Source organism: Tachypleus tridentatus, chromosome 6, assembly GCF_004210375.1.
Source record: "Tachypleus tridentatus isolate NWPU-2018 chromosome 6, ASM421037v1, whole genome shotgun sequence".
NCBI lineage: Eukaryota > Metazoa > Arthropoda > Merostomata > Xiphosura > Limulidae > Tachypleus > Tachypleus tridentatus.
Genome location: NC_134830.1, coordinates 36,157,930 through 36,302,108, shown reverse-complemented (window position 1 = coordinate 36,302,108; position 144,179 = coordinate 36,157,930). Strand labels below are relative to the sequence as shown.

Genomic DNA, 144,179 nt, shown 5'->3' with positions numbered 1-144,179 from the left:
TAAAAGCATTGATTAATAATAAACACAGGAAAACACTCTGTACAAGAAACGCAACACACGTATTACAGAGCAGATCAAGGTAAAAAGTCTGAGATTTCGAAACGAACTCCGAGACTTTCGGTTTCAAAATAAAAATAGAGGTTTATTGTGTAAGAATGGTTTTATGTTACGAGTATGCGCAAAAACACTTTATCGTCGTCTCGTCTTGCTATTTCTTTTCTTAGTCATCATGACAACGTAAAGGAGTACATTTGCTTTTCAAGAACTGACTTCTTCAAATTTTACCAAACATTCAAAACAGTATTTACAACCCGAAGATGTCCATCATATCGTTTTTCCTGAGTTATAATGGCCTCCATGAAAACTTGATCTCGCACAGAAAGCAAAAGAACTTTGTAATGGATGTATATGCTAAATTACTGTTTCAACCACAATAAAGCCACTTATATAACTCCACGTATGTACTAGCTCAGAATATTGTGTCTCTTCTAAAGATCTTTCCTTCTGTTTTTCCTATTTCATATAACATGGAGCGAAATATTAATCAACATGCGCATTTTATATTTTTCCTTTAAAGTAACAAATTCGATGGTGAATTTAGTTTACAACTATATAATCTAAACATAACTTATACCAAATGACACCATTTGATAGAATAACCTAGATTAAATTCTTCGGAATATAATATTTTCAGGTAGCATTTCTCCGCCTTACTACGAGTAAACTAAACAGTTTCAGAACTGTTTGAACCTCGCAACTAGATTCAAGCAATTTTCTACTTTTTCATTTCTTTCGTACAAAATCATCATAATCCACATTTATTTTTTCTAGCATAACATATGAAACCCTTCGTCTATCGTACGCAACGAAAAAGCTTCGTGGCTATACTAAATAAATTCTTAGAATAGCAATACCACCACATTATTCATCCAGGGTACTACAATCTATAATACAGTTTTTGGCAGCATTTAAAAATATTCCCTTTCGTCATATCAACACAGAGTTTTAACAATAAATGTTTTGAAGCATAACATTTGATGTTAATCGTATACACGTTTATTATTTTAAACAGATGCTTTAACAGAAATGGCATGCTATAACTATGAAGATGTTACGAGAAAGAAAAGAAAAACAAGGAAATCCTCAATAGTCGCGGTACTTGAAATAATTTTAGGAAGAATTAAAGAAACTTAGTCTATTATATATTTGATTCCCCTTTGATTAGTTATATTTTAACGAGCTAGCAATATCGTGTGTATACCCGATTCAATATTATTCATCAGGATCTCTACGTAACTACTTTCACATTGAAATATTTTTAGGCAGGATTAGCGCAAATTAATCTATGGAACCTTGAGCGTTCTCAAATATTTCAATCGAAATGATTTGATCTACTGAGTTGAAAGCTGTATTTAGATCTCAAATCGGTCAAGATATGATAGAGTTATGAGCTAAATATTTGAACTTGAATCAAACCCAACAAACTCAAAGCCGTTCTATAAGCCACTTATCCTCGGAGAAAAAACACACGCCAGCAGAGCACAACGTAGAATTCGGGATCGAACAGAAATTGTTTAGTTTGTTTCGAATATTAATTGAAAATTCCAGAAGGACTGTCTGTCCCTGAGAGGAGAGGTAGCTAAGGAACAGCATTCACAAACAACTCTTGAGGTACTCTAATTACATTGTGAGTTTCGACAGTCACTTTTATAACACGCTCAGAACCCCAAAGAGCAGAGAGAGATGTTGTTGTTTTTTACAACAGAACATGAACCGTGGACCATCGAATCCATTGTCCTACACGCTAATCACGCTCGTCCTGTACTAAACGTGGCTCAGGTAAACGAGGGAAATTATTTAAGTTAACTGTAGCTAATGGGAGCACTGAAGAGAACCAAAATATCTGACCACGTTCAATGATGGGCGGATGTCTACGATACATAGGGGATTCCCTACGTTTGTATCATATTAAGGAAAGGTAGCATTTCAACCTTGGTAGACACGTTTTGCAATTTTTGGAATATTTGGACTGTTTAGTTTGTTTTTGAATTTCGCGCAAAGCTACACGAGGGCTATCTGCGCTAGTCGTCCCTAATTTAACAGTGTAAGACTAGAGGGAAGGCAGCTACTCATCACTACCCACCTCCAATTCTTGGGCTACTCTTTTACCAACGAATAGTGGGAGTGACCGTCATTTTAACGCCCCCACGGCTCAAAGAGCAAGCATATTTGGTGCGACAGGGATTCAAACAAGTGACCCTTGGATTAAGTCGAGCTTCTTAACAACCTGATCATGTCGGGCCTTGGAATATTTACTGACACTTATGTGTCGAAAAGAATTCTGTCAATAACAACCCAGATTAGACGGGGGAAAAAAAAGAAAACTTCTCTATGTTGTGCCATGTAAAACAATAATGGTTAAAGATATTGGTGCAACTTCTGTAATAGTAATTTACAAAATGAGTATATAAAAGAGTTTGAAAAGTTTTCCTGGTGTGGAGATCACAAAGCGTAAAATACCGATAATGACTAACACTTTATGAGTGTGACGCTTCAGTTCTCGAACTTTCATCAAAACTGCGTATTTTTCATTCATCATCGATCGTGCTTATTTCGTCGGCAGTGGTCACGCACCATTGCTTAACACCACAGTTTCCAGTGTAACAGCCTTATGAGAATTAAGGGTGGCGATATTAGTGTAATACCTCACAATCTTTCCAAAGATTCTCAATATTACGCGAATGTCCGCTTATAAGGCAATGTTTAAACGAGCCAACAGGAACAAATACTCATTGGAACTACTTACGGAGATTTAAGAGATATGTAGATAAACGAAAATGCTGTAATTCTAGTTTATTTTCGGTAATATTTCATGCGAAAGCAGTCGGTGATTTCAAGATGGGGCTGTAAATAGTTTTTGATTCGTAAATCTTCGTCAACTTCATATTCTTCTGTAAACTTTTGATAACACTACCAGGAGATATGCCTAGCTTCTCCACAACTGACTTTATCTGTCGGATTGAGAGATTGGGTTTGGTGAAAATTATGCGAACGAGGGTTTATAACGTGGTTTTATACCTAAATGTGCATGCGAGTGGTTCTGCTTGTATGGGAAACATTCAAGGCTTCATTCTACGAAATGTTGCGTACTTTGGCTTTAATAATATCGTTTTGTGAATGTCGTTTCCTGGAATACACATCTAACTCCAGTTCTAATTTGGTGACGTTCATCTGTCAAATGGTTGAAAATTTGTCGTAAACCAAAATTATATAAGTGCTGAAAATATCGCCTGCGGCACCACAATCTCACTAGTAGTAACGTGGCACTGCAATAACACATTCAAATCGCTTTATAAAACTAATCAGGTGTTAAAAACTAGAAAATACATAAGGAAATGGAAACTTCGATATGTTATGAGAAATAGCCTATATTATGTATGATTAAAATATTCAGGATGTATAACACACTTTCAGTAATATTAGAACAAAGTTAAATACCTAGTAAAATACTTTTACGCTAGTACTAAAACATGTAAAAAACAGTTTTTGCAGTAATAAAAAACAACCCTACGTTTGTATAGGAATTAACCCCTCACTATGATGTTCGATAGAAAGTCTAAAATACATGTAGATATTTGAATTTTTGTACAATGTTTGAGCTAGATTCATATAAATACTTAAAATAAGCCTTATAGGATGAAAATCACGCTAAGTTACAGAAACATTGAAGAATTGTTCTAATTATCTATAGAGTTTAGAAATCAGAGGGCACGACCAATCAAATAACGCATCAGACCTCTACGTCACAGACTATCTTTTTAATTCCACTTCCGTAAATGTACTAAAAGTGTAGAATTCAGGACGACTAGACAACGGCTATTTAGATACCGTACAACTTGACACCTACAAAACTGACGAAGTAGGACAACTAGACAATACTTGTTTATTATAAAATTAAACAATAATTACAATATGTTTTGCACCATTTTATACGGCCTATTATATATATCTAGGCCTACTACATTACCAGTTTAACTTTATCCACTGTATGAACTGTGTAGATCTAGGCCTATTTTATTTAAATTGTAAATCTTCTCCATTACTGACCTACGTTTATTATATTACCAGTTTAATTTACTCCATTATATGACCTGTATTGTAACTGGTATTAGGTGTCTAAATGTCCTACTTCATTTTTTTATGTGTCTAATTATCGGTTATCTAGATGTCCGGTGACTATTAGTGTACTTATATATATATATATATATATATAGTGAATTTAAGTACCTCGTTTATCAGCCACTAAGTATATAAAAATTAGGAATGATCAGTAACTTTGTGTCAAACAAACATTCAAAGCAGCTTAAAACCTAACTTCACCCATGGTTCATATTTGTCAGAGAGATTCAGTACGACTGTAGCTATACACATGTTAAGACTAAACCAAATGGTGATGTTTCTCGCTCGAAATTTTTCCCCTCGTACATAATTTTGTTAAAAAGGGAGGGAAAATGAAATTAATTTTATCAACCAGGGAACAGCCCATCGAAAATGACGGGGCAAGTAATATCAACCCCAAACCACAGTATACCCTAACCTCACATTTCACAACTAACTGAAATAAATACATTTTACGAAATCAAAGTTGACCAGCAACTAGGCAGTAAAGTACAGCTGAGGCAATCAAAATATTGGTAAATTCTTACGTAAGCCAATCAAAATTTAGTTCATTCATGAGATAAATTCGTGGCGTATTCATGGAATAATATATAGAAAAACCAGTGGGAATAAGCCGTTTCAATAACGGCTTTTATTTTATGAGTTTTAGCAACAAAAGTATAACTTAATACTGTTGTTGTCTATTTACTGATAGTATAACATGAAATTGAAAAATATTGTGGATTTCTTCCGTTAATTAAAGACGTTTGTTTTTATTTAAAACGTTTGTAATACAATAGAAAATAGCTCAATACAGAAACGGAATGGACAGACATTAATCGAACTATTTTATCTGGATAAATGCATTTTGACTCCTATGACTCCTCCTATTTCGAGAAATCAAGTATGATACACGCACACTGGTTTTTATATAGGTTAAATGAGAACGATTTCCTCTTTAATTCAAATATGAATGGAAAATAGGCCTAATGTTTGTGATGAAAATCATGACGGATGTATGAGCCGTTGAATAAAATTTGAACTATATTAAAATGCATCAGTGAACTCGGTCTATGTATTGAGATAAAAATCCCGCTAGCCTACGTGTCATTCTTGTTTCATATTTACCCTCGTTATTTTATTACAAATTAGATAGGAGTATATCTATATTTCACTGTATCTTTTATCTCCCAAAAGACTTTTCGTTTAATACTAGAACTCATCAGTTTCAAAAGACTCAATAAAATGTGAGTTTATATGCATTATGAAATCTTTAGCTCTCAATAATTTTGAAAGGTTATAACGCTAAAATTCATGTTTTAATACTCATGTTTGGCAGAGCACAGATAGTTTATTGTGTAACTTTATGCTTTGCAGCAAAACAAACAAATTGTTTACGCCCTGCCCTATATAAATAGTTAAGTAACTTCATAGTAAAGATAGTAGGCGATGGATATTAAAACTATACTATCAAATAAAATGTTGGTTTCAACGCTCCAAGTTTATCGTGCATTTCAATAACACTTCATATACAATTAAACAGCTTTTGAACTTAAAATGATTTTACAATAATAATAAATTATACGTGCGAGAATAAAATTGCCATGTTAAAATATTAAAACCAGTGGACAAATAGTCAAATACGTATATATACACTTATCTGTCGTTTCATAAGACATCATCGCGTAAAAAACCACAAAAAACGTTTTAAGAATTGTTTACAAAGTAAATTGATACCAAAAGTTAAAAAGATATGAATTTTTATGTTGTTGTTTGAAAAAGTCCTAAGAAATATTAAATTATTTCTATGATGATAAGTTTGAACCAAATTTAAAAACAAAGTTGTTTTAAACAATTTCTGTAAAAATAATATGCGAACCTTGCATCAAAATTTGCACACTTCTTGTTGCTATAACTAGATTAAAATGCATGCAATTTTTAACGTAAAATTGTTAAAAACTAACTCTAGTAATAAGTATGGGGATTTCTAACGCTAAAATCAGGTACTCAATTTCCCTTGGTGGAAACAGCAGATAGCCCGATGTGGCTTTGTTATAAGAAAACATACATACATACATTTCGATACCCCTGGTTGGTAAAGCCCAAAAACCTCTTTGCGGATCTTTGTGCATAATAACAAAACATAGAAAGGAACTTAACTTTTAATTTAATTATTTGATTAGAAACAAGTATAATATTTTGATTGATATAAAAGTTAAATAACTTATTATGGTTTAAATACTTCTTATATCTTAGTAAGAAAAGAGTTTAACAACTCCAAAATATATAATGTGGATATGGCTGAAAAGTGTAGATTTTTCTCCCTGTACGTTACGTAAATCAATTATCTTTCTTCATCTATCTATGTCCAAACCTGACATTGAGGCACTATCGTGAAGCCTCGTGAGATGACAGCTTTTCGTGGTTATTAAGCTTTATTTCGGTAATTTGATAATCGAATGTTTATTATTATTATTTTACAGAAAAGACTCTGGAGGAATGCTCTAATAATCTTTACTGCAAATATATGAATGTTTATTAGGATAGCTTTTCTTCAGATAAATTAGCTTCATATTTTTCCCCCATCAACTAGTTTATGCTATATATGTACAAACCCAAGAGTTTTACAACTCTTACTGTACGCGGTCAAATGAACACTATTTAGATATGGCGATTTATGTGTATATATATATGTGCATTGTGCACTCAGGTTCGGATTAAGGCTTTGGGGGTCCAGGTCATATTTTATACAAGGGAGGACCTCTTAGAACTCAATCTCATAAATAAGTCAGATACAGCTTACTACCATTTTTGTTTACTACAGTTAGAAATTCTACTGAACATCACAAAAGCACATACACACACAAAGCCAGAAAAAAATAAACAAAGGTTTGACCAAAACTGTAAAGACACGGGTGAAAATGTAAAGTAAAATTTTTCATGGAAAAATATTTTTAATTTTCATGTTTCACTTGTCCAGGTTTAATATTACTTTGAGTGATAATACAAATATCTTCATAGTTATTTATCTGACATAAAATAAGAAAGCACTAGTCCTTACCGAATATAAGAAAAACAAAAGGAACACAATTTCGCTTAAGGACTGAAAACCATAAAAAAGTAATTAATTTTTACGTTAAGAAGTTAGAATGTCTCACACATTTATGTACTGTACTTATACACGTTAATCCATTTTAATATGTCTACATTAATTACCATTAAACAGTGAAGTCAAGCCGTTAAGTTATAATCATGTGATTTTGTTAGAGATATTTTAGACGGCCTGGCATGGCCTAGCGCGTAAGGCGTGCGACTCGTAATCCGAGGGTCGCGGGTTCGCGCCCGCGTCGCGCCAAACATGCTCGCCCTCCCAGCCGTGGGGGCGTTATAATGTGACGGTCAATCCCACTTTTCGTTGGTAAAAGAGTAGCCCAAGAGTTGGCGGTGGGTGGTGATGACTAGCTGCCTTCCCTCTAGTCTTACACTGCTAAATTAGGGACGGCTAGCACAGATAGCCCTCGAGTAGCTTTGTGCGAAATTCCAAAACAAACAAACAAGATATTTTAGAAAGTTTTAATCGCTTCATATATCCATATGTATTGATATAATTACGTGTACATTAACCGGTTGGCTCTTGCCTTACAGTTTTGTAACAATGGGCTTAACTTTAACAGTGGTGTTATGTTATTATATTTGATACTGATTTATAATTGCACTCCAGGATCGTGGTAACTTTTTAATTTCGTGCAAAGCTATACGAGGGTTATTTCCGCTAGCTTTTCCTAATTTAGCAGTATTAGACTAGAGAGAAGCTAGCCAGTCATCGCCACTTACCCACAACTCTTCTGCTACTTTTTTTACCAACGAATAGAGGGATTGATCGACTCTTTATAACGCCCCAACGGCTGAAAGGGTGAGCATATTTGGTGTGACGAAGATTTGAACCCACGACCAACAGATTAAGAGTCAAGCACTTTAACCATTTTATAGTTACACAAAACAAACAGGCAGATAGAAAGATAAATAAACTGTGTTACATAAACTATCAAGACGCATCTGTCCACCGCAGGGAATCTAACCATAAAATTTGGCATTATGAATCCTTAAACTTGCCGTTTACCTGTCTGAGGGTGGCATAAATGTTATTGTTTTTTTAGTGCCAAGCTATGCAATGGTCTCTCTGCATTATATCTACCATGGAGAATCGAACTCCAGATGTTTTTGCGCTGTAAGAGAATACTGATGTTGTTGTTTTTTTGCAATGTATAGGTACCTTTCACCCCTATATATTAGGTTCATGTTCGATACTGTAATGCATGTTAGCTAAAGGTCTCCCATTTTGGAAATGGTATAAAATATTTTTTCATAGGGAATGGTGTTAAAAACATATCACCGTAAATATACGCACAAAATCACTTATTTACTTTCGTATTCTCAAAGGCTTTTTCACACCAACATCCTTTCATTATATGTTCAAAGCTTTAGAGGTAAAATAATTTTTAATTAACTTTAAAATATAGTACTATAAATAATAACATTGTATAATGTTTCGTAATTAGTTTTTTTCCTAATAGCTATTCCAATGAAAAGAAGAAAAATACCGCTCGAAGAGAAAGTCCGATGAAATATTATTCACGTGTAAGCATGTTTCGCCAATGCTGAAAATGTTTATTTTTGTAGTTAAGCACAAAGCTACTTAAAGGTCTGTGTTGTGCCAATTACAGGTATCTAAATCCGATTTCTAGCTTTATACGTCTTCAGACTTATTGCTGTGCCAATAAGGGGCTTTTGAAAGGAGAGAAAATCGTTTGCTCACAAATTATTGTATTTTCTTATGAATTTTGTTTGATTTGAAGAGCTATATTAATAGTGATATGATCCTGCTAGCCCTAACCAACCTATATAAAATGCAATAGATGTTTTTAGGGAAAAGGTAGCAATTATATATTTACTTCAAGGAGGAAAATCATTCGTATGTTGACTTCATGTAAGTTATACTTTGTTATACTTCGAGGAAGAAAATGTGTATATTAATTGATCTCATGTAGGTTATACTTCAAGAAAGAAAATTTGTATATTAGCCTCATGTGTGTTATATACTTCAACAATGAAAATTTGTATATTAGCCTCATGTGTGTTATATACATCAACAATGAAAATTTGTATATTAGCCTCATGTGTGTTTTATACTTCAACAATGAAAATTTGTATATTAGCCTCATGTGTGTTATATACTTCAACAATGAAAATTTGTATATTAGCCTCATGTGTGTTATATACTTGAATAAAGAAAATTTGTATATTAGCCTCATGTGTGTTATATACTTGAATAAAGAAAATTTGTATATTAGCCTCATGTGTGTTATATACTTGAATAAAGAAAATTTGTATATTAGCCTTATGTGTGTTATATACTTCAACAATGAAAATTTGTATATTAGCCTCATGTGTGTTATATACTTGAATAAAGAAAATTTGTATATTAGCCTCATGTGTGTTATATACATCAATAAAAAATTATATATTAGTCTCATATGTGTTATATACTTCAATAATGGTGTGTATACTGGCCTCCTTCAGGTTATATCTCGAGAAGACCTCCTGTACGTTATGTACTGAAAGAAAAAATGTGTACAATGACTTCCTTCAGATTGTATATTTATAGCAAGAAAGAAAATTAGAATATTGACTTCCAGTGGGCTATATACTTCAAAAATTAAAATGTGTATATTGGCCTCCTGTAAGTTATACCACAGGAATTAAAATGTGTATATTGGCCTCCTTTAGTTTAAACTCTGAGAAAGAAAATTAGAAAGACACGCCATCTCAAGAGCTCTACTGGAATTTGATAATTACGAGAGCACTGAATGATGACGTACATTCACAAGGGAAGTATGATCAATAAACTCCACAGACGTCGTAAGTGGGTGGACGAGCACCTGAATACGTAGTTTTATGCAAAGTATTCGTGTCAGTATATATTACTTACGGGAGAGAAATGGAAGAGAAAAATAGTTTTTAAACGAACTTTGCGTTAAAAGGTCATTACATCATTAGATTCATTGAACAGGTTAGAATCAAGTATCAATTATTTGAGTATTCTGGGCTTTTAATTGATGAATTAAAATTGAGTGATGAATTATTTTGTAGCAGTTTCATTAACTTCATTTGATTTAAATACGATTGGCATCTCCTATTGTTTTGTAAATCCAGTGATTTCTTAGAACTGATAAAACTTTATGTTTATCAATCACGTATCTGCAATACTTTGAGATATCTAACGTAAATTTAATATCAGTCGGTGCACGTTTTGATAATTATCTGGAAATTTGAGGTAATGCTGTGGAGAGAAATTTGTCGAAATGTTAACCACCTGCGATGGATTTATTGTTTTGATAATTCTACGCGTTCTTTAGTGATTTCTGTACTCTGAATCCAAAAATACTGTCAATGTTTTTCCATCACGTATAAAGTTTTCACAAAATGTCATGTGTATTTTTATATAAATGAATTATTTTCATTGAAGCCGTGTAACATTTTGTTATGTTTAAAATGTTGACAACCACTGACTATAGATGTCTCCAAACCAATTAGGACCTGAGAGTCTTATCGATCGGTTTTGAATCCAAACATAATAATAAAAATTTTCATTGTGGTAAACGAAATAATGATTTGATCAAAATAAAGTTTTTTGTTTGTTTGCTTTTTGAATTTCGCGCAAAGCTCTCGAGAGCTATCTTCCTCAGCCGTCCCCAATTTAGCAGTGTAAGACTAGAGGAAAGCAGCTAGTCATCACCCACCGCCAACTCTTGGGCTACTCTTTTACCAACGAATAGTGGAATTGACCGTCACATTATAACGCCCCCACAGCTGAAAGGGCGAGCATGTTTGGCGCGACGGGGATGCAAAACCGCGACCCTCAGATTACGAGTCGCACGCCTTAACACGCTTGGCCATGCCGATCCACATAAACTTTTTTTATTCCGATTTGTAAAAATCCTAACGTAATAGAAATTAAAATATTATTTTAGAAATCTCCCTAGCTGAATTATGAAACATCCGTTATTAAAATAAAAAGAACTAATTTGAAGTTTAAATTTGCAGGCTTTGTAATAGCTGAAATTACTCGTTATGTCTTATATTTTTATCTTAATATCGGGCATGCCCAGGTGGTTAAGGAACTCAACTCGTAATCTGAAAGTTGCAGGTTCGGCGTTATAATGTGACAATCAATCCCACTATTCATTGGTAAAAGAGTAGCCCCGAAGTTGCCGGTGGGTGATGATGACTAGCTGCCTTCTTTCTAGTCTTACACTGCTAAATTATAGACGGCTAGCGCAGATAGACCTCGTGTAGCTTTGCGCGAAATTCAAACCAATCTTACTTTAAATAGCTTAATGTTTAGTTTTTGTTCAAAATATAGTCGTAGGTTCTCCTGCTCAAGCAAAGAAAAATTAAACGTTTTAAATAAGAAAAACAATGAAAAATCAACCATGTCGTTTGATTCACACACAAACAAAAAACACCAAAATAGTTGTGCATCATTAAATTAAAATGTATATACATTTTTGATAAATTTTACATATTTAGAAAAGATGGATTTTAAAAATAAATTATCCCACATTTCTACTTAAGTTCAACCTATAGGTACGTGAGAAAAGTGATCTTGTCACGTAACTGAAATTAGAAATAATTTTATTTCAGATCCGTTGGCATAACGTGGAAGTTTCACCCTACTGGTAAAATCTGCAAATTGTTGGGTGTTCAAAAGTGTGTTGTTGGATTATAATGTTTCTCTTTTATTTCTATTATTACAAAAAGTGTCATTTTATTTGTTATTAACTATGATATTCTCTCTGTTTATATTCTATTTGATATAATATGTAGGAATTGAATGTTTTATGACAGGATTCACCAAGAATCTCATTAGTTACTGTGACAGTTGTAATATCCTATCTTTACCTTTATGGGCTCGGCATGGCTAGGTGGGTTAAGGCGTTCGAGTCGTAATCTGAGGGTCGCGGATTCGAACCTCCGTCGCACCAAACGTGCTCGCCCTTTCAACCGTCGGGACGTTATAACGTGACGGTCAATCCCACTATTCGTTGGTAAATGAGTATCCCAAGAGTTGGCGGTTGGTGGTGGTTACTAGCTGCCTTCCCTCTAGTCTTACACTGCTAAATTAGGGACGGCTAGCTCAGTTAGCCCTCGTGTAGCTTTGCGCGAAATTAAAAACCAAACAAGCTTTTTCTTTATTGAAAACTAAACGTAAAAAAGAATATGAAGAGTTCACCCTCTTTTGTCAAATATTTGATTTTTTCATTTTAAATAAAGATACTTCCTGTAAAACTTTTTCGTGTTTACGTAATTCACGTTTTTATCATTTGTGTTATTGAATTAAAATAATAAATTTGAATAATTTAAAAATTAACAAAGCAGCTTTCTGATTGGTTTGGTTTGTTTTGAATTTCGCGCAAAGCTACACGAGGGCTATCTATTTTAGCCGTTCATAATTCAGCAGTGTAAGACTAGAGAGAAGGCAGCTAGTCATCACCACCCACTGCCAACTCTTGGGCGATTTTTTCACCAACGAATAGTTGGATTGACAATCACATTATAATGATCCTACTCTCTACTCAACATTTTCTATCGTTTGTAAAGTTTTAGGTGTAATTGTTTTAAAAACAAGCATTAGTTATTCTTATAGTATTGCTGCATTCCCCTAAAGTCATGTTTTGGTTTTTCTTTTATTCTGTTCTGTGTGTGTGTTTTCTTATAACAAAGCCACATTAGGCTATCTGCTGAGTCCATCGAGGGAATCAAACCCCTGATTTTAGCGTTGTAAATGCTTAGACTTACCGCTGTACCAGCGGGAGACTATTCTGTTCTGTACAAGCTCGTTCGAACCCCCAAGAATTGTTATATATTTTTCAGAAACTTTACATTTTTTCTTGTTTCAACTCGTGTAATGATACTTTCAGTGTCGTGTAATAATCTTTATATATATACACGCACATAGAAAAGATAGATTAATAATTTAATGCAATTGAAGTTTTATTTTACGCAGTCATCATTTTATGCACAGGATAAGAGAATATTTTTATTATTCCAAATGCAAGGGATGGACAATATATGCACCTCCTTGAAAATAGTGTTAATTTGTTATATATTCTTAATAAGTAACAGAAAAATATCTAAAGATATATGTTTTTATAACGCACTCGACGAGATCTGTTTAAATGTGATTTCAAATACTAAATCTAATACTGGTTTTTGTAAATACCTAAACGTTTCATTGTTTTAGTTACCTTTATTATCATAATAATTTTTGTGTCCCTGCTGTAGTTTCTTAGATGTTCGTGTTCTAATTAGCCTACAAAATGATCAAACAAGTTTTTCTCCGATGGTGGAGTCGTTACAAGATATTTTATGAATAAGAGAATCGATGTTGTAAAATGGCTAGGTCAATAACCTGATATCAATCGGATTGAAAGTTTATGAGCTGAGGTATATCCGTTAACGAAAGATCAGAAGCTAAAGACGGAAGATGAATTTTTTTAGAACTACTCAAAAATGGATGGCAGTCAACCACTCAGGAATATCTGCACAAACGTACTGAAAGCATGTCACGTCACGTCGATGTCAAACAGTGCTGAAATCCAAGGTAATGCCAACAAAATATTAGTTTGTGAAATTGGTTTCATTTTTATGTTCAATTATTGCAGAAAAACTTGTTTAATTATTTCGTAGGCTAATGGGAGTAAAAATATATAAGAAAGTATAGCAGGTGCACAACACTTTTTATAAGAATATAAAACTAAAATCATGAATAGTTCAGGTATTTATGAAAGTCAATGTTAAAGTTAGGGGTTGTGATCATATTTGAAGAGATCTCGTTGAGTGCGTTCTAAAAAATGTAGTTTTATACATTTTTCTGTTACTTAATAAACGAAATAAATTAACATTTTCAAGGGGGCACTTTTTTGTTCACCTCCTGTATATAAAGAAAAAATATAAGATTAATAATTTTTCTGTTTTTATTACGAAAAATTACCACTCTAACTTTGCATTGGTGAGATGTCCTGGTGTGTAATTCACACCTAATCTCTCCGACGTTTCCACACTTAATACAAGACTTTGTAAACTAGGCTTCAAACGTTCCAAAAGCTTGAAGTGTCTTGTTTACCAGAAAAAACTACTTTTCTTCGACAGATAGTATTAGCAGCGAAAACAAACGATGTTAGGTGATATTCTAGTCTTACGTGAGTAAAGCAGAATCTTTACTGACAAACCTGGTCTTTAAATAACTTTGCTTTTCCGACTTAATTGGCGATACGACAACATTCAGTTCGAAACATTCGACATGTTTATCAGGAATAACATTTTTGATTAGTTGTGTCTCTTAATTTGTTATTAGCATTGTATTGAAAGGGTGCAACATTAAGTAGTTAAATATTATTGTATTAGAAGATTGATAAATAACGGTGTCAAGTCTGCTATTGGTATTGAATGGTACTTTTGACCTCTTGGTATACAAAAAATCGATACAGCAAATTCACAATTGGCATTCGTTGATATGATGTTATTTTTAAAATAATAGTTCGATTCTCAGTAATCTTATATTTCATTTAGCTAGTTTTTCTTCCAGAAAATATCTTATATCTCTTTTAACATCCGGATAAGGTTTTGTTTTTTTTTCGTTCAAAATCCCAGTAGCAATTGTATAGAAGATTTGGTATCCTTTATCATAAACATTTCCTTATTATCAGTGCTTGAAACTGATATGTTGAAAGACTGGGCTTTTACTGAAGCTTTTTGTAGCTACTTGAAACGCAGTTAATTCTTATTTTAAAGTCTTTTCTGTTTCAATCGAGATTTGTAGAGTTTTTTCTCACTGTTTTTGTTGCTTTGAACTAAACACAAAGCTACACAATGGGCTATATGTGCTTTGCCCACCACGGGTATTGAAACCCGGTTTTCAGCGTAGTAAGTCCGCAGACATACCGCTGAATCACTGGGGACTCGTGTCGGGCTGTCTGCTGAGCCCATCGAGGAGAATCGAACCCCTGACTTTAGCGTTGTAAATCCGAAGACATACCGCTGTACTAACGGGGGGCTTTTTGTTTTCAACTGAATATTGTTAAAATACTTTACTTGCTGAACGCTAGTCAAAACTTATTAGATTTGTTCCACATTTTCTTTACATATTTTATGTCTGTTTTTAGAATAACGAAACTGGAACAGTAAAATGTTTTGCTTGGTGGAAAATCAAGATTAACTTCATCAGTTTTGTGAAAGTAATAAACCAGGATATTTGTATTCAAAACGTCTTCATTTTAAAAGTTTCGCTTACGTACTTGTGTTTTAAGTTTGGATAACATTTCAGGATAATTATTGCTTCTGATAGAAGAAATGGTGTGGCAAACAGTACGTTTTATGTAAGCGTTGATAGAGTCAGATGTTTTGTTTTCTCGGGGTGTTATTCAAATTTTGGGTCTTTTACTTGATTTTGACCCAGCATGGCCAAGTGGTTAGGGCGTTCGTCTCGCAATCTGTGGGTTGTATTTCATGTCACAACGTTAAACTAATTAAGAAAACATTCACATGTACCTTGTTCTATCGTGTCCTTCAATTATGTCTGCTTATAAATGGCGAACCGCGGGATCGATTGTTGCCTAACTTGTTGTGTATCCTCAGGACCCAACTGAAATGACATAGGGGTCATCGTTGGGATCTGACCACACCATGCCACTCCAGAAAACTCCTATGTCTTCTCTCTGCGGTTAACGGGTATATCAGCTAGCAGATTAGACAAAAAGGTTTGCAATAAACTTTGTGGACTTTGTAACTTCTAATGGAATGAAACAGTCGCTGCCAGATCCCCAAAAGGAACAAGTTTTTCTTCTCTGATTCTTGATAGTTTCTGAGAATGTTAAAACAAGAGATAACATTCGTGAAAGAAATGTTACTTTTAACTCATTTAAATGGAATACGAGGGCTGTTCAAAAAATACGCGGACTAACGTCATAAAACAAAATGTACTTTATTTAGAAGTTACAGGTCTGGGACCCCTTCAAAGTACTCTCCTCCCCAACGCACACACTTATTCCAACGGTGTTTCCACTTGTTGAAACAGTCCTGGTACGCTTCTTTTGTAATGTCCTCCAGCTCCTTCGTCGCATTTGCCTTAATCTCGGGAATCGTCTCAAATCTTCTTCCTTTCAAGGGTCTTTTGAGTTTGAGGAACAAGAAAAAATCGCAAGGAGCAAGGTCAGGTGAGTAGGGGGATGAAAAGAACAGTGATCGAGTGTTTGGCCAAAAACTTACGAGTTCTGAGGCACAAATTTCGCAGCAACGCGGTGCATCTTCAATTTTTCTGTCAAAATCTCGTAACAAGATCCAACTGATATCCCACACTCTTCAGCAAGCTCCCTGACAGTCAGACGTCAATTTGCCCGCACCAGGGTGTTGATTTTGTCGACGTGTGGGTCGTCAGTTGACGTGGAAGGACGTCCAGGACGCTCATCATCTTCAATGGACTGTCGACCATCCTTAAAACGTTCATGCCACTTGAAACATGCCGTACGCTTCATAGCAACATCACCGTAAGCCGTGTTAAGCATAGCAAAAGTTTCAGTCACAGATTTTCCAAGTTTAACACAAAATTTCACAGCAAGTCGTTGCTCCTTCAGGTCATTCATTCTGAAATCCGCCAAACGAAAAAATCGCACTTCACTTAAAACCGCGTAGCTAATACACAAATGAAGATATCTGCAATCAGGAAATGGCGTCGTAATCAGCTGATCTGTGCGAACCTAGCGACACCAAGCGGATTCCCCTGGAACCAACTGGAGCCGCGCAATTTAAACAGTCCGCGTATTTTTTGAACAGACCTCGTATTTTGGATATTATTTCTATCCACACGTAAAGGGCGTATATTGGTCATAAGTAGAGCTCTGTATTGTAAAACATTTAGATCAAAACTGTCTTTTACATGCTTTTCGAAATCCGTCAACCGTACACAAACGATGAGCTTCGAGGGTCTACTTGGATCTTGCAGAGGAACTTACACTTGGTTATAGCCAGGAATGGCTTGGTGGTTAAGGCACTCGACACCAACCTGTATAGCACGGACGCAAATCTTACCACCAAACATCCTCACCCTTTTAAACTTGAGAGCTTTATAATGTGACGGAAAATCTCACTTTTGGTTGGTAAAGAGTAGCCCAAGAGTTGGTGGATGGTATTTACTAGTCCTCTTCCCTCAAGTCTGTCACTTTAAAATTAGAGACTAATTACTCTGATAACCTTTCGGTAACCATGCGCAAAATTCAATAAACAAACACACGGCTGTTGAAATACTTGGTCTTGATGGAGAAATACACAATGGACATACAATCTGTAGTTTCTGCACGATAGCTTAATAGTATTCAAAGTTACCTTTTGACTTTTCGGATGTTTAATATACCACCTTAGCTTTATCCTGAACGCCTTCCTGAGCCCATAGGAAAACTTTATCATACATTCAGTGTGATTGTTGGAATGTTTTAATGCTGGCAGAACGACAATACACTGGTTGGTCTTTTGCAACCCTTAAGAAGAAGTATGTTTCATCCAATGTGGTGGTTAATGTCCCTTTATCACAAAACAGCTATTGTTTGTACAGCTTTTAATAAATTATCTTGTAGTGAGCTATATGTTCTGGAAGATCTTGCGAACTACATCCTTTCTGTTGTTTTTATATATCTAAATCCGAGTTTACAGCTCCAAGGTGTTTTTTTTTTACTTCATCTGCAATTTGCTGTTTTTTCCTTGAGCTATTTTCGGTGACAAAATATTTAACTTTTTACATACCACTGATGTTGAAGCGGTAGTCGGTCGTGGAATAACCTGTTTTATTTTGTTTCGTTTTTATAGTGGAATCACGTTTTCCCCTTCTTTTATTGGCAAAGTTTAACACTGCAGATATGTATTTTTAACGCTAACATTGCATGCTTTGTATGCTTTTATATACGTTGCACAAGAGAACTTCGTGTCGTCAAATGATGTAATATAACTCTCAAAAAGAAAGGGCCGCATTTATATACCATCCAGTCACAAATCACTATACTTTAAACTGAAATTCAGCAATATCGTAAGAGCTTTGAACATGTTTAATTTAATAAAAGATAAGGGGGGCAGTTAGGGATAAAATAATTGTATATACATATTGTTGTCATAGTTGGTGAACATTTTTCTATATTAAGCTAACTATAATTATGGAAAAGTTGCAAAACCAATGAATAGATATAAGTTAACACATAATCCCTTTCATCGATCAGGCCCTGAAAGGCCCAGTGGATTAAGGCTTTCGACTCGTAATCTGAGAGTCCCAGGTTTGAATTCCCGTCGCACCAAACATGCTTGCCATTTCAGCCGTAGGAATATTATAATGTGACGGTCAATCCCATTATCCGTTATTAAAAGAGTAGCCCAAGAGTTTGGCAGTGGGTGGTGATGACTAGCTTCCTTCCCTCTAGTCTTACACTGCTAAATTAGGGACGGATAGCGGGCATAGCCCTTGAGTAGCTTTGCGCGAAATTAAAAAAAAAAGGAATTCTTCATCAATGATGGATTTTTTGTATAGATGGATAACGATTACAACTGATAGCTTTGTTTGTTTTTCTTACAGTTTCAAGCTTAATAATCACTTCAACATATATCCACCTCATTCTTCAATGAATCAAAAGTATGTTTATGGATTTACATTGCTATAATTCTAATCTTGGCAGTATATACAAAACAACACTCTCCTCTCCGTTAAGAAGGATCTAAGTCAAATATTCCACAACTGTATTAGTTCTTATTTCCATACTTGGCTTCAGCCCTTTAATTCGCTGTGAAATATTTATAGCTTTTTGTAATTGAAGTTTTCTTGAAGATCTATTTTGACCATATGGTTTCACAAGTTGATATTCCATGTTTAAGGCAGTTTCGTGTTTGGATAACTCAATACGCTGAGTTTTATTTTACTAGTCACGTATTCCAGCGCATAATTCAAGGCCAGCCTCTTCATTACAAAAACTGACATATTTGATACAGGTAGCTATTGAAACCAGGTTTCTAACGATACAGAGGTTTAAAATACCTTGCTTGAAGTAAAATAATCTTATTTATAACGTAGTACTGGCAGTACTAGAGGAGAAAAAAGATGATATTAGACAGTTTTTAACATTTTACCTAAGCGTTAGCCCCTCAGTGGTTCAGCGGTACGTCTGCGGACCTACAACGCTAAAAACCAGGTTTCGATACCCGAAGTGGGCAGAGCACAGATAGCCCATTGTGCTTAATACAAAACAACAACCTAAGCGTTATACATTCTTTATTGGTGGACATGATCTTTCAAAATATTTGCCGTTAGACGACCGATGGCACTATGGTTATCGAATATTCCACTGGCGTCCACATTTTTATTGCTTTTCACACTCCCGTCACACCAAAAATGCTCGCCCTTTCAGACGTGAGGGCGTTATAAAGTGATGATCAATCCCACTATTCGTTGGTAAAAGAGTAGCCTAAGAGTTGGCGGTGGGTTGTGTTGACTAACTGCCTTCCCTTTATTTCTACACTGCTAAATTAGGGACGACTAGCGCAAATAGCCCTCGTGTAGCTTTGCGCAAAACTTCAAATCAAACAAACACTTTTCACATTCACACAAATCTACTCAAGAACTATCTGTTCTAAGCAATCCCGGTCGCACCAAACATGCTCGCCCTCCCAGCCATGGGGGCGTATAAAGTGACGGTCAATCCCACTATTCGTTAGTAAAAGGGTAACTCAAGAGTTGGTGGTAGGTGGTGATGATTAACTGCCTTCATTCTAGTCTTACACTACTAAATTAGGGACGGCTAGCGCAGATAGCCCTAGAATAGCTTGGCGAAAATTCAAAAACAAACAAACAAACTGTTCTAAACTCTAATTTTAGTTATAATCTAAAGTGAAGTTACCTAATCATTAAAACATCGACCACAGACTGCGAATAATGTATCTTTGGATTCAGATTTTAGGCACATTAACAGTAGGCCACCCTCGGGCAGCTAAATATTCTAAAACTACTTTAATGGTGCGTAACATGTTAAAAATATAGATATGTATACATTGTTGACAGAAAACCTGGGAACATTTGTATTACATCAAACAAGTTTCTATTGATCAAACGACGAGAACGTTCAGCTGATGACTTGGACTTTAAAAATACACCGATCTATGTTCTGAAGAGAGAAAGAAGTTGATTTATAAACTTAGATCAATAGAGCTTGATGAAAAGCATAAACAAATTTCTTCTTAACTCATTTTGTTATTTTTTTAGAGTAACCGGTGTCGAACAGCAAGTAGAATAATTCAAATACCGCCATTATGAAAGCTGAAGATATAACCATACAAACGAGGTACGAATATTCACCGCTAGATGCGTAATATAATATTCAGTAAACGTGAATGTTGAAAATGGATGTAAATGTCTAAAATGTGGTTTGAGATTAAAGAAAAGTGAGAATGAGATGGTTAATGTCATAAAAAGTAGGACCATCCGAAAATACTCTAACATCAACTGGAACAGAGGTGTATTTCTTTGTTTGTGTCAGAATTTCGCCTAAAGATAAACAAAGGTTATCCGAATATAACCGTTTCTAAGTTTGAACTGATAGTCTAAAGAGAAGGATTAGGTTACTTTAATTTGATCGATTATTTGTTTGTTTGGTTTTCTTATAGTAAAGCCACATCGAGCTATCTGCTGTGCTTACCGAGGGGAATCGAACCCCTGATTTTAGCGTTGTAAGTCGTAGATTTACCGCTGTCCCAGTGTGGGACTAATTTGATCGAAAAGTAAAGTTTGGTTGGGATATAAAACGCCTACTGCTTCAAAGTGTGAAATTACGAGCCACAAACATTCTCGTACTCATTGTCCAACCATACTAAATTTTAGGCCTCGTCCAGTACAAAAGAAATACAACGAACCAGTAATCAAGACTTCAATTTTTAAAGCAAAAATTAACTATTTTTATCTATGTAATGCTCAAATTTATGTAGATTTCAACACGAAGTAACATAAACAATAGCAAAGAAAGTTTGAGGGAATGGTCTTCCTTGTTCGAGCTTCAGTATAGTATTTTGTTTTCAAAGTTTGGCTAAACAGATGTGCATTCGTATAAGTTTGTGAGAAAATTTGTAACGTAAATTTCAAAAATTACAAAGGTATAGAAAGTCCCGAAAGATCCAAAGTTTATAAACACAAAATAAATTCCGAAAACGTTTATTACACCCAAAAGATACTTTCATAAAAAAGTCAACATTTAGAATTTATAGTGCAAGGTCCAATATCCATCAAACAAACCCTTGTCATATCGATAATCGAAGATATCCGCAACAAAGTGTAACTGAACAATGATAGCTGCATAAGATACGACGATAATACAACTGTTTTTCTTGAACGATGACTTATATTCTTCTCTTTTGTTTTAAGAAAACGTATCTTTCATGATATATATCTTTTTCTCTTTATAACTTTGAAGTTTCTAATGTCACAAACCATCTTTATCTTACAGATGTAAACTGAAGTTTGCACAAATCGTAATTGCTGAAGGCTTCGCTAATAGCAGTAACAATAGATATGGGTCAATCAAATATAATTTTGTTTTTGGAATACCAAATCAACAGATACATAAAAAAAGTACGACATAGCTTCGCAAGTACATAATGTGATAATTTTAAAACTGAAAGTGTGTTTAATTACATCTCTATTACGAAATCGTTTCATATTAAATGACAATGTGACGATTGGTAAAAATTAATAACTTTTTTACATCAAACACTAATACTTTATAAAAAATATCAAATTACATAAAACAGACATAAGAGCATATTCTTTCTCTGTGACTTACATATACTTGAACAGTCTTAGGCCTAAGTTCTCTAAATTTGACCATTAAAATATGTTTAATCTGGAAAAAAAGTTTTATAAAGTCAATAGTTAAATGTACTTATAAACAAAGTCATAGGGAAATGCAGGTAGTCGATATGTAAAAAAAAAATGTGTTATTTCATTTGTATAAATCACTCACAAGTCTTTTCATAACTCCATTTTTGTACTTCATTTTGTGACCTCAGTTTTTATATTTTTACAAATGTTCATAAAACCACAATATTTATTTTATATATTTTGAGCTCTTGTCTGCATATTCGAACTAAATATAGGTATTAGTAACAATACATTATAAGACGTGTTTTAATCCATATGAAGAGTATAATTCTGCCGCTACTCACCAGATGGCATTGCTATTTCTTTTTTTAATTTCAGATGGATCACCTTTTTTGTTCCTCAGTCTAGTATCGAGTTTCGTTAAGTTTTTGTATTTAGTAGAACTTTAACTTTGGATAGTGCTAACGTATATAAAACTTAACATCCCGTATATTGTGAAGCCATGTCCCGACAAAAGTGCATTCTTATAATCCTTTGAGAGAAATTTCACCATATTCCATTCGTACTCTTCACTTAAGGTAACATAATTTAGTCTTATCTTTTAAATATCGTCATTGTGATAATTGTTTTGTATATGTTAATGAACGATCGAATGATTAAAGATTAAACTTGATTATTTAATGGCGAGTGTTGTTTCATTTATTAATAACTCTATTTATTGGTATAGGTTCACTATTCACACATACATACACAATCAGAAATCTGATTTACTGTTTGTGAAGAAAAGAATTAGAAACCATGCTATCTTTAACTTCTCCCTAAAGCCACTGTTGACAACGGTAAGTCTGCGGACTTACAACACTAGAAACAGGATTTCGATACCCATGATGTGCAGAGCACAGAGAGCCCATTGTGCAGCTCTGTGCTTAATTCCGAATAAACAAACAAATACACAGATATAAATAAAATATTACTAAGAATTTTTGAAGATTATACCTTCAACCTTTAATTCCTTACGCATAATGTTAAAAGCAAGAAGTAAATATGACATAATAATGTGATATAGATTTTGTTTTGAAACACACGTCTTGAAAACAGTATTGTACTTTAATTTAACTTTTCCACATATATGAATTATAACTTACTTTCATTCCATAAAATAAGGTCTAACATTTAGAAAATTAAATGGATCACACTTTTCTTTTCTATAAGTTTGGAAAAAAGAAACAAATACTCATCAGAATACCTAATTCCACTTCTTCGTGTAGCAATACTGAATAAATAAAACTTGTTCACTAAAATTTAAAGGGTATGTGCGTGTGTTTTCAAACTGGATTATTGCTATGAATATAAAGTTTCTCTTGTGTGGACATCAACGAATGTTGAGTTCATATTTCAAGTGTTTTCATGATAATAAATCATTATTGTGACACAGTCTTATGGTATCAGCATATCTGTTGGTGTTTCCTGTAACCACAGTCTCTATCTAATCGATAAGCTTCTCCTTACAACATCTAAACGTCAAGAAAAGAAAAAAACATATTCCACAGTACTTTCAGTAATATCTTATATCTGTCGTTTTGAAAAATAAAAGTAAACACGTCCAGTTTCCTGTTTAACTTATACACACAAAACACACATATATACATACCAAGATGTCGGAAATTCAGAGAAAATAGAACTCTTGAAACGATAGTCATGTCTCTACTTCTTTCCTTATTCTAGTTTTACGTATTTATTTCGAATAACCTTCCAAGAGAGAAACAGATTTAATAAATTATTAAATCCTTCATTTGTGGATCTTATAAGTTCCAGGGGCGTAGATCCTGGGGAGGATGGGGGACACATGCCCCCTTTATTTTAGGTGAGGGGTATGGTGCATACAATCATCCCCCCTACAGTTTGGTCTGTTGAATTGTTTTATTGCATCACAGGCCTACAAATTGTATGTTTGTTCTTGTGATTCTCGTGTTCTTACCAATCGAATTACATAGGCCTCGATGTAGGCCTTTTCAGTAGCCGAAATGTACATCTTTAATATAGGCGTGCTTTCAAGTTTTTCGATCTAAGCGATAGTTCGTAAGTATCAGTCAGTAGGCCTAAGTATACATGCAAGTATCGTGGCAACAAGATTACTCTGTGACTGCATGTTTACAGCTTTCAGGTTCATGTAGTCAGAGGTTACTAATTTGCAAATCGAACAGTCCACATAAATGGTTGCAAAAATCATCCCCCCAATCGGGTGTAAAAAATCTACGCTCCTGTTTATAACCTTTTCTGGGTGTTGTACTTGATTACTAAAGCAATAAACGTAACTCAGAGTTATTTTTATTCTTTACCTCTTAAGGTTGTTTATCCATCTTTTAATCGACTTGTAAGTAAAATATTCATAATTCCACAAGGTTTTTTTTTCTGCATATTTTTTCAAAATATTCAATCATTTCGTAGAATATTCAAGATGCTTTATATGATGTCTTAGAAAGCTTTGAGATTTAGATCATTATTTCTGTTTTATTAGACATTTAATACATACACTCACACATATTTGTATAAACTGGGATGATTTCTTTATTAAAAATAGTTTATCATTCATAAGTATGAACTGGTTTGTTTAATTTCCGTAGAGGACAAAATAATATTTCCCTCTCTCCTTTAATCACAGGAAATTAGTTTATTCGCGCCATTTGTCTTCTTTAGGTTCTGTTCCTATGTCCCATATAGGTAATGGCTCTTTTCTGCGTACATGTTTTGTGTATACCTTCTCATTCTATTGGTGACTTAATCAAGAGAAATGACGAAAGAAAAGCTCAGTTAATGATAACTTCATAACTTGTCTTTAGTTTAACTATTATGGCGATAATTGTGTATAGAAAGTTAAATTTGAAGAGAGACACTCAATACCACATTTTGAAATGAGCATTTTCGCAATATAAGAGAAGTAAAATAAAAAGTTAGTATCTGTCTATGTAATTTGTTATGTTATTTTGCATGTAATACTTTTGATAAAAGAAATGAAGACAACATGTATTAATTAATACTCATTATTGAATCATTAATTTTTAGCAAAAATACTTTATTAGAAATTCTGATTTTTTTGTAAAAAACACTTATAATGTTTACTGAAAGTTTGCTAAATTTCGTGAAGATACATAAATCGTATCGTATTGGACAATGTGTCAATACAATTCCATTACGGCTTTACGATACGATATTCGTATCATATCGCTGTATTACCACATCATTAGTGGAAACCAAGAAACAACATTAACAAAATCTCTCAGATTTCCACTAATATCAGCATCGTAACAGTAGCTATTTACTGAGCTGGTTAAAGTACAATACCAATTCACAATTGACGGTTCGAAAAAAAATCACAGATTTTTACACTAGAGATCACGTTCTTTTACATTCGTCATTGTCATGACGTATTAGTTTTCAAAAGTATATTTTAGGTTATCAACGAAATAACAATAATATACAAGCTGAGACAGGAATAGGAAAGACCATTTTGAAAAGAAACGACATGGTGAATTCAAACATCTTGAAAAAAAAAGGTAAGTCTTTGGCGCCATCTATACTCTTTTCCATCTTAGTTAACTCAGTAAAACTCACTGGTTTATTTTTACTTTGTTTGTTTGTTTTTTTCATTTTGCGATAGCCCTTCATAATTTACCAGTGATAGACTAGAGAGAAAACACATAATCAACGCCATCCATCTTCAACTTTTCGACTACTTTTTTTCTACCAACAAATACTGGAATCAGCCATCACTTTATAACACAGTAGAAAAAAGCAACAATATTCGAGAATAAGGATTTAAACATACTACCCTCGGTTTTCAAATTGAGCACCTTCACCAATTGTCCCCGTTAATTTAACTCATTAAATATACATATATAATTACACAACCCTTTTTTCCTACGAACCGTTTTGTTAAATAAATCAATATTTATACCTAAAGAGAAATATATTTATCTACAGTTTTGAGCAATTTATCAAAATAAATTGTAATCTGCTAAGTTTAAAATCATTGAAACAAATTAATATACATACAATTTTACTTTATTATCACGTTTTGTCTCTTTCAAAAAAATTGCCTCCAGTGGCTCAGCGGTATGCCTGCAGACTTACAATGCTAAAATCCAGGTTTCGATCCCCGTGGTGGGCAGAGCACAGATAGTCCATTGTGTAGCTTTGTGCTTAATTCAAAACAACCACAACATCAAAATATTTTTTTTAAAACAAGTGGATTGACATATATGTTGATTCATAACATATACGTCACACACACACAGAAACAACTGAAAAACGTATTAACAATATTTCCAACAATCCTATTGGTCACGTAATGCATTACGTGATATTGTTTTCACGGCTAAAAGGGCAAGAAAGTTCGGTGATAGATTTCGAACCTTCGACTCACATATTGCGAATTGAGCGCCTAATTACTAGGCCTTGTTAGGTCCCGTCTTTATCAAACAGTATGAAAACAAGTAGCTAATTTGAGGAATATATGTGAAATCCCCATGGTACGCGTTAGAAACTAAGTAGGCTTTTGTTTCAAACACGTTAGTTTAAAAATAATTAATTTTTCAGTTTGTCAACCCTTTTTATTTCATTCACGAACTCCGAACTTTCATCCTTTATTAAAAACTGGAATGCAATGATTTACCCAATCTTCCTACTTCTTAGAAATACTTAAAGATACTGAAAATATTTTACAACATTTAGATGTTAAAATCTTTATTCTGTTTATTTACCTCGAATATTTACCAAAAGCTCCAAAAGAGCTATGGTCACACGGTGTAGCGGGACAAGCGTGCATTTTGTGATAAGACCATACTACTTTGCTCGTTACTACTATTTGCCGTTTTGAATATTTCCTGATAGAGGGACTAGCTCATAGATCTCCTTTTGACAGATAGCCCACCTTTTTGTTCTGTTTAGTAGTATATGAACCCTCACTAAAGTGTATATTGCTTGCAAAATTGTTCTTCATTCTGCTTTCACAGTAAATTTAAGAAAAATACTACTTTTTCTGTTTAGTTATTTGTTTATCTTTTACATATTTCATGTCTAGATTAAATGGTGGTCACACACATGCATTTACGCCATTTATACTCTCAGTAAATGGTCTTTTTTTTTTAGTTTGACATAATTACTGAATGAAAATGATAATAATAATTTAAGTATTATTAACAATTATTAACACATATAAAATTATATCATGCACGTTTTATGCAGTTTCTTACACAGCAGACTACCAACCAAGAAGCGCTTAGAGCTTCGCCTCCTATCACAAAAGGTTCAGCATACTTATCAGCATATCCATGCATAGTGAGATATTCTTATCATAAAATGTATTATCCATTTGAAATTTGGAATTAAACTACTGAGATAGAACAGTTAGTTTTGAACTCCTAGACTAAAGGAAAGGCAACTAGTTCGTATCTCTCACTGCCACTTGTTGGGCTATTCCCATAAAATAATATAATTTAATCTTCAGTTTTATAACATATTTACGAGTCAAAGCACAGAACATGAATTTGCAGTAACTGAGCACGAGCACGAATCAATGGACGAAGTGGGCGCTGCTCCAGCGTAAATTTCTATTCTACAACCAAGTCAAAACAACACACAATGATTGGTTTGTTTTAAATATCACGCAAAACTACACGAGGTAACGCAGCTGGTCATTACCGTCTACCGCCATCTCTTGGGCTATTCTTTCACCAACGAATATAATAGGACTGACCTCGCTTAATAACATTTCACGGCAGAGGAACTATTTTGGGCCTGGCATGGCCAAGTGTGTTAAGGCGTTCGACTCGTAATCCAATGGTCGCGGGTTCGAATCTCCGTCGTATCAAACATGCCCGCCCTTTCAGCGGTGGGGGCGTTGTAATGTTACGGTCAATCCTACTATTCATTGGTAAAAGAGTAGCTCAAGAGTTGGCGGTGGTTTGTGATGACTAGCTGCCTTCCCTGTAGTCTTACACTGCTAAATTAGGGACGGCTAACGCAGATAGCTCTCGAGTAGCTTTGCGCGAAATTCAAAAACAAAACTTGATTGGATGTTTTTTTTTTTGCTTATTGAGCGATAACACCTCCACGGGTGAAAAAGCGAGCATTTTTTTTGCCCTGACCTCCTGGCCATGTTAGCCCAACACGATGGCCTGAGATTCTTTATAAATAATTGTTCATTTAAAATAAAATTAATTGCTGGTTTGAGATACAGAGAGTTAAAATGAAATTAGTGTGATATTTGGACTATGCTCAATACTACTTAGAAGGACAGTTTTGCTATATTTGAATATTTTATAATCAGAATAAATTAACATTGAAATCAAAGTTACACAGTTTCTAATTTTAAAACCTTCGAAACAAACTATATTAAAGAAAATGGTTGTATTTTTTATTTTTCCCAATGAACGAAAAGTATAATTACATTTTAATACACTAATTGTTAACAAGAGATAGAAAGATGAAGAGGTGTTGAAGCCCTTTGAGATATCAGTACAGGTATGTTTTTCTTAAATATATAAAACTTATATAGCTATATATAAATAACATAAATAACAAATTAACTTTGAACATGGCTCGGCATGGCCAGTTGGTTAAGGTACTCGTTTCGTAATCTGAGGGTCAGGGGATCGAGTTCCCGTCCCACCAAACATGCTGGCCCTTTGAGCCGCGTGGACGTTATAACGTGACGGTCAATCCCACTATTTGTTAATAAAAGAATAACCCAAGAATTGTCAGTGAGTGGTGATGACTAGATGCCTTCCCTTTAATATTACACTGCTAAATCAGGGACGGCTAGCGCAGATAGCCCTCTTATAACTTTGTGCGAAATTAAAAAAACAAAACAAACTTTGAACATTCTGAATAAAAAAATGTAGTTCCAACAAATACTTAAAATATTTGTACTTTTTACTGTGATTTGGTTCAAATTATAATATTTGGTGTACACAGTAAAACCTGAGAGGTCATTTGTACATACTGTTCACGAATTTAGGTTCACACGCAGAATGCTTGAAAGATGGTGGTCCTAATTTGTCAGATCAAAAGCCAACATATGTTGTGCGAAGCCACAATCAGCATACATGGCATGCTAATGGTGGGGTATGGGGCATTCGATTATTTCAACCTAAAAATGCTAATATTTGATCAAACGAGTACTATATGCAGCTTCGCTATAACTACATTATATACGTTTAATGTGCACATGCATGAAACATTTTTGATCATTGAGGGTGTACATTCTTACAAACGGTAATCTGACCAAACAAACAACTTTCATGCATCGGGCGACAAAATAATATGCGTTTACAATAATTAACGTAAAATATATAATGAGCGAATAATAAGAAACAGTTTGATCCTTTAAACCGTCCTTTTAAACTCACTCTTGAGAAAAGTAAAAATTGAAATCTACCCTTTATTTTTCAGAGAAATACTGATTCTCTTTTCTTAAAATACTGCAAAATGCTGGCTTCCATTACTGCTTCGTGTCCCCCGCGAGTGCAGTAGTAAGTCTACGAATATACAACGCTGAAATCAGGGGGTTCGATTCCTGTCGGTGGACTTATCAGATATCTCGAGATGGCTTTGCTAAATGAAAACACACACACACTCCACTACCACTACTAATGGTAACTGATTCCATAAGCCAATTATCCTTGATATAGAAATAAAACTTTTTAACTGGAGCCCAGCATATATTTTCCAAATCTTAAAGTTGTGTTCTTTTGTCAGAATTTAGCAAAAAGATTGTTGTTGTTTGTGTTATGCTCTGCCCACTACGAATATAGAAATCCTATTTATTGTGTTACAAGCTTGCAGACATACTGCCGTGTCACTGTGGAAAGCATTAACGAAAAGAAATCAAATATCTTTATTCTATTAACTCTCACCCATTGTTTTTGAAGAGTTGTTGTTGTATCCCATTACACAATGGGATATCGGTGCTCTGCCCACCACAGGTATCGAAACTCGGTTTTTAGCGTTGTAAGTCCGCAGACATACCGCTGAGCCACTGGGGGGCTTTTTTTTTTAAGAGAGATAAGGTAATAGATGTTAACCTATCCATCTGAAATAATCCGTTCGACCCTGGACCCTAACTATTAACCCTCCTCTGAACTCTTTCTTAGTTAAAGATGCCAAAATGTATACCTTATTTTATATGAGAGTTTATCAATGATTGAATAGTGATCAAAAACATGTTTTGGTTTGTCATTGTCCCTAGTGACTCAGCATTAAGTCTGGAAACTCACACCACTAAAAACAACGTTTAGATTCTTGTTGTAAACCTAGCATATATAGTACATTGTGATGCATCGCGCTTTACAACAAATAAGCAAACAGTTTTAATCACTATTTAGTGTTCTCTGTGGCATTTTAACAAATTCCTGTTGAAAATCTTACTACCCAAACTCTATACCTTTTCCGTTTACCGTATAACAACTAACATCGTATTTCGAAAAGGAAAAAGATTAGTAAGACAAATGTCGTCGGCCTTCATAAACTAATGCTATTAATTAATTTAATGTTAGGTTTATTTCATGTTTGGCGCTGGATCCAGATCTGTTCTTATTGTGCAATTTTGAAAAAAAGTGACACCAACAACTCTCAAAACCTCAGGGAGGAATATATCAAACATACTTGATCCTCCGACGTTTATGCGTGTTTTTATAGTACAGCCACATCAGGCTATCTGTTAAGTACGTCGAGAGAAACCGAACCGTTGATTTTAGCGTTGTAAATACGAAGACTTACCGCTGTACCAGTGGGGAACTCCCAGGTTTATAAGACCTAAATACCGATAAAGATAAAAGCTACAAACCTCCAAATATCAGAATTTAATGTGCAAATTTGAAGATCGATTTTTAGTGGCTGAAAGAGAAGCGTTATCCTAAATTTGTCAGAACAATATAGTATATTATCTGGTTCATTTAAAGCTTACTTTACTTTTCTTATTTTAGAAATTAACTTATATTGATTTTTGACACCAAGGATAAAAATTGATATTCGTGTAATTTTCTTTTACGAGTTCAGGCTTAGTGACAATACAGCGTGTAATATCAATCATGCATTTGGTGATGGTACAGCTTATGAGCCTATGGCATAGTTTTGGTTCAGAAGATTTTGCTCTACCGACACAAGCCTTGAAAATGAGCCTCAGGGCCGCCTTCAGATAGCCATTAATGAGGAATAATTGAAGGCCTTACTGTCCAAAACCCAAACGAACTTCAGAATGAAAATTTACCTCATCCACCATATCATTTCCCTACAAGTTATCACTTTTCAAACATATGGTCATTTTTAATGGAAAAACGTTTGCAAAGCAAAAGGTAATTGAAAGTGCTTTCGAAGACTTCATCGCATCAAATGACATCCAATTCTTGTAGATGGCATATATAAACTTATAACTCGTTGGCAGAAGTGTACTGAATCTAAAGGAACTTATTTTAATAAAATAAATTAAATAACGAAAAGATGCACTTGTTTCGCATTTTCCATTTAAAAATTCTACATTTCATGTGCAACAGACTGGTAGGTTTCTGCTGTGATTGTTTAAAATTTCATGTGTTTACATAGCTCCAGCCATTTATTTTCTAAATAAAAGATTCTATTCAAAACATTTTAGTATATCTTTAGTTTCGTATTACTTTAAAGTTCTCATAATAATTCTATTAAATGTTTTGTTATTTCAGCACAAACAATTTCGTTAATGAACAATTTATTCACCATATTTTACACTGGTGATTAATCGCCTTTTAGTTGATTACAGTAACGAAAAGGTAGTGTGCGGTGTAGAATGAAGTGTGTTTTTTATAAAATAGTAATTTCAGTTTATTTTTTACAAATAAGTACAAACTTCTTTTATTTTATTAAGCTGAAGTTTTTTAGTTATTTTATGCATTACGTTAATTTATAAATTGTATTTTGTTTGTTTTTCAGGTCTGACCAGTCTGGCGGTTAGGCTTAACATCGTAGTAATACAACTATGTAAAGTATAATTATTTGGTACACGTACGAATAATATCGTCATTTATAACTGATCTCCTTTCGTCTTAGAAAAACTTAAAGAAAAACATAAGATGGGAGTTCCGGCTTTCTTTAGATGGTTGAGTAGAAAATATCCGTCAATAATCGTGCACTGTGTTGAAGAAAAGGTGTAGTTTTTAATGGGTATCATACTCATAACTAGTTTAGTATAGGCAGGAATTAACATATAGTATACTATAGCAACTATTCAATCATAGTTAAGTTATCCTGTTTTTGTCTTAACATTTTACTACACTGTATGCGTGTTATTACGTGGAAATGATACAAATGCCAACCCTACTATCTTGTTTGCATTGTTTTTGGAGGACTGATTGATGCCAGCTACCCCTAGATTTGCTACCTATTTTGAAAAAGTTTTTCTTTACGTGTACAATAGAGAACGTGCATTAAGGATATTACATATTATAATGCCTGCAGGGCTCTGCAGTGTTTGTTCCATATTATTACTGGTTATAATTAGTAATTTTATAAAGATATTTTGTGCACTGAGTTTTACATGTTTAAAACAAAGAAGTAACATTTAACAAAAACAATTTGCCATTCACTGTTATTACAGCTGTAACAAGTAGTGATGTGCTCTCAATTACATAAAGGTCTGTAATATTTAATTTCTAAATAAAACATGGAATAAAAAAACAAACATGGGACTTTTTATTTACAATTTTGTCAAACTGTTTGATTGTTTTTGAAATGCAGAAATGATGTTCCAGTGTTGATTTAATTAATTGATAATAAACAACATGGTGAATGCTGGTGTATAGTCCCAAGTCTATTAGTACCTTTAGGTAATTCTTTAATTATATTTTATTTATTAATGACTAAGCTAACAGCATATAATTTAGAGTTCAAAACCTTACCTTTATGTCACAGATTACTTAACATTTAGAGAGTAATATTTTATATAAATTTTATAATATTTATTAATCACTAAGTTCACAGCATATAGTTCAGAATTCAAAATCTTGCCTGTATTTCTCAGGTTATCTAACATTCAGGGTATAATATATCTTCATGTTCTTCAGAATCAAAATAGTTTTATTGAAGTGTAGATAGTATTCTTCTGCAACTTTACTAATTTGTGTGAGAAAGTATGACACTCATTCTTTTGATATAGCAATAATATTTGAATGTTATGTGAGTAAAGAATTGACAAAATATTGAAGAGACAACTTATAGAATTTTAAGCACCAGACTTAATGATCTGTTTATTGGTTGAGTGTATGAAATGCAGTTAAATTAATGTTTTCCTTAATTATCAAATCAATGTGGATTACGTAATTGCTTCCGTGAGATTTGGTGTGCCAATATGGCATTTAACAATAAACAAAATGGAAATGTGTAGGTACTTGAAGAAACAAATATAAAGTTTACATTAAAAAGAAATGTCTTATGTTTAACAAGTGTATATTTATCTATTTTACATAGATATAAAAAACATTTAGAATTAAAATGTATCTCTTTGCATCAGGATATCATTATAAGAAAGTCAACCACAGTTATAATCTAACCTAAAAATGATGATGTTATATGTAATATAATTTTTTTTCCATTAGCACATAATTACATAGAATTCATCTTTGAACATGTTTGTTGTTTCCAAGTGATGCATGTTGATTGTTCTAATCATATCATGACTTAACATTCCTATTTGTTTGCATATTTGTAGTTTTACAATAGTAAGTTTCCTCACTAAGTTTTGTAGTGTAACTGTTCAATATTAAGATGTCCATCCAGCGTATAATGCTACTGAATTAAACTTTTGTTTGAGAATTTTTATTTTATTTTATTAGATATATTTTTTACCACCCATTAATTTGTTTATTCTTGTATGATATCATAATCTACCATTATATACATGTTGATCTGTCTCTGAGTGCATTCCATTTGTTTATTTTTTTTAAGAATATCATATTCCCTACATTATTTATAGTATTTTTATCATCATTAACCACTAGAAGTGACAGGAAAGTAAACTTTTATTCATCAGATATTTTAGATCACAAAAAAGTAGAAAACCAGTTAGCAAGTGCTATGGTTTCAATTAATGTATACAAAATTGTATATATTATTATCTATATAAGCAGAATGAATTCTTCTTATTAATGGTAATTTATTATCAGTCAAAAATGTAAAAATTAAGAGTAAGGATTTATTTAAATACCTTAAGGGTAAACAAAATATTAGAATGGAGGTAGGATCTTTTAGGAATGATAAAGGCTGATATCTGATGATTATGAGATGGCTGGGCTATTAAATTTTGCTTTTTCTTCAGTTTATACTACCAAAGATTTAAGTATTCCATGTCTTGAACAGTTGATAAATGGAAGTGAGGTTAAACTACTGAGGTAGTTAAGAAAAAAATGTGAAATTTGAAAACAATAAGGCTCATTTGCCAGATAATATTTCCTCAAGGGTGGTTTTGAATGGAGTTAAAGGTTAGAATATGTGAACCACTTATTACTATTTTCTTATCAGTTTTTGAATAGTGGGCATGATTGTTTTATTTTGAATTTTGTGCAAAGCCACATGAGGGCTATCTGTGCTATATACAGTCATGTGAAAAAAGTTAGGACACCCTATGAATGCCTGTGTACTTTTGTAACATTTTTGGATATATAGATATTTAATATCAATATTTAAAATACTGAGAGATTATAGGAATATAACTAAACAATTACAACTGAAGAAAAGACTTTTCAAGATCTTCTGTAAATGTAATTCTACAAAAATGCATATTCTAACTGAGGAAAAAGTTAGGACACCCCCACATTTATTCCCACTTAAAATGGCTCAACTCACACACAGGTTTATCACACCAGGTGCACATGATTAGAAGATCGTTACTCAGCATTTTGAATGAGGCTTGCCCTATTTAAACCTCAGACATTCAGTTTGGTGTGGTTTGTGTAAGGTTGTAGGCGTTGGTCTGGCGAAGCTTCCGCGAGGAGGTGCTTACGGTCGGCGGATTAGCTAAACTCTTCGCCCAGTATTTCACAAACACCTTTGTCACCCCTAATATCGCATCCTTCGATCAACCTCATTATATTCGAACTACCCAAACCGTGAAATCAAACCCAACTTTGTTCTCCCCCCATTTTCCCATCACTCTCAAATCAGACCATCACCCCCACTCTTACTACACTCGACCCATAACATTAACGGAAATCAAACTTATTCTTAAGAAAATCAAAAACAAAGCTCCTGGACCCGACTGCATTAGTAACCAAGTTCTTAAAAAACCTTTCTGACACTAACCTTAAGCACCTTGTCTCAGTCTTCAATCTTTCTCTACTCTCAGGATACTACCCCAACATATGGAAATCCGCTTTAATTAGAGTTATACCGAAAAAAGACAAAGATCTTACTATTCCAAGTAATTACAGGCCGATCAGTCTCCTGAACACACTGGGGAAACTTATGGAAAAAACTATAACCAATAGGATTAATTGCTATCTCAAACCAACAACCTAATCAGCAAAAATCAAAATTCTGGTAGGAAAACAGACAAACCACTGATCACCTCGCACGCCTCACAGAATCAATATTTAAAGGATTCAATAGGAAACAAACAACTGTCGCTACTTTTCTTGATGTCCAAAAAGCATTTGACTCAGTCTGGCATGATGGCCTTCGCCATAAAACCTTAGCCATCGGCATCCCTCCTATCCTAGTTCGCTGGAAATCCAGCTTCCTCATTAATCGTAAAGCAAGTATCAAGATAAACAACTCCATCTCACACCCTTTCAGTTTTAATGCAGGCGTCCCCCAAGGTTCAGTACTCAGCCCACTATTATATAATATATACGTTAATGACATACCTTTTCCCTCACTTAACTCAACCCTCATTTCACAATATGCAGACGATATCGCCATTTGGAGCACCTCATGTAATCCCCATACTGCAGCCTCACGTGTTCAAGCATCCCTGAACGCAGTATCCAAATGGTGTAATAAATGGCGTGTCATTTTAAACCCCTCAAAATCTCAAGCTATAACCTTCCATAGAAAAGTCAACAAGTACAGGAAAAAGTTCCAAACTATTAAACTCAACCTGAATAACACTGACATTCTTTTCACAAAATCTGTAACCTTTCTAGGTCTTACTCTAACTAACAATCTTTCCTTGACCCCACACTTTCAGGAAATCGCCAAACGAGCAAGCAATAGAATCTTTTTCTTGAAACGCATCAGTGGACCCAACAAAGGATGTTCCCCCAAAACCATAATCACCATATATAAAGCATTCATAAGACCTCTTTTCGAATATGGTAACCCAACCACTTGTAACATGTCTGAAAAACAATATTCACTACTACAAAACTTGCAAAACCGGGTCATTAAAATTGCCTACCGTCTTCCCAACTACACTCCCCCAAGCTACCTCAACTCCCTAACCCAACTATCACCAATTAAGGACCGATTTATCAAACTCTCCAAAAACTATTATACCAAAGCTTATAACGGAAACCGCCAAACACAGCAATTATTTCAAATAGCAGATACCCCTCTTACCTGGACTAAGTATACTTCGCCCTTAAATTGGACCATTAACCATAGTGACCAATGCTAACTAACCAAGTGTATACATGCCATTAACATTTCTTTTATATTTCAGGTTGGGCACTGGGTGGGTAGATTTTTCAGCGCCCACCCAGTGAAAGTGGTTTTCTCCGGGTACTCCGGTTTCCCCCACACCAAAATGTTTTGCCATTGGATCTACAGATCCCAGGCAACTAGGCCCTGAAAGGTCCGTCTATCCCTACACTTCTCTATCCACCCCTCCTATTCCCTCACTCTCATGCACTGTTCTCCACCCTTCAATTTTTCTTACTCTCTATAGCTACCTTTCTACCACTTTCTCCCTTCACCACTACTCTTGCCTCTCTCTCACGCTACTGGTCCCAAGAAAAATGCAAGACCCGCTGCAGCCTCGATCTTCCTGCTCGTGATCCAGCTCTCCGACTAAAGCCTATCATCCTGGTTCTCCTGTTCCTCAACAAATATCATAGTCACATCCTGACACATAACAATAAAATTGATATTCTCCCCTACACGACACATCACACCTAACTCATGTGTGGGGCTGAAGAGAAACAAAAGTTTCTGAGTGCCCCTGGTTTGCCTTAGGGATATCCCTAAGGTTTTAAAACCAAAACTACTGTCAAGTCTAAAATAAAAAAATAAAAGTTGGTGTGTTCCTGACTGTTGAAGTGAGAGTGAGCATCATGGTGAGAGCAAAAGTACTGTCTGAGCAGCTTATGAGTCTGGTAACGGATTTAAAAGATCCCAAAATATTTTGAAATCAGCCACTCCACAGTCCGGAAAATAGTCAACAATTGGAGGGCTTTCAAAACAACTGTCAACATTTCCTGGTATGGTCGTCCAAGCAAGTTAACTGCTAGAGCAGACCGCAAGATGCTAAAAGAGGTCTCCAAACACCCTAACATGTCATCACGGGACCTACAGCAGGCTCTGGCTACTGTTAATGTGAAAGTGCATGCCTCTACAATCAGAAAGAGACTGCACTAGTTTAACTTGCATGGGAGGTGTGCAAGGAGGAAACCTTTGCTCTCTAAGAGATACATCAAGGTCAGACTGAAGTTTGCCAGAAAAGATGTACACAAAGACCAGGACTTCTGGAATGATGTTTTTTTTGGACAGATGAGTCCAAAATTGAATTATTTAGACACCAGAACAGAGAATATGTTTGGTGTAAACCAAATACAGCATTCCAGGAAAAGAACCTCATACCAACTGTGAAGCATGGAGGTGGAAGTGTCATGGGTTGGGGCTGCTTTGGTGCAGCAGGAGCTGGACAGCTCACAATCATAGAATCCACCATGAATTCTACTGTGTATCAGAGGGTGCTTGAGGATCATGTGAGACCATCTGTAAAGAAAGTAAAGCTGAAGCAGACCTGGACCCTGTAACATGACAATGACCCAAAACATACCAGTAAATCCACCAAGGACTGGCTAAGGACTAAGAAATGGAGAGTCCTGGAATGGTCAAGTCAAAGCTCAGATATGAATACCATTGAGATGCCTTGGGGTGACTTGAAACGGGCTGTACATGCAAGAAACCCCTCCAACATCTCACAGCTGAAAGAATTCTGCATTGAGGAGTGGGGCAAACTTTCTTCAGGCCGATGTCAAAGACTGGTAGATGGCTACAAGAAGTGTCTCACTGCAGTTATTTCAGACAAAGGGGGTAACACTAGCTACTAGGGGGTAGGGTGTCCTAACTTTTTCTTCAGTTAGAATATGTATTTTTGTAGAATTACTTGTACAGAAGATCTTGAAAAGCCTCTTCTTCAGTTGTAATTGTTTTGTTATATTCCTATTCAGTATTTTAAAAATTGAGATTAAATATCAATATATCCAAAAATGCTACAAAATACACAGGCTTTCATAGGGTGTCCTAACTTTTTCACATGACTGTAATACATAATATGGATGGGAATTCCTTAACATTTTTATGAAGGATAGGGATTTTAGTGTTAATAGTTGATCAGTCTCTTAAAGCTTGTCCATGCAGTGTCCTGTTGCTAGTGGTAAATCAAATAGGATTGTAGCTTGTATCTACAGAAATATTGAATACAAGTCCAGAGAGGTTATAATTTCATTGTATAGGTCACTGGTTAGGCCACATTTCAAACATTGTATTCAAAATTGGGTTTCTTACCTTAGGAAAGAGTTCAGAGGAGGATTACTAGAATAGTTCCTGGGATGGAAGGGTTGTCATATGAAAAGAGGCTGAAATCTCCCAAATAATTTTCTCCTGAAAGAAAGATGAGATAGGGAGATCTTATTAGGGTGTTTAAGATTGTAAAGGGAACTGATAGTGTTGATGCATCATCTTTTTTCATATTTAACAGTAAGAACAATAGGACTAGGGGACAACGCAAATAGAAAATTTGGCAGGGTAGAAGTCATCTTCAGCTAAGAAAGTTTCATTTATCTAACAGTGTGGTTTGCCTTTGGATGTTGTAAAGGCAGTAAATTTCTTAAGTGAGTTTAAGGAAAAGCTTTAAGTTTCTAAATGATGAGAGCTAGCTTTAATATATATTTTTTTCAATTATTTTAGTTTAGAAAATGGAACAGATGAGATGGAGCAGTAGGTTCCATTTTGTCCCAAAACATTAGATTCTCAGCACAAAAAAACAGTTAGGCCTCACTTGGAATATTTTGAGTAGTTTTGGTCTCTGTTGATTTTGCTAGAATGAATTCAAAGAAGCATTACATAGATGAATTTAGGGATGTAAGAGTTATAGGGATAGATTATTTTCTTTTGATAAAAGAAGTGTAAGAAGGGATATTATGATGATTTACAAGATTATCCATAAGATCAATTGGATAAAGGCTCCTCTTTTTTTATATATATATTCTAAAGATAGTAATTCAAGAAGACATAAGATTTGGAAAAGACAACTAGAGTTCCAGTTAATACAACTTTATTGTTTTAACAGATTGATTGACTTATGAAATGAGTTGCTGTTGGCAAAATTGAAGGCCAGCATTTGATAGGAGTTTAAGAGGGGAATTTGTGATTTCCTGAAGAGTAAAGGGTGGATTCAAAAGTTACTGTAACAAAGGGTGGATATGCAAGGACAACTTTGAAGGATTAGATTGTTCATTGCTGTGTGTTATGGTTCCTAAGAATATGGCTTTTAATGTTGTGAATTTAAGTTACAATTAATTTGACATGTAATTTAAATGTCTATTAGAGTTTCCAACTATTTAATATGGGATGCATTTTTTCATTTAATAACAAACTTAATGAATTACATGACATTGTATGTCTTGGTTTTGACAATGGGAAATTTTCAAGAGACAATGATCTCCACTTTAGATGAAAAGTAATGTGCAGAGATTGAAGGTAACAATAGAAAATATTAGATTTGCTTGTGGAAATTAGCATTTTGATGGCTTTCATTATTTTCAGTATGTACAAAAATTGACATAGTTTTTAATGGAGCACTGAATATAGGAATTTTAAATAAAATATTGATTATAATAAGTAGTTTCTTTGTATGATAAAACTTGCAATTTGTGGAAAACAATCATAAAAAGTTCTATTTTTATGAGCTTTTGCTAAATTAATAGGCTTTCATATTTTGTAGAATCTAATACAATGATAATGAGTGCTTAAATTAATTTTTAAAACTAGTGCTATATTAGAAAATATTTATTTTTATAGGCAAAATCTGTTAATGGAGATAACATTCCAGTTGATTCTTCTCAACCAAATCCAAATGATGTGGAATTTGATAATCTGTATTTAGATATGAATGGGATCATTCATCCATGTTGTCATCCAGAAGATAAGTATGTTTATTATTGTTATAAATCAATGTTATTTTAAGTCAAAATTTCTTATAAGTATGGGATGACTAAATTTTCATATAAAAATGGAAAACTCAGATCCTAAAATTGTGACCCTTCCATTTTTTTATGGAGAATTATTATAAATTATTCTAATAAGTATCCGATGAAAGGGATGTATTCACTTATGACCTTTTCTTCTACGGGTATTTGTGAAAAATAAAAATACATTTTCTCAATGTATTTTTTTTTTTTTCTTGGTCAGGAGTTTGCTGCAATATTCTGAGCAATTGTCATTCTTGTTACCCTTAGTTTACTTGAACTAAGTGTTGGCAAGAAACAGTGTCTGCCATTTGCATTGAACTGGCTTACTGTTTTGGTGGGTGTGAAATCATATGCTCGGTTATATATGCAATGTTGACATCTGTTAAAAGCCTGCCTTATATGCAACTTAAGAGACAACTGCAGAGGTTGAGATGTTGAGTTGTTCATGATGCTGAATAACAAGTATAAGTGTAGAAAAAAATTTAAAGTTCACTGAAGAAAATGAAAACAAGACAATTAGGCATTCCACAAGGAACAATATACCAAAAACCAGAACATCTGGTCACTCTATTTAAATTAAGAAAGAAGAAGAAGGACATGCTAGGTTTACTAAAGTGGGCAATGGAAGAAAGAGCTAGTTCTAAATTTGTCACAGATATTTACTTCAAATAAATTTGAACCTCTGACTGTTTAAGAAAGTGGGGAAGGAAAGATATTAAGATACATTTAGTAGAGACTTTTCTAATTTAAGTGACCTGTAAGGTTCTTTAGAATTCTTTTCCACAGTACTGCTTTGTTTAGACATGAATTTTTAAGAATACAAAAACATTTTATGAATATTATTTTAAACTTTTTCACCTTTTGTAGCATACTATTCTATTTATTTTCTTTACTATGAAAAAGAAAGTTACCAAACTTTAATATACCAGTTACAACTTTTCCTTTTAATTCTTGCACAAGGAAGCAAATTATGGTAATATAATAACAGCTAGGCAAACAAAGGGAAAAATTTACTGATGGTGGAACATAGTGCATGTTCTGACAGATCATTGGTCTGTCTTCTTGTATATCAATACTAAGGAATATATGGTTTATATGTTATTACAAAGACAAAATACACAGGAATTAAATGACACAGAAATGGTGTCAGCAGGTGACAGGATGTAGGTAGAGGCCAAGTCTTCTCAACTGTATGAATGATGAATAGATCCTGCCAAATATGGCAGATTTTGCTGGGGCCATTATCACAGTTTAGTGAGAGTTACTTTGTTTTGAGATTTCTATAGATTTTAAACAGACTCCTTTTCAGTTTTGTGTTGGTGTAGGAGAAAAATTTCATTTCAAAGTATTTTGTGACCTTTTTCATATTGATGATACGTTAAGGCAGATATCAGCTATATTTAGCAAGGTCTATTCACTGTTCGTACACTTGACCAGACCTATATCCTGTCATTTGCTGACATAATTACTGTAATGTTTAATCTCTGTATCTCTAATGATACATACCTTGTGTTGCTTAATACTAATTATATCTGAATGAGGTGGACCAGTGTTCTGTCAAAATGTGTAGTATGTTCTATAATAATTAAACTTTTCTTTATGCTTATAAATCGTTTTCTTATGTGATGATTTTTCTGTAGAAAGTAAGGTGAAGTCAAAATATCTGAAAGAATATTCATTTCACAGCAATCAATTAGGTATTTACTAATTCAAGTGAATAAATATATATGTTGCTAAAAATATAAACCTACATCTTAATATCTTCTAGACCAGCCCCCAGAAATGAAGATGAAATGATGGTTGCTATTTTTGAGTACATTGACCGTATATTCAGTATAGTAAGACCTAGAAGGCTTTTGTACATGGCTATTGATGGAGTGGTAAGTTTATTTTCACGTTATCAGATCATCATTTCAAAGGCACTTGACATATACTAATATTTTAAGTTCCTGTTTACTGTATTTTTGCATTTTCTGAAATTTTATTTCCTAGAAATTCATCAGACTGTTCTTATTTGTTGTAAATAAGTTTTGTTAGTTTACCTTTTTTTAATTGTTTTTTACTTCATATAGAAGCAAAGCTTTCTCATTAATGAAGAAATTTCAGTTGTCACTTCTCTAAAACTTGCACTGTAATTAGTTCATGTTGTTTCTGAAAGAAAAATTCAGTGTATTTGAAATCTCAAAGAAATGTCATTTTGTAGGAAAACGTGCTGAGAATAAGATGAAAATTTTATAAATATTGATTGAAAGTTATCCATCAGAATTTGGGAAATATGATAAGTGTTTAAAAAGAAAAACACTGTTCTCAACTAAAACATATTGCTGAATGGAAATCATTTGTAATTATGGTACTGATAGGAAGTAAATTACCATTCTTTGGAAATGTTTGTCAAACATTAAGAATTTATAAATGAATGGTATGTATGATCATGTAGGTACGCGTATCCATCGAGAGGAAATGGTACAGAACATGTTCACTTGTATGTGATCCCATTTGTAAGTCCCAGGAACAAAGAAATTGTATTTGACAATACGTTTGTGCTGATACATGTATTCTTGAAACTATTGAGCAAGATCTATTGTCTTTCTCCATTGGATTTTAATGTATGACAGTAAAGACTTATTTTGGAAAAGTTAAAAATTTATGCCTTTATATAATGGTGTTCTGTTTCTTAGATTAATGTGCACTGTCTAATTTGAATTTCTAATGCTACTGTTATGATTTGTGTAAAAGTAGTGTGAAAATTTTTCAGTTATTTGATGAAAGTGAATTGTAATATATTGTAGACATTTCTGAAAAGCTTTTTATTTTCAGATTATGATGATTAAATGTGATTTAATATATCATTTCAAAATTATTTAACAGCTTAAACACATTTTCAAGATTAGAAGTATAATTAGAACAAGGCTGTTTGATGAAAAGAGTTAGTGTAGTAGTATCCTAAGTTTGTGTGTATATTTTATGGTATATTGTTGCTTAGGGTTTAAAAGAGTTATGTACTTTTACAAGCAGCCATTTGGATTTGAGATACCACAGGCACTCAAAGATCTTCAAAAAGGAAATGTTATAGGATGGAGTGTTTGTGTTATGTTTGAGACAACTAACTGGATGTAAAAAGGTGGATTTACCTGAGAAGCTCAGAATTTATAATTATTTGCTTATTTAAGTTTTATAAAGTGTTCAAGAATCAAATAGTGCAATCAGTGGTTACTGCAACTTTTTTTAATAACAACTATTAATTCTTCAGAATTTATTCAGTGAATGAAAAAAAGGTTTGTGCAGTATCACATGGGTAAAATGTATATGTATATATGCTTGTATACATTACATTATTAGTGTAAATTTATGACAAGTATAAAGTGCAGGTATGGAATCTACCACAACTGGACCATATTAATTTTTGTCAGAATCTTGACCATTGTAATACTGAAAGTGCATTGTTATGGCATATATTTATTTTTAACAGTATTTCATTTTCATAAACAATCAACTTGGACTGTACTAGGCTTAGCCCAAACAATTGTTTTTTGAGTTAAGTGATACCTCAAAGAAGAGAGGAATTTTCTGAACTTTTGATTTCATAATAATCAGTGCACTGTGGCAGGTTAAGTGTATTTGTACTCACAGTCCAGGATCCATTGATTGGAATCCAGTTTTCTGATAACTTGCATTATATTCAATATTGTTTTATGAATCAGTTTCAAGTTTTTTTGAATCTGAAATGCAATAAAATCATATTCAAATAAATTTTGGCTGATGTATAACTTCCAAAGTTTTTATGAGCATGCTGTGTTTGAAATTAGGAATGAAAAGGCATTTAAATGCCTTATGATTGTAAGTTGATTGAACTCAAATATGTTCTTGCAGTTTTCAACTTATAGCAAATGTTTTATCTTTATCTTACGAGTCCAGTTTGGATTTACCTTCTAATCTTTTTCCTCAAAATCATTTGGATTTGTGGCTTTTCTTTGTCCCTTCTGATTCTACTCCTCCCTTGGTGGTGGTAGGGGGGGGGGGCTATTTAGTTTCTTCAACTTCCTGAATTTTTTGATTCAGGCTAGGAGATTTACTCTTATTATGTGACAAGATAACTAGATCTTGTACCTTCCTTTGTCTTTTTTGCTTGCCTTCATTTTGTGCCTCCTGGTGAAAGTATATTTCTTTGACTGCTGACATGTTGATATCATAATTTAAAGTGGTTGGCATGTTTGTAGGATTTTTCTCTTTCCCCTTAAGTCCTGCTATATCTGGATAGTTCCTTTTATCCTAAGCCTCTGGCAGCTAAGGTATGGGAGTATATCCATCTCTACAATTCTTTTGTCATCTGTTTCTCACTTAAGTCATTTGCAACCTGATAACTTGTTTCGGCTTGTCAGATCTGGAAGTGTTATCTAACCCATTTTACCTCCTTTTGTGGTGGCCATCTGCACTGTGTATTTATTGGGATCCTTCAACTTGTTTAGAGGTGGATTCACAAATATATATTTTGCATATTTTGGTCTTTACATGTGAGGTATCTTCTGAGTTACATCTCATCAGATTCAACACATTTGTCTTTTTCTGCCATTTCATTTATCCAGTGGGGGGACATTTTACAGTTTGGTATTCAGACTTTTCCCAGTGCATTTCTCTTACATTTTTTATATGTTTGGGCAACTTTCTTCTGGGAAAATTTCCCTACCTCATGGCAGTTATTAACATCTGCTTAATTATTAGGAGGAAGGGGTACTTTTGCCACAGTCTTGTTTCTTATTTTATATGGCCCTTTACATCTTGATTTCACTGGATCCCATATAGCAAATGTTTCTCAGACAGGTTTGCTTTTCCCAGTCTAATTCTACACGAGCATTTGATTTGATTAGTTTTATTTCTGAGGAGTGAGGACAAATACTTGTGATTCTGGACCTTATGAGTTCTATTCATTTGGTTGAGTGTGGCATACAGGATCCTGTCATTGAGTCTGGGGTGTTGCCTTTTGGACTTTTTCACTTTGTTTTTGCTTACTTTCTTATCATGATTCTGGTGATGTGAAGTGCATCACTTCATGGCTATAGGTTGTGATCCAATCAAAAGTATATATAGTTATCATACTGTGGTTTAATAGCTTTAGCCACCAATGAGAGATATAGGACCAAGACCCCCTAATTACAACCTTTAGTTGTGGAACCTTTGCTCTCTGGTTGGAGCTGGGTTATAATGATGATTACTCATGTACTATTCCACTCTTGATACAGGAACTAAGTTTCAGATGACAAGCATTTCTGTTCTGGATGTAGTGCAGTTCCCTCACTTGTGTACCAATTTTATCTTGGTACAATACTGTTCTATGCAGATGCTTTTTGTATGTGTTGTGTCTGTACCAGCTACTCTGCCTTCTCATTTTGAAATTCTGTTATACTGTTAGTGAATAGTAGGTATGTTTTGGAAGCTAAGATTTTCCTAAACTGAAAGCGCATTTTCAGTAATACTTCCCACCACTGAAACTCCCCAAGAGCTAGTGTTAGTGTAGGAAAGTGAGGTGCTTATATTCAGTACCAGAATAGAGTGTGCTTTGGTGAGGGTGAATAAATTTGTAAATTAGATATTGCCAAGGTCATTTAAGTAGGGTATAAAAGACTCGAGCATGCTAGACTGATGCTTAAATTGGTAAAGCCAACATCGAAGAATAGCTATATTGTTAACAGAGGTAAGTGTTATTGGAAATACATTTTCTCTTTAGGAAAATATTAACTTGTGTGGAATACATAAAAACTATTCCTTCCCTGCAATTCTGAAATTTAATTTTACTGTTTGTAAATGTAATTTTTATTATATTCAGGCTCCACGAGCAAAAATGAACCAACAGAGATCCCGACGGTTTAGAGCATCAAAGGAGTCTGTTGAAAAAGTTGCTGAAGTATCTCGAATTCGAGAAGAATTGGATAAAAGAGGAGCTCATCTACCTCCTGAAAAGCCAAAAGAAGAACACTTTGATAGTAACTGCATTACTCCTGTATGTTTAATATCAGTTTTGTTTAAAGACTAAAAAAAATCTTATTTTCTCAAAACTAATTGTAAAGTTTTGCAAGGCAAGTTTTGAAAAAGTTGTTTGAAAATTTCTAATAATGATCAAACTATTTAAAAAGTTTTCACACTACCACTTGTAGAAAACATAGTAACCTAATAACATTATTATGCAAAGTTATTAATGGAATGTTTAAATTTTAGTGACAAATTTTAGATGATGTTAAAATTGGATACATACAAAATGTGGTTCCAAGTAATTTTCCTTCATGTTAGTGATACTTAGTTTTTTGTTTGAGAATTCACTTTCTGTAATGGACTTCTGATTACTTTATATGGATTTCTTGTCTTGAACCTTTCAGTTGTAATTTGATGGGTCAATTGTGCATCAGTATTTTATTGAGTGCTATAAACACATTTTTAAATTTTAAACCTAATACCACTTTTGTTTTGAATATCTTTCTTTTTTAATGGAAGTTGAAATTTGTATAACATTATTTACTGTGTTGTCTTTGTTTATTTTTAGTTTAAAATTCCAAATGTACTGATGTTAAAGTTGCTGAATGATAGTTGTTTAGCTGATATCTTCCAATTCTGTTCTTGTGGTTTGTTTGTTTTTTTTGGTATGGTTTGATTTCGTCAGTTATTTCTTTGTTATCGCTCCATATTTAAGTCAATTTTAGTATTTTTCATCATTGAAATATTTAAAATTGATTGGCCATTAGTCAGATTTGTTCTTATGATATTTAAGTTTAATAAAAGGCAAAAATAAAAGACCCTATAATCTGAGCACTTTTGAAAGATAGGCCTTTCTCCATCATGGAAGAACTGGGATAGTTACCTCTGATGAAGAGATGTTTATCATTCAAATGCACTCAATTTGTAAGGCTTCTTACTTTTAGAAGTATAATTGTTTTAGTGTCAAGAATTGACTTATTTGTCAATTTAACTGTAGCAGTGACTCCATCTTTAAACCCATTTTTGTGCATGTTAGTGAGTTAAATCTATATTGTATATAAAACCAGAATTATTCATACAGTTTTTATTAATTTTTTTTTTTTTTATAATTTGTAAGCCTAATATGGTGTAGTGAGTAGAGTAGACAGCATGCAAGTTGTGGGTTGCAGGTTTGAATCTTATCATTGAGCATGTTTAATTTTTCAGCCATGGGTGCATTATAATGAGGTGGTCAATCCAGTTACTTGTTGATAAAGTGCTGTCCAAGAGTTTGCAGAAGGTAGTGTTAAATGGCTGCCTTGTGTTTTGTCTATCACTGTTGAATTATGAATGGCTAATGCAGATAGTCCTCAAATAGTTCTGTGTGAAATTTAACAAATAAATAAAACATGATGTGAAATGTTTAACTTATTTTATTTACATGGACTGTATATTTTGTTACTGTAAGATACCTGATTTGGTTGCAAAGAATAATATATTGACTAGCTTAAGATGTGTTCAGGAACCCTGTAATTTATTTTGCTTAATAATTAGCATACATGTAATTAATGCTTACCTTGTATTAAATGGATTACTCCCCTTAATGGGTGGAATTTCTTCTTATGTCCCTTTTCAACTGGCCTGGACATGTCCAGATGGTAAGAGTACTTGACTCGCAATATGAGGACTATGGATTTGAATCACTGTCACATCAAACATGATCACTCTTTCAGCCTTGGGGGCACTATAATGTAGTAGTCAATCCCTCTATTCATTGGTAAAAGAGTAGCCCAAGAGTTGGCAGTGGTTGGTGATGATTGCCTTCCCTCTTGTCTTGCACTGCTAAATTAGAGAAGACTAGTGCAGATAGCCCTCATGTAGCTTTGTGCAAAATTCGAAACAAATCAAATTGACTATTTTGAACCTCTGATACTTGTATATTTGTTTCAATTTGTATCCAAAGATTTTTACCTTTTCTTTCTTTATAGGGCACCCCTTTCATGGCTCGTTTAGCCAAATGCTTAGATTATTACATTCATAACCGACTTAATAATGATCCCGGCTGGAAGAACATTGAAGTCATTCTTTCAGATGCAAATGTTCCAGGTGAAGGCGAGCACAAAATCATGGACTACATTCGCAGACAAAGAGGTAATAATTTAGCTTCTGAAATAGAAGTCAGTCTTTTCATTGAAACGTATTAGTACTCTTTGCTAATGATTGAAAATTCCTTAACTTTGACATGTTTGAACAAATGATTTTTAAAGTATATAATGACAGCTTAGGACTCAGCTTTCAGTATTAACAAACAGAATTTTACCTGTCACTTGGAACTTCACTTAAAGTAGATATAATATTTTGTTTCATTGAGTTGTAATTTGATTAACACCACCATTCACAGAACAAATAAATAAAACCTCTATTTTTTTGTATACTGAATATCTTACAGACATGTATATAAAGGACAATGGTTTATTGTGAACTTGCCTTTCTTACAAAACAACCAATATTTAGTGTGTTAGCATGACATTCATCTTAAATTAACCAGTTCACATGTAATAATGACTACAATTTACCACCCCCAAGTTTTAACCTTATAGCAATGTTTTTGAAGCAAGTGTATTAAATTAGTAAAATTATACCTGTTCAAATTAATCACATAACACATTATTTCCTTTTTATCACCATTCAGATGAGTAAAGTTGACACAGGCATGCTATTGTGTCTTCTCTAACTCTGTTAGTCAAAAATCTATATTCATACATATTAATTGCCTTGTTGAGAGCATGATGTGGCAATATATTATAGCTTATTTATCATGTCAGAATACATGTTTATTTTTAAAATTAAACCCAACTTGAAGCCACTGAAGTAGTAATGTTATATTTTCATTATCTGAAAAAGAAACAGATTATTAATAGATTTTTGAGAACCCACAGTTGCTTAATTTAAGTTAATGAGAATTTTTGTAATTCAGTCAGCCTGTAGTGTTGTTGAAAGTAATGTGAAGAAATAAGATGTATATTACTTTTCTGATAGCAGAAAAATAAATAACATGTATATTTATATTTATGGACAAAAATTCTGCAAGGCCTTTTAAGTACATAGTATTGGAAATAAATTCTAGTACTTAAAATTCTATAAGGAGAATTTGAAAACTTGTGGGTCATTTCAATTTTGTATCTTGGTGTAGTATATTTTAAGAAAACATAAATTAGCTTTCAGTTTAACCCTTCTCTGACTGGTAGGTGTTCAGGTCACTTTGAGTGAACTTCTAAAGTCCACTGTCAAAATTTAATTAAAATATAAATTCTAATTCTATTTCAATGACTGCTTTACTCAAACATATGCAGAATTAATATTTTAGCATTATATAATGTTCAAATTTTTATTTGCAGTTTTGTGTGTGTTTACTAGCCCCAAAAGTGCAGATGTTTATCAAAAGTTCACTTTTTTCCAGTGAGATTCCAACATTGTCACTTTGATTGACAATGATTTCATATTTCTACACTTTTTTGTCTGACTCTGAATTATTGATTGAACCTGCCTTTATAGCATTGGTCATGAAGGTCTAGAGAACTTTATTCTCTGCTTTAGTTCCCTTGTCAGTCAGTGGTACGTTTATGGATGTAAAATGCTAAATTTGGAGTTTGATTCCCATTGGTGAACATGGCATAAATAGCTAATTGTGTAGGCTTGCACTAAAGAAAATGAAGTCAATTTCTCAGCATTGAAAAGGGAAACAGATTTAAACCACTAATCATCAAAACAAGGGAAGATTTAATCTTTAATGTTATCTAGATCCCAGTAGTTCTGTATGCAACTTTTATATACTTTTGAAAATGTTGAGGTTTTGAGCAACCAAAAGTGATGAAGCAGCAAGATAAAGTTTTGAAGTAATTCACAATTATTTAAAAGCTTGGAATATCTTTATTATTATTGTTTCTGGTTATTTTGCATTTCTGATAATATTTTTATGCTATATTATGCCCATTTGAAGGCTACAGGAATATTCATCTATGTCAAGACATCAGGTAAGGATATTGAGATTTAGTGAGTATGGTTATTTAAGACTCATGACAGCACACTGCTAAGATAACAAGAATGTTTTTATTTAATATATTGTTAAGTGTATTTGTTGAAAATGAAATATAATTTTCTATATAGAACTTTGCCGAAAGGTTATTTGCAAAATAACAAAAATAACAGTACCATAAATATTTTTTAATTTTCATGCCATGTTTGTCTGATTTACAGTGAAAAGTTAACTGTTTCAGTTGCCAAAATAAAGTATCAAAAGAAATAATATTTATTAATATAAAAAACTTAAGGTACTGGTTATATAAAATGGAACTTTCTTATCGATATTAAAAAAGGATTAGAAACTCTTGAGACCAAACAGTGCTCTACAACAAAATGTTAGATTTCTCACAACCTAAAAATGATTCAAATACTGAATAAACTTTTTAACTTCTTTTCAGGCAGAAAAAATAGGCATTTCGAATGTTTTTACCAAGTTTCATACAATTTTGTTAACTATTTTCAGCAAGAACAGAAAAGGATCAAGGATATCCTGATACCCTTCTAGTCTGGAAAGGGTTAACTTAATATTTTTTTAATGGTTAATGTACTTATGTTAACATTATTAAAAGAAATGTAAATGATTACTCAAATAAATATTATTTTTATAATTCCTTAAAAGCTAGAAGTGTGTTAAAATATATTTTAGAAACTACATGTAGGTTTATTTTGCAATTATAAAGGATACAAAATGGCCTTGCAAAGTTTCCCTGGGTATAAAGTTTTGTTTTTATATATCATTAAATGTGTGTATGTATGATAATTATTAGTTGGTGAAATATAATTTTTTATAAGTTTTATTTAAACAAGTAAACATCAAAATTAGGGTTAACTTCTTTTTCAAGCTATTGTATTGACTTAGTGGTTTAACTTAGTTATCACATCCCTGACATTGATTACATATTAATCGTATAAATTGTTTGAAGGTACGATATGTGTATCCAGGTTCTGTACTTTTGGCATTTAAGTAGAAAGCTTTCAAGAGCTAGAGCAGTCATAATAAGATTAAGCTGTGTGATATAAATGTTTTGATTATTTTGTTCAAAAACCGTTAAAAATCAGCCCAAAATATCTTAAATTGGAAAATTTTATTACAGAGTAATTCTGAGAATAAATATTTACATAATACAATAATTCAACTCTTTAAGAAGTTTTATTTTGTAAAGTACATAAAAACACAATATCAAAACTAAAACTTTGAAACTATTTGTCCATATTACAAAAAAACTTAGAAAGCATTCTTGGAGTGGTAACAGATTAAATAATCTTATTAAACTGTTTTGCTTTTGTGTGTCTTGTAGATATGTTTCAAATTCAAATGTTTTACTAGTTTTCTGTCATTTTGTGTGATGGATGAATGTCGTGTTTCTTTTTTGGTTTCTACAGCTAATCCAGACCATGATCCAAACACACATCATTGTTTATGTGGGGCTGATGGTATGTAATGTTAAATTTAATGTTTTAACTTAACTATGTGCAGTTGTATTCAAATACTAAATATTACATTTACAATAAACTTTAAATTTTTTTCAGGTTCTTGTAGAAATAGACACTGATACAAATCTCTTATTGTGATTTTTTTTTTTAAGTTAACTTTTATGGAAAATGGCAAACTTAATGAACAGTTAACTTGTATAGTGCCTTAGTCATTATGAGTATAATGCCACCTGGAAATAATTTATGAAAATTCACAACTTGGCTATAATTTGACAACTTTCATTGTGATTGCTAAAAAAACTTTGGAGGCATTATTAAGCATTTTCTATATATGCACGTATAGATGAACTGTTGAATAAACTATTATGAAATCTTGACTACAAAAACCCAAGAATATAAATTTACATTGGCTAGTATGTGTTATTTCAAGGTTTACGAACTTCCACATTTTTAATGTAACGCAATGAATTTTTCAATAACGTGGAATTAGAATATGTTTATCAGAGATGTAAAAATATGTATGTAAAAACTATAAAACACCATGGCTGTAGTATATAAATATTTATTTTACAAAAATAATACATTTATAACACAAGATGAAGAAATATATTAGTTGTAATAAAACAACAAAAGATTTAAAATATAGATATTTCTAATAACATGTCTATTAATAACAAACTTCCAATGTGTGAATTATGAGATAATCAATTGACCAATTGGAGGAAAACAATTTCATGCAGTAGCATACGTGAGCCATTAATTACAGCATCATGATCTTTGCTTTTGGGACCCTGGTCTGGCATGACCTAGTGGTGGTGTACTGGTCTGTGAAACATAGGTTCTGTGGTTTGTTTCCTATTGCCACAAAAACAAGCTCTGTACTTCTGGTCCATCAATGCATTATAAGAGTGATGATTGTCAAATCCTACTATTTGATTCCAATAGCTCATATGTTGGCAGAGGGTGCATTAACTAATTGCCTGACTTCTGGACAACCAGTTCAAAATTAGAGAATAGTTAGTGCAAATAGTTCTTGTGTAATGTTGCACAAGTATCTGTAATAAATATTCATAGAAGCTAACAAGTGCAGACATCCTTACTGACTAACTGTTAGTGGATTATGAATGCCAGTGACAGAAAAATTTGAAACCTGTTATTGGTGGTTAACTTACTTGCAAACAGTGCAAAGTAGCCTTTGTTCATGTTCATAACCCAGATTGTTATGCAAGTCTTACATACAAATGAGAAGTTATTTTCAAGTGGTACTTTATTTACAGTAAGTAAATGTAAAACGAATGGTAATTAGTTGCATTGTGATGCACATGATTACCTATGTGTTTATCTCTGAACCATTACCAAAGAAAGGTTTCTATTGGACTTTTAAAGATGAAACACTTGTGTTACCTTCTTAGTAATCACAGGTATTTACAAAAAATGGGTTAAACTATCAAATGGTCATAAAAGTTTTCATGAAGATTTTTTTGTTGAACAAGGGTGCTTGTAGCCAAAATGTATACCATATGTCTTACATTTTTTTATTTATGACATTAATACAGAAGGATGTGTGAAATACACATGAATTTGATTTTACACCTTCAAAGAACTTTCTAAAGTTTTTGTGTGAGATATACAGATGTGTTCACACTCTTTGGTATTGATGTAAGAAGACATCCTAGGATTTGCTTTCCATTTTATTACCATCAGTGGTGTCCTTTGTGATGGTCATCATAATGGACAATGGCTTTAAATTGCAGTTTCCACTGCAGGAGGCTTTGCAATTCACTGAAGTATATTATTGTCTCTCCTCATGTTTATGTTTTTCAAAATGTATGAGCTCTGTATGGACAATAACTTCTAAGGTAATATTTGAGCAACCCAAAGGTACCAAAGTGCATTTCTGATGTCCTGTTTATTCTTCTAGAGGCACTGGCATGTTGTTGTGAATATATGGAAGAATATTTTGTCTCGATAAAGCCGTACATCATTGGTTTCTAGTCTATACAAAGATGGCGATTTTTTACGGTGTAATGGTATAGTGATATAATCTTGTTAGCTTGATTGTGTGAAGAATTTGCCTAGTCATTTTTATCCACTCTTCAGGTGTTTGACTTGTATTTGCTGTAACCTTCAACAATAAAAAAATCTCTTGGTAAAGTTTTTGTGATATGCTATGTACCATTTTAAAATTATATCACTGGCAGGATATTAATCATTTACCTGAATTTTTGCAGAAGTTTAAGCATGCAGAAGCTTCATTGAATGTGACAACATACTTTTGTTTGTCATGTGCCATCTACATTTCTGCATTTTTATGTAACTGGTCTTTTTTTTGACTTTGTGCTCTGAGAAAAACTTTAAACACATGGGTTTTGTGTAACTTTTGTGGGCTTAAATCTTTGTCAGTTGTTTTATTTACAGTTCTAAGTTTTGGGTGTGGGGGGGGTTCTGTTAGTATAATGGACTGATGTGTTCTTGGATTACTTATAGTGACCATCTATACAAATTTTTTTTTTTCCCCTACCTATCATGCATAATGTTAGCCAGTCTTAGGATAATATTTGTTTTTTGTTTTAATCTTTCCAGAATTGTTCGTTTTTTTGCTTAACTGATGCAGTTTAAGACCAGTGATGTCTTTTTTTCTTTGAAACATTAAAAGTTCATACTTTGCATGCTTTTGTAGTCTCAGAGTAAGGGAAAAAACTTCACATTGGAAAGAATGGGTCAGTTTTAGATGTACTCTATGCACTTGTATGTAACAACATTTCAATTGAATTGAATAAGTGTGTCATGGTCTTTTATCCTGTGTAGATGCACAACTGGGGATAGCTCAGAACAAAATGATCAAATGTCTGTATTATCACCATAGATTGGTAATGTGTAAAGCTATATTTGTTGAACACAATTCATATATTTGTAAAGATGTATATGGTGTAAGGTTTGTACAACAGATGTGTTATCAACTAGCAGTAAATTAATGCATTGTGTCAAGGTGTAAAATGATCATTTTTTAAATCAGATATTTAAAATATGAAGTAAAGTATTATTGTAATGAGAGATAGTTTATATAAGTATAAAAATGTTGCCATTATAAGTTCTGTATTTAATTTACTATTTTGGTTTATTTCTTATATTTAGCTGATCTCATCATGCTGGGTAGGTACTTTTCTAAAATATGTATGTATGTTGTGTATTTTGAATGTTTAAATGCTGTTAAGAATGTTTTGAAAGTTAATAACTAGGTCAGTTTGCTTAATTTATAGAACTTTTACTTTACAAGTCAGAGATCTAATTTTGTTTCAAATAATAACAAAATAAAGACTTAAAATAATCTCAGAATCTTCTTTAGAAACAGGTATAAAAATTCTAATGTTAATTTTAAATTTTACAAATACCAAAAATCTAAATATAAATCTTTTTTTTTTTTTTTGTAGCATCTCAAAGGTGATTATATCTTATTTACTCCATATAATGTTACAAGAATATGTATTATATATGAGTTAACAGTATTACTAATATCATTTAAATAAATTTCATTGTTATAAAACAAGAAAAATAAGTCATGCTAGTCTGATGCTTTTGCTGTAATACTGGTTATATTTTTATTGTAATTGTTCTTGTATGATGCTGTAATACTGGTTATATTTTTATTGTAATTGTTCTTGTATGATGCTGTAATACTGGTTATATGGTTTATTTTTATTGTAATTGTTCTTGTATGATGCTGTAATACTGGTTATATTTTTATTGTAATTGTTCTTGTATGATGCTGTAATACTGGTTATATTTTTATTGTAATTGTTCTTGTATGATGCTGTAATACTGGTTATATTTTTATTGTAATTGTTCTTGTATGATGTTGTTGCTGTAATACTGATTATATTTTTATGGTAACTGCTCTTGTATGATGCTGTAATACTGATTATATTTTTATGGTAGCTGCTCTTGTATGATGCTGTAATACTGATTATATTTTTATGGTAGCTGCTCTTGTATGATGCTGTAATACTGATTATATTTTTATGGTAGCTGCTCTTGTATGATGCTGTAATACTGATTATATTTTTATGGTAATTGCTCTTGTATGATGTTGCTGTAATACTGATTATATTTTTATGGTAGCTGCTCTTGTGTGATGCTGTAATACTGATTATATTTTTATGGTAATTGCTCTTGTATGATGTTGTTGCTGTAATACTGATTATATTTTTATGGTAACTGCTCTTGTATGATGTTGTTGTAATCTGATTATATTTTTATGGTAATTGCTCTTGTATAATGATGATAGTGTAATACTGATTTTATTGTACGTGCTTTTGGATAATGCTTTTGCTATAATACAGATTGTTTTGTCATCTTTGTTCTTGGATGATGTTTGAATTTGAAATTAGGTGGAAATCCAAAAGAGTATGAACCAGACTTTCACTAAAGTCTTCCAATATTTGAAGATATACAGATTTCTGTAACTTGCAGGGACATGTTGTGTGTCATTACATTTTTTCATGTGTACTTTTTTCTGAAATGCAGAAGTATATTTGATACATATGAAAGTACAGCCACTACTGGAATATCCTGTGATTATTCTTCCCATGTTTGTATCTGCAGCTTCCTTTAGGAAATAAGTTATGTCTGAATAATAATAAATATCGAAATATTTTACCACATGTCCTTTTTTGTCTGGTGTATGACACTGGTCTGTTAAAAGGTCCAACTTCATGTGCACTGTACTTTAATCTTAGTTCATGATACACATAGATGGAAAGAGTAAGGTTGTTTTGGTGCCAGTGTTTTAAAACAATGAGAATGTTCTTAGGTTTTATTAAAGTAGTGTTGTATTATATTGAAACTCAAAGCTATACTGAACTTTTGTTTTAGGACTAGCAACTCATGAGCCTAACTTTACAATTATTCGAGAGGAGTTCAAGCCAAATCAACCACGTCCTTGTGACATTTGTGGACAGATTGGTTAGTAGTTTTTTATGTATCAGCAGAGAAAACTCTTTCTTTAATAAATAATTTATTATTTTTCAAATATAAAAAAGAAGTGTTATAAATAATTTAACTAAGTTATTATTAACTTGAGTAACACAAAAATATGATTTCCCAAGTGCTTTCGAAAGATGGACCTTTCTTCTTCTGTGGCATACTGGTATTCCTTTAGGAAAGCACTTAGATTATAGGGTATCATATCTTTGTGTTAAATTTATTTCTTTAACCTACGTGTTTTGAACATTATTAATTAATTAGTGATATTTTAGTAATGATACTAGTTTTTATGTTCTCTTTAATTGGTAACCATGAATTTATTTTTTTATGTTCAAAATGCATGTCTTCCATGATATCTTAAACAGAAAGAGTATAATTTTGTGCTTATTGCATGTGATTCATATTCATTCAGGACATGAGATGAAGGATTGTGCTGGACTTCCAAAAGAAAAGCAAGGCAAAGTGAGTGTTTTGGACAAGATAAATTTCACTTTAAAATACTTAAATAATTTGTTTATGTTAAGGAGAAAAAAAATCTATTATGTTGTATAATTGTTTGTTAAGTGGTAATGTTCATCTTTCAGATTTCTTCTACACAATGAATGGTGAAAGTTGTATGTATAGATGTTTTAACTTGTCAGCATAGGAGTGGCCCGAAATTTAGAGGGAAAAATTGTCATCCATTTTAAAAATGTATTTCAGTAATTAAAAATAATCTGAATAGTTAATCATAATACGTCAAATTTATAAATATTATTTTCATGCTTTGCTTATTTTCATCAAAAATAAAGTTTGATGACTTAATGACTTCTAAGCATCGGATTGTGTTTCATCCATGTTAAAATTTATAATTTTATCTTGGAACAGTCTCAGATTTATTATGTTATGTGCATGTTGTTACTTCAAATAACTATAATTTTAATTTGAGCTTAGTAGTTAATATGTATTAAATTCATGTTATTTGCCAATGAGATTGATACAATTTCCTTTTTTTAACAGATATATTTTAATGTATAAACATTAAAAACAATACAATTTAAATAATGGTTATTATTAATTGTTTATTACAAATGATGGTTTATATACAACAAGTTTACAAATTTGCAGACAATGCAGAGTATTGCATCCTATCTACAACAAAATGTTTTATTGACGATCCAAGTCTATGACGAGCAAATTAAATCTGAGTTGATATTTTTGTACCTTACTTAAGCTACATAGATGCCAATTTTTGATTGGCCTCACATCACTTAGAAGTTCATTTTGTACCAAAGAATATATTTAATGTTCTTGTAGAAACAATAATATCCAAAGTAATTCACTGAAATGGAACAGTATGTGATGTTTAAAATTTGTAAACATTTCTGGTCAAATTCTGTTGTGTTCTGGTTAGTAGACATTAATCCCAGTTGTAGTTTCCTAGGTCTATAGTGTACTGACTGTAGCTGTCTAGTAATATTACTTCTTTGTGCATTACTTTTTATACAAATCATGAGTCTCTAGAACATTCACCAATATTCTTGTGCACACTTGTCAAACAAGTATTGTTGACTTTTACACTTTCAAGAATACCCTACAAGTTATGAGAACAGACTTGTGCAGTACGTAGACAGGAATATATGTCACAGGCAAGAAATAAAAATTATACAGAAACAAATGTAAGCACTAAAATAAATGTACAACAGTAACTTTTGCATCCAGTTTAAAAGTTAACTAAATTCTTGAGCCAGATGACATGAACTATTAAAGTGTGTTATTCATTTTGTAAATGTTATTTAACTTAAATAATTTCAGAGAATTAATTTCAAAATTGTGAATGTAGACCTGGTTTTAAGATAAATAAAATTTATAAACTGTCATATGTTCAATATTGCAGTATTTAAACTAATTGAAAATGTATTGGTACCAAAAATAAGATTTAAGTGCATTTCAAGAAGTCACAGTCTTCATCCTTTCATTTGTCAGATTTGACATAATCATGTCATTTTGGTCAGTATAAAGTTTTCTTCCCAAGACTTTTATAGTCATTGTATTCATTGTAGCTATAATTGTTTTAAATTTTTACTCTACAGAATCAGACCTTTTCAATGTTGTATTTCTTTAGTATATTCTTCTAAATGATTAAGTTGTTTGTTTGTAAAAAATAAGTTAGACTGGTTCACAATGAATTGTTCTTGTTAGTACATGAAGAGATTAATATTTAATCAAAACAAGTTGCCTGCATAGGCTGTAATGGAGCACTAGTCCAGAAATGAGTATTGATATTTTAATATGCTATTCATACTTAAGTGATTAGAATGCTTTTAGGGAAATTTTTTTGTACTATCCCAGTAATATCTCATGAGGTTTGACCAGCTTAGGAAACTAATGCAAGTCTTAAATCCACATGCTAAGCTAACAATAAGAATTAATCTTTGTAATAAATTGTTTTAAAAATGTTTCAATAATTTGGACCAATAGTGTAGCATTAAAGAAACAACAGAATATAAATTACATACAGAACATACAAGTGTTAAGTTTAGTAACTTTAAAATTCAAAGGGAGATAAGCATACATTTCCATTATACAGTTAGTGCTTAGTGTTCATTAATCTTTATGTAATAAAATATGATTACATTACTACTGATTCAAGTCTGTTAAAAAAATCATATACAAATTTTGAGGCTAGTTTCGTGTACTTCAGAGGCATCATAAGAATAATGGAAGGCTGAAAATCATAATGATGTTAAAAAAACTGGACTTATATTCTCAGTGCAAATAAAGTTAAAACATGTAAATATATAATACAAAGAGGCCATAAAATGCAGCAAAAGTGTTGGTAAAGATTTGCAAAATTTCCCAGAAGGCATGCTTTCAAATCTCCAGTGGGGAATTGTACCTTCTGTCAAAGCTTTGCCTCACATGGATAAGATAACCTGTTTACAATTAAATAACATGTTGAACAACCTGTTATTTAATTTTAATATCTTCATTGCCTGTGTGGTTTCAACTACATGCCTTTTAGGATAACCTGCCCACCTTAACAGTAACACCCACATATATTTTACAGTTAATAAAAGCAGTTTTTTAGGTTATTTAACTTTTTTTCTCTGAGTAAATTCCTTCAAGTATGCTGAAAAGCATTTAAAAACAAGTGATGGAACTGTTTTATATGCTTTCTCTATTTGGGTTGGTTTAACTATCACCTCTGTAGTTAAGTATGGGTAGTTGGTGTGAAGTCTAAGTTCTGACACACCAGAGCTGTTGTTTTCTGTGAATGAAAAGAAGAAAACTGTACTTGTGTGTGTCAAAAATATACAAACCATGAAAAGTTTTGTGTTTATTGTGTTTATTAATTAAGAGAAGAAAGTTGTGCATGTGTGCATCAGAAATATACAAACCATGAACAGGTTTGTGTTATTTTATTGTGTTTTGGTTTGTCATCAATTTATTATAGAATGCAAGTTTTTTGTGATGAATTATAAAATTAGTACAAAGTTTATACTTTAATACAAATTTCAAACCATTTTGTGTAATTCTTGGGTTCGAAGCTTATAATGAAGTAAGTGTTTTTATTAAGCGTTGCCAGTGTCACAGCTTACATGACAAGTGTAATATTACATCCATAATGAATGAGACTCTATTGATGAGAAGAATATAATCTTGTTTAGTTTAATTTGTGTCTCTCAGTTTGTGTGTGTAATGTGTGTATTATTTTATTTATAGCATGATGAACTAGAGAAACCTTTTGGTGCTGAAACCCAATTTATCTTTCTTCGATTGAATGTACTCCGGGAGTACTTAGAAAAAGAACTTACTATGACAAATCTTCCATTTACCTTTGATCTGGAGGTAAATTTTCAAAGCATTATTTGTACTAAATGACAATGAATTAGTATTTGTTAAAAGTGTGTGTTGATTTGAAGCATGGGTGATGAAATATTATCATTGTCTCATCTGATTTTGTTTGATAAGAATAAAAATCCTGCTGCTCATGCTTTCTTGGAACTCTTGGTTTGTTCAACAGTTAATTTATGTTTTGGTCCAAAGGTGTACACAAAGGGCTAAGAGCATTTTTCATTATTACCTTATTTTATAATTACATGAATTTTATATGTTGTAGATAATTGGAAGGTAAATGTGTGGGAGCAGTTATTACTGTAGTGAAAAATGTATCGTAATATGGTTTTATTATTTGTATGTTATTGTATACGTTTTTTATTTTGTTTGTTTAGAGAGCTATTGATGACTGGGTGTTCATGTGCTTCTTTGTTGGAAATGATTTTTTACCTCACCTTCCTTCTCTGGAGATCAGGTAATTTATGGATTTATAATACTTAGTTGTTTAGGTATATACGTATATGGATACAGTGTACAGAAAATTAAATGATATAGAAAAACAATAGAATTGGAAAAAAAAAGGCCAACAAAACTAAGTTGCTCAGTTTTGTAAGACTTGTCAAATGCAATTATTGTTTTGAGAATATGTTTTGGTATCTTTAATAGTTTGATTACCCTTTGTGAAAATGTCAGTTTGCAAAATGTATGGTATGTCAGGAGCTAGTATTTCATATATTTAACAATGAGTGATTAACACTTTTGTGTGAAATTATTTTACGAATAAAACAAACTTGGATACCTCAGCAGCTGTGAAACTCAAAAATTCACTGAATAGTATTTTGCCAATGCATTTTTTATGCCCTCAATCTAAATACAAAAACCATTTTTTCCCTCTATGTTCTTATGCAAGTAAATTGGTCGAAAAGCTGAGAACTTTTAGTAATGACATATAAAGAAAAATCCCTACCTTTTTAGCATTAAAGTTTCATCAAAACATTATAACAAAAGTAGTTTGATAAAGGATGTATTTGCACCTTCAGCTTTCACAACAAAACACCAGTTTTCACTGTCAGACTTTAATGGCTTACTTCCAAACCTCAAGCTGTTTAATCTTCTAAGACTACCAGTTTTGAATTTCATTTCCTAAACCCACGAGAGAAAAATTTTTCAGCCAAACAAAATGTTTCTTGAAGACTTCCCTATGAGACCCATCAGTGCTTTGGGTTAAAAAATGCTTTAAAAAAAACCCTATGTGAAAAAGAAAAGAATTGATTAACCTGCAAAAAAAACTAATATAATATTTAGAAAAGCTTATGAAGGAAACAGTCATTTTACTGAGTAAAATAGGATTTGTTTAACATACATCAATGAATAAAGGTTTAAATAATGAGGAAAAAAGAAAAATGATATTTGGAACTATTAGAAACATGCATTATTCAAGAAGTACAAATTTTGTTAGTGTTATAGAAAACAAAACCTTGCAACTTATATCTTGTCTCCACTACATAACACACACAAAATTTATTCATGAAGTCCACTTATTTAGCTTTCAAATACAACTTGTGTTGCCTCTTCATACAATAACTGAAAATACTGACTGTCATGAATGCTTATCTATTTCCTAAAAAAATGGCTGGTTTAATGCAAAAACTTTGTACTTAAATTGCTAAAGAAGAAGCAGACAAACTAATGACTAAAATTATTATCCAAGACACTAAATGAAAAATCAAGATATCTAAAGAAAATTTAATAACTGTTTGACTTTTACACCAAAATCTACTGGAAATTTAATTGCACGGTTAATGATCATTATATGGGTATAATGATACCAATTTTGTTATCCAGTGTGCTTCTGATTCAATTTTAGAAATAGCCTTTTCCACAACAATTTACAATTTCTTTGTACTAAATGAGGGTGCAGATGATTTTTTTTGTAGTTTTAACTCAAATAATGAAACAAAAATGTTTCTAAAACCTTATTAACAATCTCACATCCAACTTTTGTTTCACAAAAGAAAATTTAAAAACATTCTCCAATGACTCTTTAAATGTTTACATCATCAGGAATGAACATGTGCATCCACAGGAAAGAAATGTAATCACAGAATGTTTAAATCAGAAATGTTCATGCCCTGTACCACAAAATTAGGAAGTATAGATGATCATTCTAAAACAGCTCTTAACATTTGCTCACTCATCAACTGAAATTATGATTTGAAAGAAACAAAAAAACTGGCTCCTTTCCCAAGATTATTATCCAGAAAAACCCACTGAAAAAATAATTTATGAAACAAAAGAAGGTTGGTTATAACAAGGACATAACATTATTATAAGCACTGAACAAATTCAGTAATAATGTTATTAGTTCATGGAAATCACCATTAAACTATATAATAAATACTAACTTTTTAAATTATACAAAATGATTAAAAATAAAAAATGTTCAAGATAACATAGAAGTAATTAACAAAATGAAGTGAAATTTATATAACCATTGAAAGAGCCCCTGCTTATTTTTGAACATCTAAAGGAAGCTAGACTTGTCATTTATTAAAGCAGTCTTAAAAGTGTATGTACAGAAACTGATCTGAACAGAGACAAAATATGACAAGCTCTGCTACTCTCTCTATTAATTTAACTTTAAAAAGAAAGTAATCTTAATACTCATTATTGTCAGTTATAAGATTAACTAATTCTTCGAATCGTATAAGCATTGTTTGACATATATAATTTAATGAAGACATAATTTACTAAATAGTGAAACATATTTCTACATGTAAAGCTATTTATTATTCTTTGATTCTTTATTCAGTTTATTTGTATTGTTTTGTTTTTTAAGTTTTTGACTTCTGAGCTTAAAACTGAACTCTCAGTATATTGTCCCTTATTAAAAATTCATTATTTGTAGAAATGATTTCAATTATTCTTTGTATATGTTTTTACATTTTTTAGAGAAGGTGCTATTGACAGACTTGTCAATTTGTATAAGAAGACAGTTTATAAGACAGGAGTAAGTGTCTGGAAAATATTTTATACTTTTTAAAAACGTGTTAATTCATTTTTAGAGGACAATTTTTGTTAGTTAATTTTTAATTTGGCCAGAATGTAGTTTTGTTGATTTTGTAAAATAAGTCTTGTGGGTATTCCTCGTGGAACGTGTATGTTAACTTGGGAATAAGGACCATCACAAAGCTTTATTTGCAATGTAAGAACTAGGCTTACCAATAAAACTTGATATTTTATGTACTCTGTTGTAAGTAGTGATTGTAGAATGATTACTTACCTTGTTATTTACATTTAGTTTATGTTTGTAGTACTATAGATCAAAGTTTACAGTAAAGCCTGTGAAATAGATCAGGTCATAATTATTCGTACAATACTGTATAGGTTGAGGCAAAGAATATAGGGCCTAACATGACCTTATAGTTAGGGAGCTCAACTCGCTAACTGAAGGCTTCAAAATCAAAATTTGTCATTATAAATACTTGCTCTTCAGTCATGAGGGAGTTATAATCAACCCTACTATTCATTGTTAAAGAATATTCAGAAAGTGTTACTATAAAATTATGGATAATTAGTGTAGATGGCACTTGAATAGCTTTGTGTAAAATTATAAAAAAACAGAATATCAAACAAAAAACACTTGCAACTCCTCTCTAAAATTGAAGTTCTAATACTTGATTTCAAACTTGAGGAGCTAGAAGATATGTTCTTATGTAGAATCTTATCTTTAAAAAACTATTTTTGGAAAAAAATACAAAGCCTTAAAAAATACTTGACCACCATATATACGTCTTGAAATACTGCCTTCAACTTACGTGCTTGGCTTGGTAAAAAATATTGTCTTTTTCTTTTGTATTTTGGATTCAATGTCTTAATATTTAGTCCACCTCTTTGGCTTGCGAATATAGACTTCTTAATTCTCTATTGGCACATTTTCTCCCTACTAGTGAAATTCCCCTCAGTGTGGAGGAGACCTCCCAGGGAAGGTTCTGTTCTTTCTGGTTACCTCCTCTGAGATCTGAGCATCCACCCACATGTTTGCCGTGTGTGGCAACCCCTGAAGGGGAGGAGAAGATCCTGGTGGTTGAGGGGTCCAACCCTAACACACCACTTTGGCCTTGAATTCCTGTAGACAGGCGGCCTTTGGGTGGCTCCCTTGGGTTAATCGGCTGGTTCACTTGGGCTAGAGTCAACCAAGTACCAGTGTTGGAAGTTCTCAACGTGTGTTGTGGACATTGTGTCTGATGCTGGTGTTTGAGTAGAGTGCTTACGAAAAACCCTGGAGTTGCTGCAATGTCCTTGCATGACATTGTAGTGTGTCCCCTCGTAGGGCTCCATGGTGGGTGGGGTCAGTGGGTACTGAAGTTTTCCTTTGGATCCTCCTACAAAAAATATAAATAAAATAATAAAAAAACAGTTAATAGGTAAACGACCACGTCTTGAAGACTCTGAGCAGCAATCTTCAACATCTGTACCACACATACCTCATTTTCTTATATTACATTCTCTTTCAGAAAAACCTTTAGGGCAAATGTCCCCCCTTTTTTTATTCAGAAGGGACTAGAGGGACTTGCTGGCTCTCCAAAGTCAGTAAAGAAGCTTCGATCTGGAGACATATTGGTTGAAACATCCACATCCCAACACAGTGAACTCCTCTTGAATTCAAAGACAATTGGGGATGTACCTATTGAGGTTACCCCTCATGCTATTTTGAATTCATCATGAGGAGTTATTGTTGAGAGGGGTTTGAAGAACGTCCCCAAGTCAGAGATTCTCGCTGGTTTCTCCACTCAAGGAATTTCTGCAGTGAGGCGCATCTCCACTCGCAAAGATGGAGCTACAATGCTGACAGATATCCTCATTTTGACATTTACATCACCACGTGCACCTACCACCATCAAGGCAGGTTATCTAAATTGCAAGGTACAGCTGTACATTCCAAACCCTCTCTGATGTTTCCAGTGTCAGAGGTTCAGCCACTCAAAGACGTCATGTCATGGTTCCCTGACGTGCTCATTGTGGTGGCAAGGACCACGATGCCTATGAGTGTGGCATGGACCCACATTGTGTCAACTGCAATGGTCCTCACCCTTCCTACTTTCGTTCTTGCCCTAAATGGTTGGAGGAAAAAGAGGTGCAGCGTTTGAAAACGACTCATAATATTAGTTATCCTGAGGCTTGGAAATTGCTGTCCACCACTTCATCTTGGACATATGCTGCTGCACTGTAGTTGGAGGCACAGAGAGATCGTTTTCAAAACATATGAAAAGCCTTTTGCCCTCCATGGTTAAAAAGGTTGATGAATCAACTTTTACACCCATCTCTGTTCCTCCCATACATTCCAACAAACCCCAAGATCCACATCCTTTGGTTTCAGATACAGGCATTTCTTCAGATACATCTTTTTCTCATATCCCAAGATGCAAAGCAATCATTCGTTCGCATCCTCAGTCACTGGAATCCCCTTCCAACAACAAAGACCTGCCCAATCAACCCAGGGCAGGATCCATGGAAGTCGATAAACCTCCTCTGAATAAGGACAGTAAGGAAAAAAGACGTGGTCATAAACAGAAGGGTTCTCCAGCCACTTTGCCTACCCGTCATTGAAAATGGCCACCTTGATACAGTCGACCCAGGGCAGGATCGATGGAGGTCGATAAACCTCCTCCAAATAAGGACAGTAAGGAAAAATGACATAGTTGTGAACAGAAGGGTTCTCCAGCCACTTTGCCTACCCGTCATTATAAATGGCCAACTTGATACAATGGAACTGTCGAGGTTTATGTTCTAATCTGGATGACATCAAAACACTGATTGCTTCCTACTATCCCGTATGTCTTTCCTTATAAGAAACATTTCTGAAACCTGCCGATACAGTCACCTTTCGTCAGTTTTCTTTGTACAGAAATGACAGGCTGTGTGATGGACGAGTACCTGGAGGGGTGGCACTGTTGGTTGATCAGCATGTGCCCACCCTGTCTTTGTCACTCAACACACCCTTGGAGGCCATAGCCATCCATGTTTCCTTGGGTCACACCATCACTGTTTGTTCTCTCTACCTGTCCCCTGGAGAGACATATGATAAATCAGACCTTGATGCTCTCATTCAACAGTTGCCATCTCCCTTTCTAATCCTGGGGGACTTTAATGGATATCATACATTCTGGGAAAGTGCTGTTATTGTTAGGAGGGGTCGCTCTGTAGAGCGTATGGTCTCTGATCACAATCTTTCTCTTTTCAATACTGGTTCTTTCACTTATTTTCACGCACTTAGTCAGTCCTTTACTGCTACTGATCTTTCGATTTGCTCCCCTTCATTATTCTCCCATTTTTCATGGTGGGTTGACAATAATCCACTAGGCAGTGATCATTTTCCTATACTTTTGAGAGAGACTGGCCGTAGTCGATGCCACCCTACCCGCATGCTCCAGTGGAAGCTGTATCAGGCAGGCTGGTCCACTTTCACTGCTCTCACAGAACTTGATACCGCCATTGTGAGTCAGCCATCAATAGACGACTGTGTGGCAGCGGTAACTGACTGTATTATATAAGCAGCTGCTCAGTGTATTTCTAAACCTCAACACGTTTTCCACGATATCCTCGTCCGTGGTGGAATCCTGCCTGCCACATGGCAAGGAAGGCTCAAAAATGGGCCTGAGATACTTTCTGTAAATATCTCACACTTTCGAACCGCATCACTTTCCAACGGGCCCATGGACATGCTAGGTGGGTAAGATGTCAAAGCCAGAAGGAATATTGGATTAAGTTCACAACTGGCATGTCTTCTACCACCAGTTTCAAGGTCATATGGGACAGGATTTGAAAGGTCAGTGGGCACTACAATTCTGTCCCCCTCTCAATCTTACTCTCTGATGACTAAGAGGTAGCTGATGTCCGGAGCATCACCGATACTCTAGGTGAAAGATTTTGCTGGGTATCTAGCACTTCTGCTTGTTCCTCCACCTTCATGGCCATCAAGACTCAGGCAGAGCGTTCACCTCTTTCCTTTCGAACTGACTGTCTCTTTGACTATAATCGTCCCTTTACACTGGTGGAACTGAAAATGGCCCTTCATCAGCCTGGCAGTACATCTGTTGGACCTGATGATGTACACTGTGACATGCTGCTCTATCTCTCTCTTGCTTCTCTTGATATTCTTCCAATTATTTTTAATCGGATCTGGCAGGAGGATGTTTTTCCTAATGCCTGGCACCAGGCTATTATTGCACCTTTCTCTAAGCTTGGGAAAGATCCCAAAATTCCTTCAAACCACAGTCCAGTGTGGGCTCAGACGACAGCACTCCACCACGGACCACCTAATTTGATTTCAAACATCATTCAGAGAAGCCTTTCTCAAACGACAACATCTTGTATCAATATTCTTTGACATTGAGAAGGCTTATGACACAACATGGAAGTATGGCATTTTGTGAGACCTCCATATATATATGGGTTACGTGGCCATTTACCCATGTTTATTAAAAAATTTTTAATGGACAGAAGATTCCAAGTTCATGTGGGTTCGACACTTTCCCGTTCTTTTCTACAGGAACATGGGTCCCTCAGGGCTATGTTTTGAGTGTCACACTTTTCAGTATAAAGATAAATGCCATCACTGAACAACTCCCTCTCACTGTTGCAAATGGGCTTTATGTCAACGACTTTCACATCTCTTGTCAGTCGTCGAACATGAGATATATTGAGCGGCAACTACAAACTGCCCTCAATTGTGTACTGAAGTGGACCCTGGCGAACGGCTTTAATTTCTCTCCCTCTAAAACCGTTTGCATGCACTTTTGCCGCCAATGGGGTATTCACCCTGATCCTGAATTCCATATTGGTGAAATTTTGCTGCCAGTGGTTCCTGAGACCAAGTTCTTGGGGCTTATCTTTAACCGTAAGCTGACCTTTATACCACACTTAAAGCAGCTACAGGTCAAATGCACAAGAGCACTAAACATCCTCTGTGTCCTCTCTACCACCAGTTGGGGAGCAGTTTGATGTTCTCTGTTAAAGATATATTATGCTATTATTCGATGGAAACTCAACTGGATCAATGGTCTATGGCTCTGCCAGACCCTCGGCCTTAAAGATGCTGGACCCCATTCATCATCAAGGACTTCGACTCTGCACTGGGGCTTTCAGCACCTCCTTTGTTCAAAGATTATACGTAGAATCTCGTGAACCTTCTCTGCACCTTTGCTGTTTGCAACTGTCTTTACTACATTCTTTGAAACTTCATTTCTCACCAAAGCATCCAACCTGGGGATGTGTTTTCCTTCCTCAGTGGGCCATACTTTTTCAGAACAGACGATCTGTCATTGCTCCTTTTGGCCTTCGCATCCAGGTGCAATTAGATGATTTGGGTCTGTCCTTGGATAATATTGCAGAATCCACTGGTCAACCCATCCCACCATGGCTTATTACAGTCCCTAAATGGACCTTTCTTTAAGTCATCTGAGAAAGGCAGATACTCCCGATTGGAAGTACCATCTTTTATTTACTGAACATCTTTCAAACAATCTTTCCATTCTTATTTATACAGATGGTTCCAAATTAGGGTACTCAGTGGGCTCTGCCATGGTTTGTTGTGGTTCAGTGGATGCATGCAGAATCCCCTCTACAGCTTCTGTGTTCACTGCTGAACTGTATGCCATATCTCTTGCCCTGGATCATATTGAAGCTAAGCAGTACTCCAACTGCACTATTTATACTGACTCGCTTAGCTCTCTACTGGCCCTGGAATCACTTCACGTTGGCTCACACCCTGTTCTCGCTAATATTCAAAACCGACTGGCCCATTTCTCATTAACATCTACTTCTATCCAGTTTTTCTGGATACCAGGCGACGTTGGTATTCACGGGAACGAGCTTGCAGACACGGCAGCTAAATCTATCTACTCTGGCACTATCACCACTGTGCCTATTCCGTACATGGACTGTGGTCCTGTATTCGAGGCTCAGCTCTGTGCCAGCTTTTCCAACAAGCTTTTCCAAATAAAACCCTATATTGGACTTTGGCCATCTAGCTTCCGTAAGGTTCAGAAGGAGGAAGTTGTTCTAACTAGACTACGCATTGGTCACAGTTTTTTAACTTATCATTTTCTTTTGTCTGGAACTGTTGCACCAGTGTGTAGTTTGTACAACACTCAAATCATTGTAAGTCACATTTTACTTTCTTGCCATCGTTACGACTTTCAATGATGGCACTATTTTAAACATGTTCTATCCCAAGGTTTGTCCATAACATTGGACAGTGTTATTGGTGACGGTGACACTGTCCACCTTGATAAATTTTTAGTTTTTTAATGGCCATTAATCTTTTTAATCTCATTTAAGTGTTTGATATTTATTCATTACACCCTTTTAATTGTGGTTCCCTTTTAAGAGTCTCAATCTCTCTAGTTCAATTTGAAATTGGAAAATGGCCAGAACATTAAATAACTTGACACCAGGACTGGAAAGGCCAACTTCAGGTGACTAATGCTGCTGTTTGAACTGCCCGTTTGAACTACCCGTTAGTCGTCTTGGCAAGTTGTTATTACAATTTTGCTGCATGTTTTTTAACACTTTTATTACTTTACCTTTTGGTGCTGGCCATAATGACACATAACCCAGAACCAGGACTAGAAAGACCAACTTCAGGTGACTGGCAGTGGTTCTTGTACTTACCTGTTAGTCTTCCTGGTGGGTTATGATCATTACCATTGTGCTGCAGAAAGTCCTTTACAACTTTGTAGACTGGATGTCAAGATTGGTTTTATGCCATTTTATGTTTAAATTGCTGTTTTGTTTTTACCTTCATTTCCTTTTATGAATTTTACTACATTTACTTTACTTTTATCTTTTTACCAGACATTTGGCTGATTCTTATTATGATTTTGCTACATATGTTTTAAAACTTTTATTACTTTACCCTTTGATAATGGCTGTTATGACACATAACCCAGAACCAGGACTGGAAAGGCCAACTTCAGGTGACTGACGGTGGTTCTTGTAGTTACCTGTTAGTCTTCCTGGCGGGTTATGATCATTACCATTATGCTGGAGAAAGTCCTTTACAACTTCTCTTACTCTGCTTTCTCTCTTAACATTGTAGACTAGGTTTCAACATTGGTTTTATGCTTTTTCTGTTTTTCAATGTTATTTTGTTTTACCTTCATTTCCTTTTATGTATTTTACTACATATAATTAATTTTTACCTTTTTACCGGACGTTTGGCGCAGATAGCCTAGTTGCTTTGTGCCATAAAGCACTAAATCAACCAACCAACCAACTGGTCAAATTAAGGATTAAAACCATAACCAAGTACTATAACCTCAAGCCTTGTGAGTGGACTATGTTCACTCATAAAAATGCATGACACAAATCTGTGATTTTACATACAGAATATAAGAATTCCAGAAACTAGTTCATGTACAAACAAGTGAGTTTAAAAACCTTTTGTTTCTAAAACTAGATGAATTACTAACTCTAAAACTACTACATGACAATAATATCTACACATTAAAAAAAACAGAAACCTAAAATTATATTGGCTGTGATATTAATAGGTATTTTTTACAGTATATAGTAATAATATACATTAAAAACATACAGTTAACCATAATCCTATACTTAAACACCTTCAACATTAAGCTTGTGACTAGCATTCTTTAAATAATGTTACCAACTGAACTTTTGGAATGTCACCCTCAAAGTTTATAAATCAGTGCTTCAAGAGACAGTTTAATATTGTTGGTTTGCTACAGTTGATGTATACTTCGAAAGCTATAACTGTGATTAATGCTTATTAAAGAGAAAACAAATAACTTTTCCAGGAACGTTTATAGATTTTGAACATTGCAAATCATTTAACTTCAGTTTAGTAACTTTAAACTTTGTGGTATGTTACTGTAGGAAAAGTACTTTTGTTTTATTCCTCCTAAATTTTCAGTATGGGGATTTTTTACGGTTTCCAAATAACTACGGTTCAAAAATTCTAAATTTTTTGTTAGATGAATTCTATAGTGCAGTGAATGAGATCCTCTAAATGTTTTTCTGTATTAAAAATTTATTCATTATTTATTACTGTGGTAATATCTAGAATCTAGACTATTTTAAATTAGAATTGTACTACTACATTTTCCCTTATAAACTGCAAGAGTTATGTATGAAGAATGTAATATTTTAGTTGTCAGCTTACACAAAATACTTCAAGGTGGAAAATATTAAGTAGTAAAGTGAAGTAGTTTATTACATCATATGTTATTTCATTGCCTCATTATTGGCAAAAATAATTAGTGTTTAATAGATGTTCAATAGCACTTTTTCATGTACTTTTTTTAAAAAGATTTATTTAGCCAACTAACAAAAAATGGCACACTTGTACTAAGCTGTTATAATACTTGTTTTTCTTTTGCATGTGTATGTATATATATATACTCTGTACTCTCATTCTGTATAGAAGTAATATTGAGACTTTGTTTTTGATTTCTAGGGTTATTTAACCAAAGATGGCTTTGTAAACCTGAGCAGAGTACAGCTGATTATGACTGGTGAGTTTTTAAACGTTATTGAGACCTTGATATAGATGTTTATATTCTAGTGGCTGATGGATATGTTAATGAAACATTACCATGATTGACGCACGTTAACAGTTTTGATAATTAGGAATTTTAGTGATATTTAAGTCTGCATTATAGTGAAATTGATCATAGTGCTAACTTTGATTTGAAAAGATGCTGTGAAGAAGGAAAAAAAAAATCCCAAAATATGGAAAAGTCACCTTTCCTTCTAGGAATCAACAGGGAAGAAGAAGTCTTTGAAAACAGAGAGACTTTACATGTTTGTATTAGTTGGCTAGAAACACACTAAAATAGTGAAGCACATTATTTGCAGCAGTATATAAATTTTATTTGATTTCTGGCTTAAAATGCAATTGTATCTGTAAATTGTTCATTACAAGCAACTTAAAATGATACTGCTCTAGGGTGTAAACCTTGTGTAATTAGTGGTTTTCAATGAGCTTCACCAAGCAAAGATGAACTAAAAACATATAAAAAAAACTTAAAAAAAGGGAGTAGCGTGTGGCAACAAGAGTGTCACACATGTCAAGGTAAGTGGGTAAGAGTGTTGTCAGTAAAACAATATTTAAAAACCACTGGATTAATTATTACTTATTATTACAAACAATCCATTCAAAAATACAGCATTTCAGGTGCTGATAAAGAAACACATCAAACAAGTTTTACAGTTATCATTAATACCATTCTGTAATCCAGTGATAGAACTTAATCCAGTTATTTTTATCAATACTTTCAACATTTAACTTTTTTTGTTTTGAAAAAATTTAATTTAAAATGATTAATTAAATTACTACTGATTTATTCTTCTTGAAGGTACTGATTGTCTTAAAGTCATGCAAATGTGAATAAGTGTGTAGTATCTCAGTGACTTGCTTGGCTTATGTAAAACCAAGTGTTGTTTGTTGCACCTTGAGTATGAACTGATTTAATGCTAGTTTTGCCACATTGGGAAAATATCAAAATTGAAACTTTGAAGGTGAGTCTTAAAGCTGCTTTGCCTGGTCATGTAACCTTTGTTTGTTGAATATATTTTTCCCTACTGTAACTTTCATAATTACATTTTTTTTATCAATTAAACTCACTTTTTTAAGTTGTTAATATGGCTGAAAGTACACATGCAATTATTTTTAATTTATAGACACAATTCATTTCAATGTCTTTCAGATTTGGGAGAAGTTGAAGATGAAATTTTTAAATCAAGACAACAGAGAGAGGTGAGTAGTAGTGTAAACTTAGTTCATAACTGAATTGGTGGAATTGTTCTCTTAAGTAAACAATGTCTTAACCTAGAAATATTAAACAATACAAAGGATATGTAATTGTTTTAGATGTTAGCATTAAATGAACATTCAGTTTTATACATAAAAAATAGAGTTTTGAAATCATTGACTTTTCAAATGAGATGTTACTTTTCCTTTGAAAAGAAGTAGTACATGTATCTGTTTAAAGTTTGTGCATATTTTGAGCGACTGATAAGTTCTTAGTAGTAATGCACTTTCTTTGACTTTATTCATTAACTTTGCACTGAGGTAGTGAGTCTGTGGCTCAGATCACTCATAATCAAGAACATTATTTTTCATTTTTGTAGCATTTAATTATTATTGTTAGTTTATTATCAGAGAAAAAATTATATGTAGAGATTAACTTTATAAATATGGGTGGGGTCAAAGATTGCATGTCATAATCTTTTACATGGGTACTTTAAAACCTATTACCAAAGTATGTCTGTAAACTTTGCATAAGAACAAAGCTTATAATTAAAATTGAATATTATACAAGTTTTAGTTTCTTAATTTCAAAGAGAAATATTTAAATAAATTCCCAGTCTTCACTCTGTATCTTGTGATGCTTCTTTACTCCAAATATCCCATTTTAGTTATTAATTCCAACCCCTGTTTAGGCTTTGAGTTTTAATAGAAATTACACACTTATAATGCAGATATTTAAACCATAAAGTCAAACCAACATGCCATGAACTCATGCTATATCCTCATTTTTTTTTAATATATATCTGTAATTCTCTCTCTGATGTTTGCTGGATTATTTATAGCTAACCAAAGGAACTACAAAGTTCCTGAACACCCCAGTTGGAGAGAGAACTCTTCTGATTTCTCTCTCTCTAAACTGAACCCCTGCCACGTTAGTTTAGTTTAGTTTAGTCTCTCTGATGTTTGCTGGATTATTTATAGCTAACCAAAGGAAAGTGTTTTAATTTACTGATTTCCATGTAAGGCAAGCTCCTTGTGATAACAGGTATTGAATAATTTGGACTACAACTTCAATTCTTACTATAACAGAATCACCTTATCCAACCAAAGTTATGAACTTGGAGCACTACTTCCATAAAGAGTTGTGTTGAAAATGTATATATCATACTATAATGGAACTCTTGCTTGTATGATACTAGAAAAACTTTTTTTATTACATGATGTGCAACCCCAGCTTCACAAAATTTTTATCTTGTGTGCATGTAGATTTGCAAGAGGGATCATGATTTTCCCGTTTTTACCTCTGTATCCCATCATGGAGAACTTTATTTTTTTCTGTTCTCAGGGTGCAGATGTAACGTCATGAATGTGTCACGAGCAGATCTGATGCACTAGGCCATCTGTATAAATATAATAATACTGTCTGTTGTATGCCCATATAAATACCTGGCAGGGTGTGGATGGAGGTTCATTAGAACCATGGGAAAATACACAAAACAATTCAATTTTTTGCATGTTGCAGTTTTTATGAGTGTTTTAGTTGGATTTTTTTACCATGCCTTTGTTCCTGTTGATAGATCTTCACCAAATTTGGCGTGAGTGGATACATGCAAATTTACAGTTTTGCATTTTGTGTTTGCTGTTTTTAATGGGCATTTTGGTGCTTTTAAAGTTATATATAAAGGAAATAACTTTTCATGTGCTAAGATAGCCTTTCATTAATTATGAATTTACATAATCTTCATTCAGGATATACCCCAGTTAACACACACACACACACACACACACACACATATATATATATATAGAGAGAGAGAGAGAGAGAAAAAAAAGTACAGGCATTATGTACAACTTGGGTTGAAAAATACAATATGGGTATTACAATCCAATAAAGATACTATTTACCTAATACTCACTTGAAAAAAATACTCATCTAAATTTATACTATTACAACAAGACCTTAGAATTAACATGGAAAATGATCACTTTGAATCCAAATCCAATTTCAATGAGAATTTAGCCTTAACTGTTTTAGAATGGACATCATTTTGTGTACATAAGGAGGTTTTCAGTGAGTTACATTCAAAATTGTATTAAACATTTTTTTTATCTTGGTGTATAAATAAACTGGGTGTAAAAATGTAACTAATAATATAAATTTTTACATTATATGAACTTTACATTTTTTTTTAAAACTCCTCAGTTTCCCCTCTAATTTATTAACAATTACTCTAAGAAATATGAAATTTAATATAGGTTATTCATAATGTTATTGCTTGTGCAAAGCATAATTTGTATAATTTTCAACCTTATTTTGGTTAGAGTACTGTCATATAGAAAGTCAGAACTTACTTGTCATGCCCACCTGTCCCATCCTTTATTTTACTAATTGCCAGTAGTTCTCTTTGACATTTAATATTATTTATAACCAATAGAAAGTCAAGGTTTTATTCTGTCAAGAGATGTATTATATTACATTGTTTTCTTTAAAGAGAATTGTGTGATTTGCTTCCATTTCAAATTTTATTCTCATGTGAACCATTGTAGCAATGCATAAATAATATTTATTTGGTTAAATAATGAATCAAAGAACAGAGAATAATAACACATTTAAAAGCAATTTTCTACAATACAACAATTTTTCTGGCTTTCTAAGTATGTGAAAAGAGCTATTACAATGTCATCCAAGCTAGTCAGTATATTACTCACAGAATGAAGCTTATACTAAAAGAGAGATTGACAGTTCTCTGTTCAGAAAACATCATTTAAAGTTTCTTGTCTTTCTATTGGTTATAAATAATATATTATTAAACATAAGAGAGAACTATTATCAAATCTTAAAAGAGTGGATATGGTAGGTGGGTGTGACAAGAGCTGTCTAATATTCTATTTCATGACTGTAGTCAAGTAAGATTGAAGACTATAAACTTATGGTTTGTCTGAGTGATACTGGTTTTATCATGAGTAATTTACATTAAATTTTGTGGTTATTGAAGGGATGGTGAATAAATATCGAGAATGAGGGATGCCAAGGGAGAAATTTCACATTTCTGATATTAGGGAAAATTTGAGATTTTCAAAAATATTGCCTTATAAAATTAAGAACTTAAAACTTACTATCAAATTATGGATTATTAGCTATGATTTCATGCTATACTAATTGGTGTGATCTCTATTAAATGGTTTAATTAACTTTTGAATGTAAATTATTAAAAATCAGGATGTCTGTGCAGAGATGGTTAACTTAAAAAATTTGATTATCCCATTTAAATGATTGATATTACTGTTTTGTGCTGTGATGAATTTTAAATTGAACTTCTTAACCATTTGTGTGTTAGCATGAGGATCAGAAAGGCCTTAGCTGTGTAGCCAATTTGTTTTAATTTAAACATACTCAGTTACCCACAAAAGATAACATACATTTACTGGTTAAATGATAGCATCTGACTTGTTTACATTGTCATGATCAGAAATGTTGAAATGTTTGTAACATTTCTTCATTATTTGCTCTTCTGTATCATAATATTCTGAGCATCCTTGACACATGACTGGAACTTTGACAATAAGAAAGAAGCCAGTGGAGTTGGCAATGCCAAAAGACCATTCAATTCTGTTAACATTGTAAATAAAATGCTAGTCAAGACATGATGGTTATGACATTTAACACCCTGCAAAGGGGTTGTTTCCTGTGGTTCAAATGTAAACATTATTTATGCACAACCTACCTAGAATAGCAGATTCTAAAGATGCAGTTGGCAGTGGAGAAAGAAAACAAATGAATGGAAAATAAATTTAACAACATTTCATTGTAGTTTTATTGAGTATCGTCATTATAAATAGAAGGATCTTCTACTAGTCAATTTATGAAACAAATTACAGTTGCAAATGTGACCAGCATTTGACAGTAACACAGCTATTCATCATTAAAATAGATATACATAACAATTTACATTAAAGTAGTTCAGGCTGTGATGGGTAATATCTAAACAAAAAAGCTATTTATTTAAAACCATGTGAACAAATTTGTAATGTACCTTTCTCTTGACTTTCAACATATATTTCAGTAAATGGATTGTTTATTTAATGTTCTGTTATTAATGTTTCATAAATTTTTTTTCTATCAGCTGGCATTCAAACAGAGAAACAAAGAAAAGAAAAAGAGAATGAAGTTGGTAAGATTCTCGTTATCACCTGTTCATTTTAGTGAAGTTGTTAAATATTATAATACATTTTATTGGTTAAAAAGTAATAATTTAAATTTTTAATAGAATATGTTTCAAGCTTTTTTAAAACTTGCTTTACCAAATTCTTTTTCTTTTAAGAAAATTCAATACAATAAAATATATGCTTCTCTAAAAATACAGTTGTTATGTTTTCGAAGTTTTTTGGAAACTGGTTGAGGAATCCAGATCCAGTTCACATAAATATAGTTCTATGTCACTGAAATGTGCTTCTTTACGAAAAGGCATCTATAAAGATTTAAAATATAACAGTTTTAAAAATCCAGCAAGAATTCTCACTTGAGAAAAGAGGAGATTTTTACATATTTTAATTTTGAATTCGTATAATGGACTCACATTCTAAGAATACTATATGAGTTACCATGTAGTATAAATATTGCCAAACTTGTAACTTGGTGATATTTGATTTGCTTTTATCATTTGTTGTAGATCTGTGATAAAAATGGAAGGTAACTGAAATATAATAAGCCTAGTAAATTGAAATATTTGTTGTTGAATATAATTGTTTGTAGTAATATTTAATCTAACCTAAGTAATGGTAACATTAGCCTGTGTGTTTGAAAAATTAAACCTGTTAATAACAAAATTTTTGTTTGTAAACCAACTGTAATCAATTCAGAGCTAGTGAGGAACACAAAAACACCTTCATAGTATTATTTTTCAGTATCTATTGTTTATATAAGTAGTATCATTGTATAAAAAAATTAATATTGTTCCAGCATTGTATAGTAAGTAAAACACATTTATAAGATCTATCTTCATTGTTTTTGACATAATGTTTCATGATGATTGATACTTAAATTGGATGTTTAATTTTATTCATTGTTTAATGGTTCACATGTACACATAAAACAAATTTTCTAGGCTATTTCATGAATTAGTGATTACCAAAACTTGAAATAAGGTGAAAAGAAGTCTTGTACTTTTAAATTAACTGCTGAGTTTGAGAAGTCATTCACCCTCTGTTTACATTTATTTTAATATCAGTTTGTCTGTTCATGTGATTATTGTAATACTAAGACTATTTTAGAGATTATTTTGAGCACAATTATTTTGCAAGCAGTTTGAAAAGATGTATTCATAAAAATCAAAGATTTGGATTTTATATGAAAACAAATGGAAATTTAAGTGAAAAAAACTAAAGATGTTGTTAACATGTGGTGAAGTCAGTTACGTTTATTTATATTTGTTTTTTAAACTAGTTTTTTTCTGTGAATCCAAAACTCAATTTTCTAGATGAATGACAAACCTGCATGGATTCCTCAAGGACAGTTTGCTCCTGTTGTAAGTTTCCTTTTTTTAAATTATTACTACTCTATTTCAATAACTAACACTAGTGTTGCCTGTATTTAAAGTGTTTTGAAGTGTGGAGAAAATTGGATGAGAGTATTACATATGGATCTGAAAATCTTTGGGTGGTGCTGAAATCTAAGTAATTGTTTCTAATACATGTCATCGTATACAAATGGCCGACTTAAAGATGACTTTAAACCTCTATTGTTACAATTATTTTAATGTATGTACACCTCTAAGTAGTTAATTAGTCTTGCATACAACTTGTTTCTTAGCCTCTAATTCCTTCTCAAATTTTCTCTTTCTGTTACTAAATATTGTAATAGTCTCATAATTTTTGTATTATTTTTAAAGAGGATTTTTTTCTTGTTATTAAGATGTGGAATTGTTTTCATATATTATGAAATATCCTTGGACTTAAACTTGATTATTTTTTTGTTTCTCAATTTTATATTTGAGTATAGTAGGTCATTATTACTTTTTTCTTTTTCTCAAATTGTATGTAGTAATCCAGTCTCTGTAAAATTAGATCTGAGAAATTTAAAGATAAATCTAAACTGTTATCAAAGTAGTAATGTAAAAACAAAACCAGAATGTCTCTGCCCACGAGAGAGTAATGTTTAGATTAAAATCTCAGAGTGCTTCATTTTCTTCTTGTTTTATCAATCTCAAAGTGTTTTACATCAGTATTGGTATAGATCTAATTTACACTGTTATTCAGGATATTTTTGTTACAGTGTTTACATAATTTTTTTGACAGTAATTCCTTTTTTACTGGTCAGTGACGAATGACTTGTCAAGGAAAAGCTAAACAGTTTATTATAAATATTCTGGACTTTTTTATTATGTTGGTTGTTTAATACTGAACTGATGGTATCTGAAACCAGAGTGATTAATCATCTATCATTATTATATAATGACTGTCAAGTATGAATATTTAAGATGGCTACCTTTGGGTTTCAGTTTTTTGTAAAAAGTTTCTTAATTTTGTTTTAGAGCTTGTATTCACATTCACTTTTTATTGCTTTTCATATTAAAAGTAGGATTAAGGAATTCTAGCTGTAACACAATCACTTGTTAAGTATGTAGTGAAGTCTAAGTAATGAACTTAGTTTTTTAATTAACTGATTCTGAATACCTCAAAGTTAAATTTAGCTCTGTTTGAATTTTAATATTCCCTTTATTGAACACAATTTGAAACTACTAACATTCAACCTCTGTTTTCAATGGATTCTTTACTCGACTGTATGGAGTTAGAGCAAAATACACTGTCTCAGTAAAGCATATTATATCCTTTCTAGAAAATGTATTTTAAACACTATTGGATACTTCATATCTTTTAAATTTGCTATAGTTACAATGTGACCCTTAGAAATAAAGAATTGGAAGCTTGCTTTTCAGTTGAATGATGTTAAAAATAAATGTTTGGCAACTGCTGGAAGGTATATTATTTACATTTTACTAGATGTGTTTGGATTATGCATGTTACTGTGAAAACTGAGTAGCACCTTGATAATAAATTTCCTGTCCTCCATATTTTCTGCTTACAATTTAGTTTTAGTTCTTTGTTTTGTTTTACATTTTAATTTAAATGAGTTATATTAATAAATTTGTGCTGTTAAGACTTGTCCCATTGGTATTGTAACTGTATGTATGTTAATTTCACTAAAAAATATTCTGTAAAGAAATCTGCTGAGATCTTTATGATTGTGGTTACATCCATAAATGGCCCGGCATGGCCAGGTGGTTAAGGCACTCGACTCGTAATCTGAGGGTCGCGGGTTTGAATCCCCTTCAAACCAAACATGCTTACCCCATTAGGCTTTATAATGTTATGGTCATTCCCACTATTTGTTGGTAAAAAAGTAGCCCAAGGGTTGGCAGTGAGTGGTGATGACTAGTTGCCTTCCCTTATTCTTGCACTGCAAAATTAGGGATGGCTAGCATAGATAGCCCTCGTGTAGCTTTGTGCAAAATTCAAAACAAACAAAACATCCATAAATTAGTTTTTTGTATGTGTTTTCTATTTTTGTACATTTTCCTTTCAGTTATTTGAAAGTGCATTTGATACAATTTTTAGCTCAAAAATAAATTAAGAAGAGAGTATATTTTGTTACATAACAATTATTTAGTTATTATTAAAAAAATGCTTTTTCCTGTTAACTACATGTTTTTTTTCTGACCATCATAAAGTATAGGTTTGTTTTTATTAAGAAACTATCACTTTTTGAAAGTATAGTAACTAATCCAGGTCTTGTTTTTCACATTATTTTTATACCTTTGTGGTGGATTTATTGTTTCACAATTTATTTAGTCAACATATGGTTTTAACATTTATTCATAAAGTTCAGTTTTGAAAATAGCTAAATACTGTGTAAATTTGGAGTAAATGAAGAAATTTGTAGTTTCTCAGAATTTGGTTTCTCTGAACTCCAATAAAGGATAGAAAAGGTATCTTTCTAATGGTAACTTCACAACATGTTGGAATAAAACACTGATCTAGGAACCTTACAAGTTCTTTAGATGTTACATTCATTTCTACGAATGACTTCAAGTTATGTCTATTTAAAAGTTAGAGGTATAAAAGTTGAAACTGTCCATTTCAGGTATTCTTTCAACCCCTGTTTAAGCTTCTTAATTTTAATACAATTACTCACTTGTGGTATAGATATTGCTAAGGTACATTCTAAATTTACACCCTCTAGACTTCTTATTTTACTGCTATATATACCAGAAACTCAAACTCGCATGCCATGCCCTCCCATCATATCCTGTCTTTTAAACAAAGCACACAAAAAAAAAACATTTATTGGAGAGAAACTATTTATTAGATATAAATTATTTTTGGCCATGAATATTGCTAACACAGATTCTGATATCAAGCTTGAAATGTTACTGTGAAATCTTTATTAGTGTTTACTTAGTTTTATTATTTAGCCAGTTGTGTTGAAGATTTCAGTTAATAAAATATCAAAAGATTGTTAATGGATATCTATCAACTTGACAAAACTAACTTGATATATATATATATAATGGAACTTTCTGATCTACAATAAAGAATTTAAATTCTAAGATAAAAGGCAATATTTTGAATGTTTCTTAAAGTGCCTTACGACAAAATTTTGAGAGTGTTATTATCTAAAACAAGTAATAGAAATACTAAGTCAAATTATATCAATGTTTTAAGCACAAAACTAGATACTATTTAGGTATTAGATGTGTGATTAATTTAAATACAAGTTACACATGTTAAGAACATAAAATATCATTACAGTGGCAGGTAGTATGTATTTTTAAAGGATATAGTTGCATCCTGGTAAAAAGGAGATTGGATAAGACTAATGTTGTGTAAAATGTAATTCCTTACTTATAATTTTCATATTTTTCATTTTAAATTTTGTTTCTTGTGTGTCGATATCAAATGAAGTGTTATACAAGTTATTCTGTAAATTTAATGACAATATACTTTCAACCCTATAAAACATGTGTCATGACTTTCTTACATTCATTCAAAATTTAGTTAAACTAATATTACTAATGTATATAAATTCATTTTTCATCAATACATAGTTTTGATTCAAATGTTCATATTATCTAAGCCATGAATTCTCAGTTTCAAAAGAAAATGTTTAAATAAATTCTGTTTTCACTTCTCTATATTATATCACACTTCTTTACTCCAAGTTACCTGTTTGACATACATTTTCCATCCTTATTTGAACTTCTGAATTTTGATAAAAATTAAACACACATAGTATAAATATTATTAAGATATAATCTAACTTTATAGCATCCAACCTTCTCGATTTATTGAGATATAAACCAGAAATTCAAAACATGGCCAAACATGGCCAGGTGGTTAAGGCAATAAACTCATAATCTGAGGGTCACGAGTTCAAATTCCTGTCACACCAAACATGCTTGCCCTTTCAGCCATGGGGGCATTATTATTTTACAGTCAATCCCACTATTTGTCAGGAAAAGAGTAGTCCAGGAGATGGTGGTGGATGATGATGACTAACTGTCTTCCCTCTAGACTTACACTGCTATATTAGGGATGGCTAGCACAGATAGCCATCATGTAGCTTTGTGCAAAACTCAAGAACAAACAAACAACATGCCACGCATTCCTGTCGCATGACTTAACCTATATACAGTGTTAGGGTAGAGAAGGTAACATTTAATACAAAGTTTTATTGACAAACGATCTCATACTTATTCAAGAGATTCTACAGGTTAGGGAAATTATATAGAAACTATAAAAACAAAAAAGAAAAGTTTATTACTAAAATAAAAAAACTACCTTGCACTAGGCCTGACTCTGTAAAGGCTTCATAAATTTACAGACAAATCTTTAGTAGAAATAATTAAAATAAATCGATTTTTTGTATATAACAAACTTTTAATGTTTACTAGAAGCTTGCCAAAGTTCGTGATGATGCATTTTGTAAATTGAGATGTATAGTGTATAATTTCATGGTTATGTGATGTCAACAAGGTTGGCTAAAATGGCTGTGTCCACATACAGAAGGTTAGTACTTGCAGACTGTTTTTATTTGTGAATGTTAATGTTTGACATATAAGTCTAAATTCCTGTAACATGAGTTTTAAATCCAAAATGCTTGCTAAAATACTTAATTTGTATGTTAACTGCATATCTAGCTGATGCATGAGTAACCTGAGAGTGGACATTTTAATATTTTCTTGGTTACTTGTCATGTCATGAAGAACTAGAGGTTCTTGAGAATTAAATGGTTTTTTACAGTAAAAAAGAGAAATACATGTGATTGGAATCTATTATATCTTAAAGTGATAAATTGAAAATGTGTTTTTTATGGCCACCCAGCTAGAAAACAGTTTTTACTAGAACTGGCAAAGGTATATAAAAACTGAAATGTAATGTATAGTTAATAAGGCTATAATTTTTTCAAAAGCTAAATTTGAACTACAAAGAATTTTGTCACTGATGCTCAATCAAGAAAAAAGTAACTGTCTGCTTGCTGTTTGTTTTATTATGTGAAGATATATATTTGAATAACTAGTTTAATACAACTGATTAAAAATAAAAGGAGGACACTTTGAATGAGATTTAAATTTCAAAACAGGTTCATATTTAAAATACTTGTTCTCATTGTATGATATATGTGAATTTATCTATGTTTCTGTTTTCAATCTTGGCTGATAAAGAATTGAGAATATTTTTATTTTGTAATTCTTTAAGTACTTCTGTGAGGGGTATACATGGACCTCATCCAAATGGTATAGACTCTCAGTCTCTTAGGTCTGCAAATATATTTCTTTTCTCTGATAACTACTTGGAAAAGAAAGAATAATGGTTTTTCTAAAGTTTTTGTTATAAAGCTTCCTCTTTCTTTGTAATGGTTAAAGTGGTATGTGGAACAAACGTGCATGTAAGTTAAGGTTTAGAAGAAAGTTTCACCTGTGTGACTGTCATATATTCAAAAATTATTCATGTGGTGTTACAAGGACCCCTCCCCACTAAAATGTTTCAAAATTGAGGTTGTTTTGCTGTTGATATAGTTGCAAATAAACACGTTACCAAATGACTGACTATAGCATTTTACCAAGCTTACGTTTAATATTTACTGAAGAAATTTTGTGTTATTTACTGACAGCCTATAGGTAGTAGTCCTGCTCCTGTACAAAATGCCCGTCAGGAAGCTTATCACATGAGGATTCAGGGCATGCATTCTTCATCACATAGTAGTTCATCATCACTGAAAAAGGTTAGTAAGAGTTGAGTAATACAAGAAAACAAAGAGCCTAGATTTAAAAACAAAACTTTTCCAGTTTCAGAAGGACTATTCATATTGGTAACTGTTATAAAATAATTGTTGAATTTTTCATTAAGTTTACAAATCAGTTTTAAAACACAGTTTTGTCTAAAATTAGATGAAATTGATTCACATAGAAATTTATAGTTCAAATTCATTCTTAGGCAATGTCAGTTTTAATAGACTTTTATAAAACTTTATAGTTCTAGAGTGAAATGTAATCTTCATATACATTTGAAACACTAAATGGATTTCAAAATTTTGTCTTGAATAGCACTAAATATTTTACCATGCTTTCTACATAATGCTCTGTGTTTCCAATCATATTCTATTATACTTAATGATAATTTTTTGAAAGTTCATTGACTGATAAATTTTAGTGTTAAAAGTGGAATTCAAACTCTAATTGTTGGACAAATTATTGTCCATTGTTGTGTGCTAGTGTCATATTTAAGAAAAACATTTAAAATTGTCACATTTATTTCTTGACAGCAAGCCCATTAGTATCAATTGACACTGGCCATGTTCGTAAAGTAACAGCATTCGTAATGATCAAAAGCAGCACCATTGAAACACACAAACAGCTTTATCTTGGTTCAAAGTTGCAGAAATTGAATACACTTATATGACACACTAATAATTAGTTGTTAAAATATTCTGTTACAAGCTACGAACTTATGTTATAATGTAAGTCTGTGTATAATAATAATAATGTTTATAATTCACTCTGTTTACACCTACATTTGTAATTTCTTTTTCACATGAAATGTATCTATATTAATTTGATTCCATAACTTTCTGATCTGAGAGTATATATGATTGTTCATTATTGCATAATACCATAAAGTGCCTGTTTTTTTTTTTTTTATTGTTGATATTTTGTCACAAATTGGATTTCTTGTTCTGGAATCCAAGTTGTACTATTATTTGTCATTTACTTTTAATCTTAATGAAATTATTGCTTTTAAAAGGATTGTTGTATATTTATGCCTAGCTTTGAAGATGTTTCCATTTGTTGGTATTTGTCATTGAAATATTTTGTAGTGTTTAAAAGTTGTGCTCACTGTTTGTGTTTAATACTCTGAAATATTCTTGCTTAATATATATTTATTTGAATCTAATGGAGATAGTCTCTTGTGTATTCAGTAAACTTTCTGCAGTCTGAAGGTAAAATATTTATGTATTTTAAAAAGTGACAACCCTCATTTGCAAGTAAAAATATAATTTTTGCATATTTTTCAGTGTCATATTAAGAGTTTTTTTCTTGTGTGTATTTTAAGGACTCTGATAGTCCTCAGTCTGGTGGTGTAGGTGGTAATCACTCTCGATCTTCAACTGGAGAAAAGCGAAAGAGGGAAGATGAGGGTAGTGACAGTTCTGATGAGGAGCCACCTGATGAAGTCAGGTTAAGAATTGTTTTGATTTTATTTTTTTTGCTCTCAATATTAATCTTAAGATTGTTTACATTATTTACTGTAACTCAGCTATGTTGGGAAATAAGATAAAAATTCATGAATCATTTTTTTTTTGCATATTTATACCAAACTTGGAAAATCTTAAGATAATTAACAGGAACATGAAAAATAATTTCTAAAACATGTTTCAAAAACATTCTTGCAGCTAAAACCTTGGAACTGGGATTTAGAGAGTGTCTATAAATAGGTTTTTTTTTTGGTTTTTTTTGCTGGTAGAATAGAATGGTTTACACATTACAGAGAAAAGTTTTTCTTTTAAAGTTTAGCACACCCACTGATAAAATTTTCAGGCAAGCACACAACAAATTAAAATATTTAGATTATCATTTAGAGTTTGTTATAGATATGTTTATGCTATACAGACCTTTAACTATTATTCTAAATGTTATTATAGACAGACTTACATTCTAATATAACCTATACAGTTCGTAGCTTGTAACAGAATATTTTAACAACTAATTATTAGTGTGTCATACAAGTGTATTCAATTTCTGCAACTTTGAACCAAGATAAAGCTGTTTGTGTGTTTTAATGGTGCTGCTTTTGATCATTACGAATGCTGTTACTTTACGAACATGGCCAGTGTCAATTGATACTAATGGGCTTGCTGTCAAGAAATAAATGACAATTTTAAATGTTTTTCTTAAATATGACACTAGCACACAACAGTGGATCATAATTTGTCCAACAATTAGTGAGTTTGAATTCCACTTTTTGGTTGCTTGTTAGTAGAATAAGCAATATTTAGCCAGTTTATTACAAATAAGTGTATAGAATAAATTGAGATACTGTCTTTTACATCAGTGTTGTTATAAAACAGAATATTCTTAGATATGCAGATATTATTGATATTATAATTTTATTCATTTCCACCTTTACCTTCTTCCCATTGTAAAGGATTAAAGTTGAATGAGCCCAATAGTGTATGTTACAGCATGAAACAAAATCACATATATAAAGAATGAATGAAAGATGTATTTTATATTACACATGTTTTGTTTTTAACTGTGCTACTGTAGTTCCATTGCCCAGAAAGTGTTTATATACTAAAGCAGTATTATGCAAGATGGAAAATTTTTAGTTCATGCCTAAAATGAAACATGTTCCTACTGCAAACTAATTCAATAATCTTACGGCTTTCAAATGATGGAGAACAAATAAACCCAACCATTGCGTATTTAACTTTTCATATATATATATATGTGCTTGCTTCTTTGTCTGCCACTTTCACTGCACAATTCACACTTCTCTCATGTGAATGTGCAAAACTGCTATTTTTTGTTGATATATGTCTGTTGTCTACTAGCAGAACTGGTATATTTGTTGTTAATATATGCATGATATGAATAAATTCCATACAGACTTAACAAATTTTAGTAAGTTTGAGTTAACATTGAATTTAGAATGTAGCATTATATGCCTGTTTAGTTAGAGATCATTAGCTATACATCTACTGCTGTATTAAATATTTAACTTCACATAAAAACAAATGCAGAATTTGAAAGATATGTGTGAAAAAGGAAACATTAGGCCAAGTCTATAAAAGAGTGAGGCTTACATTATACATTATAATACTTATTGTGTAAAATGACATTAAAGTCAAGTCAGCAAATGTATTTGATTCTACTTTTTTTCTCCGAGTGTTTTGATACTTGCAAGTGGATTTATTTACTTTTGATACATAAAACATTGATGTGTGAAATGTACTACAAACAAAATGTAATATTGTTGTAATGTGAATATGGTATCATATTTATAAACATATATTGAATTTACATTAAAGTAAATTCAACATACATATTTACATTTGAGAGTTTAATATTTGAGGAAGGATGATGAGGGAGATAGAGCTAGGTTTATCATCTTTACCAGAATGGATACTTGTGTTTATAATGATTTGTATATTCTCCATATGGGTCTATTTATCCTTATAAGAAAAAACAGAAAACATCATTCAGAAGGAAGCCCTTATTTAAAACAGATACATAGTTTATTTTCAAAAGTGAAACCTAAGTTGTTTTTTTCATAAATTCACAATATATGGAAGGGGAAAACAGAGAATAGGTTTGTTTTGTTTTTTCAAAAACTTTGGCAGTACTGCTAGTTTCAAATAAAGTTTGACCAAATGTTTGCATGCATGTTCACACAGATATAATTATGCACACACACACACACAGAATTCTTCTATACAGTTTTGAGAAAGATAATGTTTATTTTATAAAGCATTTTCACATTGCTTCTCAATTGCTATAGTGTTTATAGTTGGACAGAAATACACTTTTGTTTCCATACATTTATCAATAAAAAATATAAAAATAGTTATATTTTTTCATTTTGATTTGGTTGTGTCAGTACTTTTAGGGTTATTTTTTAAATACATTTTATTTTTTGATCATATATTAATTTTACTCCTTTTATGATTAAACATTCTTTCCCAGGAACAAGGGAATATTAGAAAATTTAACAAAATTTCAAAATATTTTTACCCAATTGATTTGATGTACCTTTGGTTGAGGATAGACCCTAAAAACTGTTTACCATTCATTGAAATCAGTGTGAAAAACCTATAAGTATGATCCTGTGGCATGTGAAAAGTTCAGTACATTTCTTGATGTCTAAATTTGATATACTGTTAAGCTCATTTAATATCATTACACTCATATAACTTTGAAATATTATTTTTTTTTGTTATATAGACTTTGGGAAGAAGGATGGAAAGAAAGATACTATGAGTCAAAGTTTGATGTGGATCCTCATAATATAGAATTTCGTATCAAAGTGGTGAGTTTTTTGTTGTTCAGCACAAAAATGAATTTTTTATTTGATATTCAAAAAATAATTTTTAAAATTATTTTTGCATGTGTATAAATGCAAATATTATTTTTGGTTTATAGAAGGTAATCAGTGATACATAATATTGAACACTAGTCACTGCAGATTATTATGATGACATACATTTTTTATTTCTGATCTGAAAACATTGCCATCACATGTTACTGTTCTGTATTGTTGGATGTAACTGTTGATTATCATGTGTTACTGTACTGTAATAAAAGCAAGAGAACTTGTATTGCCATGACCAGTTAAGTTTAAGCTTTATTAGATAAGTTTTTAACTACCTTTAGAGTTTCATGCATTCTCACTCCAGAACAGTTGTTCCCAATTATTTTGTGGATTGATGACCACTAGTAAATCATATTACATGCTAAAGACTTGAATCATTAATCCAACACAGGCTTGGAAAAACAAAAGAGAAATATTCTGATAAAAATATACATTTATACTAATATGTTAAAAAGAAATATATAAGTAGTGCCAGTTAGGAATAACCTTGCCCCTGCAAGGAATGTTACATTGCCACTTTCATGGGTTGATGTTATCTTGAACTTTGTATTAAATTAAAATGTATATATGTAGTTTTAAATGTTTATTTTCTTCATACGGGATTGCATGTTTTATGGTATTTATGTCAATTTGCAACTTCCTTGTAGCTTAGTGCAAAGATTAACAAAGCTTAGTAGTTTAGAAACACTGCTTCATGGCTCATCTAGTACAGGCCAACATTCTCTTAAAATGTTGGAATTTTCTAACTTGGAGCTTAAAAATTACACTTCTACGTTTAACAAGAACATGCATGTGTTATCTTTTTATATCTATCTTAATATTTCACATGTTGTTTAAAATATAGCATTACAATAAAGAAAGGTACTGAGCCATTTTAATCATTTTTAGTTATTTCTGAAACATACTATTTTTGTTTATATTTAAACAACAAGGTATAGTACTAAACCACAGGGTACTACATAGACTTAAACACACATTCATGATTTAAAAACCTTAAGACAAGTGCTAAAACTAAAGTAATGTTCTTTAACTGTTCACTAGCCCATATTATTATTTTAATTCATTTGCCATTTCATGATTTCCTTTATTATAAACCTCAGCCAGACATGGTGGTTTAGATTGGGCTATTTCTTAAAAACTATGAGCTACCAATATTCTCTGTAAAACACTTCTTCACCATGAGAGTTTTATTGTTCTTTTAAATAAAATATTAATGTTTTGTTTTTGTTTTTTTTATATTACATACATTAGTTGAGTAAGCGTGATTGTAATAGTTGACTTTACAGTTAACTGTAGATTAACAATTTTATCTTAAAAACAGTGGTCTTGTTTGGTAACCCTACAAGAAAGTTGTGTATCAGAGAACTCATGTTAAAGAGAATTAGTCACAAATACCCATTAATTAAAATATTACTTTATCTTTTTATGTTTTTAAACAGAATGGCTTGCCTTCCTTAGAATTAATACCATCCCAGTTATATTTTCATTTAATAAGTTGTGATATACATTAAAATAAATGGCTTGTTGGAAAACAATAACAACTTAATTATGTTATAAACTGGAGAAGTGTAATTATAATAGGAACTTTTTAATGTGAATATTATTGTCAAGTAATAACTTCTTCAAACCATTAAAAAAAATGTATAAGTTCAGATAGATTGTCATGGAATTACATAGTTTTGTCACATAATAGTTCAACTGTTTATTTAAAATATTTATAGGCTGCTGCCTACACAGAGGGGTTGTGCTGGGTCCTGCAGTATTATTATCAGGTTTGTGATTTCTGTTATTCAAATACACATATCTGGATTAAGTATGATGAAAATGATGAAGTATTACAATTAAATTAACAGAATGGGATGAAATTTATCTCTCTTTTCAATCTCTTCAAAATTGTTCTGGCTCTATATTTACTTCTGAAATTATTGTTTGTTCACTATTTAGTTCCCAGTCACTGTTTATTTATTTATTCTGTCATTCTCTAATGGTGAGGGTCGCATGTTCGAATCCCCATCACACCAAACGTGTGATGATGACTAGCTGCCTTCTCTCTAGTCTTACACTGAAAAATTATGGATGGCTAGCACAGATAGCTCTTGTGTAGCTCTGCACAAAATTAAAAAAAACAACAAACAGACATTCTCTAATGGAAAACCAAACTCACTGAAGTTTTTTATTTTGAACATAAATCTATCTAATTTTAATTTTTATATTTGTTTGGACAATCAGATAGGAAAATGTACATTTTGTATAAAGTATCAACTCTTGATAATAATACAAAAAGAAGTTAAATTGATGTATACATACATACACTCATGGAACTTTCAGTTAATTTTAGTGTTTTAATTGCATATAATAAAAAGTCACAAACATTACTTGTTCATAAAATTTTTATTTTTAATTATGATTTTACCCTCATAATTTTCAACATAGGAAGACAAGCTCAGAACTTTTTAAGCCACACTAAAGATCTTAAACATGAAACAGCTTTATTTAACTTTTAAAAATTTAAACTTAAAAATAGAGCACCTAATTTGAAGTGTGGGAATGTGTTGAGAGAGAGATAAATGGAGTGATTAAAGAAGGTTAAATGTAATGTTTATACACTTTAAAATATTTTGGGCATAAGTAAAGAAGTAGAATTATAAAAGCACTTTCTATTCACGTATTAGTATTTTTCACTTCTTGAAGATACATGTATCTATGATAATAGCTTGTTCAGTTTGTAATCTCAAAGAAAAACTTGTTTTCAGGACTGCTTGTCAGGTATTACATTCCTTTGTTGTGTTAATGTTATTATGTTAATCGTGATTATAGTGTACCGTAGTAGTTAGTATAAAATTTGAGATAATTTACATATACTCTTGTAATTTTTGTTAAAACTTCAGTAAACTTTGTAGCAGTGACTGATTATAAACCCCACTTTTTTTTTATCACAGTTTGAAGTATTATTTGATGGCTATTTTGTTTTAATGTAATCCAGTTCTACAGTTTTCATCTTGTTTAACCAAAACTTATGTGACAGAAATATGGCAATATTGTGGTTGCTTGTTATTTTATATGTTTGAGTGGAGAAGTTAGCTGGGGGAGAATTCTTATAAATAATACTGTCAGAGCCCTATTGTATTACAAAATGAAAAAATTACACAAAACTTAATATTTTTACATGATCTCCCTTGGTGTGGATTCCTCTAGGTGGTGAGGGGACCTCCCAAAGAAGGTTCTGTTCTTTCAGTTTACTTCCTCTGGGATCTAAACATCCACCCACATGTTTGCCATGTGTGGTGACCCGTAAAGGGAAGGAGAGGATCCTGGTGGTTGAGGAGTCCAATCCTAACACACCACTTTGACCTTGAATTCCTTTAGATGAGCAGCATTAGGGTGGCTACCCTAGGGTCAGTCGACTGGTCCACTTGAAGTAGGGTCAACAAAGTACCAGTATTGGATGTCCTCAATGGGTGTTGTGGACATTATATCTGATGCTGGTGTTTGGATGTAGTGCTTACAAAAACGCTGGCATTGCTACAGTGTCCTTTGTTTGGCACTGTAGTTTATCTCCTTGTAGGGCTTTATGGTGGGTGAGATCAGTGGGCATCAAAACAATGTTTCTCTATTATTGATCCCCAAATAAAAACTTAAATAAAATGGTGAAAAAACAGTTCACAGCTAAATGACCACATCTTGAAGTTTCTTAGCAGCAATCTTTAACATTTTTAACACCTGTACCTCATTTTCTTATACTACATTCTCTTTCAGACAAACCTTTAGGGCATATGTCTCCCTTTTTCATTCAGAAGGGACTAGAGAGACTTGCTGGCTCTCCAAAGTCAGTCAAAAGCTTTGCTCTGGTGACATATTGGTGGAAATATCCACATCTCAACACAATGTACTCCTTTTGCATTCAAAGGTGATTGGGGATATACCCATTGATGTTACCCCACATGCTACTTTGAATTTGTCACGAGGAGTTATTGTTGAGAGGGATTTGAAGAACATCCCCAAGTCAGAGATTCTTGCTGGTTTATCCACCCAAGGAGTTTCTGCAGTGAGGAGTATCTTCACTTGCAAAGGTAGAATTATGATGCCGACAAATGTCCTTATTTTAACATTTACATCATTATGTCTACCTGCCACCATCAAGGCCGGTTATCTTAATTGCAAGGTATGGCCATATATTCCAAACCCTCTCAGATGTTTCCAGTGTCAGCAGTTTGGTCACTGTCATGTCATGGTTTCTTAACGTGCACTCGCTACAGTGGCAAAAACCATGATGCCTATGATGGTGAAACAGACCCTCATTGTGATAATTGCAATGGCTCTCACCCATCCTACTTTCATTCTTGCCCAAAGTGATTGGAATAAAAAGAGGTGCAGCATTTGAAGACGATTCAAAACATTACTTACCCTGATGTTAGAAAGTTACTGTCCACTACTTTATCTCTGACTTGGATGTGTGCTGCAGCACTTTATTCCACTGCTACAGTGGGAGTGCAGACAGATCTCTCTCTGCTTTCAAAAGAATCATTCTCAAAACACGTGAAAAGTCTTTACCTCCATGTTTAAAAAAGTTGATGAATCAATGTCAACACCTATCTCTGTTCCTAACATTCATTCCAGCAAACCCCAAGATCCACTTCCTTTTGTTCTGGATATGAGCATTTTCTTGGGTACATCTTCTTCTACCACTCCAAGATGCAAAACAGATCATTCATTCACGTCTTCAGTTGCTTGAATCCTCTTCCAATGACAGAAACCTGCCCAATCAACCCAGGGCAGGATCCATGAAAGTCAAGACCTCCCTTGACTAAAGAAAATAGAGAAAAATAGATGTGGTTGAAAACAGAAGGGCTCTCCACCCAATTTGCCTACACATAAATAAAAATGGCCACTTTGATACAATACAACTGATGAGATTTACGTTTTAATCTGGATGACGTCCAAGCACTGATCACTTCCTACCTTCCTGTATGTCTTTCCTTGCAGGAAACATTTCTGAAACCTGGTGATACAGTCACCTTTCAGCAGTGTTTTTTTGTACAGAAATTATAGGTTATGTGATGGAGTGCATGGAGGGGTGGTACTCTTGGTTGATCAGCATGTGCCTGTCCCGTCTTTGCCACTTAACACACCCTTGGAGGCCGTAGCCATCCGTGTTTCCATTGATTGCACCATCACAGTTTGTTCTCTCTGCATGTCTCCTGAAGATACCTATGATCATTCAGACCTTGATGTTCTCATTGAACTGTTACCATCTCCCTTTTCAATCCTGGGAGAGTTTAAGGACATAATCCCCTCTCAGATCACAACCTTTCTCTTTTCAATACTGGTTCTTATAGTTATTTTCATGCACCTAGTCAGTACTTTACTGCTGTTGATCTCTCAGTTTGCTCCCCTTCACTATTCTCCCACTTTTCATGGAGGGTTGACAATTATCTGCTAGGCAGTGATCATTTTCTTATACTTTTCAGAGAGACTGGCCATGGTTGATGCCACCCTACCTGCGTGCCCCAGTGGAAGCTGGATCAGGCAGACTAGTTCGCTTTCACTGCTCTCACAGAACTTGATCCTGCCATCAATAGACTGCTGCATGGCAGCAGTGACCAACTGTATTATACAGCAGCTGCTCGGTGTATTCCTAAGACCTTGACACATTTTCCACGATATCCTCATCCATAGTTGAATCCTATCTGCCACATGGTATAGAAGGCTTAAAAACGGGCCTGGGATTTTTTTCATAGATATCCCACACTCTCGAACTGCATTGCTTTTCAGCAGGCCTGTGCACGTGCTCAGTGGGTCATGAGTCAGCCATCAATAGATGACTGTGTGGCAGCGGTAACTGACTGTATTATACAAGCAGCTGCTTAGTATATTTCTAAAACCTCAACACGCTTTCCACGATATCCTCGTCCGTGGTGGAATCCTGCCTGCCACATGGCAAGAAAGGCTCAAAAACGGGCCTGGGATACTTTCTGTAGATATCCTACACTTTCGAACCGCATCAATTTCCAACAGGCCCGTGCACATGCTAGGTGGGTAAGATGTCAAAGCTAGGAGGAATTTTGGATTAATTTCACAACAAGCATCTGTTCTACCACCAGTTCCAAAGTCATATGGGGCAAGATTCAAAAGGTCAGTGGGTAATATAATTTTGTCCCTCTCTTGATCTTGCTCTCTGATGGCCTGGAAGTAGCTGATACCCAGAGCATCACCATTACTCTCCATGAAAGCTTTTGCTGGTACCTAGCACTTCTTCTTTATTTTCCACCTTCTTAGCTATCAAGACTGGGGCAGAGCAATCACCTCTTTCCTTTCAAGCTAATTGTCTCTGTGGCTATAATCACGCCTTTACTCTGGATCTCAAGCTGGCCCTTTATTGGGTCTGGCAGTACATCAGTCAAACCTGATGATATACACTATGAGATGCTGTGCCATCTATCTCATGCTTCTCTTGCTATTATTCTGATTGTTTTTAACTGAATCTGGTAAGAAAATGTTTTTCCTGATGATTGGTTCTAACCTAACTAGGCTTCTACATGAACTAGGCTATTGTCCTATTTTTGTCTAAGCCTGGGAAGGATCCCAAGATTCCTTCAAACTACCATCCAGTTGCTTTGACAAGCTATCTCTGTAAGATCTGAGAGAGGATGGTCAATACTTGTCCTATTTGGTTCGTTGAATCAAACAACCTCCTCTTGCCCACTCTGTGTGGGTTCCGATGACAACTCTCTACCATAAACCACCTAATTCAACTTGAAACATCAGTCAGGGAAGCTTTTCTCAAACAAAAACATCACGTATTAATATTCTTTTGACCTTGAGAAAGCATTTTGTGAGACCTCCACTTATATAGGTTACGTGGTCATTTGCCCATTTTTATTGAACAGTTTTTTAATGGACAGGTGATTCTAAGTTCATGTGGGTTTGACACTTTCCCGTTCTCTTCTACATGAACTTGGAGTGCCTCAGGGCTGTGGTTTTAATGTCACATCTTTCAGTATAAAGATTAATGCCATCACTGAACAACACCCTCTTACTGTTACAAACAGGCTCTGTGTCAACGACTTTCACACCTCATGTCACTTGTCATTGTAACAGTACATTTTTACACAGCATCTATTGTACACATATCTATTCTATCTCTGAATAAAAAGTGTGTGTGTATAAATTACTTAGAATGTTTTAGTTATTTGAATATGTGACATTTGAGAGAACTTTTTTATTTATTTCTTATACGTGTTTTATCAATCTTCTAAACCTTGGCTCATTCTCATAGAACAAATTAATTATGTTTTATACTGCTAACTATTAATAATAATAACAACTTGTAAAACTGAAATTCTTCATTTATAGGGTTGTGCTTCGTGGAAGTGGTTTTTTCCATATCATTATGCTCCATTTGCCTCTGATTTCATCAATATTGGTGATGTGCCTACATCATTTGAAAAAGGGACTAAGCCAGTAAGATTGTGTCCATATTTGTAGCATCTTTTTCATTATGTTATACTTAAGGAAAATTATGTAACCATTCCTACACTCCAAAAAGGAAATTTACCTACGGGGTATTAATTTGAGCAGATTGATGACCAAGACTGAAAATCAGATCTATAATATTACTGACTAGTCTGGTTTCCTGTATCACAAAAGTTAAATACTATACCATGTTCGTAGTAACTGTATTTGACACTTTGCATTTGATTTAGTTTCTAGCAGATCTTACACAGTATTCTATGTTATGAGTATTTTTCTACATGTGAATTGGTACTGAATAAAAATTTAAATATAATGATTTTTTTTGTTCTTCTTACCTGTTATGCCAACAACTGTACTTCAGAATCATGTAGAAAACCTCTAGTGAATACATAGTATGACACTTGTACAAAGTCATAAAATATGATTGAAGTGAGTTTTAAAACCTCTTCTTTGCTGAAGCTGGACAAACCCCATCAGCTCAATTAAGAATCACATTGTGTTTTACATGTACAAATATTCAGTGTTTATTTTTTTGAAAAAACAAAACTGCTTATCTGTTTATTTGGAGCAGGAAGATATTAAAAACATGTTAGTCAACTATAAGAATCTATTAAATTAAAACTTAAATTTACTTTCCAGTGTTAATTGCTGCATCTATGTGCTCTAAACTTTAATGCAATATTTTCTAATTTCTTTTGTAATGGGGATTATCTTATTTAATTATCATGCTTGATGTGTTACAAAATTCTATACACTGTATGAATGTAGTGTTATATTCATTATATTGTATCCTAACAACATGGCTAAAATATTCTTTGATATAGAAATGTTTAGAATGGCTGTTATGGGTATTAACACTTTACTGATAAGGAGAAAACAACATTTTGACCTTTATAGGTCATCTTCTTACATTCTCATTCCTAAGACATGTACCCAGCAACAGTCAGATGCAAATCTTTTTTGTTAATCTGAAGATGACCTGAGAAAGTCGATACATTGTTCTGTACTTTATTTTAATTAAAGTTTTCATATCCATACCAGCAGTCTTGAGAATACATTGTAGTAGCTTAATTTCAGTGTATTTTGCATTTATCCACTATCTAAAGAATAAATATGGAATGTTTATTATATTGAGGCAAATTCTGCAGTTTTCATGGATCATTTTGTGTCAGAATTTTTGGCAAGAATACTTTTTTTTCAAAGTTATCTAGACTGTTTTATCTTGATAATTCCAAAATCATACATTTTTTTCTTTACTTGTAAAAAAAATTCTGAACTTATAAAAACATTTTGATAAGAATATTCAAAGGTATTCATAATTTAAATATAAAGTGTGTAACATTGGATAAAAGTGGTGCTTAGTGAATATTTTATTAATTTGCTCTATCTGATGCCTGTTTCATAATTCCAGAGAGTGATACATGTGACTTATTGTTTTTGTATGGATCAGTTTATTTTGTAATTAGTTTTGTCTTGTAATAGCATCATTGTTAACAGTGTTTCAGCTACAAGATTAGTGCATTATTACAGTATCTTTTGTAACCTTCCTGTAGTTCAAGCCACTGGAACAACTGATGGGAGTGTTTCCAGCTGCTAGTAAACAACATCTACCAGAATCCTGGGGAAAGTTAATGGACGATCCTGTATGTGTTTACTCTTTCATTATGTGTTTTTTAATTCCATGAATAGAAAAGTTTGAAGATCAGTAAAATAACTACATGTCAGTGATAACACTAACTGAAGTGTCTGACTCGTGCTTAGCTCAGTTAATAATATATCTATAAAAACTTTAAAACATAAAACTCACTTGGATTCATGTTCATCAAAATGTTATTTATCTCTATTTATTATTGTTTGATTTTTATACAGGGTGTCTGAAACATCTGAAATTATAGGTTATTTACAGCTTTTCTTAATTTTATATATATGACTGATAATGGTGCTGTCAAAGCAGGAGATGGTCAGGTTTATATCCAGTCTTGTTTTAAATCACAAGGACAGTGTGTTGAACATATTCTGTAACATTTGTTGAAGTGCCTATGGTTCCAGTCTTTTTCAGACATACTGTATACACTTAGAGTTTAAGATACGTAAAGAATAATAAGTTTAAATATATTAATTCATGTGATTAACCCTAAAAGCTGCCAAAACCTCCTTCAGAAAGTTTCTTGCTCTAAATGACTATACCAATTTTTATGTAAACCTGTGCAGTTGACTTCCAGAGCCTCAAAATACCCTTTGCCTTCAAACTGTGTGAAACACTTTTGCAATCTAAATGTAGATACTTGCAACTTCTAATGAAAATCAGTGTATTTAATCCTCAGAATTATTTGAGCCCTTTCAACTTGTACAGGAGGTCTTAAATTTAAAAACTTGTAAAATTTAGATTATTGTTATGAACAGCTCCTTACTTGTAAATACTTGGTAGCATACTATATTAATCATCAATTTTTGAGCTGTGTAACAGTTTCTTTGGAAATTTCTTCTGTGTTTTTTTTTTTAGTGAGTTGAGAGTCTATGTACGGAGTTGTATTATCAAAAACTCGAAAAAAATACTTGTTCTCTGCATCAACTTCACATGATTCACAAAGGCTCCCAGTGTGTATTAATCGGGATCCTCCATTATCCTTCATTACTTCTGTAAGTACCCTACAGGTTTTCCATAGCCAAAAACAAAACCTGTTAGGATACTTATCCATGACACCTGGATATTTGTACCAACTTGTGAGGATGAATATGGACTCAGTTTATAACTTGGCACACCTGAAAGTGAAAGCTGATGCCAGAATCAGATTTAATGATTCTGAGAACCTACTTCTAGAATACCATAAAACTTGGGTGACCTTTCAGGAGTGTTTCTAGCCCCTTTTAATTCCTCCTGGTTGGGAGGCTACATCACATAGATTAGGACTAGTACTATCTGGAATCTGCCAACCTAGCTCTAAAACTGTGTTAGGAGCCACAGAACAAACAATGTGAATTTAATACAGAATTATAGAAATAGTTCAAATATCAAGTAAACATAGATACATAGGTACAGTTGAGAATTACAATAGAGAAATGTACTTTTTTTTCTTGTAAGAAGTGAGTTATAGTTGTGAAATGTTGAAATATTAGACATCACTAAAACACTCTGATGTTATTTTTTAAAGTGTATCTTTTTTCTTATTGTAGGAATCACCAATCATTGATTTTTATCCAGATGATTTTAAGATTGATCTCAACGGGAAGAAGTATGCATGGCAAGGTATCTTGAGACAGTATTTTATTATATGACAAATATGGCTCTCATAGATGTGATTATCATTTGTTTGTAGATCACATATCTACAGTATTAATATGTGTAAATTTCTGTAGTTCAAACATTGCTAACACATACAGGTTTTTTCTTTACTCTTTGAAATACCAAGGTTTGTGAGAAATATTCTTGTGAATTTTGTGCCATACTTCAAATATAATATATAATAAATATTTTCCTACATTTAAGCAGCCACATTTTCAAATGTAATAATGTAAGTTTAACAGGTTACTTATTAAAATGACAATATTGTTTTTGTCACAGCTGTACGAGAACAGTATTCAGCAGTTCACTTAGGTTCAGTTTTATGATAACTAGTGCTTCAAGGTTCATTTTGGGCACTGAAGTATTGAAATCTCAAGAAAGTCATAACATGAACTTTATTTAAAAATTCTTCATCCTGTATTTAAATTTTTTATGAATATATGCGTTTTAATATGGTTTTTAGCTATATATTTTGAGACCTTGTATGTTAAATGTCATTTTTGTACTTTTCATGAGAAACAACTGTCGAATTTTACTTCTATGTATCTTTTATAGAAGCATAGGTACATATATTTAATGTTGTGCCAAATACAAAGCATTAATTCTGTATAAGTCTTAATAATTTAGATTTTATGTATAAGACACGTAAAAGAAATTAAATAAAGACATATGGAGACATACTTTTGAAACATTGGTTTTTTTTTAAGTTTCCTAACTATCATTTTCATGAGCATGAGATAAAACTGAACACTTTACAAATGAAGGCTTCCAAACTTGATTGTAAACATTAAATGAGCTAACTCTTTAACAGGTGTTGCACTACTGCCATTTGTTGACGAGAAGCGACTGCTTGATGCCTTGAGTGAGGTGTATGGTTTCCTCTCAGTTGAAGAGAGTGAGTATCAGTGATTAAATTATAACATACTCTAATCTTCTGTTAAAGATGGCTGAAAAGCATTATTATGAAATCTTTATGCTCTAAGTTTAAAATAACACCCACAGTTGAAAAATCTTCTGTCTTTTGAACATTGACATACTGCTAGTTGTTGAAACTGACATTATTTAACTGTAATGAATTGTGAATAAATCTCTCACAAACCCATCCTCATTTTAATTATTATTATTCTTTAATTGCTTTATTTATATTCATCATTTACAGATTTTGATAAGTTTATCTTCTATATCTCATACTGTTTTGCAGATAAACGAAATGTGCGAGGAGATGACAGGTTGTACGTAGCTAAAGCTCATAAAGGCTACGATTTTTTTGCAGGTTTGTATGAAGGAAGAAATCCTAAGCACAAAGTGAGTACTCTATGATTTAATGTATTCTCATGAAGTTTTTTTTCTGTCTGTTCTATATTGACCTGCCATGGCTAAGTGGTTTGGGTGCTCCATTTGCAATCTGCAAGTTGCAGGTGTGAATTCCTGTTTCACTGAACATACTCACACTTTCAGCTGTGGGAGCATTATAATGTTTCAGTCAATCCCACTATTTTTTTGGTACAAGATTTAGAGTTAGATAATGATGACTATGCTTTTTCTCTTGTCTTTCACTGCTGAATGAGGGATGGTTAGTGCAGATAACCCTCGTGTAGCTCTTTATGTGAAATTTATTTTTAAGAAAAACCAACCCTCTGTTATATAAGAGGAGAAAGAGTATTAATGAAGTTATTTTGTTAATTTTAAAAAATTATGTACCAGTTAAATGTCTTGTTAATCTTTTAGAACTTCATGTTTAAAGTTGTTAATTGTTCAGTCACATAACAGAGATTTACTTTAAAAATAAATTTAAGTAAATGAAAATTATTTAAACAAAATAAGCCAAGTAAATATTAATCTAAAGTTTGAATACATTAGAATTTCATTCTCCTCAAATTCTGTAAGTGAAATTAAACATCGTTTAGTGTCACATATGGAGTTAAAACATCAGCAAATTCAGCTTTCATATTAGAGGTTTATTAATGTACTGTTTGACCCATTATTTTATGCCCCAGGGAGTGTTTGTCCATTTTTATTAATTATATTATCTTAGATTTATATTTCTGATTACCAAGAATCTTTCTCTAAGGTGCCCCAGGTTTGGTGATTATTATTCCCCCAGTTCCCTGGCACTACAACACACCCCAGATCATAACAGTGTGTGCATTTATGGGATACCTTTGTGTATAATGGGTCATTTATCTGCATATTCTACATTTTATGTTTTTCTTTCTTTCTTACTATATGTCCATTTCATCTGTTGCAGACATTTATTATTTACTTTATTCCTCATGCTTTTATGGACCCAGTTTCATAACAGTTGAACCTCTTTGTTTGTCACCTGCCTTTTAGGCCAGTTTAAATATGTACATTAACTGTTGTGAAGTTATTTTGTATGTTTTAGTATCTGTGGTTTTATTATAGAGATGGTAATTTTTATCTTTATTGTTGTTTTAGGAGTTTGAAATTACTCCTTTGTTGTTTAATGGAATGAAGGGAACTGTTCTTTTATCAGACTCTGCAATTGGTCCTGGCGAGTAAGTTTTGTATTAATTTTAACTTGATTTCTTTTTTTCTCACACAGTTATTTACTTTTTTCTTTGCCCAAACTGAATTTGTGATCTACCATACTCTCCATTTACTGTAGCCAACCACATCTATAAAATTATAACCTTTCTTAAAACTTTGTTTTGCAAAAATCTGTTTGATTTGCATTAAACTGTGTTTGTAATGTTGAAGTTTTTTTTCCTTAAATGTATGTAAAGATGTGTATGGTACCATACAAGTGTAATAATTGTATTATCTTCTTAGTTGAATTTATATGACAGTATTTTAAGAGTTCCTGTAAAAATGCTAGACTTTAATATTAACAAACACTTTTAATTTCAGGACTGTTCACTCTGTTATTGTTGGTCAGGAGGAAGTTCAAAATAATAAAGCTATATGGTAAATCAAGTGCTGTTATTACCTTTTCTTGTATTTTTTGAACTTGACTAAAACTAATGGTACCATCTACAGTGACCTAAATTTATTGAATATAAGAGGTTAAGTTTTTTGTTCACACATGCTGGGGTAAATATTTTACTAGAATGGCTCTTGAGTTGTTTTTTCAAGTGCAAACCTTTAGCTCCAAGCTCTGTCATCTTTTGACTGATTTGAGATTAATTACAGTTTTTGACTCAGGAGGTCAAACCCTTTCAATTGACTTGTTTGACCTCACAAAAGGTCTCTAGATTAATTAACTCTAATCCTGCATAAAAGAATTTCAAGTACTGTGACTGTTGAGGATTCTCTATTGTTTGTAGTGAATGTTCAAAAGGTACTGATATTAATACTTAAATTTTATAAATTTGGGAAAAACTTTTGGATCATGAAAAGGGGCAGAAGTGAGGAAGGTAAAAGAAGGGCAAAGAAAATGAGAAACTAGAAAAACAAGAACAAGAAACAGTATGTGAACTATTTAGTTTTTGTCACTGAAACTTCACTGTCTTAACCAGTTGGACACGGTGAACAATTTTATGATCCGTGTATATGGAAAAAAAAATGTTTTGACATTTTGGAAAAATATTTACCCATGGAGGTATAGTCAGAGAGCAGTCTCTTTAATCTTGAATTTTAACAAATTAAAAGTCATTTAGTTTAGATTGTAATTTACAGTTTTTGATATTTTATTTGAATATCAGTTTAATCAAGAATGAAAACATGATATTTTAAAAATTCTCCTCATATTAAACCCTGTGTGCAGTTTAACTGTAGTGATTATATTATAAAATAATGTTATTTTCAAGTGTATGGATGCAAAGTAATTTACTGCATGTGTTCATGGGAAATCTATTAGGAATACATGTGCACTCTCATTAGAATAAAAAAGGATAACCAGTCATTTTGTTTTTGAATCACTCATTAATTGAACATTGCATGGTTTCCCAACTTCTGATTGTAGTACCAGTGCTTGGTAAATCAGAACAATTAGTGGAGTTTTAAAATTTACTGACTAATCTCTACTTTATGAGTTATTTTAAATATTATTGGTATATGAGAATAAATTTAAGTTTATATGAACGTAGAAAACAAAGATTGTAAGTAAGATAGCATAGGTAAATATTTACTGAATATCAGATAGGTCAGAATGATTTACTGTCCTCAAGTATTTAGCCTGTTAAACTCAACAAAGTTAATTTGAATTCTAACAGATTATCATTAATTGTACTTCATTTGTGCATTCATTTTAGAATATATATTTATGAAATGCATCATTATCTACTTATGAGTGTTTTGTTTAATGAATTAATTTTTTGTCATACAGTCAGCCTTCCATTTCATCATGTATCAGTAATATTATCACATAACTCAGTAATGTAGTAGTCAGTTACAAAGTGTGAAAGTATGAATATATATATATACACACACACAATGTATCCTCCTTATTTTTTTAGGCACTTAGTTAAATTTTTGTTTATGACTTTTCTAATATAATGCATATCATTCTGAAATATTTAGTGTGAGATTCAGGGATCCTTCTTATCCTGACAACTTCATATTTCCTGCTCGTAGACTCAAGGGTGCGAAGTAAGTCTTGCAAAATTTATCATTAAGTCTTGCAAAATTTATTGTTTTGGTTAATAACCAGCAATTCTGCAAAAAGTTTCTCTTTCCCAAGAGCTAAAGTTTGACTAAAAGTGAAATTACAAACAATTTATAGGTTTTCAGATGTGTTTTAATCAGGATCTAATGTCCATAGTAAAAGTTAATTCTCCTTTCCTGAATCAAATTATACATTTTGTTTTAATTTTTTGTTTGTGTGAAATAACTTAAATGTGTTTAATGGTATGTTTTTTTAAGTGTGGAAACTTGTGTAGGCTAATTTTTAGTGATTCTTTCCAAAACCTGAAAAGACTATATCCTGCAAGTTATAAACATAATTTTAGCATTCACTAAAAAAAGAAAAAACTTTAATTTATAAAAAACAAAAATCATTCCATGGTTTAAACCTAACAAATATTGGTGATGTATATGTCAAAACTTGTACACATTTAAATGTAAAAAGAAAGACATTGATCATTTTTGTAACTTGTATAAGCAGAAACTTGAAATGTAAGTTAGATATATAGGTTAAAAAGTACTGTAAACTAAATGGCAATGGATAGAAAGAGTGATTCATAGTTTCTCTGCATTTCCATTGGTCTGTAAGTGATAACTTAGCTAATAATTGATTTGAAAATGTGTACTGGTTAGAGACCTTTTTTCTTATATAGTGATAAAAAACCTGTCAAATTGCATTTGAAAAGTGCGAAATAAACCAAAGCTTCAAGATTAATGTGTTCTTAATATATTTGTTAGTGATTTAAGGTTAGTTTATACATATATTTTTTATATAAATATGTCAGTTCTGATATCTTTAGAACGTTTTTGTTCAGTAAAATCAAATGTATTAGATGTCGTTGTTCTTTATCAATGCTAATGCCAAGTTATTACAAAAAGAGCTTGTTTTACTTAATGTTTTACTGCTTCATAGGGATCCTTCACGTGTTCTCAAGCCTGGAGATTTAAGTCATGGGGATAATCGCCATTGGAGACCTCAAATTGGCATGGCACCTGCTCGTCAGAGGGCATCTTTGGGTGCAAGTGGCAAGAGAATGCTAAGGTATAGAAAAAAATTACATATTAGATGAACATAAAAAATACTGCTATTCATAATATGTTTGATATTAAAAATATCCAAAACAAAGGAATTTTTATTATCATATTAATTCATGGTTTGTTTTGTGATAATTTCTTTATAACAAAGGCTTCATATTTGTTACAATGCATTTCCATTGCACTTGTTGATTTATTTATTATAAAATATCTGTTTTGCCTGCATTTTGGTTTATTTTGATTGTTACTTATTTTGTTAGCCATAGCATGAACAACAGACAAGTTGGTCAGGGACAATATGCTACTGTTCCACCTCCTAACCCTACTTTAAACTATGGCCAGTTTGTACCTTCTACTGTTTCCCGTTCACTACCTGGGGCTTTTATGCACAACCAGTATGCTTTATTGGGTAAGTGTTGTAATGAAACAAAAAATTTGTATTTATTATAATTGTATTTAAAGAGATTTTCATTTGGATAATTTAAAAGTTTCTATGATATTTTAATTATAATAACTTTTAAAACTGAAATGTGACTATCCATATGAATTACATGATAAATGGTAATATGAGAAATTTAAAAGTTAAGTCATCCCAATCAATGCTAGATTAATAGATCATTCAATGTGTTGTTAACTAGTTTAATATACATTCACAGTTTAAGGCATCCAATTAATTATTTAAAGTATCTGATTAATTTCATTAAGTGTTGTGTTTAACTTTCTGTTTGTATTCTCTTAATAGTTTAGTTAGAAAGCTAGTTAAATTATAAAAGTTTTAGGACATTCTATTTTGTGTACATATTAATATTGTTTGTTTTAAGTGGCATATTTGAAATAAATATAAATTAACTAAATTACTACTAATAACCCTAGCAAAAGTTAACTGTGAAAGCCAAAATGTATAAGGTAATGAATTTGGTTTGTATTAACCCCTTAACTGGGGATATACCCAGCAGTTAAACTCCCACTCAGTGAGGAATTATTTTGACATAATATTGTCAAGTTTCTCTAAGGAAGACAAGTTAATTTGTACTGATTTTGTTTGACCGTTTCTGAAATAAGAAGGCCGTTTTATCTCATCTGAGCAATTATTCTTATTTTTTGCTGTTCTATGTTGTTTGCCAGATGTTTTGATTATACAGTTAACTAATGGTGATCTAATTTAGCAATTTTTTTACCACTGAAATTATGGCATCAGATGGACGTCATAAGCACACAGGTGCGTCAATTTTGACTGAAATTTTAGCTAGCGACGATTTGTTATCTTCAAAATCTGAAATTGATGCTGAGTCTGAGTTTGACTGTTCTCACCTTCTTAATTGTCAACTGCTAAATTACAACACCATTTCAAAGCCATATAACCAAAACATCTGGTAAACAACATAGAATAGTTATAAAAGAAGAAATAAATGCTCAGAAATGGTGAAACGACATCAGGACAAGTTAACTTGTCTCCTCCAGGAGAAACGCAACATGCAGAAGCTGAAGTAACTCATTTTCCCCAGTTAAGGGGTTAAATAGAAGATTATGAATTAAAAGTTGTAGATTTTTGCACTCTTTTCATCACGTTATGAACAGTAATTATGGTTGTAAACAATTACAACCCAGAAGATGCAATAGGAAAATATTTACTCTTATGCCAAACAAACAAAAAAAAAAACGATTTTTTCCAGTAATAATGTGTCTTAATTATTCAATAAATCAACTGGTATCTATTTAATGGATCTTAAATTGTTTTTGTTGGGATTGATTTGTGTTTTATATTGCATAGATAGGCAAATAAAAGTGAGATGATATACTGTTTTCTTTGTATGTCAGTAATACTCATGTTTGACATAAATGTCTCAGGTGAGAATTTATCCTGAGTAGGACTTGCCAGAAGTCCTCGCTACTAAATGTGGACATGTGCAATTGTAATTCCAATCTGTCTTTTTATCATTAGATATTTTGACCTCCAAGAAAACCTTTTCAGTTAGAGATTGAGGTACCTGGAGTCCAATGCCACATTGATAGTATTTATGTATTCCATAAAATACTTTATTTTTCTTACTTGAAGTAAAGGATGAATCTCTGATTAGTTAAAGTAGATTCTCCCTTGTTTGCTACTTGTATCGTTCACATATGGTAGTTTGATGATATTGTGTGTGAATATTTTAAGGAAAAGTCTTATACTTTACAAATGTCTCATAAAAAGAAGATATTAATTAAATTAACTAGAAATCAGGAGAAGAGTTTGATTACTAATCAGTAATAATAATCTCTAGTTTTAATACAGTTTCAATAAACAAAAACCATTATGTATAGTTTTAAGATAATAAGAAAAGTTAATTTATTAATGTTGTGTACCTTATCATGGCTTTGTCTATAGGTCTTCATTCACAGCAACAAGGAAGAATATCTGGTGACAGATGGTCTTACAACATCAGTCAAAGGTGAGTTAACTTGACAGCTAAAACTTAACACTTCAAACTTGTATTTTTTTATTTTAAAATTGTAAAAGCAATCCAATAAAAACTTTACTAAGTTCGTATTATTAGACATACAGATAAGGGGTCTGGCATGGCTAGGTAGTTAGGGCTTTTAACTCCCAATCTGAGAGTCATGGGCTTGAGTCTCTGTCCCACTAAACATGTTCACCCTTTTAGCCATAGGGGTGTTATAATGTTGCTCAATCCCATTGCTTGTTGCAGATAGCCCTTGTGTAGCTTTGTGTGAAATTCAAAACAAACTAAACCCATACATATAAGCAGTTCTAAAGAGAGAAATCTGTTAAGAAGGGTACCATTTGTATTAGGGATCTCCAAGTATTCAACATTCATCCTTCTTAAATATTGCTATTGCATTGTTTGCTTCATATCATGTTAAAAACTTTTTTTCTTTAAAGATTATTTCTTATTAAACCTTTTTTAATGTATATTCACCTTGTTTGTGGTAGACAAGGAAATCAGTGGACAGCAAGAGATGGAGGTACCTGGGTTCCAATGCCATACAGACAGTTGTCCAACCCACCTGATTGGAATAATTCTAGTAGTACAAACAGTAGATATAGCTCTCATCAAGACAGACAATATGGAAGTGGCAGATACCAGGTAATATACAGAGTTTGGCATTACTGTATGCTGAGATCATACAAATAAGCTTCTAAATCATAGCATTTATTATAGTTTGTACAATGTAGCATCCATATTTTACTTTTGTGTCATGTTAGAATTTGTTATATTGCCTTATTAGGGCATTTCTGTTTTATTTCCAGTTTATACATCAATAAGCTACTATCCTATGGTCTTTATACTGTACCAGTACTCTTGTGATGCAAATCCAGTGTTTCATACTGTATAATAATTATATGTTGCAAATTAATTTCAGTACAGTTAAACATTCGTATGTTTGGTTAAACTGCTACCTCTTGTTACTTGGTACACTCATAATCATGTCACAGCTGTCACGTGAAAATACAACTTCTGTGTCGTTGTGTTAGTACTAAACAAAATAATAATCACTATAGTTAAACAGTGGTACATTATACTATAGTGTGCCAGTATGGACATATCACCACAGTGTTGTGACACTGTTTTAAAAGGCTTTTACTGTTAAGGTGTTACATTATGACTCCTGTTAACTGCTACATTTTTTAGTGCTACTTACGTTATCAGAGTAGTTCATCTGGTATTTCACATTTTCTTTACAGTGCTGCCAGATGAAGTTAATTTGTAATATTAGTGAAATACACTACAATGTATTACAGCATTAGTGTACAGATAAATCATGACATGTCACTGTTGTATCTTGATACTGTTACTCTGCTGTATTGTGATTTGCTGCTGCATCATAATGTTATTGCACTGTTATGTCATTATACTGTATCAAACTGGAAAAACGTCATGAATTCAATATTTTTGCTTCATCTTGACACTTTTTTCCCACTACACTGTAACACATGTTGAGTTACTACATTATGGTACTGATGTTCTACTAAAAGTTATTCATTTTTTATAACTGTAGGACTATAGTTATAAAATATAGTTAGTATGATGTTTTGTCAGTACTGTTCAACAGTAAGTGGTCAAAATATCTAACGTTTTTGAGAAAAATGCCACGAGGCAAACGTGTTCAATGCCAATTTACAAGTGTTGACAAGTTACCTGTGACACCTCAGAATTTCATCCCTTTTGCTGATGACCAATGGAAAAGAACCTCAGGCAATAAAACACACAAACAAGACTGATATTATAAAACAAAATATAAATTTTATACCCGTGTCTTTGGAATTCATAGTTAAACAACATTAAAAAGTTCCATTTATACTTTTCGAAATACCATTTATAAAATGTGTACTAAATCACATACAATTAGTTATTTGCAGGTTATATCAAAGAACAAGTTTAATTTTGTATTCTGGTACAATACATATGCAGACTCAATAAGGGTTCGGCAAGAGTGCATGACTTTATATTTCAGCATTATTGTATTAATAATATCTCACTCTACTATAAAGTTCTACTAATTGATATGAACACATTTAAGAAACAGTATCATTGTAGTGCTATATGTATTACTTTATTTGGATTACATGTAATATAACTAAGACCAAAAGTTATGATAATAAAGTTGACTAAATAAAAAAGCCATAAGTATGAAACAAGAACTATCATTTGCTTGTAGCAGTTCTAGGCTTCATCATTTGATATTGTGTTTATTGCATATTGCTGATATGTTAACAGTACAAATGATTTAGTTATTCTCACTGTGTGCTCAGTGCACAAACATGTCTTGTTTCTGTATTTTTAAAAAGTAACCTTGTGGAATAAGTTCTCCAATCTAATCCACATGTACATTATCACTGTAGTGCTATATTTATAGTTTGTTTGGTTTACGAGTGATATGACTTAAACCATAAATTATTACAATGCCATAGCGAGTTTTTACCTTCCTTGTTCAATTTGTATGTCTTCCCAGATCCCACATTTTGGGCAACCGTAGCTCCTAAAAGTTATCACCCCTTCTACAACTTTTCAGTATTTGTTAAATTTTTGCTTACCTACATTTTGTTGAGCATGTATTTAATATTTTATTTTATCCATTATTTAGAATTATGATTCAAGAAGAGGGACAAGTTCTCAACAGCGTTACAGCTGGCGTTAATGACAACACTATGAATGTGGCTAACACTCATATTAAAGCACCATAAGGATCTGTTCATTTTCACCTTGTATATCTTTTGTCCCATGATGTGCATGATGGAAAAACTCATTATTTAGTGGTGTATATAACCTGGCCGAATGTCTTATTCTTAAAGTTCTTTTTTGACATCGACTGAGTGTGGATTTCATCTTTACGTCATTTGAATTTGGGCAAAGAAAATTTGCCTGAATTTAAATTATGTAATAATGTAACATGTAAGCTTTAGTATTTTTAACTGGTTATTTTTATTGGTATTGAATAATGGACAACAGTAAGCTGTTTTCTTCACAGCTGAGTAAAGTCTTTTAGGAAAATAAAATTTTGCTTATTTGAAAAACGTTTTTACATTTATGTCATAAAGTGGTCTTTACCTAGTGTGCCATTACACTTAAGAAAAGTTAAAATCTCTTGTCATCCCATAAAATAGCTTTTAATGAGTTTTTTTTTAATGTTTTCTTTTGTTTTTTACTATTAAAAACCCGTGAGTGAAAGTAAATAATAATGTAGTAGGTCAACCATTTTCTTCTTTTATATGCAATGCCAACAAGACATTTTGTCCAATACCATGTGTGCTGGAGGTGTAGTAGTCTAGCAACTGTGTACACTTCATGAATAACAATGAGTAGGTTGTGTAAGGTACACATGAATATTTACTGCTGTCAGAAACCTTTGTTACACACAAGGGAGTTTAATTTCATATTGTTCATAAAGTCTTATTTCATTGACACGTGCACATATGTAAGACTCCTTTAACTATTACTTATTCAGAACTGCATTGATAAGAAGTTATTTTCTTTTGAAGACCAAACTAAATCATTGATTGTTGGTAAAATAACAAACAATGACGAAATATAACAAACACAGTTTAAGACACTTTGTTATATAATTAGTGTCAACAGTTTTTTATGTATTTTATTGTAAATCATCTTTGTTTGTAAGAACATTTTTACAGATTACAGTTAGTAGCGTGACTGTTATGATTAACCAGGTTTAAGGAATTGTAATTATTTACACATAGTGACAATTCATGAAACTTTAAACTGGATTAACTGTTTACTGATGACATAGTTAATGTTTACAGAAAGTGTTCACTTCTCATACTTTGCAGTTAAATACACAAAACAAACCTGTTTCAACAGGATAACTTGATTTTGGTCAATAAACCAATAAGTAAACTTGAAGCATAGAATGTGTCCATAAATTAAAGTCAATTGTATTGAAAAATAAAACCTTCTTTTAGATAAAATTCAGACAAGTGTTATATGAACTGAGGTAAAGAATTAGTGCACTAGTAAGACGCTTCTGAAGAAGTGACACCACAGTGACGACAGGTGGTGTATGTATCACTAGTTGTCTATCTTCTATAGTAAAATAACCAGGTGATTCACCAACTATTCCTTGTAAACTTACTGTTGAAGTTGAGGCTTGTATTGAGTTAAGTTGGGACTACCATGTCATTCAAGTTGAGAGTGAAGTTCAAGTAAAACAGAAATGTTCCTTTCAAATTTGGAGTATATTTCAACTTGTGTCAAACAATTCATTGTTTACAAATGGCATACCATAGAATGATCTAAACCATGCTTCAGTTTCTATCTCTTTCCTGATAACGGTGAACATTAAACTAGTCTGTTGGCATGGAAATAGAACAACTTGTAGCTTTGTGGTCCCTGGTATATGCAAAGCAGCATTCTCTTTCTTGTAAGGTTCTCTTCAGTTGCTCTTACTATATAGGATTCAGCCAATCTATGTCTTTAGTGGACAATTTTATATTATTTTTAGATGTGGAAGCTACAGTTACAATTCTTGTGAATTTGCAAAGAACTTAGATTTCACTGTTTTGGTTTAAGCTGACTTTTCAGTATATACCAAAAAGTCGACTAACTTAAATAAGGCTCTTGAAATGGCGATACGTTAAATAACACTGATCCAAAGTGCCATCAACGCTACCTTTAAAGTTGCTCCCTCCACTAGTAATGTATAAAAAAATATATTGGTCATGTGTTAGTGACCATAAAAATTCATAAAGTAAATAAAAAGAAATCTAAAGCTACAACTTCGCTTTTTTTTTTTACAGTACAGTGGTATGTCTCCGGATTTACAACGCTAAAATCAGGGGTTCGATTCCCCTCGGTGGGCTGAGCAGATAGCCCGATGTGGCTTTGCTATAAAAAAAACACAAACACACTCATTTTTTTTGTATAACCTTTCTTAAAGGAAGCGTTAAATTGTGTGTGACCACACATGTAATTTTGTTTAAAAACCTTGATATAAAATATTTTGTAAAGCCCTTGCTGAAATGTCGTATACATTAATAATAGTTTTAAAGCGATATAAGCATTATGCCACCATTAATAGGTACTGTTTTATACCGTTTTTTTATCGATGATAAAAATTTATTATCGTACTTTCAGCAAGAAAGGAAAGCAGGTTTGAAACCGAAGCCAAAATGTGTTGTGTTTGCGATTTTAATATTACACCTTCTATTGTCCCTGATTGAGTAACTCGCCGCTGAGTTAAATGTTTGTTTTGTAAAATAAGCATAGATCTTACTTCGTCAGTTTCGTTGGGATGGAATTTTATCAGTTTTTACTGTTGTCACGCACACATTGCAATAACTAGTGTGTCCTAATTATAACTGTTGGATATTGAAGAACACAGAACCAACTTTAAACACAAACTGGATTAACAACAAATCACGTTTATTGTAATTTTATCACAAAAAGATCTTTCTGTTTTAGTGTAAGTCAATGAAAATAATTTTATGCGGTGTTTGTTATTAATATCATTTCATGTCATATAACAAACATTGTTAAATTAAACTGTTTCATTTTAGGGTTGGATGGGAGACATGACTGTTTTCGTGTGAAAGAAGTGCACAGTTATTGGTAGGAACAAAAATATTTTCATACAGCCCACAATTTAAATTATTGACATGAGTCAGAAGGAAGGGGATGCAGTTAGGCAACAGTACTCGCCGCCATATTTGTTTTGTCTTTTGGCTGTTTGAACTGAATAAGTGGATTAACTGTTGCTTTAATCACAGCTGAATGTTCAGTAGCATTACGTTTCGAACCTTGGACCCCTCAATCAGGCGCGCTAACCACTACGTCTTACTCTGCCCGCCAACATTTGTGATTACATACACGTACAACCAATGCTTTTACGCTGTTTGCTGGTATTATGTGTTCTTCGTACATACTGTTAAACTCCATTCACTGAGAATGTTGATGGTAGAACCCAAGGATATTGTTTATGTCAAAGCTTGCTTTGCTATACGTATGTCACAGTTGTAGCTGCTATCTGCGAAAGCAGTAAATAGTTTTCAACAGTTTATTGAGCTTATGACTGTTCCTGTTGCAGTCGAGTATTTTTTTAAAAGATAAACGTATCAATAGCATCGTTTTATTAATCAAATGTCAGAGTTGTTTTGGAACCAATAGTATTTATGGGTGTGTTTTTGTTGTTTTTTTAAGTGGTCTTATATTGAAATGATGAGAAAAATGTTAACTTTCCTAATCACGAGTTCGCGGCCATTTATTTTTATTTCTTTCGTTTGTAATGTGTTGAATAAGCGACGCATTTTGTAATATAAAGATATAGTGTCTTTATTTAATTTCAGATTCGTTAGTTACAGAAATTTAAGACAGTAACAACAGTTATGTTACTTTTACAGGAAGGTTTGATGGCAAGTATAATATTTTGACGTATTCGTATGTTTGCTATCTTGATTACTGTTCGTGTTTTCCTTGTCAACTTTCGTGTCGACGTCAAACCCGCCAGTGTTTCTTTAGGATAGATGTTACGTGGCGATAAAAATGCTAAAAAAACAAATGAGTCAAGATATAAAGAAAATGACATTAGATTTTTTCCAGATGTGACAGTATGTTTGATCAAGTTATTCTTTTAAGATCAAAACCAGTTCACGTAAGCTGTTGAGCGATTTGCTCAAAATAAATCGGTAGATATTATTACTTTGAATAAAACTTAATGTTTGTATACGGTTCAGCGTATCGTGGAGCAATGTTGTGTACGGTCCATATTAAACTTTGTTCAACGAACGCTGGTCAGGTGGTTAAGGAACTCGACTTGTAATCCGAGGGTTGCGGGTTCGAATCCCTGTCACACAAAACATGCTCACCTCTTTCAGCCGTGGGGGCGTTATAATGTGACGATAAATTCCACTATTCATTAGTAAAAGAGTAACCTAAGAATTGGCTGTGGGTGGTGATGACTAGCTGCCTTCCCTCTGGTCTTACACTGCAAAATTAGGGACGGCTTGCACAGATATCTCTCGTGTAGCTTTGTACGAAATTCAAAACAAATCAATCTATGCTCAACTGGGAAATGATGAATGGACGCAAGATCTAATGTTCCTTACTGATATAATGAATCATCTACAAACTCTCAACTTGGCACCCCAGGGGAAAGGATAAGATTGTTTCTAATCTTACTCAGACAATTTTCAGCTTTAAGAATAAAATAAGACTTTTTCAAAGAGACATTAAAAAGAAACTTCAGTTACTTTCCCAATCTCAAAATGAGAGTAAATACATTCCCTGATATTGAAATAAAAGACCACAAACTGGAAGTTTGTGTGTGTGTGTTTTCTTATAGGAAAGCCACATCAGGCTATTTTCTGAGCCCATCGAGGGGAATTGAACCTCTGATTTTAGCGTTGTAAATATGTAGACTTACTGCTGTACTAGCGGGGAGCTTCACAAACTGGAAGATTACAAAGATAAATTACAAAGAACTGCTTGATAATTTCCTAGACATGTTTGAGGATTTACAGAAGCTGAAACCCTGTTTCGCATTTCTTGCAAATCCATTCATGGTTGATGTGATCAATGATGGTTGTCCAATTCTCGAGCCTTTAGTTACAGAATCATCTGCTGTGGAAATATAACTGCAGGAGGACATGGGTCTAAAGGTGATCCAATTTTCTCCAATTTTGTTCTGAAAGCAAATTCCAGAAATAAAATATCCTGAACTGAAGAAAACCAGTGTGCGACTCAACTCAATTTTCAGCAAAACATACTGTTGTGAATTACTGTAATGAAGCTTGGTGAAGTTGAAGCATCGTGCAATCCTTACAAATCAACACCAGACGGAGCTAATTCGTACAGCGTTGAAAACATATCATCCGGAACTTCGACTCACAACCAAGATGGAAACTCACAAGACTTCTACTAACAGTAAATAGCTTGAGAATTATATCAATGTCTGTTTGTGTCAGTATCGTGATAAGACTAAAATTTTGTAAGGTGTATCTGATTAAAATATCTCTAATTTTATTGTTTTACATATTTTCCTCCACGTTTTGACCAGATATTTACTAAGACAAATAAATATCATTAAAAATATCTGTTTTACCCCTTTTATTTTTATTTTTGGTTGTCTCATTTAATGTTAATGAAATGCAAATTTGTATATTTTTCTTAGATGTTTCCGAAGTTCATTGCTGTATTAAATACCCTCAACATAGTTATAACAATAATAAGCCAGGATTTTGAAAACATTTGGTATACATATGTATACTTTGTGGTCATTAAAACTGATACAAATTAACAGTTAAAAAACTACATACATGAATAAATAGTATTACTACATGTATTCATTAATATTTATATAAAATTTGTGTAACACAATGTGTACGTAACAATAAAAACGTGTGTAATATTTATTCATGTCTTGCATTTCTCAAACATCTGAAGTTTATCGTATGTGGCTCTTTCGTCAAGCAAGTTTGGTTACCAATGTTCTATTCTGTCAATTAGATAAAATAGGGGCGACTGGTACAATTAGTCATTGTAAAACACAGAAAATTACTTTCAGAATGTTTTCAATGGACATTTTCCATTTATTGAAAAGGAGGTTGGCATAACTTGTAACATCCATACATTTCTGATATGTCGGTAAGCCATCACTGCTACTTTAGGAGATTACCAAACTTAACATTCGAGTCTTAAGATGGTTATGTCCTTTGACTAAATCTTAACGGTACATGATAGTATCTAGGGTGTAATGTAGGTTAAGGATTACCACACTCATTGAAACAAGAACTTGGAAAGATGAACAGAAACTTGAGATCCAAATTAAGTCTTTAATCCTGGCCCATTGTGTTTTGATAGATCCATGATTCGAGTCCTGGTATAACCAAAACCTGAGATATGTACAGGATGTGTAATTCATAATGTCTTACGGAATACAGTAAAAGAGCTTCGAGTTAAAAAAAAATGGAATATTCAAAATCGTAAAGTTTTTACATCATCAAAATACAGTAATGCAGAAGGTATATCAGTAAGTACCTTTACAAACACTCAGAGTGAATAATGTCATTCTTATTACAGAAGTAGACGATTTAACATAGAACCTATACATGACACTACAGATTATGCTGTAGTCTGAAGATTTACTATCTATCAATAGTAGTCTATGAAACTATTACAACACTGAAAAGGAATAAAGTTCAAGCAAACAAAGTACAGGGCGTTCGGAAAATCACTGTGCATTTATATATTTATTAACAGACATGTTTCAACATAGAATATAGGAGGTAAGTATGAATGACAATTATATGACCCCCGTTGGCATCAATACAGGCTTGGAGCCTTATATTTTGTTTCTAAACACCGCTATCAGTCGCTGGCTTGAAACAGACTGAATAAAATATGATTACAAAACTGCACAGTGACTTTCCGAACACCCTGTGCAATGGAACTAAAAGCATCACAGACATAACATACGGGTATTTGAGACATGGTCAAAATAAAAATACAAGTCAAATTACGTGTAAACCAATAATGAATATAAATGTTAATAACTCAGTAGAATGCCAAATAAAACTAATTTTAAACCAAAATATATATGACAAAAATTGTAAAAATCTTGGAATTGTAGAATATAACTGGTAGTACATTGAAATAACGTGAGATGATACAACTCTATAGCAAGTTGATGTACTTGTATTACTGGAGAATACAAAAACAGCAGAGACAACACATACGAGTAATAGAAGTGATACTTGTCAAGTATTATAACAGCGTGTCGTGTAGTTCTTTGATATCTTCGTGACAACACTGCCCTAACTCCATATCGCTGTTAGAAGATGAATAAATGTACTGCCCAATAATTTCGAACACTGCGCCATTAATTAGAATGTATATGGTTGAGTCCTAAGATACTAGTTCACACTCGATCCATATAAAATGTGAGCCAACTTAATCAGGGCAGAAAGTAACGTGGATACCAGCGAGAAGCATCAGAGTAAGATACAAAAATGTAGAAACTGTGAACGTTTTCAGTAACAAACTAGTTCTAGTCCGTCACTGCTGCCCGGCATGGCCAAGTGTGTTAAGACATGCGACTCGTAATCTGAGGGTCGCGAGTTCGTATCCCCGTCGCGCCAAACATGCTTGCCCTTTCACCTGTGGGCGTTATAATGTACGGTCAATCCCACTATTCGTTGGTAAAAGAGTTGGCGGTGGGTGGTGATGACTAGCTGCCTTCCCTCTAGTTTTACACTGCTACCCCCGCTAGTACAGCGGTATGTCTCCGGATTTACAACGCTAAAATCAGGGGTTCGATTCCCCTCGGTGGGCTGAGCAGATAGCCTTTGTGGCTTTGCTATAAGAAAATATACACACAAACACTTACACTGCTAAATTAGGGACGGCTAGCACAGATAGCCTTCAAGTCGCTTTGTGCGAAATTCAAAAACAAACAAACAAACAAACCTTAACTGCTGTCATGTTTGGAGGATCAGTGAATAGTCCATTCCTCATTACAGTATAACAAAAAAAAAACACGTTTGTTTTGTATTTTTCGCAAAGCTACACGAGGACTATCGGCATAAGCAGTCACTAATTTAGCATAGAAAGAGTAAAAGAAAGGCATTTAATCATCACCACCCGCCACCAACTCTTGGGCTACTCTTTTTATAGTGGGATTGACCCTCACATTATAATTCTCCTACGGCTTTACCGGTCACAGAACAGAAAAAAAGCTCAAAAACAGCTGTACACAAAAACAGATATTAATTCTATAAACAACCTAAAACAGGACAATAACATCAAAATTCTAAAAGTAGATAAATACAATGCTGTTGTAATAATGAACACAAATTAGTACATTCAAAAAATGAATAACATCTTGTCAGATACGAAAAATCTTAGCGAATCCATACAAATCCAATAAAACGCATGAAAACCAATTACACAAAATGCTACTACCATTGAAAAAAATCCAATACAATCTCAAAAACGTTTATTCCTACCTATGCAAGAGTGTGTCACACACACCACAACTATACGGCACCTACAAACCCAGATGTCCACTATAACCCACATTGTCGACCAATAAATCATTCAACTCCAAATTTGATAAATACATATCGTGGTTTTTCTAAATATCTAACATTAGTCGGCTCATTTTTCAAAGACCTTTTTAACTATAAATCTATTTATGATTAACTAAACCATAAAGCCATAATTGCCAGTTTTGATGTAATCTCTCTCTTCACAGAAGCCCTAACTCCCGAAGCCTAAAGATAACTTCATATCCAAGACCTCCTCTCTCTCATTAATACACATTCCTAACAACCAATTAACGACTCTTCTAGAATTTACTACTACCAAAACTAACTTTATGTTCAACAACCAAAAAATTACTTACAAATAAATGGCTTAAGCATGGGCAATCCCGTATCAACAATTCTAACCAAAATTTTCATGACAGATTGAATCTCAAGCGATCGATTCAGTCTTACACTCACCACTATATTGATAAAGGTGCGTTGACGATATATTTGCTGGATTCACATTTATAGAACAAACACTTAGTTTTTCAACCACGTTAAAGTCATACATCCAAACATTAAGTTCACAGGTAAACACGAAAAAGCTAACCAAATAACATTTCTCAATTTCAAGATCACAATATTTTTTTTCTCTTGGAATTAAGCACAAAGCTGCACGACGGGTTGGTTATCTGTGCTCTGTTCACAACCGGTATCGAAATCCGGTTTCTAGAAGTGTGAGTCCGCCAGGAAGTACAATTATAAGAGTTGATACACAGTTCAAAACAGAAATTCACAAAAAGTCGCCCAAACTGGATTATACATTTCCCGGAACTCAGTACATGAAAGAAAACAAAAACTCCACATATTAAGAAAACAAACAAACACAGCCACAAAAAAAAAAAAAAATGCTCACCCGATAAAATTAATGACGAAATCAACCAAATAAAACAACACTTCATAAACATGAACATACTTCCTTCAAAAGTGTTAAAATTTACATATACGCTTAGACCAACAATACAGTCAACAGCAAATAAACAATTATAAGTTCACTGAAACAACGAACTATAAAATTTACAATCTTGCGTACCATAATTCCCGATATTAGTGACAAAATAACCAGCATCTAGAAAAACTTACAACAAAATATAGCATTATAACGACCCCACGGCTGAAAAGGGGAGCATGTTTAGTGTGACGGGAATTCGAACCAGCGACCCTTAGATTAGGAGTCGAGCGTCCTAACCACCTCGCCATCCCCAGCCAAAATCAAATACGAAGAACACGAGAAAAAGCACCTTTGCACATTTTTGAACATTATAAATCGAATTAGCAAATCATAACCATAAAATACACCAACATATTAAATAGGGAAACAAGTACAAACAAACGCGTAATTTATTTTAATTAAAGCTTTTAATACCCATACCAGCCGTCTTTGCAGTACATTAAGCATTCATCCGTCAAGCGGTAGTTCATTAAGCCTACTTAACTCAACACAAAATAATGGTGTTTCCTACTGACCATTACTACAGATGTCTAAGTACTTCTTGACAATTGTATTATATCATCGTAAAGCATCCATTTTATTTCAGTGTTGGCTGTATCTTTGGTGCTCAAAGTGTGCATGCACAGTAAAAGTCTTGCAATGTGTGTGCCTTGATTTATGAGTGGTTTTGAATTAAATTTGTTCTACCCTTGAGAACATTTGATCCAATAAAGCACATTAGTGCACTCTACAAGAAGTTCACTGAGTTCTCCTACCGGTTCCTAATAATGCTTCCTGTAAATGTTTTGGCAAACGATCTCTAATACTCTGAAGACGTGTTTGTGTGCAGATACAGAGCAACCGAAGTAGCACAGTGTATGGATAATTTTAGGGGTTTCACCACACATCGTGTGCTGAAGACAATTCTATATTAGAGCTTCTAAGACATCTGTCTGTAATTACAAACTATCGCTGTAATAAATCGTAATTTCATAGATCTATTTTGCTTTTGAGCACAAACTGTACTTTAAGCCCCATTTGTACAGAACATTAAGTAGTGGTAATGAACAAGTATACTTCGGCAGGTTTGTGTATGCAAAACGCCATTTGAGTGTATAAGAAATGAAGACGAAAGACGGAAGACTTTCGAAACGTCATCCTCTACACTTGTGTTTCCATAACAGGCAGCTGCCGTCCATTCTACAAAGTTTCATCATGAATACTCTGCCTAAACAATCCATCAAAGGAACGTAGTTTATTTCTTACTTCCACTTGTTTATCCTGCTGTTTGCAACACTATTACATGATCTTTTCTCACAGCCCATGCTGGCAGATAATTTGTTGAAATAGGCTCATCCTTTCAATATTCCATCCAAAACAGAGACAACTTTAATTCTATGTGACACAATGCTAATAACAATAGTTAGAACCACGCCTTAACTGGCTGAAGCCCAGCATGGCCAGGTGGTTAAGGCATTCTACTCGTAATAAAAGAGTCGCGGGTTCGAATCCTCGCCACACCATACATGCCCTGCTCTCCCTTTCAGTCGTGGGGGTGTTATAATGTGACGGTCAATCCCACTATTCGTTGGTGAAAGAGTAGCCCAAGAGCTTGGCGGTGGGTGGTGATGACTAGCTGCCTTCTCTCTAGTTTTACGCTGCTAAATTAGGGACAACTAGCGCAAATAATCCTCGTGTAGCTTTGCGCGAAATTCAAAAACAAGCAAACAGAACTGGCTGGATTGGTGATTTTTTCACAATGACTTGTACATTGAGAGTTAAGAAAGTTTTTATGTTGTATGTCTTGTAATTTAAATTGAGAACAACTTGTTAATATCAAAAGAAGTGTATCCCGTTTTAGCTCATTATATGGTATTAAAAAGTATGAGTTATTGAAACGCACACTTATAAGTAAAATATTGAAAACATTTTCGAGTTCAACATTTAGTGGATGCACATCTTGATTGTGGGATGAACGTATTGTTTTTTATGACTTATGATTCGGAATCAACTTGAATAAGAAACAACACATTGATCACAAGAACAATGGAACAATTAGTTTACATTTCACTCTCATGTACTTGGTTTGGTTTGTTTTGAATTTCGCAAAGAGCTACACGAGGGCTATTTGTGCTAGCCATCCCTAAATTAGCAGTGTAAGACCAGAAGGAAGGCAGCTAGTCATCACCACCCACCGCCAAGCTCTTTAGCTATTCTTTTACCAACGAATAGTGGGATTGACCGTTACATTATAATGCTCCCACGACTGAAAGGGCGAGCATGTTTGGTCGGACGGGATTGGAACCCGCGACCCTCAGTTTACGTGTCGAGTCCCTTAACCACCTGGCCATGCCGGGCCTCTCTAGTGTACTTAGTTACAGAAGTCGTGATTGGAAAACATGTTTCCTTTCAAACTTTCTCTTGTAAGTTTTTCAGTTGTTCATTACCGGCAGGCAACATATTTTATTCTGACTGACCATAAACCTACCTTTAGAATTTACGTTAGAAACCATTAAGAAAAGTAATTTACTTACATCAGAGTTAAAAAAACCAGAATAACTTATTATATGAAAATAACATTTTAAATTAAAATAAAACACATTTTCGTCTGACATTTTTATCGAAATAAAGTTATGTCACAGTCACTTAAAGTTGAAGTTGCAAAATGGTTACACCTGAAGCATTTTAGTTTAATGCTTTGGTTTATTAGAAAATACGTTTGTTCTTATTCACAAACTTATTTTTTATTGGCATATATATTGTGTGAGCTCAAAATTATTTAAAATGTTAATGTTTCTCAGCAGATGACGCTAGCGGCATTTTCCCATCGTGGTATTGTTGTTTATGTTGTATTAGAATTACTAGCTAGCTCTCTTTTCTGATAAGCGCAAAGGCACTCAATGAATTATCTTTGTTGCGCCTACGGCAGGTGTAAGAACCCCTCCCCCCTTTTTTTGGGGAATATTAATTCGCATAATAACTACTGAATCACCAGGGTTGGGGATGACTGCGAGTTCTTAAAACAGCGTAAACTGTTTAAAAAAATGAAAGAAAATTGGCGTTATTCCAAGATCGTGTGTCTAATAATAGCAAAAGCGACTTAAGTAAATCTATTACTTTTTTAAAAATTTCGAAAACCAAGTAATACGTTAATGTCAAAAGTAATTTATTCTGAAAATAATGACAAGGTGAATGAATAATTCATAACGTAAGTCAACAAAATTAAAAATGGAAAAGTTTGTTGTCGTGTTATTGGGTAAAAAATAAACAACAACAACAAATGTTAATATACTTTATACAAAGTTATTTAATTTACTGGCGTTATTATAATATTTTATTGTAAATATTTTTATCCGAATGAAACCTCCTGCCATTACAGTTTTGATTTTATCCAATCACGTTCCCGTGGTGCAACCACTAAAAGATTGTGCAGTCTAGTAAAATAACCAAACAAACAAACAACGCTGTAACACTGAAACCTAGGCCTGGCATGGCCTAGCGCGTTAAGGCGTGCACTTCGTAATCTGAGGGTCGCGGTTTCGCGCCCGAGTCGCGCCAAACATGCTCGCCCTCCCAGCCGTGGGGGCGTTATAATGGGACGGTCAATCCCACTATTCGTTGGTAAAAGAGTAGCCCAAGAGTTGGCGGTGGGTGGTGATGACTAGCTCCCTTCCCTCTGGTCTTACACTGCTAAATTAGGGACGGCTAGCACAGATAGCCCTCGAGTAGCTTTGTGCGAAATTCCAAAACAAACAAACACTGAAACCTACAACAACAAATATATGTACATTTAAAACCACGTCATTCTCCGTTACCGGGAAGAAATCTACCTACGAATATTAGAAAATATTACCATTAATCTGACAAAACCACTTCTTAACTAGGAGACAAGCACATTGCCATCTCACCTTCAATAGTGAAAATACTAAGAAAAAGAACAAAATACGAACTTATAACTTTGAATATGAAGTGGATTAAAAACAAAGAAATGTGTGGATCAGAAAGAAATGGAAAAAAATATGTCGTGTATAGAAACATCTCATTTTACTGTCTTTTTTATAGTTCATTAAGAATTGTAAAAAAATCACTGACGTAAATTTTAAAATTTAACTAGTTGTATCTCAGTGCCAAAAAACACTAAATGTACTAATCCACAACTGATAAAAGTAATAATAGCATTATATTAAAATACCAAGATGCCATAGTTAAGTACAAACAGGTGCATTTGTAGTACTATCAAGATTATTGGTTGGTGTGGTTGTTTTATTCTAATTTGTTAATGGCATATCCTTGCCGATAATTGTAAATTGTTTCATTACTGTAAATACAATTGTTTCATTACTGTAAATACTTTATTGCAATTTTAGCTCGAAAGTGCTATGAAACGTGGTTAGACTTATATTTTGAAATGTTTATTGTAACCGACACTAATGGCATCATAAACTATGATGTGGAGAGATGACACTTTAACAGGTACCCAAATTCCAAAGTAAAAAAAAAATATATACAAGTAACCTTTTAAGTTAGTGATAAATGTTGTGATAAAGGTTTTTTGGTATTTCTGTTGAGACATGTTTTTTCTGTTTTATACATCTAAAGATATATTTCTCCAGATTTAGCTCTGTTCACTAGGAGATCTCAACCTTCTTATATCCACCCACTTAACAGTAGTCGAATAAGAGATAAGTGCACCTAGTTGGTTGTAATTCTTGTATTCAGTGCTTCTAAACTGGGTTTGATACTGCTTTAGTTTTAGGGATGTTTGACCTAAACCCTCTGTCTGCGTGTTACAGAAGATATCGTTCAGTTTGGAAATACAAAACATTAAAGTTTTACAGTAATTTCTTTGTGTATAATAAAAATGGTAAGCATCACGGTACACTACCAACTTATATGCAGTAGCCGAAAGTAAAACTGTAAGTACTATAAAAAAGAACATTACCAACGGAGTGAAAGCAACTTTGAAATCGAAACAGACTTCATGAAAAAGTACACTCGAGTTTGTTTCGTGCTGTGCTTGCTCTTAGGAAGACAAGGTTTTGTTGACGGGAATTTTTTTTACAAAAACCGATTCTTAATACGAACCTTTTTATGACAGCAACCGCACATCCATCACATGGAATCTTAGCTGAAGAGAGTTGGCGTTAAAGGAAAAACAAGAAAGTTTGTTTGTTTAAGGCGTGCGACTCGTAATCTGAGGGTCGCATTCGTATCTCCGCACAAACATGCTTTTTCATCCGTGAGGGTCTATCTTGTGCTTAATTCGAAGCCGTCCCTAATTTAGCAGTGTAAGACCCTAGAGGGAAGGCAGCTAGTCATCACCACCCACCGCCAACTCTTGGGCTACTCTTTTACCAACGAATAGTGGGATTGACCGTACATTATAACGCACCCACGGCTGAAAGGGCGAGCATGTTTGGCGTGACGGGGATGCGAACCCGCGACCCTCAGATTACGAGTCGCACGCCTTAACGCGCTAGGCCATGCCAGGCCCAAACACAACAAGGGTAAAACATTTACGAAGTCAACCCCTCAAATTAAGATTAACAACTAATTTTTTACAATTTTTAAATCAATTTGTCGTTAAAAAGATCGAGAATGACTTGAAAGTTAGTGTGTCCTGACACTATTTTCATGGTTTGCGTTCCGTTAGAAAAGGCCCAGCATGGCCAGGTGGTTAAAGCATTCGACTCATAATCTGCGGGTTCGAATCCCCATCACACCAAACATGCTCGCCCTTCCAGCCGTGAGGGCGTCATAATGTGACGGTCAATCCAACTATTCGTTGGTAAAACAGTAGACTAAAAGTTGGCGGTGGAAGGTGATGAATAGCTGCCTTCCCTCTAGTCTTATACTACTAAATTAGGAACGGCTAGCGCAGATAGCCCTCAAGTAGCTTTGCATGAAATTTAAAAACAAACAAACCATTGCTAAAAAAAACGCACTCCGCACTTTGGATATGATAGAAAAGTGATGACCAAATAACACTATTTGTTAAGGTAAGAGTAGGCAAAGCGTTGGCGGTGAGTATTCTTAACTATCTTTCTTTCCTGTCCTTTTAGAATGTGTGCCGACTCTTTGTGTAGTCTTAGGCGAAATTTCTGAAACATCAAACAAGTTAGCTAGAAATTAAATATCTTAAGTAAACCAGTTTAAAACACCATACATATAAATCATAAACTAAACTAAAATTCCAGTGTAGGTAAAACGATAAGTGTACGTACACTGTGAAAAACAACAATGTATTTTTTCAGACTGCTCGGTTATTGTCCAATACTTGTACTTTGAGCGAGTATTTGTCGTTAGAGATTCCTCATAAGCTAGAAAACAATAACGATCGATACGATATCCTTTTAGATTATTTTACTTTTCTGTGAACGGAAAGCAATTTGGGCGCTTGTTGCAGAAGATAAGAATATTATGGAATTTTCTGGGTGAGAAAGAGAACACGTGGTTGTTTGAGAGTCTTGAAATTTGTAAAAAAACGAGCACAGAGTTTTAGAAAAGGTGATGGAAACACATGCACATTATTATATTGCAAAGCGAGAGCAACAAGGCTTAAGGAAACGAACGTAAGAAAGATGAGAGAATACAAACACTCCATAGAAGTAATTAGCGCCACCTAAAAGGCTTTTCACGAGTCACAAGTACCACTTGCTCGATCTGTAGGCGACCAAGCGAACTATTGAAACGTTTTTCGCTGAGACTTGTGGCTAGTAATTCCTATCAGAACTTGACATGAAACGTGATTTCCTGTAGAAACTATATTTCTCATTTATTTAACTTACAGATCGTAGAGAATTTAATATGTTTTCAGTCCACACTTTATCTTTAAACGGACTTCAGTAGTTGACCGTTGGAATAACATTTCAGTGGAATGAATGTTAGATCTTTCAGTTTTTTCAAAGTGTTTCATGTTTTTCTAACGTTCCTTTTTTTTTTTAGTACTGGTTTTGTTATTTCAAACCTTTTACTGTTTTAAACCAGTACAATATTTTCGTATCATTTCAGATGTTTATAAGCTATTTGAGTCAAATTATCAAACGTGTGCCTGCAAATTTATAATATTTAATTAAGCGGACATGTGGTGGATACATTTATACGCATAATTAAAATAACTTGAATGAACAAAGATATTATTTGATATCTTTGCTGTAAACTCAATACGTATAATTTTTCTCTGAAAATGCTAAAATTCATTGCTTTCATTTTCCGGAAACTTAAGCAAAAAAAAAAGAAAAAAAAGGTTATAAAATCCTTAGTACTGTTTTTTGTTATTGTTTTAGCTTCTTGAAGAAAAATAAAACTTACTACGCTTCATATTTAACAAAATTCGAGCCTATTATACAGGGTGAGCCAAAAGTAGGTGGACAGTAGGTGACATTATGGGTTCTATTAACAATCTAAAAAAAAAAGAAAACAGATTAAATTAAAACAAATGTAATTATAAAATTGTAATTATATAACACAAATAATATAGTTGCAACATAGTTATAATATACAATTGCATTAATATAACCGATACATAAACCTATTCCAAATGCTGTCCACCTACTTTTGGCTCACCCTGTATATGAAGGCCCGGAATGACCAGGTAGGTTAAGGCGTGCGATTCGTAATCTGACTGTCGCTGGTTCAAATCCTCGTCACACCAAACATGCTCGCCCTTTCAGCCGTGGGGGCGTTACAATGTGACGGGCAATCCCATTATTCGTTGGTAAAAGAGCAGCCCAAGAGTTGGTGGTGGGTGGTGATGACTAGCTGCCTTCCCTCCAGTCTTACGCTGCTAAATTAGGGACGGCTAGTGCAGACAGCCCTTGAGTAGCTTTGCGCGAATTTCAAAACAAAAATAAACCAATTATATATGAAGCGCCATCTGTATTAAGGAGCGACAAAGCTTCATCTTACAAGTTAACAAATTTGTTAATTACGATCACTTGCTTCCTGTTTAAATAGACTGACACTGTAAGCCTTTTCACTGGACCCTTAGAGATAACTCGCAATTTGTTTCTTTTTGTTTTCACAAAGAAGTGCATTGGACGTGAGATAAACTTCAAACACTATTCATAGTATTATCTGTGTTGGCTCTACAAATATCATCACATCTGTCTCTGGATGAACTTACAGAATGTGTTTGACTTTTTTTTAATATTTAAACATCTCATGTATTCTAGATCTAACTCGGTTATTTGAAAAAAGCTTCAGTTTTCTGGTCATGTATAAATAATTCATGTAGATTTTGACAAGTGATGTAGTGGAAAATTTATTTCATTTTTCCTTGGTGTGAAGTCTGTCGTATACCAGGTTTTTGATGAAAAACATATATTGCTGACCCTCTGATAAAAGTAAATCATATACTGAAAGATAAAAGATAAACAGCGCTGTGAAGTATAACTGCTTTTAAAGGTAAGAATCTTGAACTACAACCAGCTAAAAAATATGCTTTTGAACTACACCTCTTTTTATTTCATCTTAATGGTAAAGGTTAACAGTTAATACAGTTTTCACAGACTTATATAAATATATGCTACGCAGGATAAGAAAGAAATGTCTACAAACTGACGAATCTTGAAATGTTGTACAACAACCTTAGTTTTACATACTACACCAATAATTTTGTACAGTTGCTATTACATTTAAGCTAATTAAGGGTCTTTTTCTGAGTGCTATCTTAAGTAATTTAGCAAACACGGACGAAATATTAAAATCTACTATGGGTTTTTGTGGACCAAAGCTGAACTAAATGACGCGACACTGAAAATAAAGAGTATAGTGAAAAACAGTATGATTGAATCTATTTTAACTTTTACATTATATATTTCAATCAGATATTAAACATTTAGAACATCTAGTTCTACACAATAAAAATATACACTTTTCACTTAATATTCACTCTCGAAGCGGAACCTCGATCATCGAACCAACAATTTGATCCTCATCTGTGATGAAAAGGACAATTAAACACTCTTGTCCTTTTGTAGATTTCACGTTTGTTTTTTCGTGTTTGGGTTTTAGTTCGTTCTCCACTAACAATAGGCGTCTGAAGAGACTTGGGAACAGATAGATGATTTTCTTGTCTACAGTCCTTCATTAGATGAACTGAGATCACTACTTGTAGGATAATCATGGAAAGTACTGTTAGTTCATCAAAAAGTTCAATTAATTACCTTCAAGGGATCGAAGTTGTTGACCTTTCAGAATAACGTCAAAGCCCATGCAGTTCTTGCTTGTTGCATATGAACTTTTAATTTTTCTAATTGCAATTTTTCAGAAGCAAATCTCTGTGCTGTGTTAATGGAGCGAATCTTTATTCTACTAATTTAATGCTGGTGTCAAAAAAGAAAAAAAAAATTCTGCAATATTTAATTTAAAGTCATATTCCAGAATAGCTTTATTTCGTTCTTGACAAATTCTAGATTGTTTAGATATTAGAAGGATTTTCAAATCTTGTATCTCTAACGGCCCCGCAAATATCTCATCAGACCAACTATTTTTCAGGAAAAGTCGTTTTGTTTTTGTATTTTTATACCAGGAACTGCAGCTTACGCGAAGGCTCGCTATAAAAACTTCCCCTCGGTGGACACAGCAGATAGCCCGTTGTGGCTTTGTTATAAGAAAACACACACACTCTCACGATAAAAATACAATAAGAAAAGTAAACTTATCGTGCAAAATCACGAAGCATCACGGGAGTTTGAAGCTTTGAGACGTCTTTGATTGACACGTTATTGTTGCTCCGTGTGTCTTAGATCATTGCCTCGCTAGTACAGTGGTAAGTCTACGGATTTACAAGCTGAGATGAGGGGTTCGATTCCCCTCGGTGGGCTCAGCAGATAGCTTGATGTGGCTTTGCTATAAGAAAACACACGTGTCTTAGATCCTCCCGTAAATGGTAGAATATACACACAAATTCTATTCTACCACTCTGTTGTGACACATAGTATAGTAACACATCCTCTTATGTGTAAACCTAGAAAAAGATGGTAAATACTTTAAATCAACCAATTTTGTAGTTATGTTTATACGCGAGAGAAGATTTTAACACCAGCCAAAGCTTAAGTCTTCTCATCCGTCAGTTGAGGAGTCCTATCACAGCACGTTTGTTAATGTATTTTCAATAAAATATGGCCCCACTCCTAGTTTCGAGCCACCGATCAAAATGAGGCAATCGAACAGTAATAACATATTTCATTTATATACTCTTCTTTAGTCGTTTTAAATAAGTTATTTTTAAATGTTAGTTAAATATTGTATATTTTTACTTACATCAAATCCCCAAAGCAACTAAAAGAGGATTTCATTTCTCGATATACTAAGTGGAGATCAGAAACTTTTACTACAGCAATAAGGAAAATACACACAAGCCCATTCTAATATCTACAACCTGGTACATAATTGCATTAACTAAACAAATTAATCCAAGTTGTTGTATTCTAAGAAATTAAGAATGTTACAATTTTTAACTACAGTCGTTGAGAAATAAAACTTTAATTTGTATGTTTTAGCAAAGCCACATCGGGCTATCTGGTGAGCCCACCGAGGTGAATCGAACCCCTCATTTTAGTATTATAAATCCGTAGACTTACCGCTGTACTAGCGGTGGACTAAAATTTTATTACGCTTAAACAAGGTAAATGTTTCTTTGTTTTAGTTCAATATCAAAAATATAATTTACTTAAAAACAGGAGTTTCTTCTGAAGAGAGTGAAGTAAAGTTATTTCATCTTGGTGTTCTTAAACCTCAATGTATTAACAGCTAACTAAAAAGATTTTCAAGGCTTCAGCCGTTTTACAAGCTGGAAAATGTATGCGTTAAGATTGGATTATTTTCTCAAAATAATGTTCCTTAGCTTTAATTTTTTAAATTCCCCTTTTATGTATTTTTTATTAGGACCATGCCATAAACTTCAAAAAACTACCTTTACTGTGTTCGTCTGTATTATACAAGTTTCATCGTTGTGGAAGATATTGCTGAACTATTTTATGATGGTTACAGGTTTTACTGGGTTTGAGATTAAATTACACCTTGGTTTTTGAAATCGATTATATTCTCCCCTCCAGAAGTTATTCTAGTTTTTGCCATTTTTAAAAGTTTTCTGAAGTTTAGGTGATGTGTCTTGTTCGTTTAATATTGCTCTACGTTATTCCATGAAGTTCAAACATGTTAAAACGAAACACAAACAATTCTCCACATCTTGTTCGACAAGGCCTCCGTCTTTCCTGTCTATTTGTAAAATGGCAACTGTAACACGTCTGAACAAACTTTCTCCCATCCAGGGAATCTTTTACTTCTACGGGAGGCCCGACATGATCAGGTGCTAAGGCGTTCGACTCGTAATCTGAGGGTCGCCGGTTCGAATCCCCGTCGCACCAAACATGCTCGCCCTTTCAGCTGTGTGGCGTTATAACGTTACGGTCAATCCCACTATTCGTTGGTAAAAGAATAGCCCAAGAGTTGGCGGTGGGTGGTGATAACTAGCTGCTTTCCCTCTAGTCTTACACTATTAAATTAGGGATGGCTAGCGCAGATATCCCTCGAGTAGTTTTGCGCGAAATTTAAAAACAAACACACAAAATACTTCTATTGGATATTTTATCACAAACATTCTTTTCAAGTCATTGATAGATAACGTGCTGATAACTGTCATTCATTTAATTTAGTTTTTACTTTTATGTAACTGTTTTTAACTCTTTCAACTTTATGCAATTCCTTATCTGTAGAAAATATATTAACAGTTCCTTTTGTGTCTCCCCATAGATCAGCAATTAGTCTGTATGTTTACAACATTATAAACCGGCTTTCGATACCCGTGGTTGGCAGTTCACAGATAGCTTGTTACGTAGTTTCGTGTTTAGCAAACAAACAAAGATTTTATTGTTTCTTACTATTATTATTTTTGAATGAATCATATTTCCCGTATAACTATTCCCTTGCTGTTGTCCATTTCCTGTATAGAGCACCAGACTGTCTACCGTCTGACAGTTTGTCATTGATTCTTTCACTACTTTGGCCACACTCACATGTAAGCAAAACACAAAAAAATTTTCTGCTTGTTAACATAAATAATAAAACTCTATAGTTCTTGAGATGTTCTGATTTTTATCTTCTTTATACAGTAAAAAAAGAAAGTGTAATTAAAATAAAAGTTTAATCAAAACGAAGCATTAAAGGAATAGAAAATAAAGTTTTTGACTTATAAAAAGATTGTATTTTGTTTTTACATTTAAAAATACGTACATGATTCAGGTTATTTATCTTCATTGATAAGTTGTATTAGAACGTTTTCTTGAAATAAACTGTCTGTAAAATTCTATCTGAAATCCACAAAACTGACAGAAGAAAACAATGATGAAAAGAGAAAGAAAAAGAGGTTATATTTAACCCCCCACACGTACATATAACCTTTGTTTTAACTTCGAAACTGTTAATTGATAATTACGTCGTCTGAAAAAATATGTACAATAAAATCAGTAATTTTATACTTGAATAAACAGACATAAATGATACACATTAATTTGCAAATGTAAAAAATAAATAAACGATTAATTAATTAACCCTTTGCGAGCTAAGTTTGTTTACAATTAAGCACAAAGCTACACAATGGGCTATCTGTGCTCTGCCCACTACGGGTATCGAAACCCGGTTTTTAGTGTGTAAGTCCGCAGACATACCACTGGGAGGAACGAGTTAACTATTTATACCACAACTTTTTATGCATTACGTGTACTTTCATAAATTGACTTGTAGTAAAGATTAAGTTTTTGTACACAAAAAATCAGATTGTTTAATGAAGTATTCTTACAAAGTATTCGTTTGTTAAAATATTGAGTGCGTTACGTCACTTATGTTATGATTAAAAACTATGAACTATTCTTCGTCCCAAAAATCTCAGATATTATTTGTGTAATTTGTAAAACCTCATAAATACATTTCAAACGTTTACTTCCAGTAAAAGTTCATATTCTGTCTGTTATTTTCTCTATCCTAACTATATGGGATCTATCAATTTTACCGACATCTTAACCAGCTTAACAAAGCTACTCGAGGGCTATCTGTGCTAGCCGTCCCTAATTTAGCAGTGTAAGACTATAGGGAAGGCAGCTAGTCATCACCACCCACCGCCAACTCTTGGGCTACTCTTTTACCAACGAGTAGTGGGATTGATCGTCACATTATACACCCCCACGGCTGGGAGGGCGAGCATGTTTAGCGCGACGCGGGCTCGAACCCGCGATCCTCGGATTACGAGTCGCACGCCTTACGCGCTTGGCCATGCCAGGCCGTAAATAATAAAAAAAAGTCTAAAAAAATATGTAATTTAGAGCAGATTAAATACACAAACAACCTGCTTAATATCTTGTTTCAAACAACCTGCTTAATATCTTGTTTGGAAAGAACGAGATGGCTTCCAACTTCCAACTTTAAAATGGCTGAAAGTGCGATTAGGGGAACATTTTGAGCTTTCAATTGGTTATTCACGTGCGTATGTTGAAGTAAAGGAATATAAGGAAACGTTTTAAAATTAATTGTTTTATTCAGTACAAAAGACATACACAAATAGAATAGATATGAAGGTTCTGATTTGTACAAAACCACAGACTTAGTATTTACCATATCACAAACATCTAACGTGAACCAATGCAGCATTCAACATAACACGTGACACACAAAAAATCGATATTTTAGTGAATTATTTTAATATTTACTTTTATATTAAGAACTTAGCTGATATATCATAATAAATTTTGAATTATAATCTATAATTTGATACCAAAGTTATAAAATCGTATTTAATAAAATTTTAATGGAAGTTAACAAACATCTTTGATTCGTAACTTGTTACGACAGTGTTAAAGATGTACACTGGTATGTGAGCGCGCCGGTTTTAGGTCCGTATTTGGGTGTATGCGCACATAGGTCCGTTTATTGGTACACATGTAATATCAGTATTATAATGTATATATATATAACGATTAATATGATAAAACTAACTATAATGCTGCACTTCATATCGCTATGTCCGGTCACACTCTATTTATGACTATGCATTATGACAATAGTCGTGTCGCATAGTTTTCATTACAAAAGCTTTATCGAAAGACTTGTCTACCCTGATTACTTTACAAAAGCCATCTAGGGTAAGAAAATGGCAGTTTCTCAGTGCCTGTTCCAACAGTTCGATCGCACAGAAATCAATAAGTGATACGTCGGAGGAACTGATCGATATTTTTTCGTATGGTATATCATGAATACTCGTTTTATTCTCACACTCTTCGAGATATGCGATGGCTTAGCGGATATGTCGCTTTTCCTTCTTGATTATGTTACATATAATTGCCCGACGCTTTTGCCACTAACCTTTGTATTCGTGAATTACAAAATGCTGTATTTATTCTGCACAGCTGGTGTACGAGTTGTTGCAGATCTCTTTCTGAGTGGTTCTGGGCACCCATATTGATCCACATTTCTTTCTTTTCCAGTACCATTAAGTACAAGGGGCATTACAGTTCTGGCAGTTGTAAACTCTCGATCTGAAAACACGTTTATGACCTGAATGTGTGAATATTTTGCATCGGAACGGCTGTTACGTTCTCTGCCCAAATATTATATATATTTTTTCGGTGACATTATATTACCTAACACCAAATAATGCCCAAATACTGTTTTGACATTTGACGTTCCACAATTACTTTATATCGGCTATGACCTTTATCTGATCTGCTAGTTTAAAATCGTTTTAATATACTTAATATAATCAACCCAATATACTGTAATTGTTCTCGTGGTGGATGAGCAATAAGCCTACAAACGTACAACATAAAAATTCAAGATTCGATTCCCCGTAGTGTACAGAGAGAAAATAGCTCACTGTGTAGCTTTGCCCTAAGAAAACGACAAAAACCGTTAAAAGTAATTATGTCAACGGTTTTGATAAATTGTATCAAACTGAATACAGTACTTGTGCGTCACATAAATCAAATATATAATTATATACACAAATGAACACAGTACTTGTAAGTGTGTCACGTAAATCAAACACATAATTATATACACAGATGAACACAGTACTTGTAAGTGTGCCACGTAAATCAAACTCATAATTATATACACAGATAAATACAGTACTTGTAAGTGTGTCACTTAAATGAAACACATAATTGTATTTACAGATGAATACAGTACTTGTGTGTCAAGTAAATCAAGCATAATTATATATACAGATGAATACAGTACTTGTAAGTGTGTCACGTAAATCAAACACATAATTATATATACACATGAATACAATACTTGTGTCTCACATAAATCAAACATAATTATTTATACAGATGCGAAGACAAAGGAAAAGCAAGAAATTAATTCAGTAACAATTCCACAGTATGAGGAGAAGTCAAGAATTCATTCAGTAACAATTCCACAATATGAGGAGAAGTCAAGAATTCATTCAGTAACAATTCCACAGTATGAGGAGAAGTCTAAGAATTCATTTAGTAACAATTCCACAGTATGAGAAGAAGTCTAAGAATTCATTCAGTAACAATTCCACAGTATGAGGAGAAGTCTAAGAATTCATTTAGTAACAATTCCACAGTATGAGGAGAAGTCTAAGAATTCATCCAGTAACAATTCCACAGTATGAGGAGAAGTCTAAGAATTCATTCAGTAACAATTCCACAGTATGAGGAGAAGTCTAAGAATTCATTTAGTAACAATTCCACAGTATGAGGAGAAGTCTAAGAATTCATCCAGTAACAATTCCACAGTATGAGGAGAAGTCTAAGAATTCATCCAGTAACAATTCCACAGTATGAGGAGAAGTCTAAGAATTCATTCAGTAACAATTTCACAGTATGAGGAGAAGTCTAAGAATTCATCCAGTAACAATTCCACAGTATGAGGAGAAGTCTAAGAATTCATTCAGTAACAATTCCACAGTATGAGGAGAAGTCTAAGAATTCATTCAGTAACAATTTCACAGTATGAGGAGAAATCTAAGAATTCATTCAGTAACAATTTCACAGTATGAGGAGAAGTCTAAGAATTCATTCAGTAACAATTCCACAGTATGAGGAGAAGTCTAAGAATTCATTTAGTAACAATTCCACAGTATGAGGAGAAGTCTAAGAATTCATTCAGTAACAATTCCACAGTATGAGGAGAAGTCTAAGAATTCATTCAGTAACAATTTCACAGTATGAGGAGAAGTCTAAGAATTCATCCAGTAACAATTCCACAGTATGAGGAGAAGTCTAAGAATTCATTCAGTAACAATTCCACAGTATGAGGAGAAGTCTAAGAATTCATTTAGTAACAATTCCACAGTATGAGGAGAAGTCTAAGAATTCATTCAGTAACAATTCCACAGTATGAGGAGAAGTCTAAGAATTCATTCAGTAACAATTCCACAGTATGAGGAGAAGTCTAAGAATTAATTCAGTAACAATTTCACAGTATGAGGAGAAGTCTAAGAATTCATTCAGTAACAATTCCACAGTATGAGGAGAAGTCTAAGAATTCATTCAGTAACAATTCCACAGTATGAGGAGAAGTCTAAGAATTCATTCAGTAACAATTCCACAGTATGAGGAGAAGTCTAAGAATTTATTCAGTAACAATTCCACAGTATGAGGAGAAGTCTAAGAATTCATTCAGTAACAATTCCACAGTATGAGGAGAAGTCTAAGAATTCATTCAGTAACAATTTCACAGTATGAGGAGAAGTCTAAGAATTCATCCAGTAACAATTCCACAGTATGAGGAGAAGTCTAAGAATTCATTTAGTAACAATTCCACAGTATGAGGAGAAGTCTAAGAATTCATCCAGTAACAATTCCACAGTATGAGGAGAAGTCTAAGAATTCATTCAGTAACAATTCCACAGTATGAGGAGAAGTCTAAGAATTAATTCAGTAACAATTTCACAGTATGAGGAGAAGTCTAAGAATTCATTCAGTAACAATTCCACAGTATGAGGAGAAGTCTAAGAATTCATTCAGTAACAATTTCACAGTATGAGGAGAAGTCTAAGAATTCATCCAGTAACAATTCCACAGTATGAGGAGAAGTCTAAGAATTTATTCAGTAACAATTCCACAGTATGAGGAGAAGTCTAAGAATTCATTCAGTAACAATTCCACAGTATGAGGAGAAGTCTAAGAATTCATTCAGTAACAATTTCACAGTATGAGGAGAAGTCTAAGAATTCATCCAGTAACAATTCCACAGTATGAGGAGAAGTCTAAGAATTCATTTAGTAACAATTCCACAGTATGAGGAGAAGTCTAAGAATTCATCCAGTAACAATTCCACAGTATGAGGAGAAGTCTAAGAATTCATTCAGTAACAATTCCACAGTATGAGGAGAAGTCTAAGAATTAATTCAGTAACAATTTCACAGTATGAGGAGAAGTCTAAGAATTCATTCAGTAACAATTCCACAGTATGAGGAGAAGTCTAAGAATTCATTCAGTAACAATTTCACAGTATGAGGAGAAGTCTAAGAATTCATCCAGTAACAATTCCACAGTATGAGGAGAAGTCTAAGAATTCATTTAGTAACAATTCCACAGTATGAGGAGAAGTCTAAGAATTCATCCAGTAACAATTCCACAGTATGAGAAGAAGTCTAAGAATTCATTCAGTAACAATTCCACAGTATGAGGAGAAGTCTAAGAATTAATTCAGTAACAATTTCACAGTATGAGGAGAAGTCTAAGAATTCATTCAGTAACAATTCCACAGTATGAGGAGAAGTCTAAGAATTCATTCAGTGACAATTTCACAGTATGAGGAGAAGTCTAAGAATTCATCCAGTAACAATTCCACAGTATGAGGAGAAGTCTAAGAATTTATTCAGTAACAATTCCACAGTATGAGGAGAAGTCTAAGAATTCATTCAGTAACAATTCCACAGTATGAGGAGAGTCTAAGAATTCATTCAGTAACAATTTCACAGTATGAGGAGAAGTCTAAGAATTCATCCAGTAACAATTCCACAGTATGAGGAGAAGTCTAAGAATTCATTTAGTAACAATTCCACAGTATGAGGAGAAGTCTAAGAATTCATCCAGTAACAATTTCACAGTATGAGGAGAAGTCTAAGAATTCATTCAGTAACAATTCCACAGTATGAGGAGAAGTCTAAGAATTCATTTAGTAACAATTCCACAGTATGAGGAGAAGTCTAAGAATTCATCCAGTAACAATTCCACAGTATGAGGAGAAGTCTAAGAATTCATTCAGTAACAATTCCACAGTATGAGGAGAAGTCTAAGAATTAATTCAGTAACAATTTCACAGTATGAGGAGAAGTCTAAGAATTCATTCAGTAACAATTCCACAGTATGAGGAGAAGTCTAAGAATTCATTCAGTAACAATTTCACAGTATGAGGAGAAGTCTAAGAATTCATCCAGTAACAATTCCACAGTATGAGGAGAAGTCTAAGAATTTATTCAGTAACAATTCCACAGTATGAGGAGAAGTCTAAGAATTCATTCAGTAACAATTCCACAGTATGAGGAGAAGTCTAAGAATTCATTCAGTAACAATTTCACAGTATGAGGAGAAGTCTAAGAATTCATCCAGTAACAATTCCACAGTATGAGGAGAAGTCTAAGAATTCATTTAGTAACAATTCCACAGTATGAGGAGAAGTCTAAGAATTCATCCAGTAACAATTCCACAGTATGAGGAGAAGTCTAAGAATTCATTCAGTAACAATTCCACAGTATGAGGAGAAGTCTAAGAATTAATTCAGTAACAATTTCACAGTATGAGGAGAAGTCTAAGAATTCATTCAGTAACAATTCCACAGTATGAGGAGAAGTCTAAGAATTCATTCAGTAACAATTCCACAGTATGAGGAGAAGTCTAAGAATTTATTCAGTAACAATTCCACAGTATGAGGAGAAGTCTAAGAATTCATTCAGTAACAATTCCACAGTATGAGGAGAAGTCTAAGAATTCATTCAGTAACAATTCCACAGTATGAGGAGAAGTCTAAGAATTCATTCAGTAACAATTCCACAGTATGAGGAGAAGTCTAAGAATTCATTTAGTAACAATTCCACAGTATGAGGAGAAGTCTAAGAATTCATTCAGTAACAATTCCACAGTATGAGGAGAAGTCTAAGAATTTATTCAGTAACAATTCCACAGTATGAGGAGAAGTCTAGGAATTTTTGCTACTGTTTTGTGTTTGTTGTTTTATCTCTTGGGAAGAAACATTACTACAAACGATTTGTTTCGTTTGATTAAAAGATGGAACAATATTCTATTTCAACTGGATTTTTATTTTTAAGCTGTTGATTGGAGGAGTTTTCTTGCCAGTACCCGACATTTTTATTCAGAAAATAGAATTTATAACGAGAAAATAGTTTAACCAAAGCCTAGACTAACTGCTTCAACTCAGGCTGATCGCTACAAGAAATTGTTTGCTCAAGAGGAATAAGGCAATAGCTAAAACTAAACATTTAAAACCTTCCTACATTGTTATCAAGAAATTAAAATTGTTCTATTTTTTGATAAAGAAATAAAAAATTATTCTTTCTTTAAAATCCCTAAAGAGAGAACATTATGCGTATGACATTTTTTATCAGTGTAACCAAATCAAATAATGCCTTCAGATACGCTTTGTTTGTTTATTATTTAGTTCAAAAATAAAAATTAATCAAAGACTTATTTTAAAAACCACAGTTTAAATTACGTAAATGGACTTCATGGGTGTAATACATTATTAAAGCAACCCGTCGCTAGTACAGCGGTATGTATACGGATTGACAAGGCTGCAATTAGGGGTGCGATTCCCCTTGGTGGGCTTAATAAATAGCCCAATGTGGCTTTGATATAAGAAAAAACAAATACTTGTTAAAGTGATTTTAAGTTAAAAATCTTTAATTTCAAAACGACCTCGTAAAATTAAAAAAAAAGAATTTATTATTCTAATAATACCTTATCCAATAAACGACAATTGCCAAGTAGAATAAAAGTAATTTATTATTCGAGATGTTACAAACACACGTAGGTTCAAGAAGTCTTAACAGAAGTGAAAAAGAAACCCTATAACCCAAGCACTTTCAAAGGTGGACCTTTCTTCTTCAAGGGCAAATTTTATATTCTGTTTTTTCACTACAATTTCCTCTCCTGTGACGAATATAGCGAAATCAAAAATTTCTCTGTCCGTGGCTTAAACTGGTTTAAAAATAAAGTGGGATTATACTTGTAAATGAAGATTAAATAACATAACGATAGTTTTCTCAATTTATAAATATGTTTGACATATAAAAGCTTTTCTTTATTTGTGGTCTGTCAGTCGTGGGTATTGAAACCACTTTTATAAAACTGAGCCATTTAGAAGCACAATTAAAGCAAGCTGGAGCATATAAGTATTTTTTTAAATATCATGGTACCATTTTAAAGAGTGTCATCTGCCCGAAACTTTTGAAATTTCTTATCGAATTAGAAATTTTAGCCTTGTCCAGGTCCCAGGTAGCTAGGATTAAAGTATAATTGTTAGCAGCATTAGCTGCCACTAAGGCTTTCTCCGGTTGATTAACGGAATTGACTGTCACTCTTGTAACATGTCTACAGCTCCGAGTAAGGCCCGCGCTCAGGGGTTTTACGTCTCGAAATTTGAACCATTTGACTTGAGGCCCCAAATGCCAAGCACTACGTGAGGCCCAGTCCTCTTTCTTGAAATGTTAGAGATGAAGGTAATTTTATTTCAAAATAAGTGACTTGTAAATAAGTATCCATAGTAAACATTTATATGAAGTCAATCTACTTTGTTTTCAGAACTTTGTGCAAAGCTACAACAGGAGTATCTCTACATGGCCGTTTATAATTTTGCACCGGTGCATTATTAAGATTGTCAACCTAAATAACGAACCAGCATTCAAAGGTGGAAATCGTGTCATTATTTGCTGTTAAACGTAAAGCTATCTAATTTTTTAGTGTTATAAACTCTAAGGTGTACTATTGAGTCATCGGAACGTGAGAGTGTTTGCAACAACGGGTCATGAACCATGAATTTACGAACTCACGGCCCTGGAAAGCAAACCACTGTTACTCATCTGTCCATATCAAATCAACTAATGCTTTAGATTCAACCTCGAAGTTTAAAACATTTTTCAAACTGAAAATAAAGTAGAAGTGACGTTAACTCTACTAAATTCTTACTGGCGAGTAAGTAACGTTTTAAAAATGTCGAATTTTATTTGAACCAATTTCCATTTAGAGGAAACCATTTTTTTTCTGCTGTACATTGTTGCACAGGGCATAAAAAACACAAAAACAAACGTTTATTCAGTCAAAATAAGTTAGTGTCTTTATAACGAGATTACATAACTTGCATTCCAAGAAGAAAAGGAAGGCCATCCTGAATAAAGCTAAAATCTATTTGGTTTTAGTTTATTGTCGTCTTTGTTGTTACATATAATTCGATTAAAAATTCATGAGACTAGCGTAACCTTCTCGGGCGTTCCTTCTCAAAAATAGAAAAAAAATCATTTTCCAAGTTTAAAATTGTAATAAGTCTGCAGGAACTTTTTAATTAATGTTAAACTAGTTACTAGTGTACTAAGTATTTTCTTCGAGATTATAAAAATACTAATATCTTACCAACGAGAAATAAAGAAAGCCAAAGTAATTTTACACACAGTTTTTTATACCTTTGATCATAAATGTTTTCATAAAAATTACTAATTAACGTAATTACGAAACACATACATATTTGTTTTTTTATCATGCTTAAAATTAGATCACCATTCCGTTGTCAGATTTCACTGAAACTGCCACTAGATGGCATTTTGACAAAGGCTAACCACCATTATATGAAATTGCGAAATACATCAGAAGTTTTTTGTTTGCTTTATTTTTATGATTTTTTCTGGCCATACACGTGATTACAGTGGTCGTAAATATAGAGAATGTTGGCAACAGAAGACCAAGTGGTTACTGATCTCGAATACAAACTGCATTATGGTGACTGATGCAATGCTTTTAGCAAGGCTTATCCGGAAAGCCTTTCCACAGCTATTCACCTGTCTCTGGGATATGTGACAATTTGTACTAACACTTCCAGATCTTTATGTTTGTTCGATAATGATGATGAATTAAGTTAGAGAAGAAAAAAAAAGACAGTGAATCAGTTATGTATTGTTAAAAAACGAAAAGATTTCAAGTCTGAGTTAGCTTCCTGAATAGATATTATAACGATTGTTTTGTTTGTATCGGATGTTCACGCAAAGCAACAGAAGGAGTACCCGCGCTTTCTGTCCGTAATTTGGACGTGATCGATTATAGGATAATCAATGGCTCGATGGTATGAATCGTCAACTCTTAAGTTACCTTAATCGAATAATAGGAATTGACCGTCACTCTTATAACACACCCACAGACTTAAAGTACAGATCCTGACTGACTGCTGTTTTTTTCGACAACAAGAGGCGAATTATTGATTCTAACCACTAAGTCAAACCTATCTCGGATGCAATTGACAGTAATAATTATCTAACATTTACACCTAAAAGCCTGTAAAGCAGTTTCTGTCAGTGATAAACTAACTTTTTATTTCTTCAGAAACGCATGAAAAAAACTTCTGTTGACAATATATTTCTTGGATGGAAGACATACGAAATAATATATAACAATAACAAAGAAGAATTGATACATCAGAAAGATTTAGACATATCTGCTCTGCGTGCGAGTTACTTCATTTATCTTACTCACCACTAGGGCCAGACGTAGCCAACTGGGTGACAGCACACCCGAACTGTGAAGCAGAGGATCTATGGTTCCTGTCCCCTAGACGCAAAGACTAATAAACAGTACATTCATAATACACCACCAGGAAAAGCAGAAATGACAGACGTTTAGAAAGTACTGTGCAGGTACACTAAACATAAAGTACAATATAATCCGTAGTACCATCTATATTTAAAAATAAAAATATATTTCTCAAAGTTTAGTTTATATCTTAGTCCTATTTAGTAAAGTTTATATCTCATTAGAAAAGTGAAGGTAATATATTTCCTTTGCGTTACTTTTCTATTTGTTTATTCACCACCATAAGATATCTATTTTTAACTTCAGGTGGCACTTTTTCTTTGTTTTCATATTTCATTCTGAGACAGTTTTCATTCTTATGAAGCATTCCTTCCCTTTCCATAAAAAAATAAAATATTTCCCACAGCGTGGAAACAAAACGTACACAGCAATTAATTACAAGTTCGTGAGAAGCTTAGCATTGAAGATATGCTAAAAATACGTAAGAAAAACAGAAGTAGATATGCCTCTACGTTTAGAGTTGGGATAAACTAGTGTTTAGAGTATCGGATTGTGAATCCGAATATCTACGGTTCGCATCCCGTTGTCGAAACATTTGTCGCAAAATCGTGCTTTTTCACTTCGGAACGATGTTTGCCTTAAAAACAAAATTGTTAGCCAGCTTCTAGTATGAAGTCATAATAGCCGATTTCGTTACTTCATTAAGTGCGTGTTTTTTTCCTTACAGTAAAATCACACCAGGCTGACTGCGATGTTCACCGAGGGGAACCGAAACTCCTGAATCAACATTGTAAATGCGAAGACTTACTGCTGTTTCGGCGGAGGACTAGTCGGTGAAGGTGTGGTCTGTTTTGAATTTCGCGCAAAGTCACTCGAGGGCTACCTACGCTAGCTGTCCCTAATTTTGCAGTGTAAGACTAGAGGGAAGGCAGCTAGTCATCACCGCCCACCGCCAGCTCTCGGGCTACTCTTTTACCAACGAATAGTGGGATTGACCGTGAAATTATAACGACCCCACGTGTGACAGGACGAACATGTTTGGTGTGACGGGGATTCAAACCCGCGAACCTCGGATTACGGGTCGAGTGCTTTAACCAGCTGGCCATGCCGGCCCCTAGTCGGTTAAGAGTAGCCGTTTAACCATGATTTAAGCAAGTTGTTGTTGGAGTTCTACACATTAAGCACTTGTGAGGTTCATAAACCCAAAATGCCATATGCAGAATTGAAGAGATTCATACTTAATGTAAAAATATACTAGACTGCTTATAATTTTTACTTTAATATTATGTAACAGGATGACTAACTGT

General features: G+C 33.0%; 1 protein-coding gene across 4 annotated transcripts; it reads left to right on the top strand.

Moving 5' to 3' along the window:
* Positions 1–31,792: 31,792 nt before the first annotated feature.
* On the top strand, positions 31,793–111,135 carry Rat1 (5'-3' exoribonuclease 2 Rat1). 4 transcript variants are annotated; one of them, XM_076504093.1, is made up of 34 exons: positions 31,794–31,917; positions 32,078–32,292; positions 40,385–40,512; positions 42,323–42,434; positions 46,376–46,549; positions 48,486–48,648; positions 51,964–52,014; positions 55,150–55,167; positions 56,887–56,976; positions 57,410–57,459; positions 60,703–60,828; positions 61,212–61,291; positions 63,769–63,826; positions 72,299–72,356; positions 73,551–73,600; positions 77,719–77,766; positions 79,072–79,119; positions 84,765–84,875; positions 86,204–86,328; positions 89,095–89,179; positions 90,964–91,014; positions 96,596–96,703; positions 98,269–98,358; positions 99,890–99,962; positions 100,810–100,893; positions 101,200–101,303; positions 102,438–102,517; positions 102,870–102,926; positions 104,481–104,549; positions 105,496–105,624; positions 105,878–106,026; positions 107,986–108,049; positions 108,553–108,706; positions 110,706–111,135. In XM_076504093.1, the coding sequence occupies exons 2-34, from the start codon at positions 32,218–32,220 to the stop codon at positions 110,757–110,759; spliced, it is 2,916 nt and encodes a 971-aa protein (XP_076360208.1). In that variant the 5' UTR covers positions 31,794–31,917; positions 32,078–32,217; the 3' UTR covers positions 110,760–111,135. The 4 variants fall into 4 exon arrangements, with proteins under 4 accessions (XP_076360210.1, XP_076360211.1, XP_076360208.1 ...); XM_076504094.1 differs by having other exon boundaries at positions 31,897–31,939; XM_076504095.1 differs by lacking the exon at positions 55,150–55,167 and having other exon boundaries at positions 31,793–31,917.
* Positions 111,136–144,179: the final 33,044 nt, after the last annotated feature.

What these genes read in the sequence shown, in the direction of transcription:
- Rat1 (XM_076504093.1), top strand. Translation starts at nt 32,218, where the DNA reads ATGGGAGTTCCGGCTTTCTTTAGATGGTTGAGTAGAAAATATCCGTCA. An exon ending in GAGCCACCTGATGAAGTCAG is followed by an intron (nt 86,329 to 89,094) that starts GTTAAGAATTGT and finishes TTTGTTATATAG; the next exon opens with ACTTTGGGAAGAAGGATGGA. An exon ending in TCTTACAACATCAGTCAAAG is followed by an intron (nt 108,050 to 108,552) that starts GTGAGTTAACTT and finishes TGTTTGTGGTAG; the next exon opens with ACAAGGAAATCAGTGGACAG.